Source organism: Phodopus roborovskii, unplaced genomic scaffold (assembly GCF_943737965.1).
Source record: "Phodopus roborovskii unplaced genomic scaffold, PHOROB, whole genome shotgun sequence".
In the NCBI taxonomy this organism is placed as follows: domain Eukaryota; kingdom Metazoa; phylum Chordata; class Mammalia; order Rodentia; family Cricetidae; genus Phodopus; species Phodopus roborovskii.
In genome coordinates, this window is record NW_026126434.1 from 24674715 (window position 1) to 24802259 (window position 127545).

A 127545-nucleotide genomic window follows, 5' to 3' on the forward strand; every position below is an offset into this window, starting at 1 on the left:
GAGGTTTTAGGTAGTGCAGACCATCACATGCCTGAGTGGGCCCATCCAACCTGGCCTTCCTAACAGACCCAATCCTGAGATAGCTTTTTAGTCTGTTGATAGATGGATGCTCTGTCTCCTGTGACTAGTTTCTTCTTAACTATCCCATCTGGCCTGATTGCTTAGTACCTCAAAGTGGAGAATATATATATATATATATATATATATATATATATATATATATATATATATAATTTAGCAGGGAAGATGACTCCGTGGGTAAGGGCACTTGCTGTACAGTCATGAGGACCTGAGTTCGAGTCTCCAGCATGCATGTAAAATGGACAAGACAATGCATACACACAAAAATAAGACTTATTTAGGGGCTGGAGAAACACTCAGAGGTTAAGAGCACTGGCTGCTCTTGCAGAGGACCCAGGTTCAATTCCAAGCATCCACATGGCAGCTCATGATCTGGTGTGCAGACATACATGAAGACAAAGCACTTGTATACATAAAATATATAAATAAATCTTCAAAAACTATTTATTTTGAGAGGTTTCTACATAGCCCTGGCTGTCCTGGAACTTACTATATAGACCAGGCTGGCTTTGAACTCACAGAGATCTGCTTTCCTGTGCCTGGTGCCACCACACTAGGTTGTGGTTTCTTTTTGTTTGTGTATGGTTGTATTGCCTGAATGTATGACCATGAACCCTGTGCATACAGTACCCGACAAGGCCAGAAGAGGGTGATAGATCCCCTGGAGCTGCAGATGGTTGTGAGTCACCACATGGGTCCTGGGAATTGTGCCTGGGTTCTCTGAAAGAGCAGATAATGAATGCCCTTTACCCCCAAACCATCTTTCTAGTCCCCAAGACTGAACTTCAGTGTGAATTTTGGTGGGGACGTTTAGGCATAGCACACCATGATGGAAGTGTTGAAGACATTCACCACAGCAGGAAGCCACCATCTCCTCTGGGATGGAGATTAGGTGATGCCACAAAGCCTGTGCCAGGTCACTTGTAGGAGACGGGGACCATATGGGCTTGTCCAACAGTGATGGGTGCTGCTGGGAAGAACATATTTTTGTGTCTGGGTGTTCTGGCTAAACCCATCTGGCACAGAGCTGACCTGAAGACCAAGGTAGCCTGCAATGGCCCCTCCCTCTATAAGGGAAGATGGCTGCATGCCAGGATAGCCGGCAGTGTCTGCTAGCAAGGCCCACGAGACAGTGAGAAACATTAGAGAATCAGAAAAGCTGCTGGGTGAAATGGCAATTTGCAAAAACACAAACTGCATCTCTAGACAGCAGGGACAAATACCAAATATCATTTTAAAAGATCTCATTATGTGAGCAAAACCCATATATTTTGGTAAGGATATATTTAAATATTTTGTCTATGCTCTTAAAGGATAACGTCAGATAATACTATTAGAGGAAGAGAAAAGGTGTTTCTGTAAACAAGCTAATTTTCTTCCAAACAGTTTAATACATTCAATTATTTCCTAATCAGTATCCCAGCAGGATCCTGGGGGAATTTGACAATTTAAGTATAACAATTATTTGAAAGTGGGGGGAAGAAACCTACGTAATTAGCAGTGAGGGAGGAGGGAGAGGGGAGGGGTAGGAGGAAGAAGAAAGAGAGGAGGTGGGAGGGGGAGACACAGAGGGAAAGTAAATTGCCTAGTAAATTCTAAAACTGAACCTGGCTGGGTGGTGGTGTGTTATAGAATTTTGATCTGTTTAACCAATGACTTGGGGGAGGAGGGCAGCAAGCTCCAGGGCATGGTCTTGTCTGCCTTTAATCCCAGCACTTAGGAGGCAGAGACAGGCTCCAAAATTACACAGGGAAACCCTATCTCAAAAAAAAAAAAAAAAAAAAAAAAAAACAAACAAACAAAACCAACCAACCAACCAACCAACCAAACCCCAAAATAGTAACAACAAACAAAACAAAACCAAAACTGAACCTGCTGCCAGAGTGATTATTTCTGGGTAGCATTTGCTCAGGGATTTGATATTTGGCAATGGCGCATAACATGATACAGGAGAAAGCCAAATTTGTTTGTTTTTATTTTTAAATTATGTGTGTCAGTGTGAATTTGTGTGAGTTCAGTGCCTGTGGAGGCTAGAAGCAGACATCAGATGTCCTGTAAGTGGAGTTACAGGCAACTGTAGCTGCCTGGGTGCAGGTCTTCTAGAAGAGAAGCAGACACTCTTAACTGCTGAGCCTTCTCTCTAGATTCTTTCAGTTTTGTTTGTTTGTTTTTTTGAGAGAGGGTCTCATTATGTAGTCCTGACTGGTCTGGAATTGCATATGTAGACTAGAACTCAAAGAGATCTGCTTGCCTCTGTCTCCTGAGTACTGAGATTAAAGGCTTTGCCTACTGGCCAGATTTCTCTTTTATTTTTCTTATTAATTTATTTATTATTTGTTTTTCAAGACAGGGCTTCTGTGTGTAACCTGGCTGTCCTGGAACTAGCTCTGTTGACCAGTCTGGCCTTGAACTGGGAGATCCCCCTCCTGTGCCTCCCAAGTACAGGGATTAAAGGTGTGCATAGCCACCACCTGGCCTGGCTCCACTCTTTTAATTTTTTAATTAAGAATCCCATACATGCATATGTGTTTTGATGAAGTACACTCTCCATTCTTTCCCTTCCAGCTTCTTCCCTCTCCTCACCACCATTTCCTCCCAGTTTCGTGTGTATGTGTGTCTGTATGTGTGTATCTGTGTCTGTGAGTGGTGTGTCTGTGTGTGTGTATGTGTGTGTGTATCTGTATGTGTGTATCTGTGTCTGTGAGTGGTGTGTCTGTGTGTGTGTGTATCTGTGTGTGTATGTGTGTGTCTGTATGTGTGTATCTGTGTCTGTGAGTGGTGTGTCTGTGTGTGTGTATGTGTGTGTCTGTATGTGTGTATCTGTGTGTGTGTGTGGTGTGTGTGGTGTATTTGTGTAACTCAATTAGTACTTCCAGTATGCATGCATGTGGAACCATCTACTAGGTTATGGGTCATATGGCTTCTCAGAGCCATCACCTTGAAGAAAGCTGATCCCCCTCTTCCGGCAACCATCTATTGCCCTTAACTTCCCAGCTATGTTTAAAATGGAGCCCACCTTTTTTTGGGGGGGGATTAATACTGAATAGGCTTCCAGGGTGTGAGATAAAATGTGTAGTTTAACAGGAACAGAGGCCTCTGGGTTCCAGATTTCCCAAGGGCAGGAAGTAAGGGGAGAAAGTCACTCAAAGGTCAAAGGGCTCTTTCTTCCTTCCTTTTTTGTGTGTTTTTTTTTTTTTTTTTTTTTTTCCAAGCAGGGTTTCTCTGTGGCTTTGGGAGCTGTCCTGGAACTAGAGTAGACCAGGAAGGTCTCAAACTCACAGAGATCCACCTGCCTCTTCTTCCCAAGTGCTGGGACTAAAGGTGTGCGCCACCAGCACCCAGCTCTCAAAGGGCTCTTTCATCAAAGTAGCCAAGAAGGTTCTTGAAAAGGAGAGGCACCTAAGGGGGCAGATCTCAGACCCAGTCAAGGCATAACCTGCTCCTATGAATATAACAACTCTTCACAGTGGGCTTCAGAGTTGTGATTGACCAAGAATCTTGTCATGTGTGGTTTCTCCCCGCATCACATGTTAGTGTTTGTCTTGATGGACATGTTTGTGCCTTTCCACACTGTCAGCATTGTGCAGAAGGCCTTGATGACAGGTGGGTTTTTGTTTTTTGACAGGTGGGTTCTTAGCATTAGGTACCACTTTCTATGGCCCAGGCAAAGGGCTTGCATTATTTATTGGTGTTTGATAAGCTCAGGACCTGGCTTCTCATAAGATTTTGATTCACCCCTGATTTAACTTAGTTTGTAGGTGGTGATTTCATTTGCACAAGTGATTTTTATTAGTCTCTGCTCTGTGTTAGATAGATGGTGTGTACTTGCACAAGCAAACTGAAGGGTCATTCTGTGTCACTTTGGGGTAATAATGGAGCTTTATACAATGCTTTATAAAATGGACTAGCTCAGGTAACCGCACAGCGTTAAGAGGGCAATTCTACACAGCATTGTGTCTGTGACTCTGCTGCAGGACACGGAATGACCTGCTCAAGTAGTTTACCTTCACTAGGATGTGATGTGTGTGTGGGTGGGGCAGATAAACCATCTTTTTAGGAGCTGCCTGGGAGCGGGGGTTAGGGGGGGCGCATCCAATCTATAAGACCGCACAGTATTCTGGGCCTTGAGAGTCACTGGGATGGAATGAGTCTTTTGGGGATCTGGGGAGAAACACGTTTGACACTTGGGGATCAAGGCGTCTTTGTCCTACACCAGTGTATGAAGCACATTTCCAGCGACCTCTGCCTGGCCTGAACTGAGACAGACTGGACCTGGCCATCCAGTACTGACGCCATTCAGCACCCTTTTACCGGCACTCTCTGGGTACAGGCTCTGTCCAAGAGGCAGCCCGAAAAGCTAGTCATTACGTAAGGCACACGGGGCACGCGACGACCGAGCTCTGTAGCAGTCGCACCCTCGAGTGCTCCGATCCAAGGAGACCACCCCGTGCGCATGCTCCAGGACGCCACGCCCCTTGCGCGACGCCTTGTGACGTCACTGGCCTGCGCCAGCAGGAAGGGCGCTGGACGTCGCACGTGTGCGGAGGCCGCGGGCGGGCCCATGGCGAGCACCGCGGGGCTGGCGCTGTGCGGCCAGACGCTAGTGGTGCGGGGCGGCAACCGGTTCCTGGCCATTTCCACCGCGAGCAGGTAAGAGACCGGGTCGAGAGCGGCCGGCTCACCGCGGGGCCTGACCGCCGCGGTCCCGTATGAGGCCTATTCCCTGTCCTCGGAGTTCCCTCCGACCTAGCGCCCCACGACCTACACGGTGGGTCGGGTGCTCTCTCTTTGGAGTCGGGACACTTCCGGGCTCTGCGGCGCCTGCGCATCGTTGGGAGGTTCGTGTCACGTGTGTGTCGCGTAAGCCGGACTCTGAGTCATGGTGCTCCGACCTGCTCGGAACTTCTGTGATGAGAGTCGTGTATTGGCGAACTCTGCTGGCTCTCACTGCGTACAGAAGTGCTTCCTGTCCCTTGTCTCTGTCCAGCAACCTGGGGTTTTCAGGTTTTTAACCCGACACCTCCCAAACTCAGGATGCACGCAGAGCCAGAAGTGAGCATCTTCCTAGAGGTCCTTCACACCATTGGTTTTGCTTCTTGTTATTTCCATAGTGGTACGTCAAAGGATTCTTAACCCAAGTGAGTGTAGGACAAGTAGTTGTGACCCAGGAACCGAAGGATTCAGTGGCAGTCCGTTTTGGCTCCCCCCCCCCTCCTCCCTACTTAGTTTTGGTACTTTGACACTTGTAGATTAGAAGTGTTCCTCAGTTTGTGTCTTTGGGGGAATGCTGGTGGCCAGCAAGGTTTCAGACTTGGACAATGACTTTTCTTTCTTCAGTTAAGTGTTTAATTGGAAAAGTCTGGTGCAACCACTTTATGGCTGTCAATAGTACAAGGTACTGGGGTACCGGGCCAGAGGAACAGAAGGGAGCTTAGCTGATAGGGAGAGCAAGTGATTCCTATATGAGTAGGTGCTGGAGGCTTGTGGGGGCTTTTCCCCAACACGTGAGACACGTTTCTGGACCGCGTAAGGGCAACCTCAGCTGTTTTAAATTTGGAAGCAGAGCCCAGTTGAAAACTATCAGAACGTAATTTCTTAGAATCAACTTGGTGCCTGGAAGAAGAGGTCACTGATTGGAGGCCTGGGCCACAGAACCAGCTGGAACTGAAACAGCCTAGTAGGAGGTTAAGTAGATGACCCCTCTTGGCTCTTCTGTCCCAGAGAAAGCCCACAATTCAATGATGATGAAATGCCTTTGTCCAAGAGTAAGAAGGACCAGTCCTGTGTGTTGATAAGTTCTCGCTCCTGTTTCTTCTAGTGACGATGACTGCGTCTTCACATACGACTGCAGTGCTGCAGAGAGGAAATCTGAGCCAGAAGAGAAAGGGTGAGATGATGGGGAAGCGTGCTTGCTTGTGTTTTGAATGGTGAGACCAGCAAGCCAGAATAGGGATTTCTGACTCGCCGATGTTCTAGTTCTGTTACCTGGTCGTGGGGAGAGGCTAATTTCTCTTCCAGAAAGAAAGGTGGAAATAATTTTAAATTTAGAATACTAAGGACCAAATACTTTTAGTGTCTTTAGTAATCATTTTTGTCACTGGCCCCTTAAAGTCATAGTGACAATTTCAAATGCGTTGAGAGCAGGTGTGAGGAATTAACTAAGTGAAAGGTACACAGCAGTGATTGTTTTGTATGGTAGCTTGGTGATGTGACTCAGTTTGTTAGTAATATTGTTGGTCCCTGTCTCTGGCCTTGGATTAGCCCATGTCTAAGAGGGTTAGGCCATGTGACCACTGAGAGCCCATCCAGTGTACACTGGATGTTAGTGTGTAAGCAGGGAGATCCATTATAAAATTAGAGCTGTGCTCTGAGCTTCCCCTTAATTTTGTCATTATGCTCTGGCTACATGAACTGCTTGATAAAGCATCTTCTGCCTTACCTGTGTTAGAATGGACAAGTCTGGCAACTCACGTGAGGCCTAATTATTTTCTTTCTTCCTCTGCCCCTCTTCAGGGAGGACGGACAGCCCGTAGACAAGGGGACCGACACAATTCTGGCGTCCACCTTCTCCAAGTCTGGCAGCTATTTTGCTTTAACTGATGACAGTAAGCGTCTGATTCTTTTCCGTACAAAACCATGGCAATGTCTGAGTGTCAGGTATGAAATGCTAACATTGAGTCATTAAGATGTCCTATGCACTCTTGAACTTGCATGTCATTATCAGTAGTGATAGTAACCATTGTAATAAGCAGCTAACACAAAGTACCAGCTGTGTGTGAGACAGATTTGAGGTGTACTTGTATTAACTGACTGAATCCTAATAGCGTGTGAGGGTGGTATGGTCCCGTTCTCCTACAGTGGGTGGCCTGGGGTTGAGTAGCCAGGCCATTGAGCTTGGAAGGCAGAGCCAGTATATCTGATCCTCTGGCCACAGTGTCAGTACTCTGTGCTGTGCCACTATGTCATTCTGCTTTCCATGTTGCTGTAGCCTCATGCCCGCCCGATAGGAGTAGGACTGTTAGCTCACATTCTGAGAGTGTCAGGGCTCAGGGGAAGTGGAATTGGGTGTTGCACATTTGTAAGCTAGGTGGTGGGCTACATCCTTTTCTTTCTGAGGAGAAGATAGAGGACAGCTAGGTGTAGTGTAAGACCAGCAACTGGGCAGGATTGCAGGTGGGTATTCTGGTCTTCTCCGCCAGCAGGTCTGTAAATACTCTGCATCACTTACTATTCCTCTCAAACTGTAACTGTCATTTCTGAAGGGAAGGTACCAGGAGAGAAATGGGCCTGTGGTTATGGGGGAGTTATGGTGATGATGTTGAGGGGGGAGGAGGCTGGGAATCTGTGTTTCCAGAGATGCTGCTTTTCTCAGTGCCACTTTGTCCTCGAGAGCGGAGGTGGTGTCACTGTGGCACACAGTGCTGGCAGATTACATCTTGTTGGCTCAGACAACCTTCTAATACAGATGCTCTGGGGTTCCTGAATCCCGTTCTTCTGTGCCAGCAGCACATGGAGTGGAGTCAGCCAGGGCATCACTTGTTCTGCCCCATGCCCCTCCCGCCCAAGTTGCTAGTGGAGCTGTGCTTGATTTTATCCATCAGTTTTCTAATTGCTGACAATAGCAAATTCCCTGACAAAAGCAACTTAAGGAAGGAGGGCTTATTCTGGCTATTTTATCGGGATTGCTGTCGTGACAGGTGTGGTGCTGGTAATGTCAGGGATGTGTCAAGATTGGAACACGGAAGGCATGTGTGCAGAACTCACAGTGTTGTTCACTCCCCTGTTGGTATGTTAGGATTCAGAAAGCAGGGATGGACAGTCTCTCAAGGTTTGCCCTGGGGCCTTATGTCTGCCAGTTAGGCCCTCTCTTGAAGGGTCCATGGCCTTTAGAGCCACACCATTGCTGTGGACAAAGTGCTCAAGCAGGGGGCCTGAGGGGACCTGTGTCCACCCAGTCAAGTAAGCTGCGGTAGCAGCTTTGGAACTACTGTTCTTCAGGGACTTCAGCTAAGCATTTAGGTTTTTAGTTCATCCTATTTTCTAAGAGATGAATAAAAAAACCTGGTTTCTAGGTGGCATCAAAAGCAAGAACATTCCAGGCAGTGGTGCCACACACCTTTAATCCTAGTGCTTGGGAGGCAGAGGCAGGCGGACCTCTGAGTTCAAGGTCAGCCTGGTCTACAGAGTGAGTTCCAGGACAGCCAGGCCTGTTACACAGAGAAAGCCTGTCTTCAAAAACAAACAGCGAAACCCCAAAAACCAACCCCCCAAAACAAAAAAGCAAGAACATCCACTCTGCCCTCTTACCTGTCAGTTTAAAAATAGTGGCCTGCATCACTGCCTATCTCTAGGTGGCAGTGTGTGTTTTTGCTTCTCAGATGGATAATAGATGTGCAGTGTTTAGAAACAGAGCAGAACAAATTAAACAAAAGGACACTCTTGTATCAGGCTTCCTCAGACCCCTCCCACATACAGATGATTCACCAGCAGGAAATAGTCTTTCTTTTTTAAATTTACTTGTGTGTATTGTTGTGTGTGTGAGCTTGTGTACCTATATATGTATACCTGTGTATGTACTTGAATAGTTTGTCCTTCTATCATGGGGTCCTGCGTGAGAACTCAGGTCATCTGGCTTGGCAGCAAGTGCCTTTATCCTGGAACCCTGGACATATAGGGCATGTGTCTGTAATCACACCACTCCAGCAAGATGGGAGGTAACTACAGGCAAGCCAGCCTGGTATACACAGTGGCAAACAACAGGAGATCCTGTTCAAACAGAGTGAAGGAGGCCAGGAGTGCTGCCTGAGCTTGTCCTCTGACCTTCACATGTGTGCTGTGGCACACACATGTTTACATTCACACACAGGAACCCACTCATGCACCCATTAAAAGAGTGTGATGGTGACCCTTCTGTAGAGTAAAGGCTCCGGCTGTGCAAATGTAGGCACAAGAATCACCTGGTCACCATGACAGCACAGGTTCTAATGTGCTAGCCATGTGGCTAGAGCCTGGTGCTCAGCACATACACACGTTCCCCTGCTGGCCTGTACCCTCAGCCCCCAGTGTTCCATCAATTCAGATAAGCCAGTGTGGTTATAGTGCTTCTGGACTGTGTGGATTGCACTTGGAACAGGAAATGTAGGCTCAAAGAGCTCTCTGACCCTCCCTCTAGATCCTGCAGCAGGCCAATAGCACAGTTAGGGTTTGTGACAAGGAGATCCAGGTGCCCTCTAGGATGAAGGTGTGTGGGAGAGTGAGATGTAGATGCTGTAGCTTAGAAGGTGGCATCTGGTGGTGCAGGCCCTGGGAGCTGCTGTGGCTGGATAGAGTTCCACTGGGTGGGCACACAGTAACATTCCTAATGTCCCTCTGTTAATGGACATTTTTCTCTTACATTTTGCTACTTCAGAAAGCACCTCATTGGACAAACAGATGTGTTTGCATCTGTTAGTAAGTCTGTAAAAGTCACCACAGTAAATTGAAGGTAAGGGGCTGTACTTGTCATTCAGACTCAACAGTTCCAGAGTGCCCTCCAAAGGTGCTGTATCTGTTTCTATGTTCCCCTGCATTAAAAATGTCTCCTAGGGCATGTGCCTCACTGGCACATGCAAGGTGTTGGATTTAGTCTCCAGCCTATGCAAGAAGTTTTTTTGAAAATGCTATTTTTATTTGTGTGTGTGTGTGTGTGTGTGTGTGTGTGTGTGTGTGTGTGTGTGTGTGTCTGTACACTGAGTGTGTGCATGGTGCCTGAAGAGGCCAGAAGTGGATGTTAGATCCATTGGAACTGGAGTTAAAAATGGTTGTGAGCTACCATGTGGGTGCTGGGAACGCAGGTCCTTTGCAAGAGAAGCCATTTCTAACAGCAGAGCAGTTTCCATGTTTGCATCTGTTTTCTCATTATGCAGTATTCTCAGATCTTTAATTCTGAAAGAATGCTCTCTATCCATTCATCTCACAGTCTGTAAGGCAGTGCAGCGCAGCGGTCTGCACACTGGCCAGTTGCTTGTGTTTTGTGAACTTCCTTTTGTATCTTTCGTATTTTTTTCAGTGGGAGGACTTTTCAAACCTTTTCCTGAGTTGTAAGAGCTCTTTAGAAAAAGCATGGACATCTGCCTAGAGCTGAGTAGTAGCAATGGGCATGGGAAGACTCGTATAGGAATCTGGCTCAGGATATATGGGATACTGGAGTCCTTGTGTTTTGTCTTGACTGCTGTGCAGAGTTGCTCATTGAGCCCATTAGCAGTCTCAGCGGCTCAGGCCGTTTGCTTTGAGTCATTGGCCCCAGAGCCTAATTGTCTTTGTCTTGTTGTTCTCCATTGTTTCCCTCTGGAGCAGCTGCTGTGCAGCTGCACTGCTGAGGAGAGGAGCAGGGCTGCAGCCGAGCCCTTCCTTATTCTTCTTTTTCTCTGTGTGGAGCAGTCCTCACATTTCAGGTTCTGTTTCAGGCGCATACACATTCAGCCTGCTGCTGTGCATGTGTGGGTCCTATTTTGCCCCAGCAGCAACTCCTCAGCAATGGCTCAGGAGAGCAGGGCTGCTGTGATGAGAGTCCTTGCACTGCAGAGAGCAGTGTTAGGGTTTGTGCTCTGTAGAATGGCGGGTGCAGAAGGATATGGCCTATAATTATGGGGGAGGGGTTTGGGTTCCCTCCCCTTGTATGGGACAGGAGTAAACTGTAACCACTGCCACTTTAGCTTGCAGATGGCACTTACTGTGGGATCTGAGCCAAGGATTGCTGTGGATGGGTTAATTTGACAGATGGGTAGTCTACCATGCAGTTCCTGTACCTTCTACTGGGGATCCAGGTTGTCCCATGGCTGTTCTGGATATGAGGGGAACGACAGCCTGATGGTACCTCTGAACTTATTGCCTCTAGGCACAGGCCTAGTAGCAGAGTTACAGAGGTGATGGGTCAGGGAACTGATGGTTGTGGTTTAGGTAGAGCCAGGTGGTCCTGCTGGATGGGGAGAATTGGGTTGGATTCCAGAGAGCATAAGCTTTGTAGCATAGCTAGCCTTTGTCTCCTTCACCTGAGCAATAAAGGTTCGGGGGGAGGAACACTTTCCACAGCATTTTATTATGAGCTTTTCAAATGTACAACAAAGTTGGAGTGTTTTCAGGGTGAGTACTCACAAGACAGGCCTGGAACTTCAGTCCTCCTTCCTTAGCCTCCTGGGTGCTTGGGATTACTATGTGTGTCAGCATGCCTGCCTTTTTGTTTTTACATTTTAGTTTTGTTTTTGAGATATGGTTTCTATGTAACCCTGGCTGTCCTGAAACTCACTGGCCTCAAACTTGGAGATCTGCCTACTGCCTACTTCTGCCTCCAGAGTGCTGGGATTAAAGGTGTGTTACCATGCCCAGCTGTGTCTGTCTTTTTTTGAGGGAGAATTACAAAAGTTTAATAGGTTGAAGGCATTGGCTTTGTTTCAGTTCCTTTGTGTTTGGGGCACCACCTTCTGTAATGCAGACACTGACTCTGCATGTAGAACAGATGCTTCCGACCTGCAACAGGGTTGTGCTTAGCTCTTCCTAAATTAGAACTACTTTTAGGTTAAAAATACATTGACTAAGGATCTGGAGAGATGGCTCAGTGGGTTAAGAGCACTGGCTGCTCTTCCAGAGGACCTGGGTTTGATTCCCAGAACCCACATGATGATGACTCACAACAATCTGTTACTCTAGTAACAGGAGATCTGACACACTTTTCTGGTCTCTGAGGGTACCACGAATGCATGTGCACAGACATATATGCAAGTAAAAAACATTCAATGTACTAGTAAAATGAAATCTTTTCAAAAAAAAAAAAAGTGCGTTGACTACCCCAGTCTGGAGCATATGAGACTAGCGTCATCTCTGAAATGTGATCAGAATCACACCTTAGAAAGCTGTGTAAGAGAAGGCCTGCTTTACAGTCCCATTGATTACTTGGAGTTGGGTGATTACTGAAAGTGAGAGCTGGGTATGTGGGTACACCTTTGCACTATGGTAGAGTCAGAGTATTTTACACCTAAGCCATTTTATGTTGGGGACCGACTCCAGATCGAGGCTGTGTGGAGGGCCTGTGCTGACTTTGGGCGCTAACCTGCTCAGCTCTCTGGTTCTGCAGGACTGTGGTACGGAGGTGCACTGCCCTGACTTTCACAGCTTCAGAAGATCGGGTCTTGGTGGCTGACAAATCTGGAGATGTCTACTCCTTCTCAGTGCTGCAGCCTGATGGATGTGGCAAGCTGGAACTTGGGCACCTCTCCATGCTGCTAGATGTGGTATGTAGGGGACACACAACACTGTCTGCTCAGCCAGGGCTTGAGAGGGAGCAAGGTGGGGGCAGGGACAGAGAGGGAGGAAACATGGGGCTCTTCTAGAACAGGAGACTTTAGAATGGCATTGGCAGATGAAGTGGGGTTCACTCAGTTCTGGACCGCATTCCAGGCAATGTAGGGAGGTGACAAGAACTACCTAGTATCTTGCCAAGCTTGGCCTATAACTTCCCCCTTTTCCCCTCCTAGGGTTTAGCCAGGGCCATGGCTTCGAGCCTGTAGCACTGGGACAGAGTGAGGTGGAATCAAGGGCTGTGTGCAGTGCCTGGCATGACTCTGGCTGCTGCTGTACAGTGTGGAGGATGGGAGGGTATGGCTGGGTGGCATTGGAGCTGGTCTCATCTGTGGCTCTGCTTGTCATTTAAGCTGGGGAATGTGAACTGGGCACTACTGGGGACCCTCCCTCAGTAGGGGATGCTCCCTTTGTCCCCCATCAGTTCCCCTGCTCTTCCAAGCTACATTTGCAGCTCCTTAAGAGATGCCTTAAAAATCATGGTACTTTGCAAGGCCACCCAGTGAGTGACTCTCCTACTGACCCCTGGTGATATAGGCCGTGAGTCCTGATGACCAATTTGTGCTCACTGCGGACCGGGATGAGAAGATCCGGGTCAGCTGGGCAGCTGCTCCACACAGCATTGAGGCTTTCTGCTTGGGACACACAGAGTAAGTGCAATCCTGCCTCCTCAGTCAGGGAAGTCTGGGTCTAATGGATTAGGGTGGGTCAGGGCCTGATAGGTGATCGTAGACTAGTAAGGGCTACATGCTAAGAGCTACTCAGGCTCAGAAGGCTCTACCAGCCCCTGGCTCCCCCAGTGTGGCAGCTGCAGGGCTGTAGGCCATGTGAAGCAGTTGCTCTGAGCTTACCTCCTGGACTGTTGCTCCTCAGCCCATTTCTACAGTCTTCCCAGGCCTGGTGACCAGTGCTGGTAGCTCAAAGTAGTCAGGAGACTGAGGAGCATCCTTTAGGTACTTGGACTGTTGGGAGTTAAATGACTGGGTTTGTTTCTGCCTGTGCTCTCCTGCTAGGTGAGCTCTAGATGGGAGGGGAGGCATTGATGAATAGTGTACTGTTCAGAAGGGAAAGGGCATTATTGCAGACCCTGGAGTACCTGAAGGACTTAAATTCAGTTTTGAGCAAGCTCTTGTTTTCTTGAGTGGGATACAGAAGTTCGCCTTAGAGAGAAGGCTGGTGTCACTAAGCTTATACTTTTCCATAGCTTAAATGGCTCATGCTCCGGGTCTTGAGTTTTTACCCTCAGTCATGTCCTCGTACTGTGTCTCAGTGACTGCATGAATTTTGAACCTCAGCTGTCACATACTCATTCCTCAGGATCTTGACATGTGCTGATTCTTGAGACAGGAAGGTGTGTGGGAGGCAGACCTCTCTCTGCTCCTTCCCTACTTTTCCCTTGATGCTGCCTGCTTCCTTGGGGGGTTTCCCCTCCATCCTCTGCAGGAATCTGTCACTTGAATACCGTGACTTCGGTATGAACAGGTCCTATTAGCTTTTTGGGTTTCTGCAGGGCCAGAGATGGAACCCTTCTGTGTCCTTTTCTATGATGATTGTTCAGGCTATGGAGACTAGTTCCTACTTACCTGCTGAAAACTTGGGGTGACTTGGGCCTGGGGTGACTTGGGCCTGTAGAGTCTTCAAAGGTTATTCTTAGATGACCTAAGACTAGAACTAGGAACCCTAAGAGATGGTCAAAGGCCAGCTACAGACCAGGCCTAGGTCAGGGTGGTGGGCATGAAGCGAGCCATCCGGGCCAAGATATTGGAGTCCTGGGTCTTGTGAATGATACCTTGAGGTCTCTGTTAAGAGCTGGTAGAGAGCATTCTTGCTGCCTGGCAGGTGCTCCGGACATGTTTGTAGCTAGATGGACTGCTGGGTAGGTGTGGGAATTCCTGGAGAGCCAGCTTGCTCAGGTGCACTTCTGGTGGCAGGGTGGTTGTTCCTGTCCTATACAGTTAGAGGCTATGGAGCTAGACTGAGATTGGTGGATAGAAGTCTTTGGGTGAGTTCCTTGGGGCACTGGTACTAGACTGGGCACATAGAGGTCCTTTGGGGTCTGTTTTGACTTCAGAGTGACCTTGAGTGTAGGCATCTTGGCTGAAGGCAGGTATGTGGGGCAGTGAGGTGGCAGGCCCATGAAGAGCTGCATGTTCTACAGTGCTCCAGCAGGACTGGACCCTGCCACCCTTGGTCCAGACGTAGTGTCGGGGGCTCAAAAGTGCCCAGCCATGTTCTCAGATCTGCTGGTATGGGTTAGGTCTGCAGTGTTTTCCTTTTCTGAGCAGGGTGAGATACTCCCTTCTGTGTTCCTGTTGACCTATCTCTGCTCCCCACAGGTTTGTGAGCCGCATCTTCATTGTGCCCAGTCATCCTGAGCTGCTGCTTTCCTCCTCTGGGGTAAGTGTTGTGCTTGCTGGGGTAGTCACTGTTGCACAGAAGAGAAATAGCCACCAGCCTCTTGTCACCAGCTAGGGTGCCCTGTATGTCAGTGGATGGCCACTAGAGGGAGCTTCTTCCTGGCTCTTAGAGTGCCCTCTTCCTTCATGGCTATGCACACAGTTTGTGCATGCATGTGTGTTAGCTTGCCTGGTCCCAGCATAGCAGAGGTTGTAAGTGGAGTAATGGGAGTCTGGCCATTTTGGTTCCTTTGTCCATTGTGCCATGGACTGTGTGTCTTGAGTGGCCTTTCTTCGCAGAGGCTTTCCTAGGTGTTCCTGGCATAATTGGTTAGCTTCCAGTACTTTTCAGAGAGATAAAGGAGCCGTAGACGTCAGTGGGGGAGCTGGCCATACCCAGCCGCTCAGTGACATGTGTTTCCACTCCCCTCTCCCAGCCTTTCTTGCTTGTGGGACACGCCTCTTGAGCCCACATGCTAACCCGTCTGTGTGTGCACAGGATGGTACCTTGAGACTCTGGGAGTACAGGAGTGGCTACCAGCTGCAGTGCTGTGACCTGGCCAGTCTACGGGAGCCTGCAGAGCATCAAAGCCACAAGGTAACTTAATGCTCATCTCTGGTACTGGAGCACTTGCCAAGCATCTCCTATTGCCGTGACTGTGGGAAAGTCATCTGTAAGAATCGTTTCCTTGCTGTCAGTGTCTGACTTCTTCCTGAGCGGGAGAAACACACATAAGATTTCTAGTTTTAAAGATGCCCGATCACCTATTGGGAAGTAATTCACATCTCACCTTAGAGAGGCCTCTAGGCATACATGGACATGAGAAAATATTGGCAGAGGGCCTTGCCTTACCTGTGTTGTGTCAGTGGTGGAGGTTAGCAGCCCAGCTTTCTCTGTGCTCATGGAGTGCCTCTCTTGGCACCTGCTGTACCCATACTTCTGGCATCAGGGACATTCCCAGATTGCTCAGCTATCTGTCTTAAAATAGGGTGGCATGGTGTCTGCCCTCTGCCAGTGAGCAGCAGGTGCTTTTTCCCCACATGTCATGAAATCTGGGACTTTAGAAGCTGCTTCTTGGTGTATCATAGAAGCCCAGAGGACAGTTGTTTTATTACAGCCCCTCTTCCCATGTCCCTGCCTTCCCATTGTATCATAGGCCTGCAGAGAGCCAGGGTCACACACTGTCATGTGAGGACAGGGGCATTAGCTGCTACTCTCCTGATTCCAGAATGTTCGTCTTTGCCTTGCTTTGGCATTGAGGGAATTATGATGCCTGTGGCCTTCCCCTCTGGTGCCAGGCAGCAGAGCCTGGTTAAGTAGCTGCTTTTTCTTGCAGGGGTTGGCTGCATCCAGGATTGCATTCTGGGGACAAGAGAGCTGTGTGGTGCTTCTGTGTGAGTGGTAAGACAACAGGTTTCACTGCCAGTGGCCTGTGGCTTGTCTTTAAGTGATGAAGATGTAGGCAGCTGTTAACTCTACTACTTACTCTTCAGGGAGGGGCTAGGGTCCTCTAATCTGCCGCTTGTACTTAGTTGGCTTGAAGGGTAGCTGGAAACTCTTAGGTATGACGGAATGTTTGGAGAAGATCCCATAGGCCAGTTCCACTCAGAACTGCTCTTGCTGGAATATGCCCGAGAGATGAACCAGAGGGCAGATTGAGGGGTAGGGTGTAATTGAGGGGCTTCCTTCTGCCCTTTCTCAGTGCCAGGGTAGATCTCTGGTGCTCCTAGTTCTCCTTAGAAATGAGAACACCGGTTTGGAGAAGAGAGAATCTCCTCTGACACTGGCTTACTCTCTAACAGTGGTTCTCTGCTCTCCTACTGCTACTTCATAGCTAACTTTGCTGCTGTTATAAGTCGTAAAGTAAAAACATCTGTGTTTTCCAATGGTCTTAGACAACTCCTGTGAAAGGGTCACTGGTCTATACACTCAGGGTGGGATGGCCAATTTCACTCTTTGTCCTGTATTGGTTAGTTCTTGCAAATCATCTCACAGGGTTTGGGTGCCTCAGTTGGCTTCTGGCTCAGGGTCTTCAGGGTGGAAGAGGCAGGCCTGCGGTTGCAGTGGTGACCAGTCTCTCTCTCCTGCAAAGCGTTCCTGTGGTCTTCATCTTCCAGCTTGATGCCAGCAAACAGCAGCTGGTGTTCAGACAGCAGCTGACTTTCCCTCATCGGGTGTGGGATGTCGTCTTTGAGGATTCACAGGGGCTGTGGGTTCTGCAGGACTGTCATGACGCTCCCCTAGTGCTCTGGAGGCCCGTGGATGGCCAGTGGCAGGTGAGCATGCAGCACCACTGTTCTGATGGGGCAGGGTGTGGCAGGGTTTGGTAGGTGATAGCTATGGTTTTCTTACACCCTGAACCTCAGTTTGATCACATCTAGGTCCTAAGACTGAACCCCGGGGCAGCTGTGACTGGAGGCCTCATGTAGTGAAGTGACTTGACCTGAGCAGGGCATTCATTTGCCATTAGTGAAACCTCAACCCATACTGGTGAAGCCAGCACTAGGCCTGATGTGGGTGTGCAGACCCTGTGCAGGAGCTTTGCTGAGTACTGATGGGGTGGAGGGAGCAGTGTGGGGACACCCTTGCCAGTCCCATGAGGTGGGTGAGGTGGGACAGCACTGGGATCTCTTGGCCAGCTTCAGCTTCCTGTGCTCAGCTCCTGGGGCTGAAGGCTTTTTTACATGATTAGCCTTAGAGATAATGAGCCTGTACCTGATGATGGGCCCTGCTAGGCCTCTGCCTGCCATCTCTGGGCGCTGGTTTGGTTCTGACCCTACTTGTCTTCTGCAGGCTGTTCCTGAAGGTCCTGTGTCCAAGAGACTCTGCAACCATCTCCGTGAGAGCTGGGCCATGTTGGAAGGTGAGAACTGTTAGGTCTGTGGTGCAAATGAGAGATAACACAGCAGTATGAGAAGTGGGCAGAGCCAGTGCAGGCCGGTCAGCATTCTTGCAGGAAGGTGTGCCTATAGGTCACCAGCATGTGTTGCTACTGCAGGTGCAGTGAGAAGTAATTGAGGCCGTGGGGGCCGAGTGTCCTGGTTGGTGTGGAGCATCCAGGTGACCACTGTTGTATTTACTGGACACAGAATGGTCATTCAGGCAGGAGCATCCAGACTCTGTCTTTTATGAAACAATTACTCAGAAAAGATCATGCAAAGCCAATTCTCCTTAGAAGTCAGGGTTCCTAAAGTCTACAGGATCTGATTTGAAACTTGCATTCAGGGGTGTTTGCCCTCTGAAGCCTGCAGGCTCACTTGCCCCAGGGTAGTCTAGTGGAGTACTTGCTTAGTTGAGATCTCCTTCTTTCAAAATGACTCCAGCTTGTGTTGACATAAAAGTAGCCAGGACAAAACAGAAAGGTTTGTGTCTTCTGGCCCAGTCTAAATCTGCGTCAGTCCTTTGGGTGGACCTGGGCTGGTCACCCTAGGTACCCCTGACTAGCCTTTTTTTTTTTTTTTTTTTGGTTTTTTGAGGCAGGGTTTCTCTGTCTAGCTTTGGAGCCTGTCCTGGAACTAGCTCTTGTAGACCAGGCTGGCCTTGAACTCACAGAGATCCTCCTGCCTCTGCCTCCCAAGTGCAGGCATTAAAGGCGTGCGCCAGCAATGCCCAGACTAGCTTTTTAAGTGTAATTGTTATATGTCTTATAGACAACCTCTTCAGAATCTGAAACTTGAGTTGTCAGGACTGGTGGCTGGTGCCTTCCCACTGAGCCATTTGCTGGCCTCCCACTAGAGCTCCTCATTGCTACCTATGCTGCCCTCTGGGCTGTTCTGGGCCTTGTCAGTCTGGTTCTGTTGAGGGTTTCCTGGTGCAGACTCAGGCCAAAGCCTGGCTTCGCTTCTAAGATATTCCACACACAGATGGAGGCATGTGCGCATAGGGCAGGAAGGAGAACCATGCTATCCTGAGCAGTGGCCTTGGCTGTGGCTGCTAGAGGTCAGGGAACCACACCCACCTCAGGGAGGGGTGACATAGGGGCACTCTCTCTGGTATGCAGTGCTGACTGTCCTTAGGGTGTGCCTCACCAGGGTGAGACTGGTAGAGGCTGTGCCAGTAGCACATTAGATTAACACTCAAGGGAGTCTACTGCATGCTCTCACCACCCAGAGCCACACATTGCTGCTGCTGTCCCTGTGGGTGCCGTAGGCTGCCTACCTGGTGTTGATCAGCACTGGCTGGTCTCCATTTTCCCTTGGGCAGGGTCCATCCCTGTTCAGTAGGAGGACTTGGGTTCATTTCTGTGCTATCCCCTGTTCAGAACCCGCAGGCTTTGTCAGTTAATGAACAGGAAGGTGCAGACAAGATGTCACCCAAGACCTTGTCCTTCCTTCCACCTCTACCCCTCTCCTTCACGACATGAATATGGGTCCCAGATGGTAGGGTCACATGAGCTTCCTCAAGGTCTGTGAGATGTCAGGGAGTTAGAATTCCCAGGGCAATCCTGTGAGGTCACTTCACCTGGCATCTGGTCTTGTCCTTGTCACAGGCTCTGTGGGTGCAGATGATGGCTTCCGCAGTCTTTACAAGGCTACCTTTGACAACATGACCTCTTACCTGAAGAAGAAGGAGGAGAGACTGCAGCAGCTGAAGAAGAAACGACAAAGGAGCCCCCTCCCACGGTCCCCAGAACAGACAAAAAAGGCGTGCCCAGGGCAGGCGGCCCTTAGTTGCTGACCTTGGGCTTGGTGGCAGCTTGAGGTCTCTTGGGCCTCTCTCTTCTCCCCCTTGCCTGGTTCATCCACAAGGAGGGAGATCATGGCAGCTCAGTCCCCACCACTAGCTCTGTGACAAAGACGGAGGACAGCCTCCCGATTATCTGTGCCTCCTGTTGGCAGGGAAGACGAGGTGTGTTAGCCTAGCTAATGATTCTGCGTAGCTGTGTGGAAGCACCTTCACATTGAAGGATACACTGACCTGCAGCACCACATCAGTCTGTCCGTGCCCACAGTGCTGTCTGTATCTCTAGGGGTCCTGTGGCAGGACCTGTCTTCATGCCATTGCTGTGAGCTCTCCAGGTGTAGCATAGCACGGCTCGCACGGAGCTGCTTGCTGTTGCTCTGTACTCACAGGGACTCAGTCTGGGCCAAGCAGAACTGCATGTGCATCGCAGGGAAGCAGGCATGGTATCGGTGCTGGAGCTTGCCTGCTACGGGGCATATCAGGATGTGACCTTGGCCAGGCCTTGATATACAGGGAAACCAGTGATGTGGGTCCATTGCTTTGAACTCTGCACGCTCTGCAGAACAAGAACAGCAGGCAATCAGCTGAACACATGGCATCAATAAAGACAAACTTTGCATAGCTTTCTGCAGTGTTCATCAGCGGCCTCCAAAACTAGTGTGTCTCTGTATGTGTAGCTTTGTAGATCAGGCCTGGAACTCAGAAATCCACCTGCCTCTACCTCCCGATTAAAGGTATGTGCCACCACTGCCCAGCTCCAATGTGGCCTTAAGACAGCACATGTATACTGTTGAGATGACACAGCTCATGGTGGTTAGAGAGGTATCACCTATGCTGTGTCCCAGACCAGCTTCAACAGAAACAGCCCTGAGCTGGGGGATGCTTGTTGAGTAAGAGCAGCTGTGAAAACAAGACCTCTATCCCATATCACTGTGGTACTTCCACTGGATACACCCAGACCCGCACCACTGGGGCCAGGGACAAATCATAAATGGATCCACAAGAGGTGTAATGGTATCACTGTGGGGTAGGAAAGTCAGGAACACCGACAGGTACAGGGTTGTTGCTGGGGGCGGGGAGTATGTGTGACAGGACATGCTGTCAACTACTACTGCTGTTTGACACATCAGAGCCACAAGGAAACACTGCAAACAGTCACCAGGCTCCCCAGTCTCATTTCTTTGACACAAGGACTCCCCAACACTATGTGGCTATTTCAAACCTGAAGTGCCTCAGCAACATACATGTTCGGTCTAGGAGTACATGGCCCTCTGAAGGCTCCTTGCATCAATCCACATAGCAGCTGAGGACTCTCATCTCCATCCACTAGAAGGCAGAGAGCCCACTGGGAATGGCTAAGGCCTTTTGAAACCTCAAACCTGACACTTCCAACAAGACCACATGTCATAGTCCTTCCCAAGCATTTAACTACTGGGGGCCAAATATTCAAACATGAGCCTGTGTGTGTGTGTGTGTGTGTGTGTGTGACTTTCATTCAGACCACAGCACAGCATCTTCGTTTGTCTATACTACTTACTTGCCAGCCCATTACAATTTATCTTGACTCCTTTCACTTTTGTTTCTATGGCTTGCTTTGAGAGACATTCATTGTTCTCTGCCCCACCTCTAATTGGTTAAGCAACATCTGGTGGTATTCATATTTCTATTTTCAAGTGCACGAGGAGTGTACGTGCTAGAATTTCACCTCTTGGATTCACATGTGTGAAGGTGTCCTCAGGCATGGGGCACTTGCCAGCTTCTGAGATGACACATTCCTTTGTCCCCACTACCTACTAACACTGGTGGCCAGACTAGCCTCTGCTTACCTTCTGGGACTGAGATGTACACACTGCACATGGCTTGGGTGCTCTGTCTAAGAAAACACTAGACTACTATATCCACAGGCACTGGATGGTTTAAAATGTTGGCTAATAGGAAAAAAGCTGTTGTGAGCATTCAAGTCCCTGCTGTTGGACAGGGAAGAGTTTCTGTGGGCTACAAAGTTATCCATCAATGTCTGCAGGAGACTGATTCCAGTGCTCCCAGGACAGCAGAATACCCAGTTCTGCAGATGCTTGAGTCCCTTGTGTTAAGTACTGCCTTTGCAGTAGAACCTCCACCTGACACCCAGCTCTCCAACACCCTGAACTTGCTTTTGATGCTCAGTGTGAGAATTCTTCATCAATCTCAGATTTTGAAGATTTTCTCTTGATTTTTCTAGGATACTTCTGGTTTCATTTGTCCTGTAACTGCAGTCCCCTCTGATCAGATGCCGTGTGAGCTCTGAGCCTCTACTGTGGTGACTTTGGACATCCCATTGTTGAATGGCTTTTGCAGCTCCTCTCGTCTTAGCTACAGTTTTAGATTGGGAGTTGAGTTATTTCTTTCCTCAGGCTTCACTGCCTTGCCTCTGGCCTGTAGGTGTCATCTCTACTGATTTTGTTCCCTCAGTTCCTGGGTACCAGTCCTCTGCTTTTGTCCTGAAGACAGTCCCCTCAAGGTTTGTCCTTTCTTGAAAGCACAGTGCTAAACTCTGCCACTAGGAGGAGCTAGAGGCATGCCAGGGGTGCTACCTTTTCTGGGCTTCTGAGGTATGTGCTTGCCTGCATGTGTGGACATTCAGTGACACTCTATTCTAGAGTTGAGCAGCTCCTAGCCAGTGGCTTCCTGGTGACTTTTCCAGCTTTCAGTGGCCTTGGCTGCCAGCCCTTTGACAAGTCACCATTCTGTGTGACATGACCACTATCAGCAAACAGGTTCTGCATCTTAGGCACAGTGAATACTCAGCATTTTACTGTGCCTGTAGCCTGCCCTGTGGTGGTGGCCACCACTGAGAATACACAGTTTATTTCTACTGGGCGCAGGGGACTCTTCCCTGTGGCTTTTGAGTTTTTTTTTTTTCTTTAAATCGTGTGTGTGTATGTGTTGGGGCTTCTTGATTCTTGTTAAACTTAACTTTCTTTGTGACAAATGGGACATCCCCAGCTCCTACCCTTCTGCAGTTCTGACTCTGGTGTGACTGGCTTGGTCTGCTGGCCCCCAGGTTGCTGTTCTCCACCTGTCTTCAGGTAGGGCTGAGTCCACTTATGCTAAGGTGGGGCTACACTGGGTCCCTGTTCAATGCCATGTACCCCGAGCATGACCCAAAGTTCTAGGGAAACCAGAGTGGCTCCCAGGCTGATGTGAGGTGTGGGGTTGCCATCTTAGGTGGCCAGGAATTTTTCTTCTCAAAAGTTGCTCTTTCTGGTCTCAGGGTTTTGTGGTTGGGTTTGGTATTCAGATATAGACCTGAGAGAACCCAGCCACCATTTCTTTACCTCCACATCCCTGTGCGTGCTGGTGGCCTGCCTGTCCTCGGGGGCATTGCTGTCACGGCTCCTTCTTGGGGTATTGCAGTCAGAATTGCTCCCAGGTATACAGCCTAGAGGATGTGCTTCTGAGGGCTGGGACAAGGTTTACACCGTTGGTTCCCCTGTAGGAATGTGAAAGGGTCACTCTAGGCCACTTTGCCCCATCCTGACCAGCCAGGAGATTGCTTGTGCTCTTGAATTTGAATTTTCACTTACCTTTGAATTCCTAGGGGATCCCCTTTGCTCTATTGTTCATGGGGTTGTTTTGTCTGAGTCTGAAGGCTCATTTGAAGGTAACCTTTCAATGAATTGCTGCCCCCCATTTTAACTTTTGATTTTAAATGTGTTTGTTTTAAAAACTACTACACTTCACCCACCAAGCCTCTCAGAACTGCCTTTTATTTTTAAGACATTTTTGTTTTTTGGTTTTTCGAGACAGGTTTCTCTATATAATAGTCCTGGAGCTCACCCTGTAGATCATGTTGGCCTCAAACTCAGAGATCCTCCTGCCTCTGTCTCACAAATGCTGGGGCTAAAGGCTTACGCTACCATCACCCAGCCCCAGAGCTGCTTTTAATGCGAATATTTGCAGTCACATCGTCAGCATTTGCTCTTGGTTCCACGGGACAGCATTTTGGAAGCTAGCTCCCACCACTCTTGCTTTAGAGTGGCTGTTGGTAAGCAGGGAACCAGAATAAGGCATCCACTCGGGGAACACCTACAGAAGAGTGGGAGGGAGGAGCAGGGTGACGGTGTCCCGGGAAAGCCACCAGGCTGGGCACATGCATGTTTTCCAATCTATGAAACAAAAACTGAGCGTCTCTCAGCAGCTCACTGTAAGCTTTGTCAGTTTTTGGAGCAGAAAATTAGAACCCTACATTGTTATTACGATCTTCTGGTTCCAGAGTCCCAGTGGAGAAGTGAAAGCTGAAAAGTAGGCTCCTCAGACACAGTGCTTTGTGGGGAGAGGGGAAATGCCCGGGCAGGGGAGCTGGGGAGCCGCGCAAAGCTCCACCAGGGCACTGGGGACGAGCTTCCCAGACTCCCTCCCTGTGGGTCAGCTTGGGCAAGGACAATGGCAGAGGTAAGAATTCTGCAGCTCTCTGGGACAAGCCATCTCCTAAGTCATTGCACTTTAAGGCCACTGGCACATACACTTATGTTAGTTTGCTTTCTATGATAAAACACCATCACCAGAAACAACTTGACAGGGGGTTATTTAATCTTATGGATGGCCTATGGTCCATTACTGAAGGAAGCCAATGTAGGAACTCAAGGCAGAAACTTGTGAAAGATTTTAGTTTGCAGAACAAGGATGTAGGAAAGGGACAGGAGAATAATTCTTGCAAGCGGAATATAGAAAATCATAAAGAATGGATGTTGACACAGGAGGAAAAAAATCAGGAATTATGAGAACAAGAAAGGTTACTATGGTGATGGGGCTAGTGATTATATGCTAGACTGATCTTGTTAAATAGGGCTTGTTACAGCCAAGAGAAAGCCAGAGTATGAAAAAAGTTTCTCACAGGTCTTGGCCCAAAACAAGGGAATAGGCCCCCAACCCTGGAACAAATTATTCCAGATGAACAGCCCTGTCTGGGTCACTCCTGGCCAACGGATAGTCTGTGCATCTTTCCCCGAGATTGCTGTCACCCAGGTGCACTTGTTCAATAAACACCTCTTGCTTGTTGAATCTTCTGGTTTTGGTGTTTGTGTCACGGGGCTCTCCCATCGGCCCATCAGGACCCCAGAATTAGGGTCCAACACTTGGAGGATGCTGCTTACTGGCTTGCTCAGTCTTTTTTCTTTTCTTTCTTTTTTTTTTTTTTTTTGAAGATTTAATTATGCATACAATGTTCTGCCTGTATGTATGTCCATAGGCTAGAAGAGGGCACCAGATTTTACTATAGATGGTTATGAGCTACCACGTGGTTGCCAGGAATTGCACTCAGGACCTCTGGAAGAGAAGCCAGTGCTCTTAACCTCTGAGCCATCTTTCCAGCCCTTCCTCTGCTTTCTTAGACAACCCAGGCTTACCTGCTCAGGGGTGGCATTGCTCTGCTCACTGGAACACACTTGCTTTTATATCAATGAGGCATTGGTTGATTCCCAAATAAAAACCATTCAGAACAGGGGTGTGGTTCAGTGGTAAAAGTGTGTGCTGAATATACACAAGGCCTGGATTCCTCATCTCCAGATCTAAATGTGTTATATTCTGTCTTTTGATTATGTGTACATGACAAATAGAACATGCTATGTCTGGCAGCCTGACTGCCCCATGTGGACTTGGCCTGGGATTGCAGACCTACAGGATAGCCCTCTTCTAGGCCCATGCCAGGAAGAGAGAAGTTACTCCCTGTCCTTGGCAGTGGGGTCTGCTCCTTCTGAGAGCTGGAGTCTTGCTCTTGCCCTAGGGATAAAGGTTGAAGACTCTTCCTCAGCAGCCAGGCCTTTTTTCTAGAAGGACATACAGAGCTTGAAGGGATTGGGCTTGCCCAGTAGCCACTGGCCTCTGGCACACCCACATCACCAAAAAAGACTCTCTGGTCTCCATCCTTGTCACTTGTCAACAGCTGGGAAGGCTGCTGCCCAGGCTTTGGAAGTGAGTTAAGTTCCCTTTATGTGTGTGTGTGGTGTGTGTGTGTGTGTGTGTGTGTGTGTGTGTGTGTGTGTGTGTGTGTGTGTTGGGGGGGTGTCTTCTCAACTGTCAAGCAAATGGCCTTTAAGAATGGTTTAACATGCTGGGGCATTGGTGGCATATGCCTTTAATCCCAGCACTTGGGAGTTAGAGGCAGGTGGATCTCTGTGAGTTCGAGACCAGCCTGGTCTACAGAGCTAGTTCCAGGACAGTCTCTAAAGCTCTAAAGCAATACAGAGAACCCTGTCTCAGGAAAAAAAAAAAAAAAAAAAAAAAAAAAGAAGAAGAATGGTTTAACGGAATATTCCTCATCTGTCTCTATTGTAGCCACTGTGCTCTGTGACAAAGATTCTTTTCTTGGCCAAACTTTAGGCTCTTAACCCTCCTCCTAGGCCTCATTGGTAAACTTCTTTTTAAATCCACTTAGCAAGTTTATCAATAACTCCCCACCCTAATTTCTTTCCTTTTGTGGTGTGTGTGTGTCCATCCCCAGGGGTGGGTGGGTGGTGGCAGGGTCTTCTGTAGCCTAGGCTACTCTCTCTCTTTTTTTTTGTAGCTGAGGCTAGCCTTGAACTCCTGATTAATTCCACATCCCAAGTGCTGGGATTACAGGTGTTTGTCTTCACACTTAGTCTGATTGCTATTAATTTCTGAGGCATTACTTGTCATCATTGTCCTCAGGAGGTGTCTGATGACCTTGCCCCACCTTCAGCAGGAAGTCTGTCAGGTCAACCAGCTAGAACTCCTTCACCAACATCACCTCATTACTTCTCTGTTCCAGGCTGTAAATCCCCAGTCTCTCTTGCTGCATTGAAAGGTGGGCCAGTGTCTCCCCTACTACAAAGCTCCCTGCCTGGTCCCTGCACCTGAGTTGTTGAGAGTCTGCCTCAATGAATTTTGACACCCCGCCACCCCCACCCCACTATAACTTTTCCTTTCACACCATGAAGAGGGAATACCTGTATGCTCGCTTGGTTTCTTTGTCCCAGTGAGCCAGCCCCTCCGCTGGTTTTGAAGATGATCTGGCCCTTCTCATGGTTTGTATGAGAATGATGTTCTTTGAGGCTAAGTTCTAAGAGGAGACAGAAGCCACTTTTGTGCCTTTTACTGTAGCTAGAGCCTAATGAGCTCCCTCTGTGAGTCCATCTCCTGAGGGGTTCTGGGCATTGGCAGTACAACACATCATTGGATAAGAGCCAGGCAGAAAAGAGAAGGCTCAGAAAACTGGGCCACCTAGAAGAGTTCCTGAGTCTAGCTAAGGAGACGGAGAGGTTAGAAAACCCTATATTCTAATGCAAAGGGTGAGGGCTGCTGGTGCTTTGGCCTGAAAGGCCAAAGAGGGCTTTAGTGAACTCAGAGCAGGATGCTGTGCTGTGGAGAGGGTTGGCCACTGGGAGCTGTGACCTTAGCAAAGGTCATAGCCAAGCAAGGACACAGAGAACCTCAGTCTACCAGCCAGCCTGGTGACACAACACACAGACACCCATCAATGGCACCAGACACACCCATTTTCAGCACAGTGAAATGTGTGCCCAGTGCATGAAAATCCATCAATGCAAGCTCAGGCACTTGAAGGTCCGGACTGAAATGCTACAGTTTATCAGTAGTATCAATAACTGGAAAATGGCAGGAAATCCTTCAAATAATTGGAGCCAAAGTAACCTAGTTTTAAATGATCCATGGATAAGAAAGTCTCAAGGGAAATTTAAAGAGATAGTGAACTGAGGGAAAGTGAAAATACAATGTATCTAATTTAGCCCTGGGGCACAGCTGAGGTCTGACTGGGAAGGAGATTTACTATGCTAATGCTAGAAGTAGACAACAAGATCAAGTCCCTTATCTAGACTTCAAGCTCAATAAAAAGGAGCAAATAAACCCAAACAAATCAGAAGGAAGAAATATAAAGACAAAATTAAAAACAATGCAGAAAGTCAGTCAGCTCTTTGAAAAGATCAGTAAACTTCAGACAAGAGAAGAGAACCAACTGCTAATACTGGGGATGGAAGGGCAAGACTCTGTGGCAGCAAGGGTGTGACCAAGGGGCACTGCAAAGCACATGCGCACGCGCGCGCGTGCGAATGCACATACACACACACACACACACACATACACACACGCTCTCTCTCTCACACACACATACACACAAACACACACACAGCACTGACAGCTTGTGTGGGAGGGACCAACTGTTTGAGCAGCAAATGAGCAAACAAATCTCCCACAAGATACTCATTTGGACAGTTCCATTACTTCAAGGAGATGGGAACCGTGATTAAAATGCACGGTCAACAGAAACATGACTCTCACTCAAAGGGAGGAGGAGACAATTTATCCTGGAGCTAAATGAGAATGGCCATGGTCCAGGAACACAGACTCAATTTACCCGAATACTGTGCTCCAGCATCTTATCAGTTTCATGAAGTTTTTATAGTAACAAAACCAAGACGTCCATAAATCAAGGCATGTTTAGAACACACTAAGTGGGAACACTAGGGAGGCAGGTGGGATTCTGCAAAGCAGGGAACCTCTGCCATAGCCTCCGATGTGTTGGAGGACACTCTCAGCCATGAATGGGTGGAAGGTAGGGGTCTGTTTGTATGTTCCAAAAAGATTTACCTAATAGTCACAGGATAGTATGCCATACAGAGAGGCGTGGCTCTCTTCACGTGGCTGTGAAGGGGCTAAGATGACCTAGGATAATTTGGCTCTGGACCTGCAACACTCCAGCTCCCCAAAATCACAGTGAGTAAATCGCCCCTGTAGAATCTTTACATAGGTGTGGTTCACAGACCCCCCCAGCCCCGCCCATTTTTTATCAGTCTTGCTGAAAACTATCCCAGGCATTTGAAAAGGAATTAACATCAAGTTATACCCCTTCCTGTAGAAAATCAAGAAGTCTGTCTCAATCACTGCACAAGCTAGTATTACTCTGAGACCAAGTCAGTGAGAAAGACAATAAAGATTAATATCACTTATTAATGCCCATGTAGAAAAGAAATCCTTAACAAAATACTAGCAAGTTGAATTCAGCACACACACGTGTGTGTGTTCATTCACAAAAATGGATAATCGTGCTCAGCTGGAGTTTATTTTGGGATGCAAGAATGGTTCAGTTTTCAAAAGCTGCCAAAGTAATCCAGCACTTTGAAACCAGGAATGCCACTAGGAAATTTCCCAGCCAAAGATTCTATTTTGTATTTGTGTGTGTAAATGCACATGTGTGTGTATGCATAGGTGGAGGTCAGAAGTCAACCTTGGGTGTTATTTTTCTCTACCTTGTTTTTTAAAGACAGGGTCTCTCTCCCACTGGCCTAGATCTTGCCAAGGTGGCTAGACTGACTGGAATTCCAGGGACCTGCCTGTCTTCACACCACTGGAATCACACACATACGCCACCAAGCATCCTCTTTATGTAAGTTCTGGGCTTGAACTCAGGTCCTCATGCTTGTGTGGTTAAAAGGAGGGAAAATCACATCGTCATAACAATCAACACAGTAAGTGTTTGACAAAATACACCCAGTCATGACACGAATACCCTGAACAATACCAGTAGAAGGGAACTTTCTTAATTTGATAAAAAAGTTTATCATTCATGTATAAATACTGGGTTCCAACCATCACCACTGAAGAAAAGAAACAAGGCCCTCAGCCTTCACTCATAGTGCAGGGAGAGCCTGTGCGACAAAGACAAGCAAGTCAGGGAGGCACACAGGTCAGGGTGAGGTTAGTCTTGACATCAGCCTGACAGGGTTTAGCATCACCCAGGAAACAAATCCTGATAAGTCTTTGAGGGCCTTTCCAGGGAGGTTGGACTGAGCTGGGAAGATCCACCTTGAATGTGGATAGCACCATTTGGGGTCCTGGACTGGACAAAAAAGAGAGGGAGAGAGAGGGAAGAGGGTGGGAGAGGGAGAGAGAGGGGAGAGGCGGGGGGGGGGGGGGGAGAGAGCTGAGCAGCGCATCCATCTCTCTGCTTCCTGACTGTGGCTGTACTGTGGGGAGCCGCCTCAGGTCCTGCTGTCATGCCTTCCCTGACAAGACACTGTGCCCTCAGACTGCAAGCCCAAATTAATGCTTCTTTGAATTGCTTTGCTGGGTTATTTCAGCACAGCAGTGAAACGAGTAACCAATACAACGATATGATCACCTCCACTGGAGATCCCAAAGAATCTACAAACTCTATGAAACAAGACAACATGACAAAGGCAACCCTCCTCCCCCAAACAAGTCAGCTCGGGGAAGTCATGGGACACCAGGTAAATGCACACACATCAGTTATATCCCTAGCAATGAGCATGCAGTCAGATCTAATCACTCAGGAAACGTAAGTATTTAAGTGTATATTAACAGAGCTCAAATACTGAAGACTAGAGATATCAACAAAAGAAAGAAACATCTAAACAAATGCTTGTAACTTGTTCCTGGCTTGGGAGATCCAGTATTGCAAAGTTGTCAAATCACTCTAAATTGAAATATACAGTTCCATAAGATCTGAGTTTGATTTCCAACATTCACTTGATAGCTCACAACCTGCTGTATGTAACTCCAATTCTACAAGATCTAGCACCCTCTTCTGACTTTCTTGGTCACTGCACTCATGCAGAGCACAGATAATACATGAAGGCAAAACACCCTGTTCTAGTTAGGGTTACTATTACTGTGATGAAATACCATGACCAAAAGTAACTTGGTACTGTTTATTTGGCTTATATTTCCTCGTCACTGTTCATCTAAAGGAAGTCAGGACAGGAACTCACACTGGGCAGGAACTGGAGGCAGGAGCTGATGTAGGGGCCACGGAGGGACTGATCACGAGATTGTTCTACATGCCATGGTTCAACCTGCTTTTTTATAGAAGCCAGAATCACCTGTCCAGGGACGGCACCACTCACAGTGAGCTGAGTCCCCCTCCCCCATCAACCACTAATTTAAAAAAATGCTTTACAGGCTAGCCTACAGCCTGATGTTATGAAGGCACCTTAATTGAGGTTCCCTCCCCTCTGATGACTCTAGCTCATCTCAAGTTGATATAAAACTAGCAAGGACATACCCATACACATAAAATAAAAACATCGTAAAAAGAGGGTAAAATAGTTAAAAGATTAAAAAAAAAAGTAAGTAACACAGGAGGAAATAGGTTACCTCTTTTTGTTTTTCGAGATAGCCCTGGCTATCCTGGAACTCACTCTGTAGACCAGGCTACCCTCAAAATCACAGAGATCTGCCTGCCTCTGCCTCTGCTTCCCAAGTGCTGGGATTAAAGGTATGTGCCATCACCGCCCGACTAGGCTACCTAATTTAAAGAGCTATTGTATTGCTATAATTAAAGCTGTGTGATACTGGTAGAAGGGTAGACAATCAACTGAATACAGCCAAAACAACCCAGAAACAGACAGCACAGTTATGTTCCACTACCTTCTGAGAATGTCATAAAGGCAATTCCTGGAGGAAGAGCTTGTCTTTTCTTCCCTCCTCCTCACCTGGAAACAGGGCTTCTCTGTGTGCCCGTGGCTGTCCTAGAACTCCCTCTGTAGACCAAGCTGGCCTCAAATTCCGAGTTCTGCCCGACTCTGCTGGGATTAAAGGCATGCACCACCATTCGGACTGAAAGATAGCCTTTCAAAGAAAGATGCTGGAGTGACTGTCATCAGACACAAGCTGGACCTTGATGTCTATGCACAAGCTGACTCTAAAGAATCATAGATTCTAACCCACGAAACTCTTAGAAAAAAGACAGAAGAAATCCTCAGCATTGAGGGATAGGCAGAGAGTGTGTAGGCTTGACAATGAAGTTAATTTTGGGAAAAGAAAACCTGACAAAATCATGCTATTTGAAAAATGTTGCTTAGAAGATCAAAAGAACGCTGGGTGGTGGTGGCGCGTACCTTTAATCCCAGCAGGAGGGAGGCTCAGACGGGCAGATCTCTGTGAGTTTAAGGAGGTCAGCCTGGTCTACAAGAGCTAGTTCCAGCACAGCTTCCAAAGCCACAGAGAAACCCTGTCTCAAAAATAAAAATATTCAAAGGGGAAGGGGCTGGGCAGTGGTGGTGCAGACCTTTAATCCCAGCACTCGGGAGGCAGAGGCAGGTGGATCTCTGAGTTTGAGTCCAGCCTGGCCTACAGAGCTAGTTCCAGGATAGGGTCCAAATCCACAGAGAAACCCTATCTCGAAAAACTAAAAAAGATCAAAAGGAGGCTAGTGCCACTACACAGCGAGACTGGGTCTCGCTCAGGAGCACACATGATGCTCTGGGCTCGATCCCTGTCTAGTCAGCGTCCTACTGCTGTGATAAATCCCAACCAAAGGCAACTTGGGGACGAAAGGGATTAGTAGGCTTACATATCCAGGTGGCACTCCATCACTGGGGGAGGACAGGACAGGAACTCAAGGCAAAAATCTGGAGGCAGGAGCTGAAGGAGAAGCCATGGAGGACTGCTGCTTACCGGCTTGTTCCCCGTGGCTTGCCAAGTGCCCAGGTGTAGCACAGGCTGTAGTGAGCTGGGTCCTCCCACATCAATCACTCATCAAGAAAATGCCCCACAGACTTGCCTATGACCAATCCAATGGAGGTTTTTTTTTTTTTTTTTTTTTTGATTTTTTGTTTTAAGTCAGTTGAGGGTTCTTCTCAAATGATCCTAGTTTGTGTCAAACTGACCAAAAACTAGCCAGTGCAATGCCCAGGGCCACACATGATCACACGCTCACTTTATTTTGAGGTTGAAAGGCAGCGCCACCCAGCAGAGAACTGGTGCTAAAAAGGCAGAGGAACTGGCTCAGTGGTAAAGTGCTTGCCTTATAAGCACAAAGTCCTGAGTTCGATCCCCAGAACACACAGGAAAGCTGGGTGTGGAGGCTTGAACTTACAACCCCAGCACCAAGGGAGGCAGAGACAGGCTGTTTCCGAGTTGCTAGAAAATTCTAGGGTGATGAAAGACACTGTGTCAAAAAACAAGGTGGACAGACTCTTGAGAAACAACTCCCAAGATTGGTGTATGTCTTACACATTATTCTATTGCTGTGATAAAACATCATGAACAAGACGGCTTATAAAAGAAAGCATTTACTTGTGGTCATAGTTTTGAAGGGTCAGAGTTCATGGCTACAATGGCAGGGAGGGAACATGGCAACATGCAGGCAGGCATGGGACTGGGCAGTAGCTGAGTATATCTCCATCCACCAGGCAGAGAGCGAACTGGGAATGGTGTAGGATTTTTTTTTTTGAAACCTCAAAGCCCACCCCAGTGACACACCATCTCCAACAATATCCACTCATCATAATGATTCACAGACTAATCACTAAGAATTCAAAAGGGTGAGTGGTGGTGGGGGACACATCCTCATTCAAAGCCCCCAAGTGGACACAGACATGGGCATACCTGTCTGTCACCACCCCGAAGAATAACAACATCAACCTAACAGAAAGCCTACACTTTCCCGAGCTTTCTTCCCAGAGAAGTCAACGCACAGCCATACAAACACCTGATGCTTGATTACTCACTATTGCCCAAACCAAGGACCAGCCCAGGTGCTCTTTTACTAGTAACTCATTAGTAACCCTAGTAGCCTGGCCCACCCCAAGGATTCTCAAGAGACAATGTGGAGGCGTGTAAAGTTGCACTAGTCTGGAAGTCCTGACTTTTCCCCCATATGTATATGTTCAGAGATACCCCCACTCCCTAAAATGTTAGTGTCCATTGGCCTTGGAGCATTACCATGGGAGCAAGGAGACCATCTCAGCCTTCTGTGAATCCCCATTGACCAGGCTTTTTGCAGAGGAAATCTGGATTCAAAGGTAGCAGGAAAACAGAGTGAGTCCTCAGGTCTGGCTTGAGCTTCTGAAACTTTAAAGCCCACCCTGCGGTGACACACTTCCTCCAACAAGGCCACACCCCTTCAACAAGGCCACACCCACCCCAACAAGGCTATACCCCTCCAACAAGGCCATCTCACTCCGGCAAGGCCACACCTCCAATAACGTGGGTGGGAGTTGGCAGCAGCCAGTTCCAAAGGCAAAGTCAGCTATCAGCTGCTGCTCAATACATCCATCCCCCTTCGGCATGCTCATTGGCATGGATTTTGTTGTTGTTGTTGTTAAATCAGTTTAAGAAAAAAAAAAAAAACAAGAAACAAAAAAACCCAAACAGGAAGCCTTGAGTTCTCATTACTACGACTCCTCATCAGCTATTGCATGAGGCTTTGTGCTCAGCCTTGCTGTTTGCCTCTGCTGCACCCCTCAGAACTCATCCCACTCATCCCCCTGTACCTGAAGGAAGCTGCAAGGTCTATAAAATGGCTGAATGCTGGGCATCTTTCCTTTCTTAGCTTCCTTGTTGTCAGCTGGGAGCAAGGCCAGAGGCACATGACTGACCATACATGTGCACCCATGTATGGCTTTTCCCATGTTTGGTACATACCCGTGGGGATAGTCTCTTCTACCCAGCAAGATTTGCTCTGTTATTTTTGACTCTTATGTGATTGTGTGGGTGAGGAATCTCAGATGTATTCATTCATTCACTCATTCATTCATTCATCTCTTCAGTGGATGATTATTCAGTGCCTGGGGAGACTTACCCATCACCATCAGCCCGGAAGTGTTCAGGGTCCCTGTGGTCAGGAGGCATCTCCCTCCCACATCGCCTCTCATGCATGGTCCCCCAGCCTGCCTCATTCCCCAGCCCCTGTAGACATCACTGATGCCTTCCTTCTGTTCATGTACATAGTAACGCGCATGTCCCCAAGTGTCCCCCTCCCTTTGTTCATAAACACAGGACACATGTATGCCCCTGCACTTGGGCACCATTCTGATGTTTAATGTGGAATGTACATGGACCCTCAGGTCACATTACTGTTCAACCATTTGAAGATACATCCCAGGGAAAGCCAGAGTCCTTGGAAGCCCTAGTACAAAACCCAAAGAAAAAGTACAGACCCATTTCGGTATAAGAATATATTATTTAAAAGACAGTTTAAAAATAAAAATTCTGTACAGCATCATGAGTTCCTGTTTTTGTATCCATGAACAAAACGGTTCTTAGAAAACATGGTCTGTGGCAGGTCATCCGGGGTTGTCTGGGCGTGACCATCCTTGTGTGGAGAATCTTGTGGGGTTCCCCAGCCCTGTCTGCTCGGAGGCCACAGCTTAGCTGATTTGACTAGTGCAGTCTGCTGGAAAAAGAGAAAGAAGGCATGATGTCTCTGTGGGGACTGGAGGTGGCACAGCCACATGACCAAGTGGGAAGTTGAGGTGGTGACAGAATGCATGTACAAAAAAATCGGAAAGACCTGGGTGGGGAGTGGTGGAGCCAGCAATGTTCTTGCAGAGGACCCGAGCTTGAATCCCAGGATCCACAACTGCCTGCAACTCCAGCTCTGGTGTGTCTGGTGCCCTGTTCTATTCTCTATGGCACCTGCAGTCATGTGTGTGCGCGCACACACACACACACACACACACACACACACACACACACACACACACAGAGAGAGAGAGAGAGAGAGAGAGAGAGAGAGAGAGCCAAAGGAGGAACAAGGAGACCAAACCTGATAGGAAAGTGTGGATGTGGGGAAGGGCAGGAATGGATGAGAAGGGACAATGACACATATGATGAAGACACCAGGGTGAAAACCATTACTCTGTATACTAATTTTAAAATTTGATAAAATATAAAAGAATGAGTTGGGGCTGTAGAGATGGCTCAGTAGTTAAGAACACTGGCTGCTCTTGCAGAGGACGTAAGTTCAGTTTCCAGGACCTACAGGGAGGCTCACAACCATCTGTAACTCCAGTTTCAGGGGATCTGACGCCCTCTTCTGGCCTCTGTGGACTCCAGCACACATGTGGTGCACATACTCATGCAGGCAAACACACAAATAAAATAAATCTCAAAAACAAAACAACAAAAAGAATGAGGTCGCCTGCCACACAAGCACATGTAGCCCAACCTAGACGATGCCAATGCCACCTCCTTCCCAAGAACAGAGCCTGGCTTCAAGGTTCACGGGACGCCTCAGGTTGCAACAGCAGTTCGCACAACTGTTCAAGTCCCAGTGATGACCCTGTGACCTTGGGCTTACAGACCAGAGGGCTGGGGGTTCACAGATGTGGGGGACACATGGCTGCCACTGGCAAAGGTTTTACTAAAGGCATGTGTTGGGCTGATGTCTTTTCTGTTTCCCCTTTAAACTCAGCTTCTCCCATTCCACGCATAAACCCCGGGCTCACATGAGAGGTTAGCATGCACCGAAGCGTGCATGGTAGCATGCGTTGGCTGAGTGGCTGTGCTGACTGAGAGGCTGTGCCAGCAGGAGTCAGGGGACATGCTTGTGGTGACGGGGAGCAAGTGCTTCTTAAGAGCTTCTGTACTTCAGATGCACTTCACAGAATTTTTCATCTCATGGGTGTGCACATTCTAGTAATTAATCCTTTCTGTGACCCAAGAGTGAACCTTTCCGAATCAGAGCCCAGATTCTAATTGGGATACACAGGATTAAAGCAGGCTGCATGCTGTGGTTTGCCCTCATCTTGTCAGTGTAGCAGGCAAAGGATAGTTTGTTAATGTTAAGTGTTCAGGTGCTTGCTGATGTTCAGTCCCCATTGTAAGGTTAAAGGTGAAAACACCTAGCTGTGGTGTTTGTAGGGGAGGCTGTGGGAGGCAATCCGGATAGAGACAAAGGCATCAGGGTGGACATCCCATGCCTGAGTTTCTGGTGCTTTATAGGAAGAGGGTGGGGGATTGAACAACACACACACACACACACACACACACACACACACACACGCATGTGCATGCACTATGCCCTCCCTGAATATGGTACTCCAGGGCTCTCCCACTCACGGTACACATTGAGACATCAGTTTGGAGGAGAATGGCCTTCACTGTTTTTCACATCTCTGTTCTTCTCTGTGGCAGTTTCAGTGCCCCCAGATGTCAAGCTGTCCGTCTTCTTCTGTAACTAAGAGAGCAAAGACCAAAGTCAGTCCTAGAGGCAATGGGCCAGCGCAAGCAGCCTCTTGTCTCAGGAGGTGTCCACTGCCTGAAGACACTCAGGTGTGAAACATGGCTGCCCACTGTTTCCACATTTGCCAGATATTGCCTGGGTGCTTGTGACCTGCTCATGACCCACGACATCACCCTGGTCATCAATGTCTGGATCAAGCTGGCCACAGCCCACAGCCCCAGGCCTGGGGGCTGAGCTCCTGTTTCAGGCCCAGAGCTATCACTTATTTTTTCATGCCTCCTTCTCTAGGGCCAGGGTGGCATCCTAGAGAGCCTGGCATTCCCACTGGGCAGTGGGATGTAGGTTTGCAGACTCAGGCACCCCAGAGCAATGGCTAATGGGATAGCCATGGTGACTGAGGTCCCCACAGCCTCCTCATCAGAGTCTGGGCTGGGAATGCCCTTTGGTATGTACGGTTTTGCCTTTCAGATTTTCAGAGATGTCCTTTTGTGACTTCCCAGCAGGGGACCAGGATTTGCTAGTCTGTGCTTTCTGTCAACGTACATGCTTTCCCCATGGGTCTGTGACGTGCCTGGCATCACATACTGGAGGTGTGCTTGGCAATATGGCTGATGAGATGTGACCAATACAGGCCACACCTGGGAAAGAAGGCAGAAGAGATGAATGCAGAGCCCTCTGTTACTGGGGAGCTTGGGCGCATGGCTACTGAGTAGGAAATGAGGGCATGAGGGGCATCTCAGGTTGGGTGGTGAGATCACAATGGCCAACGAGAGGTCTGGAGTATACGAGCAGTGGGGGAAACTTCTGGGCCCATGGGTGTCCTGGTAGGAGCAGGGGGTATTGCGGGTAGAGGAAGACTACATAAGGCAGCTGCAACAGGCAGGAGACATGGATTGAGTCCCTAGTACCAGTGCTTCTGGAAGAAGAGGGCCGCCAACAAAGTTGAACTGGCTCATGGGAATATACAACAAGGTTGTAGAGGCTCTTAGCCTCTCCTGGGATCCTGCATCCCCAGCGCCCTAAAACCTCTCCATCTTGACCAGGAGAGTAGCCAAGTTGCCCTGTGCAGTCTGTGTCTGAAAGCAGGGACTTAGGTGCTTGCTTTGTTCTCATGTCCCTCACTGAACAGGCACCCTAGTCTGGAGGACAGGGAGGTGCTAGGACACACTGCAAAGGCCGTGATGCACGGTGGTTCTCAGGCTCACACAGCTGTGTGCTGGCTCTCATCGGTCAGCAGACTCCGAGGAAAGCATAGCCGACCACAGACCCTGGGAAGAGACTCTGCTGTTCAAGAGCATAGCACCTAGACTCCTTGTCTCATTGAGCTTGGCTCTTGTGCCAGTCCTTTTTGCCACCGGGCCACAAGCCGCTGACTCACCCGCCTGTGTCCCTGCACTGTCTTTACCTCCTTCATGGCATCATCCAGCTGCTTCAGCTCCTCATAGTGTTCTCGAGACTCCCAGAGTGGCCGTAGCATGGTCTCCTCGACAATGGGAAAGAGCTGGGGAGCAGAGGGTCCAACGTCAGCCCACCATTGTCAAGCTGGGGGAGAGCTTGACAATACTGGAGGAGAGCTGTCAGGCTGTTGGGCTACCCTGTGAGCCTCAGGAGATTCATTCCCCAGTGGCCTCAAATCAAGGCCTTTAGAGAAACCTAAGGTGATGGAGTATGAAACTCCTGGACAGTTCCTGAAGACTCTGGCCCAGCCCCACCCATCCCCCATCTCTGTCTCTGGCACAGATTCCCACTCCTGTCATTTCTCAGAGGACTCCAGACAGCCTACTAGCTTCTCCTGTCCCCACTCCTTCCAGTGAGACAAGGGTAGGTATGGCCTCAGAAGGTCATATGCAAGGGGACAGGTCTGACAAAATTCCTGCTGGTGGTCATAGGACTGAAAAGGATTGGGGTGGCTCTGAGACACCCAGAGAATGATGGGCAGGAGGTGGGTTGGCAAGAGACAAGTGTGTGTTTGGGATCCAGGGGCTGGAAGTGGTGGCGCAGGCAGCTCTGGGGCTTGGGAGGTGGAGGTACAGAGGCGGGAGAAGACTTGATTATGCCAGTTCCCCAGCTCCAGGGCACCAATTCCAGGAGGTCCTTTAAGGTGAGGCCTGGAAGGACAGGAGAGCCAACAGCTGGCACAGCTGGCTGTGTCTTAAAGCTAGCAGATAGGCAGGGGTAGAGCGGACACCGAGGGCCTGACAGTCACACATGGAGCTCTATGATGAGCATCAGTGGGGGTGGCACTGGACACAGCAGAAGGAATGGCTGCCAGGTAACCATCACCATGACAGCAGATGCTGAAGCTGTAGAGGGTTCATGTGTGTGCACATGCATACACAATCCATCTCCCTGAAATGTGCACGCATACATGTGTGCACACGTGTGCTTATTGCCTCTGTACCACCAGCATGATCACTCACCTTAGTCACTGTCTCAAACATTGGGATCAGGACAAACTTGATGAACCCAATTTGGGCCGTTGCTTTGGTCACTTTGTCTCTGTCCATGAATGGGGCCACAGGGAGGCCTTCTGATTTCTCACGGTCACTCTGCAGGGGACACAGTGACAGTGACATTAAAGGCACAAAGGCCCATGGTCACACAAAAGCAGTACAATGGTAAGGACACAGAGAGACTGCAGAGAATGGGCTACACATGAGCCAAGGCCAGGTGAGCAGGTTGGCGTCACAGGGACCAAGTCTAGAGACAGGCTGAGTGTCTCAAGGGCTCGACGGGACCGTTTACAAGGCTCAGCTCCACCGCTGCTTGCCTGCGTTACTTTATGTGTGTATCTCCCTGTAGCTATCCTGTGAACCATCTTGTTTGCCCTCGCCCCTCCACAGGGCCAGGGCCATCCCTCCCCTCGGGTCTTGCTTTTGAAAGTGGTTCTGAGTGGAAATAGGTGGCAGTTTCATCACACTTTTCTTTTTCTGGTGGCCACCGTCTCCCATCTATAATACAGCCTATGTCGTTTCTGCTGTATGTCTACACAGACAGTGTTGAGGAGGCTGCTGGGGTACGGAATGGATACATCAGTCACTCTGGCCTGCTCTTTTCTTTCCTTCTTCCTTCCTTCCTTCCTTCTTTCTTTCTAAGATTTATTTATTTATTATGTATACAGTGTGCTGTCTGCCTGTATCTCTACAGGCCAGAAGAGGGCACCAGATCTCATTACAGATGGTTGTGAGCCACCATGTGGTTACTGGGAATTGAACTCAGGACCTCTGGAGGACCAGCTAGTGTTCTTAACCACTGAGTCATCTCTCCAGCTTCTGGTCTGCTCTTTCCAATGCAGTTCCTGCTCATGGAGCTGGAAGGTGATGTCTTGGTGTCTCTTACCTGCATAAAATATTCTTCCAGTAAACAATCCACCCACGGTTCTGCCACCTCCATGGGACGGACTTCATTGGAGATATCACAGCATTTTATGAGAATCATCTTGAGCTGAAAAAGACGTGCACTCAGGGCAATGGCAGACAGAGCATGCCCACTACTACTGTGGGTGAGCTGGATTCGCCATCATAGGTGGAGAAAAGGATGGAATGTGTGGGGAGGAATGCCGGCTGTCGAAGGCCATGGAGCTTTTCTTCCTTGAAGGGCGGGCACTCTGCTGCAGTGCCCTGCTCTGCGATCCTAGCAGTCCGGATCTCTCAGCTTCCCAGGGGAAGGATAGGGACCCACCACGCCCGCAGAGCATCAGATACACAGGCTTTTAGAATACCAACTATAAACTGTCAGGCTCTCCTATGCTGAAACTGTCTCACTCTGCAGCTCAGGGTGGACTTTAGGACTCAAGGCTGGCCTTGAACTCCTATTCCTCCTGCCCCCCAGCTGCTAAGATTACAGGTATGTATCACTATGAAAGGTTCTCAAAACAGTGTCATCACAAGGCCAAGATAAGAATTTGCAAATTCAAGGTCTGCCTAGGCTACACTGAGCTTGTGGTCTAGATGGACGACTTAATGAGACCCTTGTCTCAACCTGCCAAGTAAAATCAACGCGGGGGATATGGCTGAGGGTACAGTATTTGCCTATCATACATGAAGTGACCTTGACAAAATATAGGTCCACTCCTTTCGGCCTTCATGCCACCCCAGAGCAGATGTCCCTCGTAGTACTGTCTTATGCCCATTGCATCCTCTTGGGTGTGGTCTCCCAGAGGGTGTACTTCCTTCCAGGCAGGAAGCTAGCCACTCCCCTGGAGCTCAGGAGGCTTCGTTAGGACAGTCAAAGGATTCTGCCAAAGTGTTTCTCCTGAGCTAGCTAGACCATCATCTGCCGTGGAGGTGGTTACCTGGTGCTCTGGCCTTGTGCCAGGCACAGACATCAATCAATACGTGACCTTTCGGGATAAAAGTGTCCAGGGTCTGAGGGTGAACAGGCAGGAATGTCAGTGGGAGGCACACGACCTGAAGCTATGACCTGCCTGCTTTGTTGTCTTTCCCGTGTGTGTGTGTGGGGGCGGGGGGCACAGCCTGGCTGTGCACAGGCCTCAGGTCTGCACAGCAGACCTTGCACTCTGGCTGGGCCCTGAAGGACTTGTGGATATTTGCTCCGCGGCCCCATTTCTCCTTCCTGGGCAGGGGCCTTTCTTTGCTGCTCTGTGTTAGAACTGGCTCCAGCCCAGAGCTGTTACAGGCTTGGTCTGGTTGACCTCGTGGGGGAACTGCCCCAGACTAGACACTGTGGCCTCGGTAGTGGCTGGGTCAGGCACGTTGATATGTCTTCAGGCTATACCATTCTGGATACTTCCACTTCCTCGCCGCCCTCCCCCCCCCCCCAGGCTTGGACTATGAATGAACTCTTTCTCCCAGGCTTTTATCAGTTCATTCCCTAAGCCTTTAGGAGCCCTGCATTAATACAAGTGCAGTCAGGCTGATCCTCTCCCAGGGGAGATGTGGAGCCCTGGGTGGCAGACAGTTCCTCCTGTACCTCCTGATCAGTGGGCAGGTAGGCAGAGGAGGTGGGCAGAGACCAAGGTAGGCAGATCTGCCTTTGGTCTGGCTTGTGGCCCTATCTACCCACCTTCACACTGGGCAGACCCTTTGAACTCGGGCCTGTCATGCAGCCTAGAAGCTAGCTTTCTTCACATCACAGATGGAAGCAAGGTGTGCGGGTACAGACCACTTGCTTTCCTCTGTCACTTCTGATTTCCTTAGCCTTATTCTTTACATCTTTCCCCACACCTTAGCAGATCTTGTCATGGATCCCATGTGGCTGTACAATAGCTCCCCTTTTATCCTTTCTTTTGCTTTTTATGCTTTTAGTTACCCAAGTAATATTAAATAGAAAGTTCCAGAAATAAATAGTCCACCAGTTCTGATGGACTCCATGCTGTTCTGAACAACACAGAAAGGTCTCACACCACCTTTATCCTACTCAGGATGGGAGTTTTCTTTGGGACTTTGGTCCCTTTTGGACACACTGGCTGCCTATTATTTGCTGTGGTGTCCTCTTGTTATCTTGCCTTATTTTGGTGTTGGGCTTTTCTGTGCCTAGTTTGTAAGCTAAACTTTATTGCAGAAATGTGTGAGTAGGAAAAAGCAGCATACACAAGGTTTGGCTTCCCCATGGCTTCAGGTACTCACTGGGATCGTGAGAGGTATCCCCTAAGGACAAAAAGACAACTATGCCTCTCTTCTTTCCCTAGAAAAGGGGGTGCTCTTAGAGGCCCTGACATGGGGAAGACACATCCTCCCCCTGTTCAGAGGTTATCCCCAAGGGCCCTTCCTTCTATGCATCACTGTCTGCTCGCTGTGATTCAGTCTTTTGTAGTAAGGGCTCCTGGCAGCTCTGCATCACGGGATGAAAAGTCACAGGTTCAGTCCTACCTAAGCAAGGCATCCTCATTTATTGTCTGTAAGCTCCGTCAGAGAGGCAAAGTGACGTTATTGGTTTTAAAGACTTATTTATTTTTATTTTATGTACGTTTATGAGTGTTTTGCCTGTGTGTATATGTGCTATGTGTGTAATACCTGCAGAGGCCAGAAGAGGGCATCAGATCCCCTGGATCTGGTATACTGCCATATGGGTATTGGGAACTGAACCCAAGTCCTCTGCAACAGCAGCAAGACATCTTAACTGAATCATTTCTCCAGCCCCACAGCATTAGTTTTAAAGAGATAAACAGCTTTAAAAGAAACTATGGTGCATGTCTCCAAAGTAAGGCACAGAGCAATTAATGTCTGTATGAGGGGATGCTGATTGTTAATTATTTTGTTAATGCATTTTGTTCCTTTTGAAGTTAATTAATTTTGTTTTGTTTTTCAAGATAGGGTTTCTCTGTGTAGACCTGGCTGTCCTGGATCTCACTCTGTAGACCAGGCTGGCCTCAAACTCACAGAGATCCACCTACCTCTGCCTCCAGAGTGTTGGGATTAAAGGCATGTGCCATCACCACCCGGCTGAAGTTAATTAACTTTTGAGATAGAGTTTTACACTCTAGTCCAGGCTGGTTTGGAATTATAGTTAGCTCAGGTGGGTCTGAAGTAGACGCAATCTTCCTGCCTCAGCCTCTGTAGTACTGGGGTTACAGGCATGAACCAGCATGCTGGATTTGCATTTTGCATTTTAGAAGGGACAGACACCACGTACACTTAGGCCACCTCCTTGAAGGAGAAGGTTGTCCTTGACCCATGTTGTACACTTCAGGAGGCAGCCTTGTCTTCTGCTGGCCCAGGAGGAGTTGTGATACTGAAATCTAGTCACTCCAGCACTCCATGGCCAGGTGAGAGACATCTGGGTTCCTGGCTTTCCCAACTGAGCTTTCCAAAGACAAAAAAGACACAACCTACCAGGGTCAGGTGCTCCTCATTGCTGTAGTCAAAATTCTCCATTTTTTCTTTGAAAGAATCCATGATTTCAGCATGCCTCGCCATGTCGGTGGCCAAGATCAATGTGATCATCCCCTGGATGGCAAGAAGACACGGTGTCACCACATCCCAGAACCTCAGTGAGCACTCCTCACACTGTGCTCTGAGTTCCTGTGTGACAATCACCCACACATGTGTTCTGTCTGACCCTGTGCCATGTCCACAGGCTGCGGATCACAGGTAGATAGGGTAATGGATGGGTCGTTATGCTGACTTGGAAAACTAAGCAGCTTTTAGCCAAGGCTCAAGTCACCTAGGTCTGCAATTAACCCTGCTCACAGCTTGCTAATGGGTATCAGTAATGGAGTTCCCAAGACAATTTTCCCATTGTCTCATCTATATGTGGCTGCATATAGGTTATCTAAGTCAGAACATACTTGGTAACATTCTCACTATCGAGCTTATAAATGAGGATCCAATGGGCTTGTAAACTATGCTATGGTTTGAACATGGCTGATGCCCTCCTAAACTCAGGTTCAAATCTGGTCCCTAGAGTGACTGTGTTAGGCAGAAGTGGGGTCCTTAAGAAGTGTTTAGGTTCAATCCTCATGAAGCAATTCATATTCTCCCCTATCCCACCCAGCACTGGGTTAAATCCACAGGGAGTGAATTCTCACTCCTGCCCTTTAACCTTCTGCCCGAATCCCTCACCAGAAACAGAGCAGATGTGGATGCCAAACTCTTAAACTTCCCAGCCTCCAGAACCATAAGTGAACACAAACCTCTTCCCTTTTAAAATCACCCAGTCTGTGGTATTTTATTATAGCAGCTTAAACTAGGCTAAGGCAGTTAACTAAATACTGGTTTAGGAAAAGTAGCACAATTCAAAACTATAATCACAGCCAAGAGGAAGCAGAGGCAGGAGGATCTCTGTGAGTTCGAGGCCAGCCTGGTCTGAAGAGCTAGTTCCAGGAAACCAAAAACCAAACCAAAACAAAACAAAAAAGCCCAACCCAAACAAACAAAAACCCCAAAACAACAACAACCCCAAAACTATAATCACCTACCCAGTCTCTCTTTTCTCCTTCTGTCCATCTAGCTTTCCATGCATCTTCTATATCCTACTTGTCTAGATGTCTACCCATCCTTACATCCATCATATATTCACCATCCATTTGCCATCCACCCATGCTTCCTTCATCCAACCGTCTACTATCCATTCCCCTACTCATGCATCTGAATTAAACCTATCCATCATCTTCTCATACACCTACCCATTCACCATCTCTCCAACTGTCTGCCACCAACTCACCTATCCACCCATCCACCCACCCACCCACCCACCCACCCATTCATCCATCCATCCATCCATCCATCCATCCATCCATCCATCCCACAAAACATTTACATAACATCTCTGTACCAGGGGTAGAGTTTTTACTTTTCCAAGAATATAAGACCTTCAGCCTCAAATGCCAAAGTTAAACAGCCAATATGAAAAATTCCAAATGTATATTTCTTGTATGTGTGTGGAGGGGACATGTCACCTTGCATTTTGAATAACGAACTTTTATTTTCTGTAAAGGCTGTTATTAACAGTATGTGTGAGTGTGGGTACACACATGCCATAATTAGTACACATGGAGGTCGGGGGACTTGGTTGTTGGTCCTTGCTTTCTGCCTTGTTAGAGGTAGGGTCTCCTGGTGTTCACTACAGTGCACACAGGGCTAGCTGACCTGTGAGTACCAGTGAATTCTGTCTCCACCTCTGTCTCCATAGGTATGCACTACAATTATATAGACACTAATACTGTTGTGTCTAGCTTTGATGAGGGTTCTGGAGATCTGAACTCAGGTTGTCTGGCTTATGTGACAAGTGTTTTACCTACTGAGCCATCTCATTATTTAAAATAAAATATCTTAAAAATTTGGGTAAGTGATCTTTGTTTCTAGAAAAAGTCCCCCCATCCCCCAGTTTGGAACATGGCGTTTGACTTTATTCTTGGCAATGTTCAGGTGGTTTTACAACAGGCTTACGGGAGCACACTTAAGGTTCCCTAAATGTTCCAGAAAGCCTGGTGCTCTCTGCTAGCTGTACCAGCAGTGCTTGTGAGGTATTAGCAAAGTGCATGATAGTGATGCTCTGAGTAAAAAGTCTTATTTCCAAACTCATAAACTTCTGGAATAGGACAAGTCCTTGTTATCCCCATGGTGGCCGTCATGAAGACCACCCTGTTGGTAGGGACTTACTGTCTACTCATCCAATTAGATGACTATCTTTCTCTTCTGGGGTGCTGCTTGATGTACCTTGTTGGAGAAAGACACACACTAAGGGATACTCCACCAGGCCGTTTGGGTAGTCACTGGGTGGCACTGGCCTGTGTGGCCATCTCTCTTCCTAGCAGGCCCTTTACCCACTATAGAGAAGGGTTGTTGTAGTTTGTCATAACAGTCTATGGCACAGACTTAGAGGGTGGAGCTGTAAACATGAAGAAAGTTAGAAGCCTACGGATAGAGGAGAGGGCAGCATTGTGGATCAGTGACCCGATACTGACTGTTGCCAAGCATTACAGTTAGCTTTGGACTTCTCCGGGAGCAGACAAAAATGGAAATAATGGTTTATGAGGTGGCTGCTCTTTGAAAGAGCCAAGCTTATAGGTACTCCAGGAAGGAGGCAGATGAGGCTTTCCCTTGCTTCAATTTAGTTCTGTAGGGAAAGAGGCCAGTTGAGACCCAAAGGGCATGATCCCCAAGAGATGACAACACATGACCCTCAAAGAACCCGGAGATGTTCCTTAAGTGCATATAGCCTGGGTGGCCTGGCTGGGTGTTGCTGGCTTGGGGAATATACAATCCCTTATAGTTCTGAGGTCTGGAAGACTAAGATGAAGGTGCCATAATGTTCTTGCTCCTCCTAAGGCTTGAGAGAAGGTTCCTTCATGCTCCTTTGGCTTTGTCTACACCAGTATCTGCCTCTGTTGTCCCACAGTCTTTTGCTGTCTTCATGTCCCTTTCTCCTCTTTCCCTCATGCATGTAGGGCCCAATCCACAGCAGCATCTGGAGATCTTACTTAAGTAGATATGTCAAGCCCCCCCCCTTTCCAAATAAGGTTCTGAGGGTCAGCTACCTTGCACCACTACATTTCCTACAGGAGTCACCCTGGGTGACTAATGGCTCACTCAGTTATGGTTCAGATGGGACCTTATGAATAGGGAGGGCAATTTTTTTTTTCAAATTTGTTAATCCTGTTATTATTATTTCAGTGCTGGGTATTGAATCTAGGCCTGTAGGCCACCTGTAGACCAGAAGAGGGCACCAGATTGATCTCATTATGGGTGGTTTATAAACTACCATGGGGTTGCTGGGAATAGAACTCAAAACTTCTGCCTCTGGAAGAGCAGCCAGCACTCTTAACCACCGAGCCATCCCTCCAGCCAGGGAGGGCAATGTTTTAAGTGACTAAAAGTGATTGTCTCGGTGGTTAGGCAGGGTAATCAGCTGGTACAGGTCATAATGGAGATGAATGACAATGCCCCATGTGATGGATGACAGTAGCTGAAGCTCCAAGGCAGATACCAGCTCTACTAGGCTGCATACAACGAAGGTGCCTGTCCATGCCCTGTACTACCTCGGGCCACTTCTCTTTCTTTCCTCTGTTTCTCCCCTGTCTGCAGGGACACAGGTGTCATCTCAAAGGGAGCTAGTAGGGTTGTACTAATGGCAATGACATGCAGGTGACATCAGGTGCCCATCTCCTTGGAGACCACTCTGGGCCCTGGAGGAAGCAGGTAAGGAAGGCCAGTTTTAGGGTCCCTGATGGGTACTGCTGTGTGTGGCTCTGCTCTGACCCCACAAAGCCCTGGCCCCACACACCTGCCTGATCTGCCTGAAGCCCTCAGGTGGCACGCTGGAGAAGATGTTGCATTCGGGTCTCGCCAGGATCTGGAAGGCAATGGCGCAGTGGTGGTTCTCCAGCGGTGAGATGTCGTTGTAGCGCACAGCCAGTTCTGTGCGGGCGTTGATCTGGTATCTAGGATGTGTGGAGAGACCAGAAAGCTCAGACACCCTGCCACTGGTGTTTGTATACCATGGTGTACATGGTTCCTGCAGAAGCTGGAAGCGCCTAAGGGTTAGTGACCATATGCCATCTGCTCACACTAGAAACCGCTTCAGTTGAACTCCTGACTCACATGCTTCTGCAACTAGATATCCCATGCCATGACCTCAGCTCTCTTCCTGGGGTGATGCCTTGAAGGCATTGAGGTTCCAGCAACTGTCAGATTTTCAATATATACGAAGACGGGATTTCGGGAAAGAGGAAATAGGTTTATTTTTTCACCCCCGCCATGTACATATAAATATGCACGTATAACAGGAACTCATTCTGTAGCCCAGGGTGGCCTGGTACCTGGGATCTTTTTGCCTCACTCAGCCTCCAAGAGCTGGGATTACAGGAAGAGCCCCACTGTGCCATTCTGAGGGTTGGATTTTGAGATTAATGCCAAACTGAACTTTTTGCTGGTCTGTTGTTGACAGCTGTGGTGACCAATACATGTGCAGAAAGGTAATAGATGAGTTACTGGGACTGCCATTGAGGAGTGCTCACGGCCACACCTGGCATCTATTTTGTCCTGACCGCCTCTAAGGAGCACACGTGGCTAGACTGGGATCCACTCTGTTCTGACAAATGATGGCATGGCCCAAGGACATCTGATGTCACTGCACAGTCACAAAGGTACATTGGAAAACAAAAACAAACAAACAAACAAATCCATGTCCCTGAATGCAAGCCCACACCATGAGGAGGACTCTGTTGGTTCTATGGGGTAGCATTCTACATAACGGAGACAGAAGGTGCTTAGTGTCCCCAGACCTGGGCCCATCCTCTTGACTCCATCACCTGCACTTCTCCAGCCCTGCCCTCACTCACTCTAGCCCTGGTCCTCTGCCTGTGCCTTTGGAAGTAGCCTGGAGAGGGAGCATTCTGGCAGAGAATGGTGTGGGTCCCACTGGCCTGGGGCTGACACAAAGGGACTGTGGCTGCCTGTGCAGTTGGTAGCCTTGAAGGTACCCTCCCAGGGGAGGCCCTGGACTCTATACAAAGTCTAGAAGTTGGGAACGGCATCCTGTAGGGTTAGGGGTCTAGGCTGGCAACTCCATCTGAGAGCTGTGGAAGGGTTAGCTGAGTTTCCCCCGAGAGAAGGGGCACTTTTCAAAGGAGAAAGGAGAAAAAAACCCACACGTACGTGTTGTTGTACCCTGGGTGGTCCAGGTCATGGCAGATGGCTGAGGTCATCAGGACCAAGATGTCCATCTGGGAAAACTTCTCCTGGATTAGGTGAGAGTCAGACATCTGTCCTCCTCATGGGAGGGCAGGAGGGGTGGGGACAGACTGGGCTGCAGTGACAGGAGAGGACACAGTCCCTGCAGAGGTTATACACCCCCTGGGCTGGGGGAGCAGAGGGCTCAGGCGCTCAGCAGAGTTAGGGATAGAGCGTGGGGCTGGCAGGACCCACCTGGAGGCCACAGAGCCAGACCATGCTGTACATCATCTGCGTCACACAGAAGCAGTGTCGGAAGTTGTGGAAGGGGTTGTTCCTGTAGTTGTCGTGCACACAGAGCTGCGGGGAGGAAAGGGTTACCTCATGACCCCTACTACCATAAGGCTCCCAGGGTGCTGCATGCTCAAGCCCAGGAGCCCTGCAATGTCCCACCACTGTACAACCTGGGGACAGGGACTTAAGTATTCCCCAGGTGTCTGCTGAGCCACACAGGGAAAGAAAGTTGGGAGTGTGACAGGAAGCATTCCACAAGGGGCTCTAGGATCCCAGGCCTATGGGGCAATTAACAGGTTTTTGATTCATGATAACATTTTATCCCTTAGCAAAAGTTCAGCTACTAAGCACCCATGCTACCCATATATAGGTGTGTGTGTGTGTGTGTGTGTGTGTGTGTGTGTGTGTGTGTGTGTATCCACCCACACCACGCACAACCCAGACATGTACACTCTCACAAACTCCCAGAAGGACTCTCTCACCCACACACACTCCCAGACAGTCACACACATACTCACATGCACATGCCCAGAGACACACGCGCACACACACAGATGTATATACTCAAGACATAACCCCACATACTCATATAACCCTGTTACACACACTCCCCCAGGCACACATGACACCGCCAACTCTACACACCCCTCCCTGCCTTAGTGTGCTGCCTTGTGGGTCTCTCCCTGACTGTTGTGCTATTTCCTCAGTCCTCTGAGGGCATGGCATGGGAGGACAGATGGGACAAAAGACCTCACAGAACTCCCCAGGCACTGACACCCACATTGCCGGAGCCCACTGCCATCAGGAAATGTAGGGCAGGCCATTCTGGTGTGGCAGGGAGGAAGTGACAGATCTGAGTGTGGGGCTTATCACTCACCAGCCACCTGCGGAGTGTGATGGGGTTGATGTTGAAGTCCCTGACCAGGCCGAGGTCATGGTACATATGCTCTAAGCAGCTCAGCATCTGTGGGAATAGGGTGAGAGGTCAGAGGTCAGGGGGACCAGGCTGGCCAGCTGACCCTCCTTCCCATGCACTGTCTTGAACAGTGCCATAAGGGGTGACTGGGGGAGGGGGGAACAGGCCAATCGTAGGATCACCCAGGTGGGTTATGGGTCTGTGACAGCCTGTAGGCCTCCTGGGAGTGAGGTGACAAGGCCAGAAAACCCCTTGAGCATTTCAGCCATGGTAACAACCCATGTAGGGAGACACCACTTCAGAGGGTTACACCAAAGGGACCATAACCGGGTTAAGGGTTTGGAGGAAGTTCCTCCACTGTACACGTGGGAAGGGGTGTCATTGGGGGCCACCCACTGCTTGCTCAAGGCTAGAGGTAGGAAGGGCTTTGATGAGCTGGAGCCCGCTCCTCTTGTTGGGGCTGGAGATGGTTTCTGCTGTCTTAGTCTTGACCTAGAGGGTGGACCTGTTGTCTGGAGAAATCTTATTTCCAGGAATTCTGTCATCTATGGACACTTGGTGAGACACATGTGCTGTTTAATTCTGCTGTCTTTTTTTTTTTTTTTTTTTTCCAGGACTCTCCAGACATCTCCCAGAGTTTTGACACTAACTAAGCCAATGAGTAATAGAAAAGGAATTTCTAACTAGGCCAGGCTAGAGTGGCTTTGTATCTGGGAAAAGTAGGTCTCAGGGAGATAGGAGATCTGCAATCCAGAGCAGAGTGAGACAGCCTTATGGACACATGGCATGACCCCAGCAGGCAGCATGTCCCTCTAGGCCACACACCAGTGCCTGCCTAGTTCTGTGTCCCAGCATCCTTGTACCTGCACAAGGCAATGGTTGTCAGTGTTGTAGCCTGGTCTGTTTCCCCTGCATCTGGGCACCAAGTGGCAAATCCATGTAAGAAACTGAATTGTGTCCCATCAACATGGTATTTGGAGGCCCTGATGTGACACCCCCACCAACATGACCATATTGGGGACAGGGTTCTTACAGAGGCAACTAAGATAAATATGGTCATCAGGATTCAAGTTGACCATGACCCTGTAGGGACAGATTAGGACACAGACACACAAAGATGACTGAGAGAAGATGTCATCTGAAAGCTAATGGGGCAGCACGGGAATGCCCGACCCAAGGCACCTTGACCTCGATCTTCTGGCTCGGGGACAATGAGACAATAACACATTGCTGTTGTTGAAGCTGCCCAGTCTCTGGTGGTCTGACATAGCTGACTGTCAAAGGAAGTGTGGGCATGCCACTGAGTTCTTTTCTTTTTCTTATGTAATAGGTATGGTATGGGAATATTGTAGTTAAGGTGAAGTTTTGTGACTATGATATTTTAATTTTGTTGGCAGCAGAGAATTCTGTGGTATTGCAAAGAGTTCATTTGGGAAAGAGACAACAATTTCTCACCCAGACCTCTTAGGGAGACTTAGGCTATTGCAGAGCATCCCGAGAGCTCGCTGCCATGCACTCATCTGTCTGGAGAAGCCAATGGTTTTGAAGATGATGGCTCTAGAAGACACTTCCTGCAGAGTGGCAGGTGTTCTGGCCTTGGCTCGAGGATGGCTGGCTCCTGGTGCTGGCAGTCACTGTCCATCCAGAGCTACCAGCCCTCCCACCATCCTGGATACCAACCCTCAGGACCCTTGAGCTGCAGCCTCAAACCATTGTTTTTGTCCCAGATGCCCAGACAGTGTTCTGAGCAACCCCAAAGAGATGAAATATGTGCTATGAAATCACAGTTAAGAGATGCTGAGAACTGCCAGACGCAACCATCTGCTGCCACTTTTGTGACAGACATGGCGGCTTTCAGAGAAGTAGTAATGGTCTGTTCCCTAGACTGTCTTCAACCCCAGCTGAGTAAGTGAATGAATGTGCAGCGGCTTCTGGAGATGATGATGAGTATTGATCAAGAGGAGAGGACTTCCAAGGTGACAGTGGGTGGTCCTTCAGTGTGGCAGAGCACCCTTACTGTCTGCAGCCTCAGGATGAATGCCTGAGAGACGGGAAGCACCAGAGCAACGTGAGGTCACATCCTGACCTCATGCGTAAAGCTGTGGGGGGATGTGTCGTTGCCCTCACTGAAAAAGAGAGGTGATCTGGAAAAGCTGGGAAGAGTCCTTAGGTTTTGGGGAGCTGTCCACGAGGAGAGGACTTGTTCTTTCAGTTTCCACTTTGATACTTCTTAGCGAATGAGAAATTTTGAGGAAATCTCTTCCTGTCAAAAGCAACTCCTCTCTCTGCAAATCTCACAAATCCTCTATCATGTGTCCATCTGTCTGGGGGCCTCTACTGGCAACTCTTGGAAGCAGGCTGCTCCTTTGGAGGCCCCTCCCTGAAGGAAATAGCTGGTCCAAGCAGTAGCTCTGCCTTTACATGGCTCTATCTTCCCAAGTCTCCTACAGATAGGTCAGCCTAGCCTCGGGCATGGGTTCAGCTAGTTGCCCAAGGGCATTCAGCACATCAGAAGGCCAAGGGTTTGCTGTTTGGATTTTTTGTTTTGTTTTAAGCTCTGTTAAAGCTCCTTTGCCTTGGGCTCTGTCTCTTGCAGCCCCTCTAAACCCATTGAGTGTCATTTTGAATTAAAATATAATTCAGGGGTGTTTAACTTTAAAAAAAAAAAAAAAGGATGGCTGGAGAGATGGTTCAGTGGCTAAGAGCACCTGCATCCCTTCCAAAAGAGCCCAGTAGAGCAGGGTTCAGTTCCTAGGACCCACATGAAGGTTACTCAACTTTCTCACTCCAGTTCAGACATTTACATACATGCAGGCAAAACGCCAATGTGCATAAAGAGTTAATAAAATAAAATTTGTTGAAAAAAAGGCAGAAAAAAAAATACACAGGAGAGAAGCCTGAATTTGTAGTTCTGTGTAGCTGTCCCCAGTGACCAGGGAACCGGGATGTCCTTCACCTACCTCATTGGGTTCCCACAGCCAGACATCGAAGGTTGGCTTCCGCAGGGCTTCGATGGTCTCTGGGGAAAGCAGGTACTAGAAAGATGGGAGTGGTGTGTGAGCCAGATAGCAGGGCATCTGTGAGTGAGAATGGCCATGCCCATGGCAGTCCTGGTAAGCATTTTCTCTGTTCTCCCTTCCACCTCACAGACACTGTGTACAGACTCAGGGCTGCCTTTCTCTGGAAACTGTTAACAGACTCCCATCTGTAGTGGCCTGGGCTATTAGGGTCTTCTAGTACTAGGGACTACTAGAGGCTCCTAGGAATGCTTGAGTGATAGAAATGTTTCCTATATTTATCATGGCAGTAATTTCATGACTACAAGTGTCAGAGTTTAAGAAGATGAGCTCCACAGCTGTCAATTAAACCTCAATAGTAAAAGCTATACAAAGTGAAGAGAAGGGATGATAAGCCACTACGTATATATTCAAATCCTTGCCAAGAAGCTCTGTTGGGTTCATCTTGTGGGGGAAAGCACCACAATCAGCCTTGAACTAAGCCACAAACCGGCTGATGAAGGGGTGTCAGAATCTAGGACATGAGGCAGCAGTAGAGCTGCCATTCGGGTTAGCCTTCTTCATTTTCTTAAGGGATTGGTGTGATGGCTGGCTCAATTTGTTCCAGGTCTGGGCTGTGTAATCCCTGGACAGGATCGCAAAAGATGTTGGCCATATTTTCCCATGTGGAAAGGGGTTGGTCTCCTGGATGACACAGGGTGCATGCTTGGACCAATGTTGAGCAAGTCACTGACTAGTGGGCCCAGGGTACCTATGGGGCTTCCAGGAGAACCTGTGGGTGGTCTACCTAAATTCAGTGCAAAAGTGTGAGCCAGGGTTTAAGCAGAGGCCACTGCTGTGAAGGTGTTGCTCTTTGTAGGCATCAAAAACAAGTTAACCACAGGTCATAGATACTTGACGTGGGGCTTGGCTGCTTTTAAAACTCAGAAAACTTATGTGCAGAGCTTTCCATAAAAACTGTGTTGTTCATGGACAGGGGAGCCAGTGATGCAGGTTTTTAAGAGCCTTGTTAAAGTTCCTTAGTGGAATGTTTGCATGCAGATGTCTTTTACTGTCAGCTGTGGGCCCAGGAGGGAGCCAGAAGGGCTGTTACATCCCCCACTCAGGAATTGCTTCTCTAAACAAATGTCTAAGAGAAAAATATCCTGCCTGACCACCTCCCACCCTTCCTCAGCCTGAGACAGGGATAGAGAGGGTCTGCTGTCAATGTGCAGACTGAGGGGCTAGCCATGGGTTCCCAAGTCCTGGGTCTGGGGAACATGGAGCTAGAATTGTCCCTGGGCCAGAAATCTATCTTACCTTGGGATAAGTGGGGACATCTCTTCGAGGTGTCAATTTCTTACTATCCAAAAAACTGTATTTACAGGGACAGTTGGTCCTGGAGGGGAGAAGAACAATTTAGTTATGGCAGAGTGCTCTGGCTTGTGTGTCCTTTCCGAAAGTGAGGCCCAGAAACACATGGCTGGACATATGAGCGTTCCAACTGCACTTGCTGGGGGAAAATCTACGACCTGTACAGTTACAATATTATCTACTTAATTTTTTTCATAGCATTACAAGTTTAAAAAGGCCACAAAACAGTATAAAAGGTCATTTCTTTTTTCTTTTCATTTCTTTTTCTTTTTTTCATGAAAATGAACACACCCAGGAAACCATCAGGGAGGGAGACTTTGCAATGAATTTAAATTGAAGGAGTGCCTGGATGTTGTCACTCCCAGTGACCCCCTTGATGTTTCTGAGTCCAGAATCATAGATCTATTCCCTTTGAAACACAGCCTTTGGTTGCTTCCCTCCCAACTGCACACCTGCAGAAACTATCAGGTAGTTGTGACGGTCTCTGTACCAAACATAGATTTATAACAGAAGGAATCAATCAATAGCCCAGTTAAGCCATTCTAGCCCTGCCTTGTCCACACGCCACCCCCTCTGATTTCACGTCAGCCCAGCTCTTGGCTGTGTAGGGTACATTGCCTCCTTTCTCCCTCTGCCTCATTTGTATAAACATTTGCACATGTGTTCTGTCCTGTGTGTCTTCTGCATTCCCCCAGAGCATATGGAAGCCCTCACCAGGCATGATGCTGACTGCTGGAATCTGGTCCCATCCTGCTGACTGAGGCCTTGGGAGCAGACCAGGATGTCAGGGGCCTGCAGATTATGCCGTGCCTCGGCCAGCCACTTCTCCTGGGCCCCGTTGCCACAGGAACCAGCATCTTTCATCTGGCCAAGCAACTGGCATAGTGCCTCTTCTTTTTGTTCCTTTCATTTGGAGCTCATTTTTGCCTCATTTCCTGGGCTTCCCATCCTCCCCTCCCCTGGGGCTCTATTCCTGGTCAAGGCTGTTTGTCTGGGACAAAGGCAGAGATTACAGACTCCAAGCCTCGGTCACCATCCCATGCTTCTGCTTTACCCCTACCCTGGCCTTGCTTCCTACTCCTTGAGTGGTGCCAGGGACCACAGTAGCATATTCCCCAGTAGAGCTGGCTTCTGCCCTGAATGTGACCTGGCCATTACAATTCTTTCTTTTCAGGGAAACAGGAATCTGGGGGGGGGGGGGATCTAAGGAGAAGATATTCTGCCAAGGGTCCTGGCAGGCTGTGTCTGTGCTCCCTGCTGTCCCCAGGTGGGTTCTGGTGGATTCAGATCTCCATCAGGGTGTGTTCACAAGTGGGCTAATGTCCGTCTGTTCTTCAGGCTCATGAGTGTGGGGCTAGCTGCACCCTCTCACTATCTCTTATTCTCTCTGATCCCTGAGAAAGGCAGGCATGTGGCACCTGCACCTCTCGAGGGTACAACCTTTCTTCACAGTCCAGGTGAGGCCACACAGCCTCGTCCTGGGGGTTGTGCATCTGTACTTAAAATGGACTCCTTCCATCAAGAAGACCAAAGGGGCAGCACAAACACCACACTCTCCATTCTGCATCCAGAGCACTAAAGCACTGGGTTGGGTAGAAAAGCAGCCACAGGGGCTGGAGCCAGGACCAGGCATGGACTAGCCCACAGCCCAGTGCTCCGGATGTGTTTGCTCATAGGGAGGTGAAGCCTGAGTATTTCACCCACTTGTGGAGCATCCCACTGACCCATCTCACCCTTACAAGGATGCCCCCCCTCCCCCCGCACTGTCTGCAGAGAATCCTGCCTCTGCAAGCCTGTTGGGGGCGCTGGAGGGCTCTGCCTTATGTCTCTGTGAGCTCTAACCTATACCTGTAGGGTCAGAGGTACACTTGTCACTGAGCCAAGCCAAAGACCAACTCCAGGCAGACTGCAGGCGCTGCTGATAGGGGCTGGCACAGAGGCCACTTTCCCCTACCTGGTTCTGGGAGGCATGCCTCTCGGGGTGATAGCAGGCTGAGTGAGGCCTTGGGTCAGAGGCTGTTGGGTTGGCTCAGCTGACTATCTGCACGCCATGTGAACCCGGGTTCTTCTTATAGCCCACACATAAGGGACTCTCTTGACCCCTGAAGAGCTACTTTCACAAGGACAATGGGAGAGAACTGTTTATTATGTTTCCTATGGCTGCAATATTCTTCCCTGCCTTCACCCAAGTTAAATGGAACAGTAAATGTGACATGGTCCCTATGAGTCCTCCCCGAGACAACCAGGCTGGCCATCATGGTGGGACTCCGTGGGGACCACCAGCTTTCCCTATACCTCCTACCTGCAGACAAGAGCCACACCCTGCCCTCAGCAGGCAGCCTGCCTTTGTTGAATTCAGGCAGTGTTCTCCAGTAAAGGTTGGGATTCTAAGACAACTGAGGTCATTTGTTCAGGGCTGGTCCTTGCTCAGGAGGTTGCCCTGTAGCTGTGCACTCAGGCTTTGTTGGATAGTACTGCTAACCAACCATTCAGGAGGCATGCTTTGCTTGGATTATTGGTCACCAGCCTCTGAGGACATCAACTTTGATGGGCTGTGTGATCCAAGTTGATGATAATGGGAACACTTCTCTGCCAGAGGGGGCCTCCCAATGGGAACTGGGAGACCTGGGGATGAAAACTGGGTGCTTGTTCCCTATAAGCCAAACACCTTTGTCTTCTTACCATTTTCTCTATAAACGTTAACAGTTGACTCATGTCTTTAATCTCAGCACTCAGGAGACAGAGCTCTGTTAGCTCAAGGCCAGCCTGGTCTACAGAGTGAGTTCCAAGACAACCAGAGCTAAACAAACAAAAACAATCCCCCCCCAAACAAAATAATAAAAAAGCAGACATTAACTTCCTTCAAGTGGGGAATTACTATAACACTGTTCTGGGGAAGAGTTATTTCCCTCTCATGTTTGGACATTTTCCAGCTTACACCTGCCACAAAACCACTTTTAAAGAAAACATGGGGGCTGGAGGAATGGCTCAGAGGTTAAGGGCACTGGCTGCTCTTTCAGAGGCCATGAGTTCAATTCCCAGTAACCACATGGGGGCTCAAAACCACTTATAATGAGATCTGCAGACTGGCAGGAAGAACGCTTTATATATAATAAGTAAATAAATCTTAAAAAAAAAGAAAGAAAGAAAACATAGGGGGCTGGGAAGATGGTTTAGCAGCTATAAGCACTTACTGTTCTTGCAGAGGACCTTGCTTCTAGTCCCAGCACCCACAGGGCAGCTCACAACTGTCTGTAACTCCAGTTCTGGAGGATCTGACACCTTCTTTTGGCCACCATGGGCACCAGATATGCAAATGGTGCACAGACACACATACAGCAAACGCCCGTGCACATAAAATCAAAATAAGTCTTAAAAATTGAAACCAAACTCTAAGAAAATGGGATCGAGTTGCTTTGATACAACAGGGCTTCCTTAAGCTTGGGCTGGCCGTGTTGGAACCAGAACAGCCAGGTCCCATTAGCTTTACTATTTGGGGAAACAAAGCCATATTCCATCCCATGGTTTCCACACATAGAGCTCTCTCTGGTTCCAGCTGCTGCAGGCTCCGGGAATAGACTTACCTGCTGTTTCTAGCTGCCAGCTCCTCCCGCATCTTTTTAATGTCACTCTTGCATTTTTCAATCTCCACCACTTTAAGTCCTTCCACTGGTGACAAAGAGATACAGATGGTGTCACCAGAAACAGTAGCATGGAACTAGCCAGGTTGGTAGCTGAGGGTCTCAGGAGGATGGTGGCTCACAGCACAGGCATCCACACCTGCCCATGCTACTGATATGTGGGGTTCCCTCACCTCCCCACCAGTCAAAAAGCAAACAGGCAATGTCAGGGAAGAGCAGGGTGAGACTCAGTCACATTCCCGGGGTCCCAGCTAACTGGAGAGCGTGCCTGCCAACAAGCTACTGGCCAGGATATCTCCTCAGAAATGCTGGGAATGCCTGGAAATGCTGTCCAAAGCTGGGTTCTTGAGGAAGAAAATAAATTATATGTTATTTTATGACCACACCTCAGTTTTCAGCCAAAGGACAGTGCCCATTGTGTCAATGTAGTCCCTTTCTCACTGAGCTAGGCTCTGAATAACTGTTAAACACACAGCATGATGCATTCTAGAGGAAAAACAGCAATTCTGGGAGTTGACAGGTTCCTAACAATCCCTCCCACCCAGGAAGAGGAGCTTCAGCTCGGGTGTCTGTGCAAAGGCAGCCTGGTGTAACCCAGCTTCCTTCTGGGCATTCCAGAACTTTCCAAGGTAGTAGCCAAGCTGGGATAGGGCTCTGCAGGGACATTGCCTCTTCAGCTCTGATCCTGGTGACTTGCTTCTGGGCCAGAGAAACTTCTGTCCCTCCCATACAAGGTTGGTAGGAGGCTGTACAGACCAAAATGAAGGCTTCTGGCAGTGACTGGGTTCAGGGTGGTAGCAGCCTGGGGACAAGTCTAAGTAGCAGCTGAGGGGGTGGCACACAGACATCCAGAGGCCGGGCATGTTCTACTCAAGTGACCCCTCCTTTGGAGTGAGTTTATCCACACCTTCTCATGTCACTGGTACCTCAAGGTATTGATGGAGGCCATGGAGCAATGTTCTAAGGACAGGCGCTCAGGCATCCCTGGGTTCCCTAATAATGGGTTCAGTGTGGCCACTGACACCTTGTTTAGACCTCCTGGTTGCATCTTACAGGCTGAAGGTACGCCTGCAGAACATGGACGGAACACGTGGTAAATCAACAACCACAGCAAGTTACCGCTCAGTTAATTGGTACACAAAAGGCAGAACACCGTGGGAAGTAAGTCGGTCCAGGGAGAGATGTCCCATAGTCCCACTTGCCATGTGGGTTGGAGACTAAGCTGTCCCGTGTAACACAGACTAGCTCAAATGTGCAATCTTCCTGCCTTGGTTTGTAAGTAGTTGAGGTTATAGGTGTGACATACTCCTGGGATTCTACAGCTCATCGCAGGCCCTATTTCAGTCCCCCCATCACCAAGTCACGGAGAAGGAAGCCTATTCCACAGGGCAGGTGCTCTACATTGAGAGGCCTTCACAGACAATGGTGGGAGGCTGCTGGACTCATGGCCTCATCCAATTTTGTCGCCTCCAAAGCTTGATATACATGTAGGCACACATACCCTGAGATAAAGTAGCGGTCCCTCTGAACCATTTAACCTTGCCAGGGCCCCAGTGACACAATCAACATAGACTTGCTGACATGCAGAGTTACCTTGCTTTGGAACCTTGGGAAGTGTATGTGGATTTCAAAAAAATTATGTGTACACATGTTTTGTCCACATGGGTGTCTATGCACCCCCTAACTGCAAGTGCCTGAGGAGGCTGGAAGAGGACATTAGATCCCCCTGGAACCATAGTTAAAGAGAGTTGTGAGCTGCCATGAGGGTGGGTGCAGGAAATCGAACACAGGTCCAGTGGAATTGCAGGCAGTGTTCAATCACTGAGGCCTCTCTCGGGCTCCCACTTCAGAAGGGGTTTCTGTGGGCTCTGTACCTGTTGCCTCCCAATGAAAAGATGCATGAGTGACTTCCTAAGAGAGACAGTGGCTCCATGGAAAAGGGCCATAGAGGTAGCTAAGGTGGTTTTCACTTTCTTCTACGCTAAGAACCCACAGGATGGGAGAAGCGGGGAGCATGCTCTCTCTCGGCTGCAAAGCGAAGGCTCCCACTCAAAAGGCAGGGAGCAGAGAGCTGCTTTGCCGTACTTTTTCCTGAGGCTGCTCTGAAGGTTTGCCTCAGGCACACTTCCTGAGTGACATGGGAAGGCTGGCTAGGTTCAGTTCAGCATGGAAATTCCGGATTGTTTGCATGCCCATGTCCAACTCTGCCCCTGGGGGTCAGCTCTGGCTGTGGCCCACACTGGTGCTTAGGTCTTGGTTCAGGTCCAGGGCACGGGTACAAAGGGTGGAGGGAGCAGGGCTTCCCTGTGCTCTCATCCCCGGCACACACACCAGGAAGGAAGTGAACAGCTCCAGGCAGGACAGGAGGCAAGGGCCAGGCTGCTCCATGGCTACGAAGTCACCTTTGACCCACCAGTAATCCCAGACTCCTTAAAAGCTAAACATTGACATAGAAAGAGAGAAAAGTCCTGGAAAACACGGAGGAGAAACGTGTATTTGATTTAAGGTCAAAGAGCAAGCAGGAAATTCCATTCATGGCAAGGTCAGCACAGTGTGGGGGTTTACAGGTGGCCATGCTAGCTGGACGCACCTTACCCTGAGACACAGATAACAGCTAATGACAGCCAGATGAAGCTGCCTGTGCACACATGGCTGTGAGTGTGTCTGTCTGTGTCTCTATGTACACATTTGTGCATGGTGTGTGTCTATATGGAGCAGTGACTCAAATTGTGCTCCTGGCAGCCCTTCTGGCCACCCAGGGTCAGGACCATCCGGGTTGGACGATTCCCCGTGTCCTGTTCAGGGTGGAAGGTCTGGCTGTAGGCCCCGCTCAAACCTTCCAGCCTGTCTCCCCTGTTCGCATCTTCAGAATGAGGAGCTAAGTATCTGCACTTGAATTTCCCTGAAACTCAAAGTCCCTGGGGATCAGCATGGGTGACATTCCTGGCTACACCCATGCTAGAGGAGAGGCCTCTGGAGACTAGGAAGTGCTCAGTTAAGAGGGCCAGGAATAGATGAGGCCAGAGCCAGCTGGATTTCAATGGCAGAGAACCTGTGCATACAAGGCCACTCTTGGGGGTACAAGAAGACATGGGCTGCCTGGAAGTGAGACCTACAGTTGGGGACTTGGGACAGAAGAGACATCAGAAGAAGAGGATGGTGCTAGATGAGTAGAAGATGAGGACACCTGCTGTGTGTGGCAGTCATAAACCAAATGGTGACTGCGGCTTTATGTATCTGTCAATGTGGATGGTGGCCTGGCAGCAAACTCCTTCCATGGTCTTCAGCTAAAGCCCTTCTCACGTTTGGAGTCCAGTATGCCACATATCTTGGCAGGAGACTGAGCTCATCTCCCATGATAAAGATGGGAACGATGAATGCTCACTATAGTGGGTTGAACTGTGTCATGGAGAGCATGTGTTCCCATCCTAAAGCTTGGATCCTGTGAGTGATGCTTGGTTCAGAGGAAAGACCCTTGACAGACATTAGATAGAGAACTTGAGATGGGACCATCCTTGGTTCCAATAGAGGTGTTTTCATGAGAAAGAGATAGGGTGTACTGAGATATGCAGATGAAGATGGAGGCAGGCTGTAGCCATGGAGTAATCTCAGCCAAGGAGCTGGAAGAGTGGCTGGTAGCCATAGACTACCAGAATTAGTCTAGAACTGACTGTGACTCTCCCTCAGATTCCAGAGGAGCCAGCCCTGCTGACACATTCTGAGCCAGCGCTCCCAGCTCCCAGAAGATTTGCACCTCCAGTGTGAGACACTTTGCTGAGGTCCACAGAAGGACACTCTCCTACTCTGGCTGTCCTTTGGGAGCCTTTGGACCAGCTGCACTCAGGCTTCGAACCTGGTGCCAGCAATGGCAGTGGGGACAACGGGGATCCAAATGAGAGAGACGCTAGAAGGATGACAAGGATGGTGATGGCGGTGGCAGTGTCATGCTGCACCACACCCTCTGAGAGAGTGGTGGGCTCCCCAAGACCGCTAGGGAAAAACCCCTCTTCCAGGGAGCTGCCCCACCCCCAAACAGGTATGTGAGAGGACAGTGCCTTCCCAAGGGAAAGGGGCAAGGACTCCAGACACTGCGCTCTCCCTCCCTCTCTCTCTCTCTTTCTCTCTCTCTCCCTCTCTCCCCCTCTCATTTGCTGAATGAACTGGTCTGGTCACTAACTGCTATGTGGCTCCTCATCATGGCAAGCAAGACAAGATAGTCTTCAGGACTCAGAGACCAGTGGATTTGGGAAAAGCCAACACACTCTGAGAAGTATACACAAGATGGTGGGAATGTGTCTCAGCTCATTCCAGTGAGCCAGGTCTTGCATGGTAAGAATTTTTTTCCCTTGGAAAAATAAGAAGCAATTAAAAAGCAAGGAAAAAAAAAAAAAAAAAAAAAAAAGACATCCACTCAATCTTCCGAACAGACTCTGCCACACATTCTTTTGGGCTGCTTGCCTCTTCATGGCTTCCTGTTTGGAGTTTGCTTACTCTTTCCGAGTTAATAAATTAGGTGCCCATATATTGCCAGGCTGGGCCTGACAGTGACAGATGGCCTCTCTGTGGAGCTGTGGAGCTGAGGGCGGAGTGTGGGATCTGCAGGCCTGTGGTGTGTAAGCATCGATCCCGTCATTGATTCCTTCACCACAGGTGAGGTGACTCGAAGCTATTTCCCTCCCCAAATCTGGCTTCTTGGAAACTTAATGGAGACTGGGCTTGACTCTCGCTCTCAGGCAGAGTTTCTGCTTTCCTTTAGCAGAGGCTAAACACAGATATCCAGATGTCATACACATCACATATTCCAAACTCTGCAGAAGCAAGCTGCATAGCGGTTGGTGTCAAGAGACAATTCTCCATCATGCAGAGAGGCACAGAGCTGGAACCCTGGCAAAGGTTCTGCTGGCCCAGACGGAGGCCATGTGGGTTTTTACTTTGCGTTCTGTGCACTGACAAAGCTTTGTACAAGCTGCTCTTGATAGAAATGTGTGCTTAGATCTGTCCTTGTCTAGCCTTTGTCGGTATCAAAGCAGCACACAAAGAAAGGATGCGTTTGCCGTCAGTACTAACCTGCTCGCAGATCTAAGCAGCTAATTCTGATGGAGGTTAAAAGGCAGGTTAAAAGGCAGAAAGGGGGGAAAAACCTTCCACTCACGTTCCACTCGTTTCTCCAGCACGGCCAGGTGGTTTGCAACTTCTGCTTTCAACTCGTTGATCTTAAACGCTCTGGGGGAAAAAGTGGGGAGAAAAGATAAAACATGACCTAGATCAGAAAACATTCACAGGTTCCTGCCTGAGGTGAGGTCTCCCAAGGAGGCTGGAGAGGGGACCAAGATGGCAGCAGGTGCTTTTAAAGAAGGAATAATGTCCCTGGCTCTAGCATCTTTACTGCTCTGTCCTGGGTTCTCTGTGCAGACTTGAAGTAGGTTGACCCAAGCCTGCACCCGCTCCCTGCCCAGCATGGACAGCTCTCGAGTGTTGCCATGCTCCTGGTGGTTCAAAAGTGGCATAAGACACCATACAGAAATCACTTTGAGAGACTGACAATACTCATGTAGAATTAGTAGGGTGTTGGAGAATGAAAAGGAAGCCCCCCACCCACAGAGCATCTCAGTAGAAAACACTCATTTGTAAAAGGGTGTTTGCAGGCAGCTCCAAGTCTTGGAAGAATGGAGTGGTAGTGCAGGTAGATTCACCACCCGATAACTCACAATCTACAAGCAGCTACTGGACACAGTTTTGGGGATAAGATGAAGGTTTGCTAGAATGTGCCAGGCTAGGCTAGCTACAGAAGCTACAGAGAGCTGACTATGGCTAGGGCCAGCTCCCACAAGCCTGGAAAATGCATACACAGAGGATACGGTACCTGGAGAACTGCTCTGCCACCTGGGCCAGCACACCCTGGATGAGTTCTTCTCTTTCTACAAACCAAAGAAGAGACAGCGATGCAGTACAGGCTGGGAGGAAGGATATGGAGGCAGGCAGTCACCAAGGGTACGATCTCTGTGTGAGCTGCAGGTGTTACCGAGAAGGATGCTTGGCCTGTCAGTCATGGGGAACAGGGCCTCCTAAAGGTTTTCCCTCTTCTCTGCTGCCTGCTCTTACTGGTTCCTTGTCAGTGTCCAGGCCGATGTTCTCCAGGTACTGCCACAGCTAGATAAGGCAGGCTGGCCTGGGGGCTCTAAATATGGGTAGCTTTCTCTTAGTGCTCAGTTTATGGGGACAATTACGATGACAGAGTGGGGTCAATGCACTGCCAGAGGGAAAGAAAACATAGTGTTCTCAGGATGGGCCTGCTGAGAGGAAGCAGGCTGGGTGGAGCAGGCCGGGCCTCTTGTTGCCTGCCCTGTAAAACTGGGTTGGGTGGCTGGTTTTACAAGGTCCAGATCCTGGGCTGTTCATAACTTGCCTCTTTCCTATTTCCTGACCAGCCCAAATGCTGAGACTTATGGGAAGGTGCAGATGGCCATGCCACTGTCCTCTGTGGTAATTATATCTGTGCTCTTGAGAAAGGGGAGACCTTCTTGTCCCAGTTAATCATTCATCCATGACCCCAAACTCAGAGACTCTTCTATGGTGGCCAAGTGCTTAACTTGCCCCAGCAACCAAAACAAAGCAAACCAAACCAGCACATCCAGGAAAATACTTCAGTAATTTAGTCTGTCAATGGAACTCAAAAGCTAAGGATGTCCCTATATTCCCATCCAGCTCCTTTTTTTCCCAGTTAAGTGACCAGGAACACACACGAAAGGTATGCACCACAGCATCATTTAACACGGTGAGGATCAGCATGGCCTGTCTATGTGTGGTGTCATGCATATGGAGGTCAGAGGATGATTTGTGGGAGTCAGGTCTCTCATTCCATTGTGTGGATTTGGGAGACCAAACTCAGGTCACCAGGTTTGGCAGCAAGCACCTTTAACTACAGAGCCATCTTATGGAGCTCAGGATTTGTTAATGTGATGAATCTGTAATGTAGATTCATATTCTACTATTGATAATAATTTCAGCTCAGTGTGACTATATTGCAGCACGTGGGAGGTGGGGCAGGAGTTAGAGGGCCAGGCGGGCGGGAAGACCAAGTTCAAGGTCAGCATTAAATTGCACAGTGAGAGCCTCTCTAAAGTGGAGGAAAGAAATTAATTGCTTAAACACATTCATGTGTGAGAGGCAGAGGCAGGAGGATGACCAGCACGTGTGAAATAAACCAGTGTTATACAGCAAGATCCTGACTTTAAAATCCAATCCAAACCAAACCAAACCAAACCAAACCAAAAGAAAACCCAAGCAGGAAAGTTAACGCCTGTTGTTAGACATTACAAATGGATTTTGAGGGGCTGAAGAAACCTCTCAGAGGTTAAGAGCACTGGCTGCTTTTGCAGAGGAGCTGGGTTTGATCCCAGCACCCATACGGAAGGTGACAGTTCCAGGGGACCCAGTGCCCTTTCTGACCTCCATGGGTACCAGGTATGCACACAGTACACAGACATATGTTCAAGTCAAATACTCGTATACATAAAATAAATATATCTAAAAAGCTCTTTTTCAAACGGTGTTTCAAATAGTAACATACAAAGATCCTAAAAACACGTAGGGAGGGAACCTTTGAGAACACCAACAGCAGTTATCTTTTGCCTGTAAGATCCCATTTTCCTGTTTTTGCTACCTCAGAGAATCCTCATTATGAACATATTTTAATTTTGTAATGAGAAAAAAGTTGTCCTGTCCCCTTCCCTCACATCTTGGTCACTTGTACTCAGCCCAAGAAACAGAACATTGCTGGTACCCCAGAAGTCTCCTTGGCCTCCCTTGGACCTGTTCCCTTCACAGGCTCCCTGGGCTCTAAGCAGATGGCAGCTCACAGGCTTTCAACTTCACAGGAATGCAGGTGTGCTTTGTGTGTCCTGTGTCTAACTCCTGTCATAGTCTATAGGCAAGACTGGGTTGGTGGTGCCTGTAGCCCGGACCTGTGATGCCAGGACACCAATACCAAGCTGAAGCCACTGAAAACTCCAAAATTAGCAATTCAGTTCATCAGTGGTGTGAGTATCATTTCAAGCAGCATGTGGCTAGGTGACACGGTGCTGGCACGGTGATGGCACTACGGTCACTTAAGGAAGTTCTGTGGTTGGTACTGGGCAGTGTAGCCCACTGTGTGAGCCCAGGAGGATGTGTTCAAGTCTGGACACAGCATGTCATCTCTGTGCATCTTCAACAACAAGCTGCTTTAACACTCCCTTTTGTGAATGTTCAACATGGCAGGAACAGTAGCCTGGTCCACTCATTTCTTTCTGCAGGATTTTGCTATGTAGTCCAGGTTGGCTACTAACTTGGGTTATCTTTATGCTTTGGCCTCCCATGTGCCTAGCCCCTTCCTTTCCTCTCCTTCCTAAAATACACTTGCTAGTGTTCATTCACTGTACACAATAAAAAGAAAACCAAAAAAACCAAAAACCAAAAAAGAATGAATCTATTTAGATCAACCTCTTAAGCCCTCGATGCTTCCCTACCTGCAGGAAATCCTTCTGGTGTCATGTGACCTTATACTCACTGCAAATTCACTCCTGAGCAGGTTCAGGCACCCCAACCCAACTTCCTGTTGTCTGCTTCCCAGCTATCGGGTGTCAGTCCAGATGTCTGCCTGGAACCACTTCCTCCTGGTGACCAGCTCGCTGTGGACAGCTGGGTACAGCCTACCTGACTCACCCTTCTGTCCCCACACCCGGCACACACTGTGAAGCCCTCTGTCACAGTGACCATCTCACCAGCCCCATGACCTTTCCGAACTCAAGTCTGTTTGCTTTACCTCACTGGTTAAAGCTCCCCCTGAGGAACCTCACAGGGTAATTCTCAGGACACAATAAAGGCATTAGCCTATAGGTCATCTTCTGTCTTTGTGCTTGTGCTCCTGGTCTTTCTGTGTGGCATACAGCTGAGAAGGAAATGGAGCGCTGCAGCTGAAAGAGGGAAAAACTCAACAGGACAACTAACCTAGGGTCCCACTGTGAGAACTCACAGACAAAGCAGAGCCACAGCAGAAGGAAGGGGAGAACAGTAAAGAGTAGGAAACAGGGACAAAGAGAGGAGAAAGCAGTGAGATAGGGAGCCAATCGCGCAGAAAAATTAATAAAAGATCCAGCTATTTAAAAAGGCCAACAAACAGCCGGATGGTGGTGGCACATGCCTTTAATCCCAGGCACTTGGGGGGGGGGGGCAGGCAGATCTCTGAGAGTTTGAGACCAGCCTAGTTAACAGAATGAGTTCCAGGACAGGCTGCAAAGTTACAGGGAAACCCTGTTTAAAAGAACAAAACAAAACAACAACAAAAACCAAACAAACAAAAGGCCAACAAACCAACAGACTTCCAGCAAAATTGACAGTAAGTAAGTAAACATAGAGGCACCAAGTGGCAGAGGCTACCAACATCAGGAACAAAAGAGGAGTTATCAATACAGTCTCTATAGACACAGGGCCATGAGGAGCCTGAAAGGAATCACTTCTACAAACTTGACAAACAAACCAATTCCTATAAAAACTAAACCATGCCAGGCAGTGGTGGCACACACCTTTAATCCCAGCACTTGGGAGGCAGAGGCAGGTGGATCTCTGTGAGTTCAAGGCCAGCCTGGTCTATAGATAGAGCTCCAGGACAGGCTCCAAAGCTACAGAGAAACCCTGTTTCAACAAAACCAGAAAACTAAACCACAATTTATCCAGGATGAAGCAATTTGAACAATTTATCACTATAAAGATAAGTGGATTTAAAATGTAAAAGTCCCCTCCCCCACAAGGAAATCTCTAGTCCCAAATGGGTTGCTACAGAATTCAATCAAGTAGTTACAAAATCCACATGATTCCTAATCTCTCTTGTGAAAACAGAAGGGAGGGAACACCTCTCTATCATTTTATAGAGCTGCCATCAGAGTCTGATACCAAATCCACAAAGGCAGCAGCAACAGAGACAGCCATAACCAACATCCTACATGAACACAGATGCAAACTCAGTAAGGAAAAAACAAAAAAACAAAAAACAAAAAAAACATTTAGAAACATATCCAACAGTATAGAAAAGAGAACCACATATTAGGGTCAAATGGGATTTTCTCCAGGGATGTAAGTTTGGTCCAATGTTTAAAAACCAGTCAATGTAATCCACATTGGAAGAAAAATCCTGCAATCCTGTCAATTAAGTCACAGAAACAATCTAACAAAAATCAACACACATTTAATTTGAAATTCTCAGAAAAACAGAAATAGAGAGGAACTTCTTTAAGCAGATTTAAAAAAAAAAAAAAAAGCATTAATAGGGGCTGGAGATATGGCTCAGCAGTTAAGAACACTAGCTGCTCGGTCAAAGGATGTAGATTTGGTTCCGGCATGGTGGCCCACAACCAACCACAACTTTAGTTCCATGACAACTGATGCCCTCTTCTGGCCTCTGAGGGCACTGCATACACATAGTGCATATCCATGCATGCAGACACAACACCCTTACAAACTAAAGGAAAAAACAATTATATAAGCATTAACAAACTGGCCAGCTACAGGTGTGACTAGGCAGGATAGACTTCTCACTGAGCTGGAAGCGCAAGCTAGTGCAATAAGGCAAGAATAAGAAACAAAAAGGACATAGGTCAGAATGGAAGAAATAAATCAGCAGCCCTGATTATGTATGGCAAGACTGTCTACACAGAACATTTCAAGGAACCTACAAATAAACACCCTCTCCTAGAGCTAACAAGTGAATTTAACAAGGTCATAAGATATACATACAATACTAATAATATGCAGTAATCATGTTAAAAATACAGTATCACTGATCGTCACTCAGAAATGCCCCATGGTTCAGGTATAAACCTAAGAAAGACATATGCAGAATTTATATGCTCAAAACTACAAAATATTACTGGAAAAATATGTAAATATATAGTAAGTAACTCATGTTAATGACTTAGTGAATTTGACATGTGGCAAAGATGCCAATTCTCCCTAAACTGGTCTACAGACTTAATGAGATTCCTGTCAAAAATCACCATAATGTCTTTTGTAGAAATAGACAGATTATTCCACAGGTGAAAAACTAATGCAAAACAAATATCCCATGCTATAAACCATAGCACACGGGGGCAAAACCTGCAGAGTGCCAGGGAAGCCAGAGAGTTCCTAGATGTGACCCCCAAACACACAGGGGAAATGGCTAAGCCACTTGTCAAAATGAATCATTGCTGTAAGAAGACCAATGATAAGGGGATGAAGAGGCAGCCTGAAGCCACACTCCAGCACTCCAGGCAGCCACATGCTCAAGGGTAGTTGGCCAACACAAAACAGATCCCATGCTTTGAAGTGTGTGCGTGTGCGTGTGCTTGTGTGTGTGTGTGTGTGTGTGTGTGTGTACTTTAAGAGAGAGAAAGAACACAAAGTTGAGTAGGTGGCTGGGGATCTGGAAGGAGCTAGTAGAAGAGAAAGAATAAGATCAATATATATATATATATTATAAAAGATTAAAAATAATTAATGTAAGTTTAAATAAGTTATGCTACTCCTTCCCCCCAAAAAATTTGCATATAATGTGTTCGAAAAGCTGTCAAAACCCAACAGCAGAAAACAACTCAATTTGAAACAGTCAAGAGGTGACACATGACTGACAGTGTGCAGCTGAGTACGAGCATGGGAACTATCGGCCATCTACAGTCACTAGGAAACACAAATCAAAATGCTTATCGTAGGATCACAAAGACTGACCACACCCAGGGCTGGGGAGGACTAACCCTGGGTCACTCACAGCCATGGATGTTCTGTGGAAAAGGTTGACAGCAGCTGACCTTCTACACACAAGGAGCAAAGTCTATGTTCCCATAATCACCTGTGTGCTAACAACATGACTGGAACTGGTCCCAGTATGGACACAAGCCAGGCAACCTCAAGGATGAATGGATAAACTAACCATACTCCTCCAATGACAGGCAGCCCTATGTAGCCATAAAAAGAGACACTTGGATTGAACAAGAGTACTGATGCCCAGTGAAGCAGTTAATCCACTAAATTAATTGTATGACAGTATTCATTCAATGTTCTAAGTGACAAAATTAGAAATCTGAGGATCTCAGATTAATGGCTGGCAGGGGTCAAGGAGGAGTGAGTTCAGAAGGGAGGTGATTACCAACAGGAAGCAGGTAGGATGGAGGAGGGATGGTGTGTATCCCAGCTTTCCCGAGTCCACAGCTGGCTACCCACTGGGCTGCAGTTGTGTGAGCTGCCTCTCCATTTGTTCTCATGAGCATCTGAATCTGAACTGACTTAGGAGCCAGTTCAGAATGAATAAAAGAGTAAGGAAGGGCAGGAGAGATGCTCAGAGAGAAAGAACATGTAGCACTCTGGGATTTGGTTCCCAGCACCCACATGGTAGCTCACAACTAGAGTTACACCAATTCAGTGGTGGTGGTGGGGGGGTCTGATGCCCTCTTCTGGCTTTCTTGGGCATAGAGCATACCTGTGGCACATAGATATTCATACAGGCTATAGTCATGCACATAAAATAAAGATAAGCAACTTAGCAACTTGAAAGAGAGTTAAGGAAGAGCTGTCCTTTTGGATTTGGGGGACAGAATCTCTTGGGTCTCTAAGCATTTTTATGCTTGGATTTGATTCTCAGGAGAAGCAGGACTTGGTGCCATGGGAGTCAAAGTTAAACCTTAGCCCAATCCAACCCATGCCAGTGTCTCCATGTTTCTTAGAAATGGCTCAGAAACAAAGTAAGTGGTACACCTGCTGGGGTCACAGTGGCATTCACTCTGCACACACAACTCAGCACAAAGAACTCCTGGGACATTTATACGGAGTGCAAAGAATGAATTCTTTTCCAAGAAAAATGAGGGAAAAAAATTGTGTAGCACAGTCAGCCACCCATGTGTCTGTAAACACAACCCTGGTCTGGAAGCGGTCCGCTATCACAGGGGTGCCTGCATAGGTGCTGTTTTCTCCTGATGCACTGCAGAACTCCGAAGCAATCAGGGAACATGTGCAGAGTCCTCGGGCAGTGTGTGGCCTGTGGTGAAAGCCACTGCCTTTGCTCCTGTCCCTGCTGCAGCCTTACTGTCCCTCGGTCACTAAGGCTGGCTGACAGCCAAGGTCTGCCCCAACATCACTGTGCCTTGCTCTTACCTGGTGTGTCACAATCCTCGGGACAACGAGATGCTTAGGTCTGCCTGCCAAGTCTTCAAAATGCTCCTTTCCATCATAATTACATAGGTAAAGGGCGAGGCATTTCCACAACGTCACACATCACGATTTGATCACACTCACCCACCCTCTTGTCCCTTCCACCCTTCTGTTTCCCCTAATAATCCTTTCTTTTACTGCCCTGTCATCTTGAAAAGATTTTGGTTCTGTGTGAGAAAAAGCATATATTATTTCTCTTTATCTCCCGAGGGAACCTAAAACTGCTGGATTTGGGGGCAACAATGTTCAATTGCCAAGTGTTTGTCATCCCAACCTGGTAGCAAAGCCATACCCTGTTAGAGAAACTCACTACTACAGGTGACACCTATCACTATTTCCTAGGCTGCTCTGCACATACTGACTTGAAGAAGTTTAAGCACATGTAAGCATTTTGATTTGAATATGTCTTAGTCGTTCCCAGAAAAGTCAGCAGTAGCCAAGAGTGCTCCTAAGTCAGAGCTTCAGGCAGCCGTCATCTGTTTGGGGTTCCTCTGGACCTCAAGGTTTTTAGCAAAGGAGAGAATAGGAGGGAGGAAACAGTTTAACTGGTGCTGCTCCACGCTGACAGGACCTGCAGGAGAGCAAGCTGGCATTCCCAGGCCATTTGTTTTCTAGGGAAACTCCAGGAGCTGAGCAGCGCGCTATGCCCTGTGAATGTAGGAGAGGGGATGGGAGCACAGCAGGGAGGACTCCCAGGTACTGATTGCTGCAAAGGTAGGTGCCTTGTATATTCCGAAGACAAGCTTCGTCCAGGCTGAGGATGCTTGTGTGCATTCTCGGTGGGCCATGCACTTCTGCTTGTTGAAGCCAAGGCTTCTGCAGGCTGCTGTGTCTATAGATTTCCCGAGGCAAGCACCCACAGTAAATGCTGCCGGGAGCTGGGGGAAGGGGTCTCACATACAGCATAGGAGAGCTGAGTTTCATTTTAGGACAGTCTGAGAGGGCCAGCAAGGGACCAGCTTCACGGGTGTTAGGACAACACAGCAGTGTCACACCACTGATTTGGAGCAGGGAAACCCCAGCTCATGCACGCTCAGCTAGAACAGAGGTCTGGAATAAACCAAACTTCTGTCAATTCTGGAGGAGGCTACTGGGGTGTCAGCTCGAGGTCCCTGGATAGAATGCAGCTGACAGGTACACAGGTGCAAGGGGAATGGGTGTCCTACCCCATGGGGTTGCCCCAAGCAGCGGACCATGCAGTCTTAAGTCTGACTCCAAGCTGGGCTACAGGGGACATTCAAGGAACCTGCCCCTGCCCTGCCCACTTCTTCCAGGAATTGTTTACGTTTCAGACAATTCCTGACCCTGCCTGGGGCTCCTGTCATCCAGTGGCAGAGGAACACAAGGATCTGGTTAAAGGGACAGACAGGAAAGTCTGTCATTCTGCTGCAAGGAGCAATTGCACACTACATGTTGTTCAGGGCCAGTGGGCTGGTGACGGGAAGTTCTTCGTATACTGAAGAAAGCAACAGCTCTATCAGTTTTTCCATTCCCCTAATGTCTGAGCTGGTTTGGATGTGACACCCCGTTCCCGTCCCAGGCTCTTGCATAGATGTGGAAGATCTGGGTGCCAGTATTGGCACCTACATCTTAGTTGTCACTCTGTAGGAACAGCTGTAGGGGCACTAAGAGTGCGGTCACACACCTGTACTCCTTACAACTGGGGAGGCTGAGGCAGGAGAATGGGAGGCTAGCCCGGGTTACTACACAGTGAGAGCCTTTCCAAAACAGAATAAAGCACACACCGCCAAGCCTCACCTGGCAGTCAGCAATGGCTCACAACTCCACTGAGCTTGCCACTACTCTATTCAGATGGTGCAGTGAACCATGGCAGCAGCTGGGGCTCTGAGCCTTCTCCCAGCTGCACACAGACACTCCCCAAAACTCTGAAAAACCGAAACCAAAACTACTAACACCTAAACAACAATGACAATTTCTGCCCCTTTGAAAGGTGGTGGCATCATCGTTATCACCACCGCCACTACCACCCGCACCACCACCACTATCATATTACCATATTAGGGAGGGAATAAGCCCCATTCCTTAGACTCAAAGAGGCCACCCTCCCAGAGGCCCCCAAGGACAACAGAGGGTGTGGTGTAGCTATTCTCCCTTTCAGAGCTCCACCCGCAACAGAGAAGGCACTGACCAACACTCTGCCCTTGCCCTGGGAACCAAGAGGGACTAGACTCACCTCCTGACCCACTTTTGGTCTCTCTGAAGCACCCTCCAACCAGTCTGTCTTCAAAAGAGCTTCTGGCCCGTCTAAGACTGGAAGGGTCACTGGGCATTCATTGTTTATGGCTCCCATAAAACTGACATTCAGAAGGAGGGGGAGGGGGGAACACACTTCCTTTATGACCCAGGAGGACAATAAAGTTATATGATTAACAGTGACCTTGCCTGGTGCTTCTTAAAGTCACAGGTTCTCTGGTTGCCCTGCTGGGAAATCACACATATCTCAGCACTGGCAGAGGGCATCTCAGTAATAAGTAAGCAAAAGGTGCCAAGGACTCTGATGGCCTTGAGCCAAACTGGCATGTCTGGTAACTGTCTTGGTGGTTCGGATCCACAGGCACGGGATTTGTACAGAGCGAGCGGTGTTCTTGGGGTGGGGATAAGGGACTGTCATGTTCTGTGTGGTCTGCCTGACTTCGGGTGCGCAGCCCACTTCCTTTTTCTGTCCCCCTTCCTTAAGAACCTGTGCAGAAGTGTACACAACGTTAGCATTTGTAACTGCCAATGTTGGAAGCCACCACCTTGCTTGCAGCAGGCAGCTGAGGAAGAAACACTGGTGGGTACTGGATGATGCTGAAGAGCCAGGGGAAGGCAGAAAAGGGGCCCCAACTGCACAGCAGCAAGTCAAAGGAGCTGCTGGTATGAAAGGCTACGCTCTACGTGGTTTCAACTACAGGACACTCTAGGAAAGGAAAAACCATGGAGACAGGAAAGAGGGCTGTGGGAGGGAGCAAGGAGCAGTGGAAATGGATCACTCCACTCCACGTGTGCCCCCCACCCCCACGACCCCACTGGCCAGGCTGGCTCTGACTCCCAAATGTGAGTCTCTGTGATCCTTGAGTAGCTGGGACTACCAGTGCCCCTGCACTTCTGGAAGCCTAGGAGGAATTCCTTAGGAGAATGCACTGGGGGAACACATGGCATCATGCATTTAAAGCCAGGAGTGACCAGCAGTGAACTGTGGACTATGTAGGGAGGGAGTGCATAGGAATTCTGTGCTTTTCATTCAACTTTGCTATCAATCTAAAACATCAAGTCTGTTCCTTTAAAATAAGTTGAAGGTAGGGATTATACTGCTTAAAGCAGTGTCTTAAAAATGATGCTGAAGGGCAGGGGACAGGAATGAAATGGAAAGTGGACATTTGTCCAGCCAACATGGACAGCAGCAGTAAAGGAAAACTACAAAACCCAAGATCAGCAAAAACAAGCACCCTCAAGGCCAAGCCCATATAACTTGACCCCATGACCCTCCATGGTATGGTTCACAAGAAGGTTTTTATTATGAGTATGAGGGAGAGAACAGTCAGAGGCATCTGGAAGAGTCCAGGGCAGGGAGAGAAAGCAGTAGACTGAACATGGCTAACAGAAGGGGATGAGGGGGGATAAAGACGAAGAGATCAAGGGAAAAGAGATGGACCAAGGGAGAGCAGGGCCGAAATAGCAGGGTTAGGAGAACTGAGAAGTTTGCGGAAGGGACATCCACGAACTGGAGAAGTTTAGGGTAGGAGACGGGGTGAGGAGAACTGAGAGGCGCCAGGATGCCAGCGTGGACTCTGAAATGTGAAACAGGTCCTTGTAATACTGAGGGGCCTGGGGACCAGCATGCACTTTGGTAATTTAATAGGCAGCCATTTGTCCCTTCTGCCAGGGACAAGGGAACAGGCTCCTTTGGTGAGAGGAAGGGCTTCACAGGGTCCTGAGGAATGCGGGCTTAAATGGATATTCAAGGACTGCCTGGTCTACAAAGTGAGTTCCAGGCCAACCAGGGCTACAGGTGAGACCCTCAACCAGCCAGCCAGCCAGCCAGCCAGCCAGCCAGCCAGCCAGCCAGCCAGCCAAGTAATGGTGCCCTCTTTTGTCATGTAGGCATATGTGCAAACAGAACACTGTATACATAATAAATAAATAAATATTTAAAAACTTACTTTGCTATTTTTGTATGTACGGGTGCTTTACTAAATGTATATCTATGCACCCAATGCATGCAGTATCTCCAGAGCTAGAAGAGGGCATCACACCCCTTTGGGACTGGAGTTTCAGGTGGTTGTGAGCTGCCATGTGGGTGCTGGGAAATTATACCAGGTCCTCTGGAAGAACAGCCAGAACTCTTAACCACTGCGGCTGACTCTCCAGCCCCAACAAGACAGATATTAAGAGGTCAAAATGATTGGCATGCAAGACCTGGAAGTGTATTTCCCAACACGTGACTGTCTCCATGGCAAATCCTAGACTTTTATTACAAAGCAATCACTAAAGAATCAAGCAGTGTTCACAAGATATTGTCAACATACATATGCTCTGAGTGAGTGTGCAAACAATCAGAAATCTAACATTCTCATTTATAGTAAAACCTGGGAACAAAAACATTTTGGAATAATTTTTTAAAAAAAATATATGCACAATACCTGTCTTGAAAAAACTTGGCGAGACTGCCCAAGGGGAGGGCTATCTCATGTTCATGGGTGGGAAGCCTCAACATGGTAGAGATGTCAGTGTCCCTCAAAATTACCAATGTGCTGAAAGTATTCATAATCAATGACATAGTCCTTTCTTACATTTTTTTTTAAAAAAAATTGATAATGGAGAAAATATTCCAGCAGACTAAATGTATGAGATTCACCCTGTCTGGTATCGAGAGCTCACACCATGTAGCTTGGTACTGATGTTGATGCTAGGACCAGGATGGCAGATGGGAAAGGAAAGCTTGGAAAAGGAGCAGATGTGAGGATATACTTCAGAAGTGAGCCGTATCAGATGAGAGAGAGAGAGAGAGAGAGAGGCAGAGACTCTGACTCATGGTCATGGGGGAGGACAAGATCTGACAGTCTTAGTCTTAGACTTAGGGCAGGAGAGCAATGGGGGAAGAAGAAAGACACATAAGGAGAGGGAGCTGTCAGTCACAGCATGGGGGAGGGCCTGAAGGGGGCAATGTAATCTTAAGTTCCCTAGAAACAACAAAGGTTCTTTACTTTTGCAGGCTTTCAGGCAGGAAGTTCCCTACCTCATGAGGTAGCCTGGCCTAGTCACCATTGCCAAGGGGCAGCACAGGCACTGGGCAGGACTTACCGTTACAAGGGCAGAGAGGCTAGGCTTGTTTCTCCCACTAATACCAGAGTGCCCTAACCATTGCCAGCAGGGTCTTGTCTTTCTCACAAGGGATGGGGGTGACACCACACCTGAGTGTCTTAAAGCAACAGGTCTGACCTAACTAATGGTCAGAGCAGACAGACCGACCCAGCAAGTGCAGAGCCAAGTCTAGAAGGAGATCTGTGCGGAGTGGAAGTCTGTCTCCACAAAAGCACCAACGGGTCCACAGCAGGGGCAGTCGTCTCTCAGTAAGTCTGGCTGTGGCAATGCGGGTGTGCTTAGGAGGGAGGATGAGCAGTGAGCCCTAGGTAAACTGGTTTGAAATGGCACACAGCTTAAAACAAAAGCGGAGGCTTCCCCTTCTGAAAATACAGCATCTTGAGAGAAGATGAAGGGCGTACTAAACATCAAAGAAAATGTGTCGCTTCCAGTGTCATCCAATTCACCACTGACTCATTAAGGTGACCTCACTAAGAACACGAGTTCTTAGTGGCAGCAGTGGCGGGCGGAGTGGGGTGGAAAACAGAAGCCAGGATCTGAGAAAAATAGTTACGTGTGACAAATGAAAACCACCCAGATTATAGTTTCCTATGGCAAGCCATAATAAAGCAATAACACAAGTGAGTTTAGAAAGTGGCCAGTGTCCTTTGAACACATTTCACCAAGTAAGATATTCAAATGTAAAATACACAAAATATACAAAAGTAAATACATAAAAACATCTATACCACCAAATAGTCTGGGACACGCAAATGGAAAGTGCATCGAGAGGCCATGGCTCTCATAGCTACTTCAGTGTTTCAAAGTCTGAGACCTACAAACCAGTGCTGGGTGGCTGAGAGAAGAGGAGGCCATCATGGGTGTCATTGTGACAATGAACAACTGAGCTGTATCTGCCTACAGCGAGCGGTTGCTTCTTCAAGCGCTCACCTTCCTTCTTGGCCTCAGTTCCCCCCCCCCCCCAAGGACTTCCTGAGATCACTTCAAATAATGCTATGGAGCCCGGTTCCATCTCTAGGCACACGGGAGGATAACCCACTTATGGGGCACACTCTTGCTCCCTGGCTGTACCCAGGATGCAATGTCAGCAAGCATGTCCACAGTAAGACCTTCACAGTAGCCACAGCGGCTGAACCCCACATTAGAAGCGACCCCCATGTCCACCCACAGGCACTCAGAAAGCATCAAAGGCCTGTGAATCGGAAACTGACACTGAGCCAGAGAGTCCACACACATCAAGGTGGCGGCACACGGTAAGACTGGAAGCTGGCAATGCAATCTGGGGACACAGCCAGAGATGGTGCCTTCTTATGGTGTGTGGGAGTTGGCCTGGAGGCAGCACCCAGGGAGTTTTCAAGATTGATGGTAATAGCTGTCTTGGCTGGGTGATGGCTATCTGTCACACTGTACCCTTTGGGACTGCACAGTCAGGTTAGACCTGGCTCAGCACTATTCGGCTGGACCTTAGGAGCATCTTGGTTGGTACGGAGGGCAGTTGGACCATGCACAGCCCCGAAGCACTGAGCAATGTTTAGACGCCAGTGCTGTTCTCAACCAAAGGAAACCATGCTGTGAGGGCATGCATTCTGGAGGTCTCTGCCCTGCTGCTTGCCACCCACGTCCCTGGCAGCAGAGTACTGCTAGCAACCCTAGCTGGCTAGGCTGCCTGAGGGGAAGTGTGAGCATGCAATTCCAGGGATAGTTATTTTGCATTTTATACTCTGCATCCTATTTGTCTGTAAAAATAATGCAGACGAGGATGACTAAGGCTTTGCTTATGAAGCTTAAAAGCCTTAATGCTTTGGACTGAAACCATACTAAATATAGAAAATATTATCAAGAAGCATTATTATTGCTCACAAACAACACATCTGCGCTCAAACTCTGAGCAGTAAACTTGGCTTCTGAGCAAAATCAGAACCCACACAATGTGTGTCAGTTTGGCCCTGAGGGAATGTCCCTGATCCATTAAAATCCTGCCATTTTTGTTGAGACAAGGTTTTGCCTGTTGGACAATGCCCCCGGGGTTACTTAAAATGATAGCTACCATTTATTGAGCACTGCTAAGTGGCAGGCCCTGGCTAAGCACTTTGCATAAATTACATCATTTACCCTCTGAAGAACCCTGCCGAGGTGTCTATTTTAATTCCTATTCTGCACAGGAAATGGAGGCTCACAGGGAGAGGTAGATTTCCTAAGGCCACTTCTCCCAGCTGGCAGATGAACCCATCTTTGGATTGGCCCTTTATTCTTGGATTCCTATGTTCAAGTCCGAGCTCTAAGTCAGGGCTCCACAAAAGTGGTCCACAGATCACTGAGGGTGGTCATCCAGGTGGGGGAGGGCTCTGAGGTGCATGAGGAAGTGACCACTGTGGACAGGTGAAGACCAGTGCCCTGGGGTCCCTTTGGGCAACAGCACTGGTGACATTAGAAGACTGTCCTCTGTTAGACAGCTGTCTGGAGTGGTGGCTTTTCTAGCACTTCTGGTCTTCCCTGAACAGAGGAATTCCTCAGGCAGGGAGAGGGACACAGGGCTGGAGAAGAAACCACTGGTGAGAACCGCCCACTGAGGTGTGGGGACTTCAAGGATAGGCCAGCCTGTCACACCAGCAGCAACATATCTCCTACGCTTTGTGAACCCTTTAGGCCCACCCCCTCGGGGTTATCAGACATCTGAAAAGACTGACTGGTTTACTCACTGTATTTCATAACAGTTCAGTGCAGCATCCACACAAAAGCATGCATGAAGATTGAGAGCAGTATCGCTCACACAGATACAACCCTCAGGTGTGTCCCCTGATGAATGGGGCAGAATGTGGCCCATGCATATGAGGCAGCGTCACTCACCCCGAAAAGGGATGGAAGCAGCTTCATGCTACACAGCATGTGTGGACCCCAAGCTAACTGTAGGACATGCAACCCATATGCCATATGGCATATTTGAAACACTGGCAATAGGCAAATCTGTAGCTGCAATGTAGACTAGAGGCTGCCAGAGCCTGGGGAGGGAGGGGTGTGTAAATAGAGATTGCAGGCTCACAGGTGCGGGGCTTCTATCTGGGGTAATGGAAACATTTGGGAATAAACAGTGGCAATATATGCACAATGAAATACGTGCAGACAAAGTTGCCCCAATGCATGCTGAACTGCGGATGAAACAGCATGCAAATTATGCCCGGAGCAAACAGGAAAGCACAATGCAAATCCCTGAGGGGTCTCCCTCACCCTGCCTCCTAGGACAGGCATGCACACTGAGCTGGCAGGGTTGCTTCCTTTGGTCCACATGGACCTGGCAGAAAGCTTGGTCTGGCAGTGCCTGAGGTTCCACAGATGTTCCACGTACACTCCTGAAGCCTTCTCAGTGGTACCTTCTGGGACCCTGAGGCCTCTGTGAGGTCACTCAGACACTAAGCTAAGCACACAGTGTGTGGGAGCAGGTACAGGGTAAAGTTTCACTCTCAGTGGACACCAGTAACACATGTGGCAAGGCCTACATGGACCCTTTGACCTGGTCTTCTTGGGTCACCAGCAAAGACCTGTCTCTACTCTCCACAAGGTGACAAGTGTGTATCAGACTGGCTGTCTGTCCCCAGTGGGAATTCTGAGCACTGTCTGCCGCTGGCCACTTGTCAGCCATGCTGTGCTTTCTGTCCTTTGGAAATAGTGGTGTCAATAAAGCTGCTGTATACAAGGCCTGGTAGAGCATTCCAGCCATACCCAGTGGAGCTGGTGGCGTGTGCTGATGTAAGGACTCCATGGGACCCGCCACAACCAGCTGGACACCAGGCTGGCAGAGTTTGGCTGCATGGGCATGTCCTGGGCACTAGAGGAATGCTGAGAAATGGATGAGGGTGTGCAGAACACACAGGCACTCTGCAGGGCCATTTCTGGTTCAGAAATTGAAGGAGCCATTCCCAGGTTCAGTATGACTCAATGGTCAACAGCTGCTGTGTCTTGAGAAAGCCGTGGGCACACAGCTCTTCTAGGGGCCACAGGGCCACTGAAGGGCCCATCAGCTTGAGAGAGCCAGGAACATTTTCTTTGCATCTGGCTCTGGGCAAGAAATGAAGCAGGACTTTGGCCCCGTGTGACCACTGTACAGTGATGTGGCAGCCACAGCTTTGACCTTCATCTGAGAGCACCTCGGACTAGAGGGGGAACTGCTTTCCATGGGCCAGTACAGTGGTCCTTTTTCTATGGGTCTGAGGACTGATAAGTGGCTATTATTCCAACACACATGTCTCTATTAGACAGGAATGTGGTAGCTATTATTCCGACAGGCATGCTGCAATGGGTTGTCAACTGCAACTGTGTGTGTGTGTGTGTGTGTGTTCATCCATTTAACAAAACACCTGAGTCTGAGCTGCTTAAATAAAATAAAATTGACTGACAACAGAAGGGCTCCCAAAAGAATGGTCACCATGGACATAAAACAGATGAATGAGAGCCTGTCCCACGGCTTGTCCCAGTTAGTAACTTTATTTCCCTCATAAAAGGAGAAGCCTGTCCTCCAGGACTAGGTCAAAGGATTTCCTTCCTTTCTCTCTTCATCCTGCCTTCCTTTCTTATTCTCTGAAAGGTCTGTGTGGCCCAGCCTCATCTTGAAATCTCATGCTCAGACCATCTACTTTCCAGCTTCTGGAACAGCTGGGTAAGCACCAACTTCCATGTTCACAGAGGTTGTCACATCTGCAGAGAGAAGCCAGCAAGGCTTCCCTGGGTCAACTCAGCAGGGACTGTTTATGGCTCTAAAGAAGTCTCTGGGCTCCTGTGGTCAAGACTGGCCTGCCCTTTCTTCTGAACTCATGTTGCTTTTGAGGATGCTCCTCTCTGGGCTGTCTTCTGGGTATTAAAGGACCAAACAGCAGAGCTCAGTGTCTTTTTGCAAGGTGCAACCCTGCAGGTCCGGTGGGGGCAATCTGACACTTGGCAGGAGGGCCCATGGGGTGCAGGTAGGGGCCATGTTGCTGCAGGCCAGAGACGGAACCAGAATTCCATTTCCTCTCCTGAGTTCTTGGGCTGTGGTGAGTGTGGCCTGCTTGTTGAGGGGCAAATGGAGCTGCTGGCAGGCCACAGCCCCAAGGCTGTCTCCCAAGGGTAGTAGAAGAATCAAGAATGCTCCAAGGATCTTCTGAACCCCATTTCTGCCCTTAGGTTTCAGACATCTCTGGGACCAGCTTTGCCCTCAAAGGGAAAGTCAATACGGGTACATTAGAAGAGAATGGGCTGTAGTAAGATAGTCCTTCTGTGGCACTGACCACGCCCATTGGGGGGTGGAGCCATGGGCGGAGTGACCTGTGGAAGGAGGTCGGAGGGGGCCAGGAAAGGCGCTCTCTTTCTGGCGTGACTCGGACAGGAGAGGATCGGGTTGAATTTCCTGGTGTTCATCTGTCTAGGTTGTAAGTTATTTCTCCCTGAATAAACATCTATTCGGCCTATTTGTTTATCCTGATCCTTATTTACCGTGATAATGGGCACCTAGCACTCAGTGTCTGTCAGCCTGACCAGGAACATGACTGAGGAGAGGATGCCAACACACAAGGTAGGTGCTGGCATCTCTTGGGGGAAGGGACAGATAGTGCCTTTAGAGCCAGTACTTTCTCAATGCAGAGTTCATAGGGCCTTTCGAGGCTGGTCTGGGGCGGGTAGAGGGGGCCGATGCAGTGCAAGCCCAAACATGGCCCAGATTTCCCGTGGCTGCTTCTGTCCAAGAGCAGAGTCCTGTCCTTTTGTGTGAAGCAACACTCCCAGGCTGCTCTCTCACTTAAAGAGTGCTCACACTCATGCTGTCCAGCAGGTATTTCCCTGTTCCCTCTCACCCTGGTTTGTAGAGGGTGCATCCTTCACTGTGTGCTCACTCGGTCATCATGAAGCTGGGGTCTCGGTCCTCTGCAGGACTCTATTCCTCCAAGTTGTTTGTCACTCTCATGACCCCAGATGTGGGAAGAGCTTTACAGCTTTGGCCCAGCTGCTCACATGCGCCCTCCACACTGGCCCTTCACAAACCCTCCAGGGACCTCAGCTCCTAATCCCAGGGGCTCTGCTGACCCTCAGCCCTAAGGTTTGTTAATGAGTCAGAGCTCAACTCCAACAGTCCTGGTTTGGCTCCAAATTTACACAAAACTCTGTTTTTTTTTTTGTTTTTGTTTTTGTTTTTTTTTTTTTTTTTGAGTAACTATCAGGATTGGCTTTTCCAGCACAAAAGATCATTTAATTTTTTTTTTTTTTTTACAAATTAAAAGATCTTAGAAAACTGAGATTTAAAAATGTTTGTAGTAGTAGGAATTGTACCCAGGACCTCATGCATGCTATACAGTAAACTATAACCTCTCACACACGAAATCCATTTCTACAGCACTAAGAGGAAATAGTGATGAGGTTACCAAGCAACATTCACCAGCAGCTATAACCCTGAGGACACTCCAGGAAACCTACCAAGTGCAGAAATTCATGCATGAAAGAGACCACAAAACATTAGTAACATGCTAATTCTTCCCAAATTATTCAATGTATTTAATGGGATTGCAATAAAATTCTGAATAGCACTCCCCCCTTTTTTTCTTGTTAGCAATTGACAGGGTTACTCCAAAAATTACTTGAAAATAAGCTCTGTCAATTTTGGAAAAGATGAGAGAGAGAGAGCTTTGCCCACCTGTTTGGGAGATTTGCCATCAGTCCACAGTCATTGGCATCCGTGGTCAGCACAGATATGTGCATTAATGGACCAGGAAGCTGGGTGCAGGTAAAGACTCCTATGTGTGGCTGACTGATTTTGCACAAAGGGGCCATGGTGATGGCATGGGGCCATCTTTTTGTCTAATGGTACTGGAGCAAATAAATCCTCACATGGAAAAATCAAGCCTCAACCCTCTCCTGGACTTGTCAGATGAGACTAAGTAACCATTGCTTAAGGAGAGAAACCAAAGGAGGAACAGTGTAGCGGAGGAGACAGGAGGACACAGTGCCCCACAATCCCTTTCCTACCCCACAGTTGCAGCTGACCACGAGAAAGACACCAGTCAGGCAAGCTGGCTCCTACTTGTAATCCTCGCACTTGGCGAGCTAAGACTGGAGGACTGCCATGAATTTGTGGCCAGTCTGGTGCTCCATAGTGAATTCCAGGCTAGCCTGTTCTATAGAGACTCTGCCTCAAACAAACAAACAAACAAACAAACAAAAATAAACAAATAAACAGGAAATAGAGAAAGTACAACCAGGTAGGGGGATACTAAGCAGATGATTCTCAACCCTGCCATGAAAGTCTGAGAACTGATTCCCCAGGCCTCAGCGCAGTGTGGGACAGTGGTCAGATCCTGGCACAGATAAAGGACATCAAGAGAAGCCATGCTGACATCCAGGCAGAGAATGGAGGTTGTAGGTAATATATGTATGTATGTATGTATGTATGTATGTATGTATGTATGTATGTATAAATTAGCTTTCTGCTCAGAGAAGACCTTGATAAGCTTCTTACAATAAAAAATATTTATTCTCCAAGAAGTTAGACCCTCATCTACTGTCAGGAGAACTGTATGACAGTTTATATAAGGAATGCCTCAAACAGAAGACTGGCTAAGGCAACTGGTGTCCCCGTGATGTCACACCGAAGACAAGGATGAGACTTGGACACATTGTCACACACATCACTGGCAATCTGTGAGCACTTCAAAATTCACCCTGTCACACCAATCTCCCTAACACCCAAGCTGAATTTCACAAAGGCAAGCTGACTTCTACTCTATCTCATGTCATACACAAAGGTCAACTCCAAATCTCTCACATGGACTTGGATGAAGCTTGGTGGCAGGATGCTTGCCTGGCATGCACAAGGCCCTGGGTTTCATACCATGCTGCAGAAAAATAAAACAACAACAAAAACCAAGCAAGCAAATAAACAAATCCACATGGAGCTAAATATACAAACTAAAACTATGAAACTTCTAGAAAAAGTATATGAGCAAACTTCCCAGATAGGAGGTAAAATCAGGGGCAGGATCCTGGTTCAATTCCCAGACCTGCATGGTGCCTCATGCTATCTGTAACTTCAGTTTCAGGGGATCTGGTGCCCTCTTCTGGCTACCGAGGGAACTGCATGCAGGTGTTACACATACATGCACACAGGCAAGACATCATACACACACACATTAAAAAATAAAAATCAAACTAGACTTTTTCTAAATTTAAAGCTTTTATGGAGAGCAAGCCTGTGACTCCAGCCCTGGATAAGTGGAGAAAGCAAGACTCTGAGTTCAAGGCCCTTGTGAACAACATAGGGAGATCCTGACTCAAAAGACCAAGATACAGAAATGTCGTTCAGCCATGGGGTGCTGGCTTAGCCTGCATGAGTCCCTGGGATTGACTCCCAGCACCAAAAGTAGCAACAGCAAAATCAAAACAAACAAACAAGCCCATCTTATCCCTGAAATCCATCAATCAGAAGCTGAAAAGGGTGCTTTGGACAAAGGAAGCATTTATTGTGTTTCCAACAAAGGTGTGTGTGATGGTGTGTTAACTGCCAAGCTGACAGAATCTAGAGCTACCTGGGAAATGGGTCTCTTGCTTACATAAATTGAGGTAGAAAGACTCATTTTAATTGTGGGCAGGCCCATTCCTTGGGCAGGAGATCCTGTGCCCTAGAGAAACTGAGCTGCACACTGGTAAGCATGCATTCATCACTCCTTCTGTCCTTGGCCTTGGATGAACAGCTACCTGAAGGTCCCGCCACCTTGATCTCCCACCATGACGGACTGTGTGACCTTGAACTGTGAGCTGAAAGGAACCCTTTCTCCTGCAATCGCTTTCATCAGAGTGGTTTATTGCCTGAACAGGAATAGACACTAAGTGTGAATCTTCATTGCCTCACATTGAGAAGCTTCACGACTCAGTAAGTACAGGAGTGGCAACCAGGAGTTACCAAAGAACTGACCAGAGGTATCCTGAAACAAATATAAAACGGACACTCAAAGACACTCGTGGTCAGTAATAGTTAGGGAATCCGAAGATTAAAACCACAGCACACTCCACTTCCTCCGCCGTCAGAGTGACTGTAATGGAAAATGCTGACAGTACAGAGGGCCGAGAAGGGAGCCAGCTGGATGTCCAGGATGGTACAGCCATGTCAGAGAAGGGAAGCAGCAGGCTTTGATGGAGCTAAACTTACACTTGACCTCATGACCCCACAGTCTCACTCAAGCCCCACCCACAGTCATAGCAGCTTGACTCATAAAAAATGACCCAAATGCCCATTCTGAAATGAATGAAAAGCATAGTGCAGGGGTGACCCTTACTAACTAACAGGCTTGATGGCCGGTGGTCACACCAATGGTTCTCAGAAGCATTGGGCTGAGTCACTTCCTGGGTCATCTTCTCCTGTGAGAAACTCTGGAAAGGGCTGGGCTGGTTATGTGCTTGCTGGGAAGAACCAGGAGGACCTGAATCTCATCCCCAGAGCCCGCATAAACAGCTGGGCATGGTGGCACATGCATGTAATTTCGGGCTGGAGAGACAGGAAGATCCCTGGGGTTTACCAGCCAGCTAGCCTGGCCTAGGCAGTAAGACCCAGGAGAATGAGAGACCTTGTCTCAAAGAGCTGGATGAACACTCCCAAGGAAGGACACGATGGGAGATTGACATCTGCTTTCACATAATCACAAATAAGAAATATTTACATCCCTCCCCCTAACGCTGCACACAAACTCTGGGAAACATGTCTACTGAATGGTTCTCAAAAGTAAGCCAGCTGTTGACCAAGACAGCAAAGCGGCATGAGAGAATGTTCATGGAAACCTTAATTCTATCCACAGTGACAGTAGTGTGCAGATTCTTCAAAATGCATCCAGGTGCATACTTAAGTGGAAGCATTTTATTATGCACAAATCACATACAAATAGAAGTGATTTTTAAAAATCCCAAAGGAGATGGGATTCTGGCTGAAGCACCTTGGGACATGGAGTGGGCTGGGGGCCTAACTTGGCAGCTCCCAGGAATGGAGAAGATTGTGGGCCTGGGCACTGGGGTAGAATGAGGTGGAATGACACCCAGTATCTAGCATGTTCTCTGGGTCAGGGTGGGAACTCAAGGCGGCCACCTGAACAAGAACACCACGTTTCTGATTTTGCAGTAGGAGCAGGCTGCAGAATCAAATACTTAACCCACAAACATTCCATCACCGGGAGAGACTGGAACTCTGTCTCTGTCTATTTGTCTCTGTTTCTCTCTGTCTCTCTCATTATTTAAAATGTGATAACAGGGCCTTACCAGATAGTTGCTTGACAGCCACAGGTCTCACCTTGTAGGGGGTTCTGCAAGAGAAGAGGAGGTCACAGTGAGTGGCTGCCAGCCAGAGGCGCTTGCTGCTGCCAGCGATAAGCCATCCCTGGGGAGCATCACAATTCAGCTTGGTGATTTGTTTTTCTTTTTCCAAGATGGAACCCCAGGCCCTGCACATTACACACACACACAGCTGGGTCCCTGAGCTGCACCCCAACACTCCTTCCCCCAACCTGGTTGCTCTAAGTTCTCTGATTTAGATGCATCACATTTTAAAAGTTACATTGACAAGTTCCTTTATAATGGCTCATACTTGATTAATGAAGCAAACTTCTGTCATCTGCAGAACTAACAGGTGGGACAAAGGACTCTGACATTCTTTGCCTAATTCTATCCTAAACCAGGGCAAACCAGATCCCTCTCATTTCTGTTGAAGCTCTTGGGTCTCTACGGGAACTACTAACCTTGTCAAACACACCCCATTATTAACCGGCCTGTTTGAAGCCGTACAGAGGACACTGGCTATGTGGATGGCAGGGGAAGGCTAGATGTGAGGACCTCTAGCTAGGGCAGAGACAGGCTTCTGAGACCAGTGGACACCAGGCAAAGATGGACAATGTTAAGAGCTAACCTCAGGAAAAACTTCTGCAGTTACCCGAAGTTATAACCTGATTGCAAAAGTACTAGAAGGCTACAGACAACACAGATGAAAGCTCAAACTTTAGAAGTCACATGTCAAGATGAGGCATCAGAGTCCAGGGACCCTCAGACCTGTACTGGCTCATGTGCTCCTGCTATTCTGAGAGCCAACTGTGGTAGGAGTGGCAGTGAACAAGGCCAAAACAAGCCTGTTATGGGCAATGATGCCCCATGTTCAAGTGTGGGTTTCTGAAGGGACATGTATTCTGTGACAGAATGGTGTCTGCCTTTAGGATGGGTGACCACCCATTTGTTATCCACAGTGTTTTCTGGTCTGAATGGAACCTGCAAGCAGATGCCACTGGGCAGAGACAAGGAGGGCCTGGACAGACACTGCCAGACACTCAGGCCACAGCAGAGCTTCCTGGCTACATTCCACAGCCTCTTGCTTAGCCTTGGCCCCTGGTTCCCAAATCTCTCAGCTCAGTTTCATGGAGCTGGCGATGCATTTTCCAGGACTGAATAAACTCCTGGCTCCAACTGAATTGAGTTATAGCTTCCTCGACTCTCATCCTCACTACTGTTAATTTAATGTAAACGACATAACCCCTTCCCCGTCTGGAGACAGTAAATGGCCTTGGACTATCATTGCATGTCTATTCTGCAATCTAACTGCACTGGGCACTGGTCTTCTTTTATGACCGGAGAGGCAGCAGCCTGGCGCCAGCTGGGCATCCATAGGGCATGTGTGCTGAGCAGAGGATGGCTGTGCAGCCCTCCTTGCTAGGGCCAGGTTGCTTTACCCAGCAGGAAGCTGCATGTCTCACAACTTGGCTAAAATCAGAAGCCCACAATGTGTTTGTGTTATGTCAGAAATGTGCGGTGTCAATTCTGGGCCTCTCCTCTCTCCATATGCTGCTCCATATGCCCCCTCTCCTTCAACCACTAAAGCATCTGTTCCCCTCTTCCCCAGCAAGAGAGTAAGGGCAGGGTCCAAGACACAGCAGTGAGAGCTGGACACTGCCAAACTAGAACATTCCGTGGTCAGAGAAAGGGGCCAGATGGGAAAAGGCCCTCTGAGGGCAGACCTGTAGCTCCATTTGGCCAGGCTCCAATACGTTTGCTCTTATTCATTGGACCTGAGGAAAAGGTCATTCATCATGTCTTGACAGCTCCAAATGAGATCGGAAGCAAGATGGCCTTCCATCTTGCTGCTGTGACTTGGGGTTTGAAACAGGTGCAGAGAAAATAGCAGGAAAGCATGAAGTCACGAGAGATGGAGACAGTCACCCATTTGACCAAGATGAAACTGGACATGGGGAGTCATGGAAAATTCATCCTGTGAATGGGAAACAGGAAGGCTCCAAGTGTGTGGATGAGACCTGGTACCTACAGTCAAGTCCCTTCTACCAGTAGGAGGCTGGGACAGGAGATGACCATGTCCAAGCTGAACAATTGCATGGTCTTCAGAGGTAGAGAAAGTTAAAAACAGATACAAGTGGGTGGGCATATAGCAGATGTGGCCACCTGGAATGGCGGCCCTGTGTGTGTGTGTGTGTGTGAGTGTTTGTGTGTGTGTGTGTGTGTGTGTATGTGTGTGTTTATGGGGAGCATCACACAGGCCAGAGAGTTCTATCCTGTACCCTCTGAGAATAGTATGAGCTGGGATCAAACAAAAGAACTTTCAGGCACAGGTCCATGCCTGGGTTCAGAGGAATTTCAGAAGTTCCCCTTAGTGGGGTTTCTCACCCCAGACTGTACTCTAGAACCCTCTGCAGAGCTTTACAAAGATCTAGATCAATACATCATAGAGGAGCCTGTGAGTCAACCAAGTACCTTTAGAACATGTTGCTAAAGGCAGGCAGCATAGACAAATACCTTTAATCTGAGTATTAGGGAGGCAGAGGCAGGTGGACCTCTGTGAGTTCGAGGCCAGCCTGGTCTACATAAAGTTCCAGGACAGGCTCCAAAACTACACAGAGAAACCCTGTCTAAGCCCACAATTGTGTTGTTCATGTCCCTCCCTGCCTGACCCAGCCTTTCATACAGCTGTAACCCTAACACAGCACTGGACAGCTGTCCAACCTCATACATCTCCATTCCCCCTCTGCATCTGAGAGGTGGTTTTTAGCAGTATTCATTCTGAACATTTGAGCGCGTGTGCGTGCGTGCGTGTGTGCGTGCCTGCGTGTGTGTGTGTGTGTGTGTGTGTGTGTGTGTGTGTGTGTGTGTAAGAGAGAGAGAAAGAGAGAGAGAGATGCGGAAGTCAGAGGACAAAGTAGCTTCTCTCCTCCATCCTCACACAGGTTCTGGGGTTGAATTCAGGCCATTAAGCTTTCATGCAAACACTTCACCAGCTGAATCATCCTGCCAGCCCCAGAGGCTGCATTTTAAGTTCTGTTTAGCTGAACTGCCCACACGACATGGAGACTTTTAGGGACTTTCTGGCCACCTGGGAAAGTGGCATCACTGGCTCAAAGGATCTGTCTCGTGTCTTCCCCGAGGATACAGACAACTGGCTCCAGCTATCCCAATCATTTTCACAGGTAGACACTGGCTCTGCCTCCCCTGGCCCTCTGTGCCTTGGCCTCCTTCATCCTAAACACAGAATAGTTCAGCAAGGGCTTAAGTGGAGGAGACAAAATCCCCAGGAAGCCCTAGTTCTCCCAGAAGGATCCCTCAGGCTAGAGCTATGCAAATGGCCTCATCATAGGGCCCCTACTGAGGACAGAGCATGGCTTCCCAAGAAGGAAAAAGTGAACCAAGCCTCCTCCTCCTGCTTCCCATCTGCCTCTTCCCCTCTCAGCTGAGACTTCACACTTTCCAGCAGTAGTAAACAAAACTAAATTTCAAATTCCCTGGCACACAGACATGGAAGCATAAGACACCCCAGAAAGAGACACTTACCGCTCTGAGTTTGCAGGCATGGTGGGATCGATGGAGACCATGGCATCATCCGTGGTCAGAAGGGAGATGGTGGTGTTCCTGCAAAACACTCATGTCAGTACTGCTCCTTCTACACATTTGCACAGGGGCTTCACCTGTTGGAGCCCAGAGAAACCAGGCCCTGAGAACTGGGAACCAGGTGTACTTGGCTAAGGGCAGGCAAGGACAGCAGGTTATCCCCCACCTTCCCTTAGCAGACCAAATGAAAAGGGTAAATGTATTTTAGGATCCTGCCAATTTTTAAACAATTTAAAGTGGGAATTGGAGCAAGGCTAACTTGTTGAGTTGGGAGACAGAGGAAGCTTTGGTGTCCAAAACTAACATAGATTAGAGACAGGAACCATTGCTTGCTTATCTTGCTGCTTCTGGACCATTGGAGGAGCTCCCTGAGCCGGTCCCCATGTTCTCCCACAAAGTGGACTTAAATGGCCCAAACCAATTTCCTCCCCAGCTTCTCATCTCTGGGGCTTCTGATAAGCTGTTACCTCTGTAAGTGACCTAAGCCCTCTGATCCTCAACTGTGAATTTTTATTCCTGTATTTGAATTTGTGTGAATAAGGATGAGTGCATGCTTGTGTGAGAGCATGGGGCCAGGGGTCCACCTGCACCGCATTCCTTGGGCACCATCCCAAGGATTCAATTCAGAGACAGGGTCTCTTCCTGGGCCCGGAGCTTGCAATCCAGCTAGTCTAGCTGGCTAGTGAACCCCTGAATCTGGCTGTCCCCACTTCCTTGGACTGGATTACAAGTGTGTGCCGCCACACTGGCTTTTTATGGGAGTGTTGGGGACTGAATCCAACTGAGGCCCTCTGCTTATACAGCAAGGACTTCACCCTTGGGGCCAGCTCCCCAGTGGCCTGTGAATCTTTTAAAATTAGTACAATAGAAATGAGACTCCTGTCTCACAGTATAGAAATGCGCATGGCATGTTTTACAGTTCTTAATATATGCTGCCTAAAGCTGCCCATGTGGTGGTTGCTTTTACTGCACTCGGTAATCTGCTGTCACCTCCAGAAGGCAGCGTCATCACCTCAGTCAGTTTCCTCACTTAGCCATCCGTCCTTTTCACCTCCACTGACCCTGGCCCCCAACTTTAAAATTTATCTCCATCTAACGCCACACCCGATCACCTTTCTTTTCTCTTATTTAATTCTTTAGTTGTCTCTGAGGCAGGGTCTCACAATCTTCCTGCCTCAGCCTCCCAAATACCAGCATCACAGGCATACACCATCATGCCTTGCCTTTGGTCTCCCTTTCTAGTGGAAAATTGGGTGCTAAAATGAGCCACGTGTGCCTTAACCAAAATGCTCAGGACCAGAAGTGTACGGGACTTTTTTTTTTTTTTTTTTTTTTAGATTTTAGGCTACCTGAGTTTATGGAATATGATATTAGAGGGAGCAGATCCATGCCTAAACATATAATCCATGTCTTTCATGCTGCGTTTTGATTGACATATCACTCGAGGTCTAGTGCGGTGGCATTCTCTAGTTTTGGTGTTAGGTCAGCACTAAAAATGTTTCAGATTGTGGAGAACTTGGGGTTTGGGGACCAGTGAGGCTCAGCCTATAATTAGAAAATCCCTATGCTAGTACAGACTGGATTTAGGAGAGAAACTGTGGGGGGAGTTTGAGGATTCTGTAGGATAGGCAAGTGCTTTTAACTCATCTCTGAAGCCAGTCGTGTGCCAAATGCTGGGGACGACAGCCCGAGAGCAAAGGCATTTACAGTTATTTGAGGCCCGGCAACTCTGAGCACAGCCATCTCCCATCCTCAACAGTGAGTGAGCAGGTGGAAGGGAGGATCCAGCAGAAAGGGGAGGGGCGGCTCTGCTGATTTAACCCAGCAGGTGGACGCTGCTGCTGGGGAGGCTGAGCTTTCTGTTTGAGGGAAATCACAGCGGATGTCTGGTGGACTCCTCAGCACTGACCCCCATTTGCAGCTTCACCCTCCTCTGGCCCATTGCGAGGATGACACAATCCTCATCACAGAGGGCACAGGGGGCACTCACCGAGGCAGGCCGGTGGCAATGCAGAACAGGTCCATGATGTCACTGGAGTTGCAGTACCTGCTGAAAACCACCTGCAAAACACAGAAGGGATGCTGGGGGATTGGCTCAGTGACCACATGCCTGTTGTCTAAGCATGAGGACCCAAGTTCGATCCCCAGAATCCATGTACAAGGCCAAGTGTTGTCACATGCTTCTGACACCAACATCAGGGAGGCAGAGACAGGAGGATCCCTAGCGCTTGCCGGTCACCAGCCTAACCTACATGTTAGCGCCAGGCCAGTGAGAGGTGCTACCTCAAAAAACAAGGCACATGGTTTGTTTCCCACATGCATGCACACACATGTGCATCCACATACACATGAACACACATGCGCACACACACATTTACACAAAAACAGCACAGATCAGAGGCAGTGAGGCAGCAGAGCGGCAGCTGGTTTCCATGGAGACCCTGGGTTCCGTGTACTTCTTCCCTGCTCTTCAGAACCAATTACTTTTCAAAACTGTGGGCTCTATGATGTCACACGGGCATCTTTTCATTTGGTCTGTGTATATGGATTGTGGAAACGCTTAACCCCTTTGTTAGGTGAAAAGAAATCACTCGCCTGCTTCCCCATGCCTGCAGTGACCGAGGGGGGCTGCATGTGAGGATACACAAACCTGAGGATAAAGTTTCAGGGTATCACCGCACAGCGAGGCTACAGCCACCTTATGGAGTTATTATGGGAAATGCATATTTATGGTTATTGGTTAAAAAAAAAAAAGATTGCCTTTTAGTCCTTGGGGAATGAGGACCTTGGGGAATGAAAGACTAGATCAAAGAGAGGATTCAAAATAACAAGAAAACAGCTGTGAATTGCTAGTGTCATAGCAAAATATAAACTGTATGCACTGCGACCACGTGCCACCCAACACCCAGCCCTGGCCCTGTGGGGCAGCATTGGCAGGGTGAGCACAAGAGCCCTGATGTGAGTGGGTCTCAGCTCTTTTTCACTGTAATCATTCTATTATTGTTGCCATCTCTTCTTGTACTTAATAATTAATATCTCTTATAATAACATACTCATATGTATTGTATCATAATATAATTATAATCTCTTATAATTAATAATTCAAACTTTATCATTGCTTTCTTTTTCCCTCTCTCCCTTCTTTCTTTTGTACTGGGGATCAAACCAAGGGCCTGGCAAATCAAAGGAATGTTTGCCACTGAGCTAGAGCCCAAGCCCATTTCTGAAACAGCATCACACTGTGTGGCCCAGAATTGAAATCCCCCTGCCCCAGTCTCCAGCTTTGGGCTGCTGGAATCACCAGAATCCTTAAATCCCACTTTCATTCAATAGACATTTCCCCTGGAAGCTTCTTCCGGGCCTCTGTGGTAAAAGCCCTTCGGTACTCTGCCCGAGTCCCTGCGAGTCAGAGAGGACCCGGGCTGATAAGATGGCTGTTACTTTTTGATGCCCAGCAGTCTTTCTGAGCTGAGTTGCTCCTTGCTCTAGTTAGAAATGGTGAAATACAGCAAACAGATGACTCTCTCCCATGAACTTGACCTTTCTGTGACTAAAGCCATTTCCTGCATGCTGCCAGACCCGCAATAATACAAAAACAGCATTTGTTCATGCCTCCACTCTTTGTATCAACACCAGGGCTGACAGTCGTTAGTTGTGGCCCAAATCATCCATCTACACTGTCCCCTTTCCTTCAGCTTCCTCCTGAGGATGCCATTCGAGCTCATCTCTGGTCATACCCTGATTCTTAAAAGGGTACCTGTTAGCTTTTGTCAGCCACAGGAGAGATCCAACTTTGCTGGGCATGTGAGGTCCTAGGGCTTATTCCCTCCTTGCCTGTGTCCTGGCTAAGTGTGGCCACTCTGGCCTCTGGCTCCGGCTTCATGGATGCCCCTCTCCTAGCCCTCCTGTTCTCTCTTCATCCTGCTATTACACACAGTGGCAGCATCTTTGGGCCCTGCTGTCAGCAGGACACACCTTTCAGCACCAGCGTTGTTTCTACCATAACCACTCCTGGCATGACCTCAGAGCCTTGGTTTATGCTGCAAATTTGTTCCTTTAGTTGTGTGTGCATATGTATGCCAAGCTGCAAGTCAAGCCCTTCTTTGTGCCTCAGTTTTAAGTTGTGTGAGATGGGCCCACAAAGACAGCAGCTGTCACCTAGTGCTGGCGTAGCCTGGAGTGATACTCCTTAAGGTTCTACTGTCAAAGTTTTGTGATGCTGAGGAAGTTCAGAGGCCATAGTGAAGGACCACACCTAACTGTAGACCCAAATAGTGGAGTCTGGACAGCCCTCCATGCCCACTTCCAAAGGCTGTCCAGGACTCCCATTCACTGAGAAACAGCATGGAGAGGCTGCCAAGCATGCCCAGAGGAATTCACCGCAGAGGACAGTGAGCCCCAAGGATATTTCACTTGTCTGCTCCTAGCTCCATGAGGAAGCCTTTCATTTCTTAAGCATTTTAACAAACTGGCAGTTTTTTTTTTAAACTGAAATGAAACATTTTAAATAATATCTGCTTTTTCCTGCCATCCCCACCTCCTGCCCAGATTCAGGAAGTTGTATTAAATAGTCCTTTCCTTTCCATGGCAACAGGGTTATCTGCAGAGGCTCCTTCAGAGCAGTGAGTGAAGCTGGAAGAGCAGGGCTACCATTGTGGGGTCAGAGCTTTGACATTCCTCTGGGGGAGGGGGGAGCGGCCCGCTTCTTGGAGTCACAGTTGTCTCGGTGAAAAGAAACACCTTAGCTTCTGGCAGTCTAGCAGGCTTGCGCTGTCCTGGCAATTTTTGAGAAGAGGGGTGTTTGTCCAGATTTGTAAGGACTGTTGATGAATTGGGGAAAGAGGTTTTTTTTGGCTTTTTTTGTTATGCTTGAGCTTCCAAAGATAGGACAGCCAAGAACTGAGGCTTTTCACATTTGAAGGGTAAAGTCTCAGCTAGAGACAGCGGCATATGCCTGTAAACCAGCACTTGAGAGGCTGAGGCATGAGGATCATAAATTTGATGCCAACCTGGGCTACATAGTGAGTCTGAGACTAGCCTAGGCTATATGAGAACTAGCCTCAAAAGAAAAAGAAAAAAAGAAAAGAAAAGGTAAATGTTTTATTGATATTCACAGGGGACCTGCCCTTTCCTAGATGGAGACAGAAGAGGAGAGGGTTGGGGTTAGGAAGGAGGTGGGTGGGGTAGAGGGATGAGAGGGGAGGATGGGGGAAGGCTGTGGCTGGGTTGTAAAATAAATAAATAGATATAAAATAATAAAATAATAATAATAATAATAATAATAAGGGAAAGATAGACCTTCTAGCCAATCAAATGGAAGGCCTGTGGCATCTGACACACTTGCTGCTCCCGTGCACACAACTGAGCTGGAGTTAGGGTGCTGCCTTTGTTCTGGGGCCAAGAACCCCCCTCTGACATGATTTCTGACAAAGGCCTAGGGAGGCTGTATAGAAACGTGAAATGAGAAGAAACGGTTACATGGGGTGCCTCCAGCAGAAAGCACCTGTGAGCCCACATTCCTTCACTCAGTGCTATGTAAGCTTTTCTGGGGTCTCTGAACTGGCTGCAACATCAGTTGAGCAAAAACCTTCAGACACGCGGTCATCTCATGAGAAGGAGAGTCACGATTCTTTGTGGCTAATTAGTCTCCAGCAGAAGCAATGCCAGAAGAGTCTATGTGGGAAGCGGCAAGAAGCCAGAGCGGACTGGACTCCAGCTGGGATGGCTGGAGTCAGGAAACACCCAGTGTGGACCAACTGTCACTGACTGCAAAAACCAACTGGCTTCAGTATGTGGCCTTGAGACCCTCAGGCAGCCTCATGGGGAATGGTACAGGCAGATCAGGGCTCATAAGCCCTCGTTGAAAAATCACCCACAGTCTTTCACTTGGCTTGACTGGTACACAGTGATAATAAAACAACAAGAAGACAAACAAATGAGAAAGTAGAATGCTTCTCTTCACTGGGTACTGGTCCTTCTCTTTTTCAGCTGAGACCTGTGAATTTCACAGAGTGGCTTCGCTTGGGAACCCATCCCCATCCTGTCTCTATGCCGCCCACGGAAAAGAACACTGACACTTGCCTAGAGTCAGCAGAACCAAGCACAATTCAAAGAAAAGGAGGCACTCAGATGTGTGAGCTCCCAGGGGGCCAGCCAGAACTGAGGCTTCATCTCAGGCCATCTGACCATGAGGGTACATCCTGGCAACTACTGACCCTGGTTACTTAGTCTATATTCAAGTCAGCCCCCTGCTTCAGACCTTGCTATAGACATGGGGCCAGAGAAAGGGCAGGCTGGTTTCTGAAGCTGGAAAGTGCCATCTTGAATTCTGAGTCCAGAGGCCTCCTTCTGTGGATATGGCTCTGTCTGAAACATGTCAGAATGATCGAGGCTTCCCTTGTTCTTGAATGTCCCACTCTGAGATGAAGGAAGAAGGTAAGAGGGGTCTCTCGGATGCTTGGTTCAAACCCCACATTGTGCTGTCTGTACAAATCAGGAGAGCATTTTAGAGTGTCAAACCTGATTCCCAGATGACTGGCTGCCCCATGGAACTCAATGGAGCAATGCTGATGCCGGCCACAGGTGGTGATGGTACCTTCCTATCTTCTAAAAAACGAAGCACAGGATGAAAGGGCTTCCTAGTACCCACAAAGGGCATCTCGTCAGGCTTTACACTCCATTAATGCAATTGTAAATTTCAGTACAAAATGTAGCAGGGCTTGGAGGGGCACTGAGGAGGAGGTGAGTGAGTGGTGAGAACTGGAAGGTTCTGGCGGTTTGTCTCCCGAGTGGGAAACAGGACTGATGCCCTGAAGCCACCGCTGCATCCTGCTGTGGGTGCTGGGCAGTGGCTGCCTCCCACCACACAGTGGGGACCTGGACTGGAGGATGCCTCTGCCATAGGAAGAGGTAGGGCTTGTGCTGATGTCCGTTCACCACTCAGGGTGGGCCTGTCTTCTAACTTGGCCTCTAAGGTCATGAATGACCCTGTCCCTGCAGCTCACCTCTGGTATTGCAGGGATCTGGAGGTGCAATGTTAAGCCTAAAGATTCATTTGGAGCCTGGAAGGGGCAGATCCAGTGAGGTTATTAGGATATCATCCAGCAGCTAAGCAGACTGTCATACCAGGGGGACTGGTGAACTCAATAGGTCCAGGTTCCAAGGGTAGGAGGTCAGGCTCCAACTCTGACTCTCCCAGCCCTCAGCCCACTGGAAGTGCCTCCAGACCCCACTCTCAACCCTCACCTGTGTCCTGGTCCAAAGCACCTACGATCAGACTCAGTGCCCTAATTGGAGGCCAAACCTTGTTCTAGGGTGTGTGCTGGGGAGGGTGTGTGCTGGGGAGCTGTTGGCTGGGCAGTAGGTGTCTGTACCATTTTGCCTTGGCTCATTTTGGATTTTTGGAGCATGCATGTAAAGAAACATTTTCTTCCACACATACCAAAAATCCACATATGTGAAAAGCCCCTTTCAAAAAGTTTTATGAAGTGCTGGTTTTAATCTCCCCCCCTCCTCCTGCCCCCACTCTCAAGTTTTGAAACAGGGTCTTGCTATGTAAGTTCTAGTTGGCCCGGAACTCACTATGCAGCCCCCCAAACAGCTCTTCTAACCCTCCTTTTTGACCAGTAAGTGCTAGACAGAGATCTACCCTAAGCTGAGACTCCTGGAAGCCAGCCTGGCTTCCATGGAGGGCAGCTCACAGGTAGCACGAGGAAGCTTGGATTTAGGTTCCAGGCACAAAGTGAGTTCTCGTGTTCTCTATCCCATTTAGTCTTTATATTCATATTCTATTAATTCCAAAAGTGGCTGGCAGTGGCAGGCATGATTGTTCCCTCTTCCTGGCAATTAAGAGCCTGTACAGAAGAGTTGGAATCCCATAGAGAGGGGACCGGGGCACAGCGGCCAGCCTCTTGCTCTGCACACTTCTGTTGGTGATTCTCTGTGAACTCCCCAACACCGAGGAAGCACTGACCCACTCATCTCCACACATCTGTCTAAAGCACTTCCCTGCAGCCTCTATGCACATTTCCTGCTGGGGTTACGAGACACTCCTTTAAATTGTGTCGGGTCCAAAGGAAACTCCAAATCCCCACACCCCAAAAGGTAGCCCAAATATCCAGCAATGAGCTCAACCTATATGGGAGGATTTCTGGTGGTTAGATAAAAGCCAGCATTCCTCAGGAACTCATGAAACTGGTTCCCATCAACCAAAAGGAGTCATTTCCCTTAACTCTAGCAAAAGGGACCTATGGCTCTCCAATCAACATACACCTGTGGTGCCTACCAGCTTATCAAGGTCCACGCTAGCTTCCAGATTCCCTCAGTCCCCACTTCAAAGTACTTGTTACACATTCTAATGCCCCCCCAGTCTCCTGGCCTTCTCCTCCCCCACCAGCTACTCACCCTTCTTACAACCCAGCTACTCTCACTATTCGAGGCTCAGGCTACTATTCTCCATTCTCTGTCCCCTGCCATTCCCCCACTCTCTCACAGATAGATAGCACTGGCCATGTCCAGGCTATTTCTATCACTCTCTGCTCTGGACTCTTCCAGATGCCCCTGGCTGACCATTCTCCCTCCCTCCTTTCTCTCTCCCCCACCATAAAAACCTTCCCCTTAATTATATCGTAGAGCAGTCATGTTGTCAGTTTATATAGATTGGCCTTAAGCCAGTGACCATCAGAAACGGTGGGTCTCTAACACAGGCCCATGTTGTTCCCCAGTTACGAAATTCTCCCAGGCCAAGGCAAATACAATAATGAAACAGCAATTGAGGTTTGGTTTAAGTTGATAGTCTGGGAAAACAAACAAACAAACAAACAAAAAACAACAACAAAAAACCAAACCAACTGTAGTCTTAGTGGCAGCGCAGCAAGCACCCCCAGGGGAGATGCAGTGCCTGGGAACTTCCTGTGGTCCAGACTTGCTCCATCAAGGCATACCATGCTACAAGGCTGGGAACTGGGGGTGGGGAGTGAGGGGTGGGGGTGGCATGAGCTCCCTCTGCACACTTCTGAAAGCCAAAGTTACCTTTCAAAACTATTTTTTAAAAAAATCCATGTTGGGAAAATTGCAGAGGAGCGGGCTGCTGTAAAACACCCAGCTTTTCATGTCTCACAGTTACAGTTGCCCTGCCGATAGAATCTTTTAGTCAATTGCCTTAGCAACAGTTTCACCAAGTCTCTTTGAACTCAGAGTAACAAATCTCCAGTGAGATCTCCCTTGAGGACTTCTATTGTCTTTGCCCCGCCCTCCCCAGCAGTTTCTCAGCCACTGTTGAGGATGAGAACCCAGAGTGCCGGGATCCTGGCATGTTCCCTTCCTCCTGCTGTTGGATCCCCAGGGTCCTCTACTCAGCCCCACAGACTCCTGTATCTGAAGAGTCTTTGTTTACTTTCTTTACTTGATGATGACATCCAGTAAGTGTCTGTGTCAAGCCAGCACCAAGAACCTTCCATTTGAGATGAGGGGCAAGGAGGTCTGAAGTCAGCTACACTGGCTCCAAGGAATCAAAGCAAACACTAACGATGATTAAACTGGTAACAACAAAAGGTAAAGGGCAGTCTCCAAATGGGAACAACTCAGTGCTTTCTAGGGTGACTGTCAGTTGTCACCAACCACACCTGTGATGTAGAGCACTGTTCTCCAAGTATTTCATTAGCTCCTTGAAATCAGGGCAACTGTAGACATCAGGAACCCTCCAGATCTGGCCTATTAAGACTCTTTCAGAAAGGCTGAGGAGGAAAGGTTGTTAGACTCTGAGAGATCAGCCTGCCCCTCTTACCCCAGGCCAGCTGTCAATAGTGCAGCTATGGGGAAGTTGTCATGTCATGCTAGGTGAGACTTTCAGTTATGTGGCTGCCTAAATGCCCACCCATGCTATGTGAGTAAGCTCAATAACGGATTCACAGGCTGGACTTGGATGGAATCGTTCCTTCGCCTGTCATTGGTGCCTATCTTGGTGGTGGTGGAGGGCAGACATTTGTTCAGGAGTTGGATGGGAATGGGTGGGGTGAGGACAGCAAGGTGTGGGTGTGGTTAGGATAGGGAACCCCTGAGGTGATGGGATGTTATAGTGACTGAGAGAAGAACCTGCTTGGGAGATAATATGTGTAGAACAAAATGGGTCCAGGAATGATGAGTCCATGACACCATTGGCACGTAGGATGTGTTACTAAGGGTGGTATATGTAAGACGACAGGCTGGGAAATGGGATACAGGGAATTCTGATCTCACTGTACTCTCTCTGCAGTTTCCTATAAAGCCACCATTGTCCTCAAGAATGGGAACAATACTATGTGTGTGCTCTGAGGTGTTTTGGAAGATACTAGCTAAGGAATGGGTCTCCACACAGCCACAGAGTAGAGCAGTTTGAAAAGGCATATTCCCTTTGACTTGGAATCCCATTTGCAGGAGTTGCTCTTGGGAAGTAACAGCAATAGGAGCTTTGACCACATGCTAGCCAACACCATTGGGGTACAGCTTCTAGATGAGCTCATCCAATTGTCACAGCAAACTGGGTAACCTTCTCATGTTCACCCCACTGCTCACACACAGCACCCCACCATGAGTTTCACAGTTGGGAAGTTCCTCTTGTATAGTTTCCCAGGAAAACATGGGCTGAAACCCTGGGTCTCATAAACACTGAGATGGTTACAGCTGAGTGCATCCCCAGACAGAGCACGACAGATGCACTGAAACAGCACCTCTGAAGACCATTTACTGCAACAGTGGGAAGGCTGCTGATGGGGGGGCTGTGTAAAAAAATGGTCAGGCACAACGATGGTCGAGAAAGACACACATGAGTGCATGCACACAGGCATGCATGCATGGGAACACACACACACACAGGCATGCACACATGGGCACACACACAAGCACACTTGCATGAGAACCCAGAAACTGGGGCCCTGGGGTGTCAACAACAGCTCCTTGGGTAGGATAATGGATGCTTTTACTGTCTTCCTGATATTACATTGCATTTTCCCAGTCTTTTCCAATGAATATGTAGGGCTTTTATAACCAAGGCAAAAGTTTGCTCACTCCCAAAGCTGAGGTTATTCCTTGACAAAGGACCAGGTGTGAGCAAGAGGCAATGCATATAAAAGCATCAGGAGATCAAGAGACAAGGTCTTTTCCATTCTGATTTGGGAAGAAAACTCTTTGGCACAAAGCCAAGAACAAGAGAAAATCAAACAGTTAAGCAGAGGATAGAAGTTGGAATTTAAATAGCATGTGGCTGGGGGTGGGGGCCATATGAGCAGGAGGGAGCCAGGGAAGAACAGCCTTGCTTGGGGTAGAAGGCAAGGAATCCAGAGGAGGAATGGCAGTTCCTCCTGGAAGGCAGGCACAGGCTGAGCAATTTTACAAAGACCTCTTGGGCCTGGAGAAAGGCATATGTCTAGTGACTTCACAGGTATGTAGGACAAAGGGGAAGAGAAGATGTCCCTAATGGTCATGCTGAAGTCAGAGGGAACCCTAGGGACCTATGCCCCAGGTGCTCACCAGGACTCTGCAAAGTAGCCACACATGTTTAATATTCCAGAGACCCGAGTGTCCCATGTAAGACTCCTAGCAAGTTCCAGGCCACAGTGCCCAAGCATTCAGGCCTCTCCAAGGCTCAAAGAGCTAAGTGGCCAGGATCCTCTTTGTACAACTTAATGGGGCTTTATTGAGAGTGGCCAAGATACTCTAAGCAAGTGACCCTGAGGCTGACCAAACCTGCAGTTGCCACCTGGGCCCCCAATTCCAAACACAAGGGCCACATGTGCCCTTCTTTGTTGCTGTTAATACTGTACTGAGTGCTTTAAATGTGGTTTGTAAAATACATGACACTGTGCCTAATGGCCTGTGTCTGCTTTAAACATTAGGGTGGTGTACAAATCGGTAAGAAGAAAATGGGTCAGTTGTGAAGACTGTACAAACTTCTGCCTTACACTCCCCAGCCTTTGGGGCTGCAGAGAGTGAGGGCCTGGCAGCAAGGTGGTCTGCTAGCAGAGACCTGTGGGACTGAGTGCACATAGCTGGCTGTGCCCCACCTCAGAAGGCTCAGGGCTGGGGCTGTGCCCTGGTTCAGGTACATGTATAGCAGAGACTCATGCACAGGGAAATCGGGAGCATGGATTCAGGTCAGCTTGACCAGCACAGATTTCTGAGCCTTCTGTGGCTCTGATTCTCCATGTGAAAAGTGAAGACAGCCCTACCTTGGCTACAGGCATGCTGTGAGGCTTCACCCCAGCAAGTGGGAACTTCTCATTATCAACTGCTTGGCTGAGTGGCAAAGGTGATTACAGGATGGGTCATTTAAACCCAGGGGCCTTATCCCTTCAAAGACCATTTCACGAGCAAGAGATGCCACGGACATGCAGCCTCAGCATGACAGCCAGCATTTCTGGGAGTTTCCATCAGTGTTGGACAAACAGAGTCCAGCTCCAGAATTCTGTCAACAAGGCTGTGCTTGCTCTAAGTGGCCCACTGACCCCTATTGGCAAATCACTGTGTCTTAGTGTGTCATAAGGACTGCAGATACGAGAGGACAGAAGGGCTCCTTGGTAAGAACCACCATGCAGCATCAGCAATGTCCCAACTATGGCAGATGAACGGCCAGTGTGCTGAGGTCTCCTCTAGCTCAGCAAGCCACCTCTAGATGGGGAGGGCCTTCCCATAGGCCTGCATTGGTTCCTCTGAGCAGCCAGCCCATGGCTCATACACCAGGAACAGGTACTGGGGATCTCCAACCCCAACTTTTGGTAAGAACCACTGGGACACATTTTGTGACCCATGGTTTTATACAGTATCAATATCACCACCACCACCACCACCATTGTCAACAGTTACCAGGGGCAGAGCCAGTCCTCAGGCAAGAGACAGAACAAGCAGACCTCAGAAGCCTGGCGTCATCATCAACCCTACAGACATAGGCATAGAAAAATGGCCTGGGTATTGTTCCTGATGCAAACTCAACTCACAGGACTCAGGACCCAGGATTCGAGATCACAGGCTGTGACTGAAGCTGGTTTAGCTGCTCTCCTCGGGGGAGGGGGGCCTCCCAGATTTGGGCTGTGTTGCCCCACCCATGATGGATGCACAGTTCAGATCTGCCTGGCTCTCAACTGCAGGTATCCAATGCTGCGTCCTAGGAGTAAACATTGATTTAGCTCCTTCCTCCATGGAGAATAAACCAATTCATGGTCCTTTTACTTTGTCCATCATAGACTGATTCATTTTCTAAAACTTTTGCCAGCTATTAAGCTTTTATATAAGCCTCTGTGGGCTTGTCAGGCTCTGCCCATCCCCAAGCTGCTAGAGCCTTTCAGGCTGGGTGCTGGGTGAATGAAAACCAGCTGGGCCACTTTCCTGAATAGCCAACTCCAGGACAAGAGCATTCACTGCCTTCACATTTTTGGAGGTGTTAAGAGGTGGTGGTAGTGTGGGGTTCTACTGCCTTTTCAGTGCCCGAGAAACAAGTGTTTAATATGAAAATGAGACCAGGACCAAAATACATAAAGACATGTTCACCAAAGGAAACATTACAAGCTATCTATGTATTGTCTGGCTCACTCACTGTCTTAACACCTTAACATAATCTACTCATCCATTACCCATCTACCCACCCAGTATTGTCAATCCATCTATTCATTATTTATCCTAATACCTACCTATCTATCATCCTTCTTACCTTCCTCTCTGTCCATCCACTCATCCATCCATCTACCCACCCACTATTTATACTAACACCTATATCTCCATCCACCACCCATCTTATTATCTCTCATCCATACTCAGCCATCCAGTGTATCATCTGTCTAACCATCCATCCATCCATCCATCCATCCATCCATCCATCCATCCATCATCTAGCCTAACATCTACCTATCTGTTTACCCACCCATCAGACATCCTTACATCTATCCATCCACCCATCCATCCACCTACCCACCACCCATCTACATCTGAAATTCACCCCCAACTATAAGTTTTACATATAAGTTTGAGCACACTGTTCATTCTGAGCTGTCGGTTGCTTTGAGTGCTTAGCAATGACATCACATTCAAGATGGTTACAGCTAACCAGCAGGCAATCATGCTGTTTTGTTTGCTAAAATAAAATCTGTATTAGTCCTCATTTCCCTTTCTGATGTAGGAGATGTTTTTCTGGTTGTTGCATTTGAAAAAGAGTATGAAATAATAACAGAAATTTCGATTTATTACTGTGTTCCAGACCTATTACTGCCGTTATCTTTAAGAAGGGGGGGACTTGGTTTAGGGGCGTGGTCACACATGTGCTGAGGGTGAGAGGAAAGTGAGCTGCAGCCTCAGCTCACCACTTCTAGCCCCAAGGATCCCCAGCGCCTGCCTTCTGGCCCCTCACTGCTCAGGTCGTTCCCCACTGACCTGACTTCCAAGCTCAAGGGTGACATTACGGTATATTTCTAAATATAAATATATATTTACATAAATATAAAGGCTGCTTCTTAAGACAAACACAATGTGATGAGTGCACAAAGGAAAATTAACGACAGTCCCCTGGTCAGGTCCCAGTGTGGAAACAGTCGTATGGTGGGCAGGGATGGCAGGGGCACCCTCTTCTCACCATTTACTTAATTTACTCAAACACATAGTACTTCTGATCCTGAAAGCATCTAGCTGGGCTGGGCACCCCAATTTTGCAGACTCTAGGGCTCAGAGAGTTAAGTAACTTCCCCAAAGCCACACAGCAAGGGCTAGAGAAAGAAGTGAAGGGCAATCTGCAAGGCAAAGTGATGTCCGGCAGGAATGGCATTCAATGACTCCTACAACGTCAGTTGTGAGCTAAGCAAGCCCACGGTGCACTGTGGGAACAATAAAGTCCAGAGTTGCCTGTATCAGAAGCTGATGTCCTACACATACAAAGAGTAGCACCAAATCCTGTCCTGGAAACCCTCATCCCTGGAGAGGTCCTGAGATGAGAGATCCAGCTAGGCCACTGTGTGAGCCAGCTTTCCCTTCCTGGAGTAACGCCCCAGGGCAGACAGGCATGTGGCTGCTCACCTTGTGGATATGATGCGAAAGGAAGAAAGAGGAGGGTGAGAGGTTCTCAACATCTGCTTTGAGAACACACACACCCAATGACCTAAATACCCTCATTAGACTCTACCTCCTAATGACCGCTCACCTCCCAAGGGTGTTCCAGGCTGGAGACCAAGCCTCCAACATATGGGCCTTTGAGGGCATGTATCCAAACCACAAGACCCACCAATCAGGCGATGGAAGACATATTTCTGAGGTGGCATCCCAAGACTTCCTGACCCTCAGGATGGGAGCAACGCCAACCTCACCTGCTTCCAAGTTCCTCCCTGAGCCCAGGAGGTTGGATTCTCACCTGGCCAAGAGGGAATACTCCACCCTAAGAAGATCCAGTTACAATGCAAAAGTAGCCTAGTATCAGGGTTCCCGGCCACACTCCCTTAGCTTGGGAAAATGGGTGGATTCTTTCACCCTTCAGGGTGTATACTGTGAGTGTGTGCTCTCAAACACCCAGGAAGCCATGAATGTTGGCAGTATTGGGTAATACAAGGAGATACTGTACCTGCCTCTCTCATGAGATACAGAACCCCCAGAACTCTCACCAGCACTTAGCACAGCTGGACTCCAGCCCTATTGCTAACACCAGACCCCAGGAGAACAAGGGACACACAGGTTGCCTTTGAGACTGGTGCCAAAGCCCACCATGGCCTCTTTCTCATACACTCTCTCTCAGGTCCAGCATTTAAGGGGCTTTTGACAAATGCTCAGGGGAAAGAACTGGGAGACATATCTGCTTAGCCTGGCCTGGAGAAGCTCTACCACAACGTGGAGTAAAACTTGACAGGCAGACACCAGAGACCCAGGATCATGGGAGTAGATGGGCAAGAATTAACAGAAAACCAAAGGTGACCTGAGAGGACCAAAGCTAGGGAGGAGAGGTTCAAAGAGCAAGCTGAGCCAGGCTAGAGATGCCTTCTATGCCCCCTCAGGGTCGCTGAGGGTCCCTCAGGCTTGGGCGCTTGAATCTGAGTGGCTACAACAGGAATCCTTGGAGTCTCTGGAAGTGGTAAAAGCCAAGCAGAGGTCAATGTTTTCAGCCACATGCACAAGGCCTGAGCTACACTCCCATCTGCAGCAATGTCCTCCTCCTAATCCTAGCATCCAACAACGTTCCCTCCATGACCGAGTCTCTGAAGATGCATCTCTGAAATGAGGCGGTCCTGGATTATTTGGGGGTTATCCCAAGAGTCCCTACATAAAGAGGCAGACAGAGACTGACACATGAGAAGAAGGTGATGTGAAATAGGAGTTGATAGTTTGAACGTGCTGGCTTTGAGGACGGGAGGCATGAAGTTACTGCAGAGGGCTATTGGTAGCTTCCATGAGCTGGTGAAGTAAGAAAGACTTCTGCAGAGCTTTCGGAGGGACCACGGCTATGGCTATACCTTGGCGCAGGCCCAGGGAGACTGAGAATTTCTGTTATGTTAAAGCCAGGGGTCATGACCAGGACCACATGGATTAACTTCAAGCCTGGACTCTAGGAGGCTAGAACCCTTAACATTCTGAGGATAAGTAGAGACAGGACTGTACTAAAGACAAGAGCCAATGAAAGGGACAGGAACCAGAGCTTGCTACTCCCCCTAAGGGTTGCTGTGAGCCTGGTGGGGACAGGGTGACAGGGAGGAGTTAGAAGAGCTGGCATCTATGGGAATCCCTCCTTGGGCATCAGGGCAAGGTCACTCTGACTCCCCTGGACCTCCTGTAGCTCCCCAGGTTGCCCGACTGCCAGAAGACTCCAGGATCTGTGTCCCTGCTTGTGTCCATGCTGGTCCCAGGCTCCTCTGCATGGATTTATCTGTCATGCTTGATATGCTCATCTTTCTTGTCAAAGCACTGGTTGCTCTGCATTTTGTTTTTTTGTTTTTTTTAACACTTCTTGTGTCTGAAGCCAATGTCACTGCTATAAATAATGGATCATAGAAGTTAAGTGGAGAGAGGAAAAAAGAGACCAAAAGACTTAAAAAAAAAAAAAAAAAACTGTGCAGAGCTCAGGGCAGAAGACTGGTTTGTGGGGGACATTTCTGGGGCTCCCTCCTACCAGGTAACCCCTATAATCCTGGAATCAGAACAGCACCCAAGAATGGAGCAGTGTGAAGATGAGAAAAGAATGAAAAGTCTGAGGTTGGAAAATGGAAGGTCTAGCAAGGGTGGAGACTCCCCTGTGCAGCACCCTCCTCCAACAGACATTCAACAGAGAGCTTTGAGATCTAGGGCCATGCTGTGGCTTTGAAGTGTTTGCCACAGACTGAAGGCTTGTTCCTAGCTGACAAAGGCATTGGGAGGTGGCAGAATCTCCAGCAGATGTGGCCTCATTGGTGGAAGGTCACTGGGGGTATGCTCTTGATGGGGACACTGGGACTCTATCTGCTCTCTGCTTCCTGCCCTCCCGGAGGCAAGCAGCTTTGCCCTACCCTACCACATGCTCCCCACCATGATGCCCTGTCTTCCCATAGACTCAGAGTGATGGGGTTCAGTGATGGAAACCTCCAGAAACTTTCCTCCCCAGAAGCAGACCTCAGACATTTTGTTACCATGATAGACATTGGGGATGACAGGACACAATGGATGCTGTCATCACCAGCTCTAGTTGAAATGGCATAGAGGTGAGTGTCCATCGGGACACAGTGGGAAGGACTGTTTATTCAGTGATCCCCGGAACAGAGGAAGACAGTCTTTATGGTCCCTGTGGGCTTGAGAGAAGGCCAAGCTGCATGGAAGATGGTCAGAGAAGGGGAACCAGGAGGATTTGGGGAGGTGGTGCCATCCAGGCTCTGAAGAAGGCTGCTATGGGACACTTGCTGGGAGCTGAGCGCCTAAGACCTCAAACCAGGAACCCCCATGACCAGAGGTCCTAAGACATTTAAGAAGCAGGTGGGCTTTCCTTCCAGTGAGGGGCTGGTGATGGCTATGCATGGAGTGGGTTCCTCCCATGCCACCCCATGCCCAGATAGCTAGCATTATTCTGTATTGCTTCCAGTATACTTTATAATTTAAACCCCCCTCAAAGCACTCCACCCACCTGCCCAGCTGAGGAATGTGTCCACACTGGTGTGTGATTTGTATGAGTTATTAGTTTGTATGAGGTATTAAGATGAGGTCTGTATTTATGTCATATGTAGCATATATAATGTATGTGACATGTGTATTGTGTAGTGTATGAGTGTGTGTGAGAAATAATATATAGTGGGAAGGTATAGAGGTGTGTGTTCATAGTATGTGGTGTACCTGGTATCTGAAAAGGTATATTTATGTGATGTGTGTGGCATACATGGTATGTGGTGGTGCATGTATGAGGTATGAGTGTGTAACATGTTCAAGTGATGTGTGGTGGATGTGGTGTGTCATGTGTGAGTTCAGTTATCCAATGAGGGGATGGCCCCTGCTCCCCATGCTGTAACTGTCATCCTTACAGAGCCTCTGCCTATCACGCCTGCCACCCCCACGTGCCTGTGATACCACACACACGCTGTAGTGGTTCTGAAAGGGAAGCATCCCCCATGGGCTCAGGCATGTGAACACTTGGTCCTTGGTTGGTGGTGCTTTTGGGAAGGTTATGGAACCTCTAGGAGTCAGAGCCTCGTTGGAGGAACAGTGTTACTGGGGGGGGGGGCTTTGAGGTTTGGTGGCCGGGCCCCATTTCCTGTTCTCTCTGCTTCCTGTGTGAGGATGAAGTGTGCTCCCTTTGTCGCCAGCCCCAGTCCTTCCCAACCTGATGGGCTGTGACCCCTCTGAAACCGTGAGCTAAGGCAAGTCCTCTTCTTCTCTATGCTGCTTTCGATCACGGTGCTCTGACACAGAAGCCGAGAAGTAACCAATCCACCTGTGTGGCCTCTGCGGCCCCTGCACCAACCTGTCTGTCCTCGCCATGACAGCACAGACATCACCTCCCACACTAGCTTCATGGGGCTCAGCCTAGACACAGGGCCCAGGGGAGAACTTGTGCCGTAGACTGTGTGGTTTGAATGAGATGTCATCCATTGTCTTGGGTGTTTGAACACATGGTCCCCAGTCAGTGGAGCTGAGTGGGGAGACTTAGGGGGTTTGGCCTCGCTAGAGGAAGTATGCAGATAGGGTGACTTTTCGGGTTTATGGTCCTGCACTACTACTAGCTTGTCTCTCTCCTTCATGCTTGCGGTTCAAGGTTCCTCCTCCACTCCTCTCCTCCATAATGCACTCCTGGCTCTCTGGAACTGTAAGTCAAATAAACCCTCTTTGTATAAGTTGCCTTGGTGTTTTATCGCAGCAACAGAAAGTAATTAATACAGACTCCCTGTGGCAGTATGGTCAATGGCTGTCTCCATAGTCACAGGCCCTCAGCTGTGGCTTTCCTGTCAGTAACAGTGACATCCTCAGCTCTCACAGCAAATTTCAGATATGTCCAAGCACACACAATCACTGATTTTGAACCTTTAATCACAGCTTAAGCTTATCTTAGCCCTGAAGGAACTGCATGACATTGCTCCGGGCAGCAGGCTGGGCCTGTGTCCTAAAACCCAGCCTTCCTGGCCATGGGCTCACTTGGGATGTGAGTTCCAGGCATAGAAACACTGGAGCTCCCTGCCTAGGCAGCAATGCCTAGTGTGAGGCTAGAAAAGTTTGCAAAGATTCTGCAGGGAAAGAGCTTGAGTGACCAGTCACCATCAACGAACTCTGTGTGTGTGTGTGTGTGTGTGTGTGTATGCGTGCGCAAAGTAAATAAATAAGTAAAACCAGCTATATGTAATTAGCTACCTGACTACAAACAGGCCCAGATGGCTACTCTTGGACACTGCTTCTGGTGACTTCTAGACTGTCTGCTCAAACCATCTTGGAGGAGAAAGCAGTTTGTTCACATGCCAGAGTCATAAGCTAAAGAGACCTCCCAACCGCCACCACTCCACAGTGGCTCTTGTTTTCCCAAGCCTTCTACAAAGCCCCTTTCATTGCCAGGCTGGCTTTGCCTTTAGCGCCACCACTCAGCCCTGGGCAGTGCTTCAGCCTGCCACACAAAGAAATGAACCTGAAGCCCACCACAGCCAAGGAGATGAGGGCTGTGTCTCCCTTCCACCCATGCCCATGGCTGAGCTGCCCTCCCTTCCATCCTCCTCCGAGTTATCTCTTCAAACAGCATAAGAGACCCATATAGTGACATAGCCACCAACTGAGTAGAGGAGGGTGGACTGGCAGCTAAGCCAGGACAGGCATTACTGAGCCAAAAGCACCTGGCAGGGCAGCATTGATCCTTCATTCCCCAGAGTGAGCCTGTTGTGGGAGCAAAAGGGACACCAGGGACCAATCGACAACCCAGAGTTGCTCTCAACCTGGCACAGAGGCTGGATAGCTTTAAATGCATGGCACGGGTAAGCAAACAATAAACAAAAATAGGGACACTTAACACACACATTCCAAGAGCCAGCCATGCGTACACACAACAGAAACAAGCACATTTAATTTCCCCAACGCACGGACAGGCATTCCCTTCTCTCCCGTTCACTAGCTGTTGACAGTCTAAGACACAGAGAGGGTAAAGTGTATCCAGTAGAGCCACTTAGCAAAGAAGGTAAAGGGGCATCCCCATCTGGGCTCTCAGCTGTGATGTCAGAGTGCCAGGGGATGAGCTGCGCATCATTGGAGCCACATCTGCCCTCCAATCAGACACACCTGTACGCCTTCTCCATACCTAAGTCCCAGGCTGTCCCTGCGTATACTAGAAAGCCAATGTGGAACTGACAAGAGCCTGAAGAACAGCAGGCAGGGCCCCCAACTGTCTACTCCGATGGGGACAACGGCACACTGTGGTCTCTCCATGCAGTAGATGCTACTTAGTCCTAAAGAGGAAGGCAGTCTTGGTACCCACCACAGCACGGTGGGACACGGTGCCATGAAAGAAACCAGGAAAAGGACAAACACTGCAAGATTCACTTGGATATGATCCCAGCTGTGGCTAAATTCACAGAGACTGGATGTAGGAAGAGGGAGGCAGGGCCCGGGAGGGTGGAGAGTCCGGGTTTAAGGGAGACCAAGCTTCCTCTCTGCTAGAGAAAGTGCCAGTGGAGAATGGAAGTGCTGGCTACAGGGCACTGTGAGCTAACTTGGGGCTGCTGAGCCATACATTTAACAATGTTCCATGCAGCTTATAGCAATTTAAAAAATTAGACAGTCAGTCCAAAGGGCAAAAAAGTAAAGCTACAGGGGGTGGGGGCTGTTTGGGACAAATGTTCCCAGTGTGTGTGTGACTGGAGAGGAGGCCTAGAGGTGTGCAGGGGGAGATGGAGGAGCTGCATACTCCTTGAGCCTCCGATATGAGCACCAGCTGCCTATACTCAGGGTATGCAGATGCACACCCACAAGGCAGGAAGCACTGACGGCGCTGTGGGCTGTCAGAGGTCACAGTCACATCTCAGCCCTAATATCAGTCAGGTAACAGACTATGCTTCCTGTGGATGGAGTTACCAGGCTGTTCCTGTGAGGCTGGAGCCCTGTTTCCAGGGCAGGTATTGAAACCAGGCAATACAAAGCTGTCTGTCTGGACAAGGACCCTGTAAGGAGGCGCTTCCCCGGTGACTCAGTCAGTCCTCCTTATCAAAAACACATGCCTCCCATCGATTAGGGGTGTGACTTGCTGGGTTAGTGGCAGCCTGGTGACTAGAAGGGAGGGGGCTTTTTTGTGGAGGGTGGGGCCATGGGGCATGCCTGTCACTCAGGCAGTAAGCCATACGAGCAGAGTCCAGCTGGGGTGCCCTGAGGTGCTCCCATTACTGGCACCGAGACTGTACTCACGTCACCTCTCATTTGCATGCCAGTTTCACTGGGCTGCCAGGAATCAATGCCCTTCCTGGTCTCTTGTCGGACTCCACCAATGACTAGAGCTATGTTTTATACATTTCTGAGGATAGCCAGGCCCTCATTCACTATGCACTATGGCTCTGGGCATGAGTTGATCCCAACAGGTATGGTTTTTGTAGTCAGAGATGGGAGCGTGTGGAGTATAGGATCTTTGGTCCTGTCTTCCTGTTCATGGCTGCTTTGGGTCAGACTCAGTGGATCTGGGAGAATTACAAGATGAGTAACAAGGTGGCACCTGCCACAGCTTCTTCTGGGACCTTAAAATTGTTGGGAGGGGGGGTAGGAAAGGTACTGAGGATCGAGGCCACCCAGGCCTGAGGAGCAGCTGGACATCACCGAGTTCCCCAAGTGCCCACCTGCCCCATGAGTCACTAGCCTCTGCAGAGTCCCTCTGTGGCAATATCACCACCTCCCCCGCTTCTCCAGAGGAAGAAGTGACTTTCATACCTACGCTGGTTAGTTTTTACCATCAACCTGGCACAACCAAGAATCCCCTGGGAAGAGGGCATCTCAAGGGGCAGCCCAAATCATATTGGCCTGCAGCCATGTCTAAGGGGAGTTGTCTTGTTGACTGATGTGGGAGGGCCCAGCCCACAGTGGACAGTGACACCCTGGCAGATGGGCCTGGATTGCAGAAGAAGGCGGGCAGAGCTGTGTGTGATGGTGTATGCCTTTAATCCCAGCACTTGGACTGCAGCGCGTGAGTCAGGGGGGCGAACCAGTAAGCTGCATTTCTCCCCAGTCCTCTGCTTCAGTTCCTGCCATGCCCTTCCTCAGGGGTGGGCTGTGACCTAAGTGTGAACCAAATGAGTCCTTTCCTCTCTTCTGGTCATGGTGTTCATCCCAGCAGCAGAGAACAAACTAGGACACCATCTTCTCGTCATCGAGGACAGAATCAAACACTGCAGGGGACCAGGGACACTGCTCTGTATCCACCAAGAGCTGAGCAGGCTCCTTATGCCTCTGGGCAGCACCAGGGTTTTCAAAGGGCTGCAGGCCATCAGCAGTCACTTCCAGACAGTGTCAAGCTGGGTTCAAGTTTACAGCATCCATTCCAGGTCAAAGGTCACTGGGAATGACTGGCTTACAAGAACCTGCGATCAAAGCTGGGCACAGGAGGGGCCAGGGCCTGCTTCCTGATTTCTCAGTGACTTCCCAAGGTCCTCCTGGGATGCTCCTACCACAGTGTCCCATCAGGCCCCAGTGTCCCATCAGGCCCATAACAATGGCTTGCTTGTTGCAAAAGAAACTGAAAGTTGAGGAGACCTTGCTTATCTTCACAAGCAGCTCTGATCCTGGCAGAGACCCAGGGGCTATCTCAGGAGGCAGGGTGGACATAGAGCTGGCCACTCAAATGGTACCTGCTCCCCACTCCTTCCTCCCTAGCACCACATGGGGCCCCTGGAGGATGAGGACATCCCTCTTCTTCTAGCTTGCTGTACTCAGGGTGCCATGCCCATATTTGTTTAAAGATCTAAGTAATAAACATCATGGGAAGACAAATGGAATGCTCTGGAATTGCTGAAGACAGCCAAGAGCAGCCGCTAAACCTGGTCTGATGAGGGAGGGGGTGGCGGATCCAGAACCCACAGGACTGAACCAGATCATCTATCCGGCCATTACAAGCATGCGGATATGAGTGGGAGGAGACTATACAGTGGCAGGAGAGCCACTGTGTGTCTGGATGGGCAGGCCACCTGTTCCAAAGTGAAAGGGCAGGACAGACTCTTCTAAGGGAGGATGAGGCAGTGGAACTAGGGGACAAAGCTGAGGCAGGTGCATTCTTCAGTAGAACAGAAGAAGGTGAAACCCACCGAAGAGACAGAGGCACAGGCTAGGAAAGAAGGCTGAGTTCTTGAGGGCCCTGGGCAGCTGTGAAAGGCAGAGGCAGGGCAGAGAATGCCAAAGAAACAGAGAGAAGGGAGCCATAGTCCCAGTGAGCAACCCAGCAGGGCCAGCAAGATTGAGGACTCTCAGTGCAGAGGGGCTGCACTAAAGAGGATATCTTCACTGTGGACACATCAGGTCCACAAAGGCACAACAGGACCAGGCCGGGTGGAGCCCGGGAGTGTGGCGAGAAACCCCAAGCAGGCCTGGGCACCTTGATCTCTGGGTTTCAGCAGGACCAAGGCCAGGCAGCCACATCCACAGAGACAAAGCATTTCAAACAGAGACACTGACCAGCTTCCTCATGCTGCTGTGTCCTGTGGCTTTTCCCATTTAGAACATAAACAGCTCAGCAAAACTCAAGTGGCAGTTTCCATAGTAAGACCCGGGTTCCAGCTGCGGGAGATGGGCTGGGACAAAGCCACAGGCAGCTTAGCGTGGCTGAGGGGAAGCACGTATCAGACCAGGGCCAGGCTCCAACAAAGGCTCCCAGGCTTGCCCCTTGCCCAGCTATGGGCTTTTCAACCAACAAGGCTGGTTGGCCTGAGGCCCCAAAGGCTTCTTATGCTTTCCTTACAAACCCAGGCCTGGCTGAGCTACCAGGCAGGGGCCCTCTGGGTCCCCAATGAGAACTGCCTCATACTCATCATCCCTAAGTGGGCAAGCTTAGAAATCTTCTCCCCTGTAGATTAGATAAAGGACCAGTACTGAGGTCTGGGGGGCATGACCTCCCCCAAGTGGGGAAGCTAAGAAAGGACATAGGGAAGTCCCCAGAGCAAAGATAGAGGGGAGCTAGTTTCTAGATGGCAGATTCAGCTCCCAACTCCCTGCTTCTCTAACAGCCTAATTGAGAACTTCCTGGTCCCCATCTGTGCATCCTGGCAAGCCAAGGAAACATGGGACAAGTACGTAGAGAAGTGGCTGGACAGGCAACACTGCCCCTTGGTCACTGGGAAAATTCTAACCCAGGATGTCCTAAAGGCTTCTGGGTCTGCAGGATGGGAGCCTTCCCTACAGTCACAGAAGAAGGAAGCCAATCCATGAGGCTCCACGGATAGCACAGACCCGACCATGCCCCTCTGTAACATTCCAGCCAGCTGGAAATAACTTCGGATACAGACCATTTGTGAGATTTCAATCCCCAGACCAAGGGGATGTGATCACTCACACAGGTTAATGCTGGCTGGCGCCTAGCCTCCAGCATCCAACTTTAAGGCATGTGTGGCTCACTGGCTACCTGATCTGCCTCATCCGTCTAAACCTCACAGCAGCAAGCCCACTGTGATTCTACTTAAGCGCTGAGAAAACAGACACAGATTGAAGCACTAACCCAAGCAGAGATTAGAAGCAGAGGTCCTGAGGAGTGGGTCCCTGGGAACTCATGGGGTCACACCCAAGGGCCCAACAGGTTTTGCATAGGGCTTGGGAGGACAAGCCCCCATGGACTCTCTTTTGTTCTTCTACATGAAATGCCACACAGAGAAGCCAGAATCCCCCAAATTCTTACTGCCGTTCCCATTAAAGAAAGCTAGGCATTGTGTGAACCTGGAATTGTCTCCAAACACAAAAAGCAGCATCAAGCAGGGGCCCAACTACTTCACCAGTTCCTTTGAGTCTTGCCCTGGTAAGACCAAGAGGGCCTGAGGTTTTCTTCCTGAGTTTTGCTGGTCAGGTAATACCAGCAAAGGCCAGTGTTAGCATTGTGGTCTCCTCCCATATCTGCCTGAAATTGAGATGGCTAGGAGTTGGTAGCAAGAGGAACAAAGGGCTGAGATAACGCAGGAGTCATGGGCAAGCCCCTCACCAAGACTTAAGACTGCCATAGCAGAAAGCGACATATGCCTTATCTCATCCCTAGGGCCCAAATCTTTTTCTGGGAAGTAATAGTGGTTTGTTCCTTGACCTCCCACGAAGAGGAGATGGACTGAGTAAATGCAAGCCAGAAATGATTGCATGCTTTCAGATATGCCCAGTGCCTAGGAAGAAGAAATACTCTGAGCTAGTGTGCAAGGTCTAAGCAGTGTGGATGGGTGCAGGGCTGTAGGGTGTGGAGCCTGAGATGTGAACACACACACCAGGAAACCTGAAGACCTAGTTCTCACCAGGCTAAAGGTTCAACTCAGCACCGGTGCTAAATGACAGGGTGCCCAGAATCAGTGATAGGCTGACCACAGTGGCAGGGTGGAGGCCTTCTTGCTCCACCAGTCTCTACTCAGTGGTGGGAATGCAAGACACAGACAGAGAGGAGAATAATGCCTCTTGTGTGCTGCGATGTTCCAGGCACTGTTTATATCTCTCATTTACTTCTCATTACAGTCTATAAAGCAGATATAATGATCCCTTCACAGAGGAAGATGCCAGCCAGAGGACACCAGAGTGGCAGAGCCAGCACTCAACATCAAGTCTGCCTCCACCCAAAGCTGTGACCTAGCCTAGTGCAGGTGCCTGCCCCCACCCACCCCAGCGTTGACTTGTGGGTGACCTTTCTAGAGGTCACTCAACTTCAAGTATGTCCACTGAGAAAGCCCACCTTACCCATACTCACAGACCAGCCTGCCAGACCCAGAACTTACTCAGGCCCTCCTAAACTTCCTACTTTTCAACCATTGCCAAACAGCTCTTTGAAGACCTTTGGGGAGATTTAGGAAGGACCCACCACTGCTGGACAGATGACACCTCATCTTTCCTCTTTAAAGGGATAAAAGATGGTCAACAATGTAGCTTAATAACTGCCTTGCATGCATGAAGCTCAGGGCTCCAAACAAGCAAACACCGGCCCCCCCAAAAAACCCACACCAATCTTTATAATAAATTCTCATTTGGTGGGGTAGGGGAAAATGCATGTGTACAGATATGTGCTTTGTATACACACTGTATACACATGCATGTACACATTTGGACATGTGTGTTGATGCCTTCAAGTGCATGTGCCCACATGTTTGTGTGCTCAAATGGGCTGAGGCAGGAAGACACACAGTAGAGCCCTTCCTTCCTCTGGGAGGAAGAAGAGGTTGTTACATCTCAGGAGCTGTGCTCCAGGAGTAGGGAGCTGGGATCTGGTCCTGCATCTGAACCTGCACCTGCCATCCCAAGTCACTGGCCTATCAAAGGGGCTACCTAGGAGGAGGGATGGTACTTCCATTTTTTTCTAGGATGAGGCTGAGGGTGGAGGGTAGGAATCTCCTACTGGTGAACCCAGCCAGCCAAGAGGACACACCTGAGAACGAAGGCCCATACTGGTCAGGCCACCCCTCTTGGCTTCTTTTGCTGGGTCTACAGCAAGCTGCCCGGTTTCCCTGAGATGTTCAGCTGAGGTCCGGGAGCGATTTTCCCACAGTGGGCTTTTCCATAAGCACTTTAGGGGGAGCTAATGAGACCCTCCCCCTCGTACTCCCCCACACCCACCCATTGTCCCTTTGTCAATATCAACAGAAGTCAAGGGCACTCTGTGTCCAGAGAAGGGTCTTTAGAAGGGAGGGGCCACGAACAAAAAGGGGTCAGTGGCGAACCCCTCTCCTACGTGACTCAAGTTGGTTGGGAAGGCAGTGAACAGCAGAGCCTAAAGCGGGTCCCTTAGTCTCCGCGAGGCCACAGGGTGCAGCGGCAGAATCCCCCTCCCACCCTCCACCCCTGCTCTGCGACTGTCGCCGTCCACCTGAGACCGGCCCTGCGGCTCTGCACCGCCGGCTGCCTTGCCTCCCGGAGCCCTGCGCGCACCGCGGACTGCCAGGATCAGCTCCGTCCGTGGGCTCGAGCCCGCAGCGGGGACACCTGCGCCTACTAGGGCTCACGGAGGCCGCGGAGGAGGGGCGAGGTACCTTCTGGATGCGTCCATCGATGTCCAGGTAGATGGACTTGGGCCGGTAGCTTGAGGAGCCAGCCCCCATCGCGCCCGCAACGGCACTTGGACTTTTTCACCTTACTTTCTCTCCGCCGCCACCGCGCCGGGAGGGCGGGGGCGGGGGGAGGGGCGGGGGAGGGGCGGGGGCGGCCAGCCAACCAGAGCCAGCAGCTCCCAGCCTCCGCACGCCCCTCCTCCCACGGCGCCGGCCCGCCCCGCCCTTCCCTCCCCTCCCCTCCCCTTCTCCATCCTTCTCCTTTCTTACCAGGGCTCCTCCCTCCTGCCCCCCACACTCACTCTTGCCTCCTTTCCCCTCTCCCACTCCTTTTCTCCTCCTCCTCATCCCTGCTTCCTCTTTTCCTTTCTTTCCCCCATTATTCCTGTTTCTCTGCCCGCTCTCCTCTTTCTCCCTCCCACCTTCTCGCGCTTGCTCTGCCCACCTTCCTCTCAATTCTTTCTTACCCCTTTTTTCTTTCCCTACACTACCTCTTCCCTACCTCCTTTTCCTTCCCCCTCTCCCCTCCCCTCTTCCTCGGCTCAGTCTAACCCTTCCTCACCTAGGCTCCCCTCCTCCTAACTCACCCACCTCTCACTCTCCCCACCTCCCTCCTCCCTCCCTCTCTTTCATCTCTACCCCTCCCCTTTCCTCCTTTCCTCCCTCCCCCCTCATTCCTGTCACTTCCTTTCCCTCTCCCCCTCCCCTCCTCTGTCTTCTCTTGCTCCTCCCTCTCTCCTTCATCTCTTTCCCCACGTTAAGGCAAGCCCCTCTTGCCTTTGATTCCTGTCACCGTGATGGCCTGTTTCTGAGTGTCCTCTTCGTACATGTCCACTGTGCCCTTTAGCTTGATCAGAGATCACCCCTATACACGTGGTCACTCAGTCATCAACAGTCCCTGGGCTGAGGGCTGTGACTGACCCACAGGACCGGGAAACCAGCCTCCCAGCCCTGCAGTAAAGGCCACCCTCACTTAATTTGAATCGGAAATGGGGAAAGTTCCTTCCCCTGTTGGCTGTGCATTCCTGGAAGGGCAGGGAAGGCTGCTTCCCTGGCACCTGGAGTTGCAGGACGAGCCTAATGTCTGCTCTTTAAGCTGAGGGAAGATTGCCCAGTCCACTATCTGTTGGGTGCAGCACTTCCCTTACTCCTCCAACCCCCACCCCCAGGCAGCCAACACACACACACACACACACACACACACACACACACACACACACACACACACACGAGTTTTGCTCTTTTCCATGGGGTTGAGGGTGCATGGTAAGTGTGAGGGGAGAGAATTTCAGATTTCCTTACCCTCTGGATACAATTCTCTGGGGCTTTCCCTGTGGGAAAAGCTGGAGGAGTGGCTCTGAATTTGTTGCTCTTGGAAGCCACTGTCAAACCACTGGAGAAGGTCCTTATTGTTTATCCTAAGTGGATTTCCAGCCACATGGTCCATCTGCTGGGTTGTGCTTGCTGAGAATGCCTGGGGTTCCCTGTCCTACAGGCTGGAGAAAAGTCAGGCAAATCAACCAGCCAGGTGGATACCTTTTCTTTTCCTCACTTGGCCTTTTCTGGTCTCTACCTGGTAGACAGCCATTGGCCTTGCCAAGTCCTCCAGAGTTATTGGAGTCCAGACCAGGAATGAAGTCAGGGGCTTCCAAAAGCATCACACATTAAAGCCAGAGTTACCCTTACTCTGGCTCAGCTGTTAGCACTAGGAGAGTCCCAGAAGCAGTGAGCCATAGCCCAGAGTGTGGAGGAAGCTCAGAATGTCTGCTGTGCATACTCTGGTGACTGTCATGAGGTGAAGGAAGTGGCCACCTTCACCTACAGACTGCCCAGCCCCCATATCACCTTGTCAAATGAGCCAACACCATTTGAACTGCTGTTAGGGCCACTATGTGTCACCGTGCAGCCTGGCATGGAGAACTCCATGTGGCAGATGGCTTCCTTGTGCCCTAGACCTTGCTGATAGCTGGCCTAGTCTCCAGAAGTGGGTTTCTTTAAGACTAGGTACTTGCCCCCAGTGCAGCTGACCTGCAGTTTGGAGGGTGTGGCTCTGTGTGTCTGCAACTGTGGGTGCTGGGTACCAGGCAGCTGGCCCCTCCAAGGCCTGGCTGGCTCTATAGTCAGAATAACAATCACTTCTAATCTGATTTTGCATTGTGCAGCTTTCCTCTCAGGAGACATACCAATCCTCTGAACAGACACTTAATCACAGAGGCAGCAACTGCTACCCAAAGGGGAACATTTGCCCCTTCCCCTGTTCCCTCTGGGGCTATGATTTGTCCTTTCCCAACAACTCCCGCTGTATTCAGAACTGTTCCAGGCACTCTGGGTGCAAAGTATGTGAGTGAGCAAAATTACCAAAATCCCTGCTGGAGAAGGACTGGCATTTTAGAGGGTCAGACTAGACGAGGCAGATGAGTAAATGCAAATATGGAGTATTGAATAATATCTAGTGCCAAGGAGTAAAGTTATTGGGGACAGGGATCAAATGTGGGACACAGGGCCAGGCACTGGTGGTGCATGCCTTTAATCCAGCACTCAGGAGGCAGAGGTAGGTGGATCTCCGTGAGTTTGAGGCAAGCCTGGTCTACAGAGCTAGTTCCAGGACAGGTTCCAAAACAATACAGAGAAACCCTGTCTCTAAAAAACAAAACAAAAACAAACAAAAAAAAAAAATGTAGGGCACAGGAGCTGGGCTTATAGGCAGGGTCACTGTGTGAGTTGGTGATCTAAGTGAGGAACCTTCCAGCCACCAGTGGCCCCACCCAGGAGGGCTAGATGGAGGGCACAGCAGTGGTTCAAGACAGGTTCAAGTGGTTCAGATAGGTTCAAGAGGCAACCCCCTGTGAGTCACATAGGTGACTTCAGGTAGCTGTGTGTCTATTGGATGCAGCCTCATGGGAAGTTGTGCAGAAGAGAGATGTGTCTGACTAATAGTTTACCAGGTCTACCCTGGCTATTGAGTGGATGGTGAAGTCACACAGGTCACAAGGTAAGAGAGAGGTCATCATCAAAAAGCATGATGGCCATTTGGACCATGGTAAAGGAGTAGGATTCTACAGAGAAACAGGGTCAATAGATTATATACTATATATGATATACACATATAGTATATAATTGAGATCTATGTGTACATACAGATACCTCATCATATGATGTGCCTGATAAACCTATCATTAATTGGAAATATTTAAAATTAAACATGCCTGTCATTTACCTAACATATACATTATAGAGTTGACATTTTCCCATTTAGGGTCTTGGGGCACTGTGGTTACAATTTCTGCCTAGCTTTGAGCCTGAGACTGACTCATACAGCCTGTCATCAGTGCAGGGGAAGATCTGAAGGACAGTTTCTCTTGAATGCATGTGACTTGGTCAGTGTAGTAAGGAAAATGCTAAAGTTGAACTATCATCTAAGTTCACGGTCATTGCTCCTACAACAGGTGTTGGCTCAAGTGATTAGCAGTGGGCTGGAGACCCCAAAGGGCCAGTGCTGGTGCCTGTTTCTAGTCAGTCTGAAGCTGGAGAGCCCAGAGAGTTGCTGGCTGGCGTGCATCCCAAGTTCAAGGGCAGACAATGCCTGGCTTAAGCAGGCAGGAACAACAAAATCCTTCTGTCCCCAACTCTCTGTCCTATTAAGTCACCTGATGGGTCAGATAAAGCCCACCAGCATGAGGGTGGACAGCCAATAAATTTAACCTCACCCAGAATTCCATGTAAGATGCCCAGGTTAAGACATCATGCTCCAGAAGACTGACCCATAGAATTAACCCTCCTGAGGTGAGAAATGATTTGTGTCTATGTCCAATGTCTCCATGCCAACTGGCTTCATGGGTGGCCATGATTTCTCCTTCCTGCCATCCTTTCTCTTTGTTTAGCCTGCACCAGAGTTCAGGCCTTGGCATCCCTTGGTTAAGGCAAGGGCTGGTTTCTTTTCACGGTCCTTAGCAGCCTGGGGCTCCCAGTGTCCTGATTTGCTCCTGTGCCTGCAGCCCATGTGAGTGCCTCAGAATCAAAACAAAAATGGAAGAAACCATCTGCTCCTGCCAGGTGGCCCCGGGATCCCCAGCCAAGTAGAGGCCAGGACCTGTCCACCCGCCTCTTAGGTTAGCCTTGGATCTTTTGGGAAGTTGGTAAGTGTCTTAGTTAGGGTTAATGTTGCCTTAAGGAAACACCATGGCCAACAACAGCATGGGAGGAGAGGGCTTATTTTGTTTACATTTCCATATCACACACCATCATCAAAGGAAGTCGTGAATTTAGACAGGACAGGATCCTGGAGGCAGCAGCTGATAGAGAGGCCATGGAGGATGCTGCTTGCTGGTTTGCTCTTCATGGCTTGCTCAGCCTGCTTTCTCATAGCACCTAGGACCACCAGCCCAGGGATGGCATTCCCCCCACAATGGACTTGGCCCTTCCCCATCAATCATTAATTAAGAAAATGACCACAGGCTTACCTCTTCTCAGATGACTCTAGCTCGTGTCTACTATCAAGGACAGTGACTGAACTCAGTAAAAAGGGATGTTAAATGGGGGAGGGTCTTCTCAGATGTGTGGGATCCTGAATGTATGTCATCCTCAAGGAAGATTGTAGGAAAGTAGATCCTGGGAGTCAGGGCGGGGCTGACCTCTTTTCCAAGCCCCTGCAGAAGAAGTTGTAGTTTCTTCTGGTAGCATCTGATGGTTTTTTTTTTTTTTTTTTAATCAGCGTTCCCTGTCACTGTCAAAATGATCCTTTAGACCCTTTTTCACATTAAGGCTTCAAACAGCAGCTGAAGAAGGAGGAGCCAAGATAGGAGTGGGGAGAAATTGTCTAGTCTCTGGTTTCCATGCTCACACCAGCTCCCCATCTTCAGCAAGAAGCAAAGCCATAGTGAGGAAGGATAGTGGGTTTCAGTGATAGCAACTTTCCTTGATGTTGGGGGACTGGGAAGGAAAGCTTGAGCATTTGGGGGAAATCTACAGGACTTCCCCAGTGTGGGCGAGCAAGTTGTAATACTTAGGGCCAGTGGCTCCCAGTGACCAGCTTGTCTCTGGCTACTCTGAACCCTGGGACAACAGGCTGCAGTGGTGTCCTGTCTGTCCTTCCTGAAATCTAGCCAGTGTTTTTCATGACTGAAAGAAGGTAGCTGTTTTCTATACTACGCCTTTGATCACGGAACTGCAGAAGAGACCACATCAATTTCTCAAGCTGTGTATTCAGCTGCTTTTGTTTGCTATGGATGTGCCCCTGAGGAGGTCCCTGGGGGGAGGACACATGAAGGACACACTGGCTGAGGTTAGAATGTGCACTGTGCAGATACCTCACCTTTTCAGAGGAAACTGCTGGGCTGGCCCAGAAGTAATGGACTTGAACACCAACCCTAAACTACACAGAGCTTGAGAGATAAGATGGCTCTGTTAGTAAAGTGCTCGGGGCTGGAGTTCGAGCCCAAGAGTCCATTATGGGGTGGGGGGAGACACAACCTGGCATGTCAGTAAGGGACTGTCAAACTCAAGAATTCATGCTTTTGTGGCAGGCACTTTACCAACTGAACTGTGCCCACAGCTCTGCTTGTTATACTCTTGTGTATTGAATGAAGACATGCTTAATGTTTTTAAATTTTTGCCAAATTACCCTCTGAAATTATTAATTTTATCATCATCCTATGAGCATATAATATCAGGTACCTTTTGACACACCTTCAGCAAAATTAAATGCTCTCAGTGCCCCTTCCCCACCCTGCCAGGGAAACACAGAGTCTGGGCTTCCGCTACCAGGCCTCTTGGGTTCTTCTAGTGAATTAATACACGTTGCTGTTTATTCTGCCTTAAGGTCCTTATTTTATTGATTTTTTCACTCACTCCTTATATAGAGGCGATGGTGGCCCTTGGACTGTTAAATGTTTACAAACACTTCTTAGCATCATTCTCTGTTAATGTTACAATCTATTCATAAAGTGGCGGTGTATATTTAAGCCAGCAAGCCTTTACCACTCACCCTGAAGCCCTTCTGGATTTCTCATCAGCTTTAAAAGGCAGTGCCCTTTAGAGTAGGAAATTGAAAGAGAAAAGAAAGAAATGACCCACATTTTCAGTGGATTTGGCTAATGGATCTGGCAGTTCTGCAGAAGCAATGTCAAGGGCGATAATTATGCTGAGTGCTTGGGACAAGCGGGGGAGCCTGTGGGACACAGCAGGCTATAAGGGGCCAGCTATTCATCCAGCCCAATGCAGTCTGCAAGGCTTTTAAAAGCCCAGGAGAGGTGAGCTGGCTTGCAGTGGGAAGACAAAACGTTTGAGTTTTGAAAGTTAAGGATCTGCTTTAGGAAATATTTCAGAGTTGCTGTTTAGCGCAATGAGGTATTTTTGTCACAAAATCAAGCAAAGGCTTTGGCTTCCACCTTAGAAGTGGCTGATGGGAGAGAGCAGGACCAGATTGATGCAGAGAAGCCTAGTGCCCCCTGGGGGTCAAGATGAGTATTCAATCCTTTCTCAGCTTTATGAAGTCCTGAGGCTCTGGGGCAGCCTCAAGCATTTACTTTGCACATTGTCTCTGTGGGGAGCATCAGGTCAGGGACTCCTTCCTCTGGCCCTTGACTTCCCTTGCTCACATGTCCTCATGCAACACGTTCCCAGGGTCTGCCTTTCACTGTGGTCTGCCCTGCAATCCTGTGCCTTCCTAAGGTGACCAGGGTTGGCACACCTGACTTCCTATCATTTCCTATGGCAGCTCACTTGGCCTCTGTCCTATGGTCCTTCTAGCCTCATCCCTGTCTGCTATGCCCCACTCTTTCATCTTGACTTCAGATGTCATTTCATCTTAGCAGACTGTCTTTTTCTCCCCTGTTGCTTCATTCTCTACTATCCATTAAAGCACCACCTAGGAAGGAGGGGGTGATCTCTGAGTGTCAACCCTAGACAAAGAACTAAGGGCAACTGGAGAATGCTGAAAGCAGGAAAAATGGTTCCTCCCCAGGAAAAAGACCCCCAATTGGGTACCCCCAAATACCAAGTGGTCAGCCTCGACTGAGATAATATACATACAGATAACATTATATGGACTGGGAAGGCTGTATTTATATATTTAGGTGTGTGTGTGTGTGTGTGTGTGTGTGTGTAACAACAACTAAATAGAGGCCATGAGTTTTAGAGAGAGCAAGGGGGTGCATGGGAGGGGTTGGCTGAAGGAGAGAAAGGATAGAAATAATATAATTATATTATGATTTTAACTAACTAAAAATACTTTTTTTTAAAGCACTTACTACATAGCCAGTTATTCCCAGTTCTATGGGGTGGGACAAGGCATCCTCCCCAGGTCCCCAGGATCCTGTCCCTCCTGGTCTTCAGGCCATCATTTGTCAGTGGGAAAGATAAGTGGTCCAGAGTGTTCTGAATGATGGAGAAGAGAGATGATGCAGATCCCTGGGCCCAGGGCCTGAGACATGGTCACTGGCTCCACTAAAGAGTTTGACTGACAGTTAGCTTGAAGGCACCTCAGGGCCTTTAGCAGCAGGTGACCCTCTGACCCTATGATGGGCTGCTGGGGCATGACAGCCATTAAGCTGCCATCTTGTGCGGGCCTCTGGCTGGTCTTGAGACATGAGGCATTAGATGATGCATTCTTAGCATCCTCAGCAGCTTACTTCTGAGGTTGATTCTGTATGCAGCTTAAATCCAAGTACATGTCAAGGCCAAACCAGAATCTAGAAGAAGCCCCTGGCTGGTCGTGATACTGAGTCAGCCATCACGGTGGGACCAGCCCAGCAGACAAAGGATCTCATTTCCAAAAGTCGGTTGGAATCCCCATTCTCTCAAACAGTACTGGCCTGTGCTTCCAATACTGCCTGCTGCTCCAGTTTAGCTGAAACTCTTTCAAGAGGAAGAAGGCATGCCTCTTTTGTCTGGATGACTTCTACTCTGCCAGAATGTGTCAAAATACCATCATCACCAGAGGTTGTGTGCATTTGAGTATAAGAAACTCTTAGCCATGTATCTTGGACATGAGTGATTTATTTCTAACCCTGTCCATGGATTCTCAAGGCATCCTGATGGGGTCCCTGGCTCTCCCAAGGTCCCCAGGAGTCTGTACCAATCATAAGGCAGAGCCTCTGACCCCTCCCAGCAGGAGCTCCCTGCTAGCTTCATCCCTTACAAAACAACCAAAGTCGTCAAATGCTCGCCTGAGGGATCTGAGGGATGGGAGGAAGGGTGATACTTTGCAAGCTACAGGATGATAGAAGACACAGATTGTAGTCACATCTTTCTCTCTCCCTCCCTCTCTGTCTCTCCCTGTCTCCCTCTCTGTCTCTCCCTGTCTCCCTCTCTTTTTCTTGGGAGTTGCTGCTATTTGTTCATGTAGTCATTAGGGAGTGGAAGCCCCTTGGAGCAGGGGTCACCAGGGCCTACACAGGAAGCAGACAGACTCTCTGTGGCCATCCCACAGAGTCTTCCATCACAAAGCTGTGACCAAAACCACTGATCCTCGGTGCAACCTGAGAAACTGTCTCCTTCCTCTGCTGACCTTTCACCCAGAAGCCTCATCATCTGTGGGCCTCTCATCTGGGTCGCTCCCTTCCTCTGCTCCCAGCAAAGGGAACTTCAAGGACCAACTTGAAGGTGGATGGTAGGCCCTGCAAGGCCTGTGTCCACTCCACCCATGCAATGGCAAGTGTTGGCAGAGAAGACCAGGCACTAGACCAGAACCTGAGGCAGTAAATCAGCCAGGAAAAGACACGGGGCTGGCAGGCAGGCAAGAGAGGTCAGTAAAGAGCTGACCAGCCCATTTCCTCTATTAGCACTGTGGTTCCAGAGACCCTTGGTAAGCCACAGTTCAAAAATATTAAATGGAGATTTCTAGAACTGTACAATTCACAAATTCATGAGGTTTAGAATAACTTTTATTATGATACATTGCTATAATTATTTTATTATTACTTCCTGTTCCTAATTAAGTAAATTTTTTGTTGTGGGTGAGTGTGGATAAGGTGAAAAAAAAAAGCATGGTAAATTTAAAGTTGGTACTATTTTGTGGTCCCTAGAATGTGAGTCTTGGTCAATATCCTCCAGGGCCAAGAGCATGTTCACTAGCCCTAAGCTCAAATACACAGTGTGACAGGCATTGTCTCTAACAGCTGCCTGCAAGAACTCTGCCACTAAATACAATAGACAGAGGACAACTATGAAGTTCATTTTGTATTGGTCAGCTACTCCCGGGCATGGGGCCAGTGTGACCCAGTGAGACTCCATTGGAGAAAGCTGATTTTCCTGTTGTCAGTGGTACTAATTGCAGACAGTTTCTTAGTTAGGGGTGGGGGCCATGTCCACTTCTCCATCGCAGTGCCGAGACATCCACCTGGTTTGAACCTGTGCAGGGCTTGTGTGTGCTTTCCAGAGTCTCTATGAGTTCATATGGGGATCTGTTCGGTTGTGTCTGGAAGATACTGTTTGCTTGGAGTCTTCCATCCCCCACCCCTGCTCTTAGAATCATTTCCCCTCTTCTTCTGTACAGATTGCTGAGCCCTGAGGGTAGGGGTTGAATGAAGAACTGTGCTGGCAGAAGGTTCTGTCTTGCTCAGTCCCGAAGCTGTTTAGCCCCAAATAAACACAGAGGTTTGCACTAATTATGAACTGTTGGCTGATGGCTCAGGCTTCTTATTGACTAGCTCTCTCTTAATTATTAACCCATTTCTACTAATCTATGTATCTTCCCATGGTCTTGGCTTACCAGAGAATTCCTAGATGTCTCATTCTCTGCATCCCTCTCCCCAGAATTCTCCTAGTCTGGTAGTCCCGCCTATACT

General features: G+C 48.9%; 2 protein-coding genes across 8 annotated transcripts; one reads left to right on the forward strand and one right to left on the reverse strand.

The window, feature by feature from the left end:
* The first annotated feature begins 4602 nt into the window (after positions 1-4602).
* On the forward strand, positions 4603-20115 carry Wdr4 (WD repeat domain 4). 2 transcript variants are annotated; one of them, XM_051187054.1, is made up of 11 exons: positions 4603-4731; positions 5900-5968; positions 6595-6686; positions 12175-12347; positions 12952-13064; positions 14751-14811; positions 15310-15408; positions 16148-16212; positions 16904-17087; positions 17605-17674; positions 19301-20115. In XM_051187054.1, exons 1-11 carry the CDS (start codon positions 4643-4645, stop codon positions 19486-19488), a joined length of 1203 nt encoding a protein of 400 aa, XP_051043011.1. In that variant the 5' UTR covers positions 4603-4642; the 3' UTR covers positions 19489-20115. The 2 variants fall into 2 exon arrangements, with proteins under 2 accessions (XP_051043011.1, XP_051043010.1); XM_051187053.1 differs by having other exon boundaries at positions 4604-4731; positions 6595-6738; positions 12191-12347.
* A 14149-nt stretch (positions 20116-34264) lies between these two features.
* Pde9a (phosphodiesterase 9A) lies at positions 34265-117966 on the reverse strand. Of its 6 annotated transcripts, none has more exons than XM_051187041.1 (19): positions 117743-117966; positions 92137-92207; positions 90090-90167; positions 86532-86575; positions 63598-63688; positions 62887-62957; positions 57678-57762; positions 54040-54118; positions 52684-52758; positions 49685-49771; positions 48769-48873; positions 48499-48581; positions 47126-47282; positions 43234-43347; positions 39779-39883; positions 38860-38988; positions 37845-37940; positions 36316-36427; positions 34265-34648 (listed from the first exon to the last, which is right to left on the reverse strand). In XM_051187041.1, exons 1-18 carry the CDS (start codon positions 117809-117811, stop codon positions 36332-36334), a joined length of 1635 nt encoding a protein of 544 aa, XP_051042998.1. In that variant the 5' UTR covers positions 117812-117966; the 3' UTR covers positions 34265-34648; positions 36316-36331. The 6 variants fall into 6 exon arrangements, with proteins under 6 accessions (XP_051042998.1, XP_051042997.1, XP_051042999.1 ...); XM_051187040.1 differs by having other exon boundaries at positions 34265-34645; positions 117743-117965; XM_051187042.1 differs by having other exon boundaries at positions 34265-34645; positions 36316-36433; positions 63598-63652; positions 117743-117907.
* Positions 117967-127545: the final 9579 nt, after the last annotated feature.

Coding starts and splice junctions, on each gene's coding strand:
- Wdr4 (XM_051187053.1), top strand. CDS start 4,643: ATGGCGAGCACCGCGGGGCTGGCGCTGTGCGGCCAGACGCTAGTGGTG. Junction 15,409..16,147: donor CAGAGCATCAAAGCCACAAG/GTAACTTAATGC, acceptor TTTTTCTTGCAG/GGGTTGGCTGCATCCAGGAT. Junction 16,213..16,903: donor GTGGTGCTTCTGTGTGAGTG/GTAAGACAACAG, acceptor TCTCCTGCAAAG/CGTTCCTGTGGTCTTCATCT.
- Pde9a (XM_051187038.1), bottom strand. CDS start 117,811: ATGGGGGCTGGCTCCTCAAGCTACCGGCCCAAGTCCATCTACCTGGAC. Junction 92,208..117,742: donor TCGATGGACGCATCCAGAAG/GTACCTCGCCCC, acceptor TGTGTTTTGCAG/GTGGTTTTCAGCAGGTACTG. Junction 39,884..43,233: donor ATGAGGAGCACCTGACCCTG/GTAGGTTGTGTC, acceptor CGTCTTTTTCAG/CTCAAGATGATTCTCATAAA.